The 144,179-nt window shown below is 38.8% G+C and overlaps 4 protein-coding genes across 11 annotated transcripts; 2 read left to right on the plus strand and 2 right to left on the minus strand.

The window, feature by feature from the left end:
• Positions 1 to 1,497: 1,497 nt before the first annotated feature.
• On the minus strand, positions 1,498 to 20,862 carry nup35 (nucleoporin 35kDa). Of its 4 annotated transcripts, none has more exons than XM_012970344.3 (10): positions 20,715 to 20,862; positions 16,615 to 16,773; positions 16,116 to 16,261; positions 15,917 to 15,971; positions 13,358 to 13,393; positions 6,794 to 6,935; positions 4,040 to 4,109; positions 3,834 to 3,962; positions 2,956 to 3,123; positions 1,498 to 2,103 (listed from the first exon to the last, which is right to left on the minus strand). In XM_012970344.3, exons 1-10 carry the CDS (start codon positions 20,743 to 20,745, stop codon positions 2,026 to 2,028), a joined length of 1,014 nt encoding a protein of 337 aa, XP_012825798.1. In that variant the 5' UTR covers positions 20,746 to 20,862; the 3' UTR covers positions 1,498 to 2,025. The 4 variants fall into 4 exon arrangements, with proteins under 4 accessions (XP_012825798.1, XP_012825799.1, XP_012825800.1 ...); NM_001008123.1 differs by having other exon boundaries at positions 1,508 to 2,103; positions 16,116 to 16,243; positions 20,715 to 20,820; XM_012970345.3 differs by lacking the exon at positions 13,358 to 13,393 and having other exon boundaries at positions 20,715 to 20,861.
• Positions 20,863 to 22,705: 1,843 nt separating this feature from the next.
• On the minus strand, positions 22,706 to 35,420 carry dusp19 (dual specificity phosphatase 19). Its single transcript, NM_001016317.2, is given in 4 exon segments — positions 22,706 to 24,126; positions 30,037 to 30,189; positions 32,987 to 33,033; positions 35,167 to 35,420. Coding segments are annotated over 4 exon segments (648 nt in total). The 5' UTR covers positions 35,393 to 35,420; the 3' UTR covers positions 22,706 to 23,904.
• Positions 35,421 to 38,558: 3,138 nt separating this feature from the next.
• nckap1 (NCK-associated protein 1) lies at positions 38,559 to 106,038 on the plus strand. 5 transcript variants are annotated; one of them, XM_004917909.4, is made up of 32 exons: positions 38,559 to 38,948; positions 54,781 to 54,798; positions 58,359 to 58,469; positions 65,521 to 65,613; positions 66,853 to 66,909; positions 68,152 to 68,294; positions 69,139 to 69,229; positions 70,447 to 70,584; positions 71,759 to 71,807; positions 73,198 to 73,354; positions 75,615 to 75,671; positions 76,315 to 76,411; positions 77,458 to 77,564; positions 79,265 to 79,397; positions 79,973 to 80,054; positions 83,227 to 83,285; positions 87,100 to 87,245; positions 88,803 to 88,956; positions 90,870 to 90,989; positions 93,502 to 93,641; positions 94,568 to 94,699; positions 95,402 to 95,620; positions 96,355 to 96,485; positions 96,926 to 97,023; positions 99,309 to 99,402; positions 99,703 to 99,785; positions 100,536 to 100,616; positions 100,923 to 101,016; positions 101,301 to 101,417; positions 103,362 to 103,471; positions 103,926 to 104,015; positions 104,987 to 106,038. In XM_004917909.4, exons 1-32 carry the CDS (start codon positions 38,841 to 38,843, stop codon positions 105,101 to 105,103), a joined length of 3,426 nt encoding a protein of 1,141 aa, XP_004917966.1. In that variant the 5' UTR covers positions 38,559 to 38,840; the 3' UTR covers positions 105,104 to 106,038. The 5 variants fall into 5 exon arrangements, with proteins under 5 accessions (XP_004917966.1, XP_002932059.1, XP_004917967.1 ...); XM_002932013.5 differs by having other exon boundaries at positions 38,560 to 38,948; positions 88,803 to 88,935; positions 104,987 to 105,326; XM_004917910.4 differs by lacking the exon at positions 54,781 to 54,798 and having other exon boundaries at positions 38,560 to 38,948; positions 104,987 to 105,326.
• Positions 106,039 to 125,842: 19,804 nt separating this feature from the next.
• frzb (frizzled related protein) lies at positions 125,843 to 139,787 on the plus strand. The gene is given in 6 exon segments (NM_001005438.1): positions 125,843 to 126,664; positions 131,986 to 132,045; positions 136,214 to 136,279; positions 137,798 to 138,002; positions 138,612 to 138,675; positions 139,152 to 139,787. Coding segments are annotated over 6 exon segments (960 nt in total). The 5' UTR covers positions 125,843 to 126,195; the 3' UTR covers positions 139,248 to 139,787.
• The last annotated feature ends 4,392 nt before the right edge of the window (positions 139,788 to 144,179 follow it).

Consider the following 144,179-nt stretch of genomic DNA (forward strand, 5'->3'; position numbering starts at 1 on the left):
ATCTTTTGGCTTCTCCTATCACCTTTATGCAGATGACACAGATCTTCCTTTCCTACCCTGATTTCAACCCTGTTATTGAGTCAAAAATTACACAATGCCTTACTGCCATTGTAGTACATAAGCTTAACATGTCCAAGACTGAATTGCTTATATTCCCACCAAAACCTGGCCCCCTCCCTGTTTCACATTACAGTGGAAAAGGTCACCCTACATCCTGTCACCCAAAGAAGGTGTCTGGGTGTCACCTTAGGGCTTAGTCCCCATCCTTCACATTCTCAGCCCACATTCCATCCCTCACCAGAACACACGGCTTCTTTCTAAGAAACACTGCAAAAATATGACTCTTCCTCTGCTCCTACTAAAACACTGGTCCAGACTCTCAAACTCTCCAGGACAGACTGGTGTAATATTACTGGCTGGTTTCCCTGAATCATAACTCCACTCAATAAATGCAATCCTCACTACTTCTGTCCGCATAATCTTAACCTCTCCCCTCTACCTCACTACTAAAACCTGTCCCCTGGCTTCCTGTCAAGTGGTGCATTATATATAAAATTCATATCCATCCAATGTCTTTCAGAGCCCCTCATTTTCCTGCTCCTGTCTATATATCAGCTATTATCTCCCCCGTACACTTTCTCTCAGGCCTTGTGCTCAGCTCAGTACAATTTACTGACCATACACTTCACCAAAACAGCTCGCACATAAAACCTTTTCATTGATTGTACTCTACTCTGGCATACTCTCTCTTCATCCTGCATCAGGAAAGCTCCCACACTAACACTTTTCTCTAAGAGCCTCAAAAACCACCTATTTGATGAAACACTTGCCTAGCCTTCCTCGGCAGCAACACACCCTTATCCTATGCATATATACCCCACACCATTTTTGTTTCTCTTTGTAATTGTAAGCTCCATGGGACAGGGACCTCATCCAAAATGTGTATTAAAATCTCTTAGCTATTAAATCAATGCTTAACTATTGTTACTGTATAACAATATAAACTATACCCCTGTTTGTGTTCACACCTTGTAAAGCACTGTGTACAACTATGGTGCTAAATAAATACAAGATACAAATCCCAAATACATTTTACGATCTTTAGCACTCAATTTTCAAGCCTAATAAAAGTTCTGTTAATTAACCTAGCAATTAAGGAAGGGATTTTAAAATCAAAATGGAAGGTTTTTAGTTGTCCAACAACTAGAGTAAGCTGCAGGCCGGAAATAGACAGTATTAGAAGGCTTACAAAAAAGTATTAGAAGACCAACAAAAAAGTTGTTTAGAGTAGGTCTATCTATAACATTAATAATGTAATGGTTTCCTCTTTATTTGAAGGGGATCACAAAAAAACCCTGTTCTTCCATAGCAACTAATAATTGGCAGAGAAGAGAAAAAAATGGTATAGAAAACTGTTAAGATGTAAACAGAAAGATGGTAAAAAACATAGACAATTTACACAAGACCATTTTAAATAAAATACAGTTTCCAATTAAATAAGAAACAATACAATTTAACAATTTATTTGAAAACAGGCTAAAACATTAAAAGACGATGATAGAAGAAATTTGTGTGAAATGCAATGTTACATTTTCCAAACGTAAAATCAATCATATAAATGGCCTTAAAACAATAAGACAACTACACAGGCTGGGCACATTTGTTTCCATTACTGAAGACCCTATGTATGTAATAGTACACTGGCAACCAGCCTGGAAGCAAGAAGCAGATAAAAAAGGATTTGGATATAAAGAAATGGATGCGTTCATGGTTGTAAGCCTTAGTGAGAGTTTTGACATGTTCCAAAGAAAGACATAATTATAAGTAAAGTATGATACAAAGATTTTATATATCTACATATTTATACAGGAAGAGCAGTGTACATCATTTTTTGACGCATTTATCTTCATAAATGCATTTCATTAAGGCAAGAGAGTTCCATATTCGCCTGCACCAGTGGCCTGTCATTTCTGGTTATAGAACTAACCCAGAAGCTTGGTGGCAGGCTGAGCAGAGGGGAAAATGCTACCAGCCAAACATATACTCCATTGCTTTTGATACAATACTCTCATCCTTTCGAGGGGCTTGTTTATCAGCCACAACCTGAAAGAAAAAAAGAAAAATGTATACATTGGCATTTATTTTAAATGAAAAATATAATATCTCCTTAGATGATATCTACTGTACTATAACAAAGCTACAGGAAAACAGTGAACGGAGGCACTCAAGGCATATATATGTGGCTGTGCCATCCATGCTTATTATAAAATACACTATATATTCCCAAATTTATTTAACATCTGCCTGTCCATCAAGTCTTACCAAAACCAAGGTTATTACTGAATATGAGGTTGGTCCTCTCTTTGCTTATAAAACAGTGTTTACCCTCTCCTCATTTGGAAAACATTTCCAGTTAATATTGGTACATTGTGGATTTGCTTTAAGTTATACAGGTTAGAGGTTAGACACTGATAGTGCAAACCAGGCCTGATTGCCCAACATGGATGTAGTAGCTTGATTATCTTATTTTCAATGTGTTTGCACTGTAGTATATAATTAACAATTTTTTAATTAAATTATCTTAAAGCCTTGTTCTATAGAAAAAAGATATAAAATCACAAACTGTAAAATATTTTAAAAGGTCCTTTACATAAAATGTAACTTTCTTACAAAGTTCATATTCCTTCTATTACTTCCAAGAAACAAGAGAAGAACATGATGATGTTGGCAAAACAAGTCTTAGGATGCTGGGTGATAATAGTTGACGCAACTTCACTCTTAACCAGCCCCAGGTCACAAACCTCTCTATTGCATTCACTTGAGGCTGGCTATCTGGCATTATCCTTCCTACGCTAACAGCACATGGAACAAATCTGCACAAAAGGTAACAAAACTGGGTTGCATGGTGTATGGGGGTAGTGCCAATAGATGCCAGACAGAACTAGCAAATGCTACCTGATAGTCGGCACTAGCTGGTGTTTTGTAAGTAGCAGCAAGGGGTCTCATGGATGCGGCTCTTGGAGTACCAACAGACTGTGTAGGAGTCCCTATGTTCTTTACTGGTGGTGTGAAGACTGAAGACACAGTAGGTGTTGACACTTTCTCAGTGGCTTCCATTACACTCTGAGTGAGAGAAGGCATGTGATGGTTATTGCCTCATAATAAAATCAGATATATATTACAGACAAAGAAATAACTTGCAGTGGTCACGGACATAATAAAGATATATGTATAGCAAAACATAGGTAGTCCCACGTCTGTGGGATGTTCTATTGAAAATAAATGACTGAAAAAGCCAAGGAAGCACTCATTTTGTTTGAAAATGGCTCTGATAAAAAAAATATATTTTATTTTACCCAACACTCCTGCTGAAAAGGAAATACTTTAAATACTTATCGCCCGTGGATAGTAAAAACCATCAGGTTTTGCTGTCAAATACTTGACTGCCAGATATTCTTTGGGGACTAAGAATTGTCTAGGAAATAATGCTAAAAAATTTACAGATATGTTCACATATTCACTGCCCTAATGTGGCCATACTCAGAGGAATATTTTTTGTATGCTGCCTTTACATTTGTGCATAATGTAACTCATGCAGAGCACACTGCCATTTCTTACGTATGTGTAATATGTACACACTGCTTAGCTACAAAAGAAAATAAGTGTACTGACCACAGGGTTTTACAGTCTGGTAACCAGTAGGGAAATATGCATAGTGTGATACTAAAAAGCAGGTGGGGACATTTACATTGCCCTGTACAAAAAAAATAAAAAACCACACACACACAAAATAAAAATAAGCTACAAGCCTATACAATTTATACCAATCTTACCTTGTCAATGCAAGGTTTTACTCCAATCATTATGCTTTCCCCAAAGATCCTTCCATCTTTACTCAGCGCTTTTCTGGCCTGTAATTTTGACTGATATTGTATATGCATCCAGTTGCCATTGTTTGACATCTGTTAAACAGACATTTGAATTAAAGTCTGACAATCGCTCTGATGTAAAATGTGAAAATATTTATAAAAATCCTTACCACATGTTTTATGATGTTTCCATACTGTGCAAACTGTAGTAAAATATAGGAAGCAGAAGCTTGTGGAAACCTAGAAAGAAGTTAAAATGTGATTGGTTAAAGCAACAGGGTTTGCAGGAGAAGTGCAACATTAGAAAGAAACTTTCCTTACAGTGTACTCTAATGCAAAGATTCAGTAACAAAAATGGGTCAAATAGCATATCAAAACTGCATATAAATAGATGTGTGGGATGCCTTGTTATGACTGTATACAGACAGAAGAGAAAGGAATTAAACCTAATATGCGTAAGAATTTTGTAATAAGAAATAAATATTCACAGCCCTGACCTGTGTAAATAGCTCACATAAACTCGCATTTTAACCTATTAAAGATCAAACACTAGCATTATTGCCGATTTAGATTTCACAATACTGGCTCTAGCTGAATGACCCATTCAGTTGAAGAATATTCATTAAAATGAAGACACTTCTAACTTACTTTTATGTTCCTTTTGTAATTATCTAAAAGTAGTATTAATTTAATTATGAAAATGATTTTCCTTTACCATTACTGATATTCAGGCTGCAGTATTAACTTTGCCAACAAGGAGATTTGTCGCCAGAGATAAATCTGCACTATCACAGAAAAAGAGGAGAGCACCTTCACGCAGATGAACTGCTTCAGCCGTTATTCAAACCACAGCACACAACATGTTTCGGGCTCACATTTGTTGTGTGCTGTGGTTTGAATAAAGGCTGAAGCAGTTCATCTGCGTGACGGTGCTCTCCTCTTTTTCTGTGATATTCCAAAAAGCCAGACGGTGGGCTATTGGGGATTGTTGCATCGTGCCGTGCGAGCAGTAAGGCTGAGCGTTTATATATTCAATTTTCTGGACTATAAATCTGCACTACTGTGGGTTAAAAGTCTCCCGAAAATGCCTTCCCCCTTTGCATCAACACAAGTATAACATTACTTGTGGGGATCTGGGTTAAGTACAGGAAATGCAAAAGGAGGCATTTTCCTGCGATTAAGCTACGAAAGGGGAAGGAATTTTCAGAAGACTTGAAGCCTGCAGTAGCGCAGTTTTACCACAGGCAACAAAACTCTTCCCATCTGCCAGTACCCCAAGGGTGAAGACACAGGCCTACTAGTAGCAGATACAAAAATAGACAATGCGGATCATTTACTGATAATTGTCTGTACGTGTGTTTTAGCAGAGGCAATTCAAAGTATCGTCTATGGCAGGGTATTTTCTGGCATTTAGTGGTGACAAGTAGCTTCTATTAAGTAGCTCAAATCAGGCTGGATCCTTTATCACCTTTCAGTCACCCTGTTATAATTCCATAAGCTTACAAAGTACACCCCATTGTTCTAAGTCATGACCAACTCAAAGTAACTAGCAATAAAATAATTTGATCGTAGGAGAAACAAGAACAATCTAAATTGTTCAAAGAAAACAAAAACTATTCAAGCACAAGTATTCCCATGAAATTCAGCAGTAAATGCTTACTGCAACTGAGCTTTGTATGTTTTTTATCTTGTCAACCAGTCTAGCTGTATTGCCTGAAGGAACATGAACCTCTTACACAATAGTATAAGCTCTGTTCCCCATATCTCAAAGTGTGTGTCTCGCCTCCCGTTCGGATAAGGGACAAAGATCTATAGTTGACCATATAAAGCCCAGCAGTAAATACTTAACTGGTTTTCATTTTTTGCAGTTTTTCAGTTATTTAGCTTTTTCTTCAGCATCTCTCCAGTTTGGAATTTCAGCAGCTATCTGGTTACTAGGGTACTAGGGACCCTGGTTACTAGGGTCTTGTTTACCTTAGCAACTAGGCAGTGGTTTGAATGAGAGACAGGAATATGAATTGGACAGGATATGAATATAAAAGATAAGAAATACAATGTGACAATAAGAATAACATTTTAAGCTCAAGAGCAATAATTTTTTGACCCCCATTTGAAAGCTGGAAAGATGTACAAGAGGAAGGCAAATTTTAAAAACAAATAAAAAAAAAAAAAAATGAAGACCAATTGAAAAGTTGCTAGGAATAGTACTTCCTATAACCACCACTTTAAGATAAGAAAGATGTGAAGCTACTCGGGATAGATATGGAGGCATGGACTGTCCAAAAACTGGTACAAGTACAGCCCAATTCACACACTGTTTCAATAATAACCCTTTGTCACATTTTTCGAAACCACCAATAATAAAAGCTCTGATTTAGAAATAAAAAAAAAAAAAAAAAAGAGAAACTAAAACCTTAGTGTTGGAAAGTTTTCGTCTTCACAATTGCTCACTTAAAGGAACAGTAACACCAAAAAATGAAAGTGTATAAAAGTATCTAAAATATAATGTGCTGCTGCCCTGCACTGGTAAAAGTTGTGTGTTTACTTCAGAAAGTCTACTATAATTTATATAGATAAGCTGCTATGTAGCCATGGAGGCAGCCATTCAAAGGAGAAAAGGCACAGGCACATAGCAGATAACAGATAAAACACCATTGTATTCTACAGAACTTATCTGTTATCTGCTATGTAACCTGTGCCTTTTCTCCTTTTTTCCAGCTTGAATGGCTGCCCCCGTGGCTACACAGCAGCTTATTATATAAATTATAGTAGTGTTCCTGTAGCAAACACACCAGTTTTACCAGTGCAGGGCAACAGTGCATTATATTTTTATTACTTTAATGCTCTTTCATTTTTTGGTGTTACTGTTCCTTTAAAATACAAATACTAGTCTTCGGAAATGGGTAAACATATTTAACACTTACCCAAATACAGTCACCCAAGTATCATCCAATTGGTCATCGGAAGTCAGGGCATCGCCTTGTGTATAGAAGGGATCCATTTGAGCAGGGGATAGGGTAGTTTTTCTGCTATGCCCAATGGTTGCAGGACTGAAGACACTTGAAGCTTTTGAAAGACATCAAATAATGTTGATTACAGAAAGACATGTAAAGGGATAAAAACAGGCAGCATGATAAGAGCAAAGCATGCTTATACGGTCTTAGACATAACCTGAAAATAAATATAAATGAAAAATGCTATCACAAGCACAGAAGGAAAAAAAAAAAAACCTAAATGCTACAGAAATGCAACCTGGACTGCAATGTAATGTAATGTAATTTTACATTTGTTTTAATTCCATGCAGTTCCGCTATCATGAATCTCATAAAGGAGGTTAACAATACCTGCTTATATATAATGTTGTTTGACAATACGTTAAGGGAATTATTATGCGGAGTAAAATAAAATATGCTGAAAAAAACAGTGCAATAAGCTGTATAAAATAGAGAAGTTCACTGTCCGAGCACCAGATTTTACACCATAATTTTATGTAAGTTTCAGCGGGATAAAAAAAAAAAAAGCGTAATAAAATTACACCGTTTTTAAGCCATTTTTACACAGTGAAACCTGGTGCTGTGTGATAGGCACCATAGTGTAGGGTTGTATTTTTGTAAAGGAACAACTAACCCCACTATAGATTTTCTTGGACACACTGATACTGAGTTCGGCTGCCAGTACAGGAAAAGCTTAATTTGTCCTTTTTTTGACAATTTGTTACTGTGGACACTCTTTTGACTTTATTTTATATTTTGACTTTGGCAGTTTTGTATGTAATAAGTGACAACAACAACAACAACAACTTGGGTTACCATTTATAATAAATGAGGGCTTAATATTCCAGGTTACCATTTGCTTTGCAATGCCACATTTGTCAACTGATCATCCTATAACATATTATGCTATTGTTTTTAAATGTTACGTTCATGTTTTTATGTAACTACAAGATGGCGATGGCGTACCAAGCATATAAAAGTAGCTGTTCGTACTGTATACATTGCACCTATAAGGGTAAGGGTACTGAAACACATAAGGCATTAAGGCTTTGATGTTTTTACTCTGAGCAAGATATTTTTATTGGAAGATGGGCTGCTGTCCTAAATTTTTTTTTTTTGGTTTGGTCCCTGAGAGAGACTTTAGTTTAGTAAATACAAGGAGAGTTGTATTTAAAACTCACATAGAGGCTTAACTTTTCACCCATAAAATGATTCTTACTAAGTTTACACTTTAAAAATACAGCGTTAATAAACATACAGTGCTTTACTAATAGGGAACAGATTTACATCTACAGGCTTATAACTTGCCTGCCTTGTTCACTTCTTCAGACTCATATACACTTACAAGGAGGGATGCCTGTAAGCAGCATGGGAAGCTGTAGATCTGTTCCCATCAGTAATACCTGCACTGACTGACTAGTGAAAGACCAAAGGGTACATAGCACACAGCAGGCTGGAACAGGATAACTAATCTCGGCAGAAGGGAACTTTTTTTTCCTGTTGTAAAATGACACTCAGAAGTGACACTTAGAAGTCCACAAGGAGTTGGTAGTGCTTCTCTCAAGGAACTTGTACTTTTAAAATATTTATACTTTAATATGGGGGTATAATACATGTGTGTCAATGAGTTATGTGACAAGCAACCTCACTATGCACTTTCCCTCTGTAAAGACAGTGCCGTGAAAATCATATCCAGCTGTTGCTAGGGAATAAGTGGGAGCTGGCCATTAACTTAAAGATCTGCTTGTTTGGTGAGATTGCCAAATGGGTAATGATGGTATATGCCAATTTTCATCCAAACATCGGTTGGACAAACCAACTGGAGGACCCCACAGGCCAATAACCTGTCGATTTGGTTCAGATATCCCAGTACCTCTCAATTACACCTAAATATATTTTTATTTAAGTGTAATTGGGAGGCACTGAGAGGAACTATTCTAAGAATAAATATCTGTCACTTTTTTTCATGTGTAATTGCAACGTCATTTAAATGTTTTACAGTAGCAGAAATTGCTTCGAATTGCCAGCTTGTAACCTTCATTATAGTACAACAGTGCCATCTGCTGAAAATCAAGAAGAGATTTCAAAAAAACAAAACTATTGGGAAAACTTCAGCAACACTGTCATAATCCAGAAAACAGTACGATACCCTATAAAGTAATTCTTAATGTACCCAACATTCTCTGAGGACAATAGAAATGCATAGAAACTGGACGTGTTTTACTGAGATCAGTGCTTTCTCAGCCTGTTGTCATTAGCATATATTTACATTAATTACCCAGTTGCTAAAAGTCTCATATTTGCTTTTCCCTTTGCATATACAGGTATTGGACCCCTTATCCGGAAACCCATTATCAAGAAAGTTCCAAATTACAGAAAGGCCATCTCCCATAGACTCAATTGTAATCAAATAATTCGCATTTTTAAAATTGATTTCCTTTTTCTCTGTAATAAGACTGTACCTTGTACTTGATCCCAACTAAGATATAATTAACCCTTATTGGAGGCAAAACAATTCTATTGGGCTTAATTACTGTTTAAATATTTTTTAGTAGCCTTAAGGAGATACAAATTACGGAAAGTCCCCTTATCTGAAAAACGCCAGGTCCCGAGCATTCTGGATAACGGGTCCCACACCTGTACAATTTCTGTTGGAAACAAACTCATTATCTAGAAAGTTGCAATACTACAAGGCCATCTGCCATACAGCCCATAATAAACAAATAAATATTCTTTTAATAATTTCCTTTTTCTCTGTAATAGAACAGTACCTTGACCTAAGATGCATTAATCCCTATTTGTGGGTTTATAACATGATTTTTAGCAGATTTAAGGTATGGTGATCCAATTTATGAAAATATCCATTATAATAAAACTCCACGTCCCAAGCATTCTAAAACTATAGATTTTATAGTTGTACATATAAGTCAATACAAAAAAAGACTTAGGTCAAAAGGGAAAGATCATTCATACAAATTTAAATTCATAGACAGGGTTACAAAGCTATGTTATGCACTGTGTACAGGTATGGGACCCCTTATCTAGAATGCTCGGGACCTGGGACTTTCCGGATAAGGGATCTTTCTGTAATTTGGATCTCCATACCTTAAGTCTACTAAAAAAAATAAAAAATTTAATCATAATTTAAACCCAATAGGATTGTTTAGCCTCCAATAAGGATTAATTATATCTTAGTGGGGATCAAGTACAAGGTACTGTTTTATTATTACAGAGAAAAAGGAAATCATTTTCAAAAATTAGAATGATTTACTTATAATGGAGTCAATGTGAGATGGCCTTTTCGTAATTCGGAACTTTCTGGATAACAGGTTTCTGGATAAGGGATCCTATACCTGTACTAAATTGCAAAGTGCCTAGGTGCGTGCATGCATATCTTCCTTAGAAGAATGTACTTTTAGAAAAGCACTAAAGTTTTATTCCAAGGTTCAACATGATGCAGACACCAAAGAAAACCATTCCCTTCAATAATTTCAAACTATTTCCCCTTATTTTCATATTGTCGCCAGATAATTAACAGATTTACTTTACCCAATTATGCAAAAACCAGTTGCCTAGTTTCACATGCTGCAGAAGTTTATAAAAGGAATTTTTAGCAAATTGGACTCCCCATGCACAGCCTACAGACGTTTCCTTTAAAGGTGCAGGTCAGCCACCTGATGTTTGGATACACAATACCTTATTACTGTATCATGGTTCCACATATTTGCTATACAGGCTGAATAACACCTTGCAAATATGGAGGAGCAACAGAAAAGAAAATGCAGTCTGATGTCATTACTATCTCTGCTATTAAATTAATATATATTTTAATTTCAGATTTAAGAAGTCAGTTGGCAATGTGTTTTGCACTTTGTTCCGCTGGTTAGCCTTAAACGCTGCATGTTGTGCACTCTAAATGCAGCAGTGCCTGGGTTCAGCAGAGCTTGCATGTCATTCAAATGTGCAAGCAAATTTGTACCAGTCGGGACAAGGTGCTAGGGTGTTCTGTCCTTACTAGGCAATTACACACTAACTTGCACCCAAGGCAATGGTAAATGAGACCCATAGTGCTGAAACTGTATAGTGAGCTCAATTATGCATCCGATACCATCCCCCTACATTAAAACTGGATCATGAGGTTAGACATGATAATTATCTACCTAATTATCTACCAGCCCAAGATCGAACCAACACTATTACTGTTAGAAAATTCCTGTCTATGTCACTAGTAGCTTCCCATATTTCTTATCTTGGCAATCCCATTCCTGAGTGTCTGGGCTATTCTGCATGGTCAGCTGCTTAAATTAAGCAAAGTTCAGGAGACTTGGAAGACATTTGCAATGGGCTTGCACTATGCACTGGGCAACACTTTTAGCTAAATCATTCATTGGAATATATCTATTATTTAAAGGGGTTGTTTACCTTCCAAACATTCTTTCAGTTGTTTCAGGTAGTACACCAGAAATATTTTGTTTTCAATTGATTTCTAATTTTGTTTTTGACTGTCTACAACTTACACCAAACAACACAAAAAATCCTAATATACCTATCACTGTAATCTGTTCCTTCATCATTATTTCACAGCTTACAGACATCATGCAGGAACTACATAACCCACAATCAATTGCAATGTGATGTTTCTTTCCTTTTTTTTATTTCAGTCTCAAACTAGTCAGCCAAATCAGGAGGAAAACAGGGGACCAGGCTTAGGGAACTGTTCAAGACCATATTATTACATTCAAATCATGAAAAGGCTGCATATTTTTTAACTTAAGTTGTTTGAAATTGCTTACTTTTCAGAAAGTTTTGCCTGGGTGGAGTTCCCCTTTAGGGTGAAGACACACAGAGCAACTAGTAGCAGCTACTTTTTACAGCTACTAAATGCCAGAAAATACCCTGCAATAGACAATGCTGAGAATTGCCTCTCAGGCAGTTATCAGTAAATAAGCAGAATTGTCTGTTTTAGTAGCCACAACAATTAGCTGCTAATAGTAGCTCCATGTGTCTTCACCCTTAATGTTCCTCTCTGGTGTTTTATTCTGGCTTGTGATCCAGGTGCAGACTCTAAATTGTTACAATTTGTTATATTACTTCATACAATTGTCAGCATCTGTGGAACATTTGCAACTATTGTATCAATTATAATATAAGAATCTCAGCTATTATGCTCAGCAGGGAGGAGGATAAGAAATGTATAAACTATGGTAGCAAATTAGAAAAGGTTACAGAGTCGGTGAGTCGGTGAGTCAGTGACCCCCCCCCCCTTCTCAGAGCTGCTCTAGGTGGTGAAAACTGAAATGTTAGCTTTAATATCTATTTAAAGATAACTATTTTGGAAAATTGAGCTAAAAAATAGGGTTTGGGAAGCGAACAACCCCTTTTAACGTCAAACATCTTTTCCCTTTTGCATTTGTCTGAAATTTTAGGATGTGCATTTATACTTTGTTTTTTCCTTTATATTCTATAAAGGTCTAGCTTTAGCCACTGTTTCAGGCTTTCTGAAACAGTGGCTAAAAGCTGCACCTGCAGCGCTTCTTCCTTCTTCGCCGCGCGTGCATGGGCAGTAGAGTGAAAAGCCGAACTTCAACAGAGAAGTCGGCTTTTTCACTCTACTGCGCATGCGCCGGACTCGGAGTCGCAGCTAAACGAAGGCGGAAGGAGGAAGCGCATCGCCCCAGGTGCCCCGGGCTGGTGCGGTTTTCTCCTAACAGGGGCACCAGCCCGGGGTACGAGGTAAGCGATTCAAGTCACTTGGGGGTGCTTAACATTTTAGCACCCCCAAGTGACTTAGCCTTTCCTTCCCCTTTAAAGGAACAGTTCAGTGTAAAAATGAAACTGGGTAAAATAAATAGACTGCTCAAAATAACCAACTATATTGCAAATGTTTTTTTTTGTACAGTCTATTTATTTTGCCATTTTCATTTTTATACTGAACTGCTCCTTTAACCCCCTGCCTTTAGCAGTGTAACCAGTTTTTGGCCCTGCTACATTAGGCCATGTATTTATAAAATAATTGTCATACCAGTCATACTGGAATAGTTCAAAAAATATCAAAGTGCTTAGAAGCATTTTTATGGTCAGGTAGGACTAGGCAAGTGGCAAGCCAAATTTAGCCTCTAATAGTAGTTCTAATAACAAACAGCTCCCAAAGTATTTCCTGGTGTATAAGAAGAATAACCAGAAAACTCAGAAAGCAGTTATTTACAAACACTTAAAATAATGAGGCTATTCAAAGGGATGCCATATCCTCAGATGCTGCAGATCACACATGCAAATCAGCCCCGAATTAGATTCTTAACATAAGCACACATGCAGGGGAAAGAGACATGGGCAGCACAGGAATAATTTTCAAACCCTGGTTATGGGGTACTTTATATTTCCACATACTATTGTATATTTTTGATTTAAGTGAATATGGGGTATAAAGCTTCTATGACAATCGCTAATCTATAGAAGCGGACATTAAACATAACAGTAGCTTTTCAGCAAATTTACCTGGCCTTTTTCTGCTGCCAGAGATATTTTTACATTCTGTAAATATATAAAAAAAGAAAACAACTCTGAAACAAGATATATTTCTAGGAAAGCAGAAAAACATTTATAATTTTAATTATATAACTATTGCTGAAAGGTGATAATACTAAGTTATACGATATATCACTATATAGTTGTAATGTTGAGGCTCCTAAATGTTTAAACCGTACCCCCCTGCATTCATCAGCAACATTAATCTGAGCACTACAGAGCTCAAGAATCACAGCTATTATTTGTAGATGTTCATAAACATTGTTTTTGTGCTTGGAGCTAGTGTCCTTAAAAAATGTTTATTTGCCTCTAACTAGGCTCAAAACACATCACATTCCTCACGACACTAAAATATCCTTATTTCTGATAAATCCCCACATATAACACTGACTTAGGATATGTACGGTAACCAAACCAGCTAGTAAGGTGATGGTAAGGTAGGCTAAGGCAAACATGGAGATTAGTCGCCTACGATAAATCTGCTCTACCACAGGTGACTAAACTCCAGAAAATGCATTCTAGCCTGCAATAACGTAAATTGCCAGAGGAGAAAAAAAAATTGCCACTATTTGTGTACAGAAGTGCACAGAGCACCCCTTTACCCAAACATCAGAAGATTCTGAACCACCAACTGCAGGTTGTGCTTGGCTAGCTCGTCCAAGTACAGCATTATAAACACACTCTGGGTGCCAAAGACAGCCAGAAGGGAAGGACAAAGAATTGGAAGTGTCGGATCTGAAAGGTTAATCTCAGGAATTGTTGTTGAGAAGAGAATATTGAGATGTGCAACTAGGCATCCCGAATATCCAGAGGCCACATCTCCCGGTTCCAGAGCCCAAATAATAAATAGAACTGACTTCATCTTGAACTTTTGGTGTACAATCCATCTGTTCAGGAGTTTTAGGTCCAGTATGAGCTGGAAGGATCCAACCCTTCTTCGGGACAATAAAAAGTGTGGAGTAAAACCCCTGGAACATCTGGATCGGGGGAACTGGCACAATGACCGCTGTTTTGCAAAGTGCGCCTATTATGGCAAGAAAGGCCTGTTTGTGGGTCAGAGATGGAACTCTGGGCATAAAAACATTTTTTGGGGGTACTTGGCAAAATTCTAATTGATAACTAGTAGAGATGCCCTGAACCATTCCCCACTACATTATTTTAACCTGTTCAGGGATAAATACATCTGTAAAATTTATCACACACAGCCATAACAGATACTAATAATGGGTAACTGAGCAGCATGATTATGTGACTTTATCGGCAGGTGATTTCAAGGAGGGGTTACTAACCCCTTAATAAAAAGTCCACCTAAACCAAAACAGTCTATCTTGGGCTTAGGCTGGTGATATTTTGTTAACATAAAACTGAAGAGCATTTCAGTGTACCCCTTTTTCAGAAAGAAACATTAAGGAATACAAACTGTTGGGAAACACTGCAGAATTAGCCCCTGAATAGAAGTGATGCTTAGCAAAAACAAGCCTACCTGATATGTCAAAAGCCACAGAGCTTACAGCTGGCTTAAACTTTCAAAGAGCAGTAACTAGGGATGCACAAAGTCCAGGATTTTGTTTGGGATTCAGACAAGATTCAGCCTTTTTTAGCAGGATTCGAACCCGGTCGAATCCACGTGCCTGGCTAAACTGAATCTGAATCCTTAAAATCATTTGTCTGTTTGTCACCTAAATACAGAAGTTGAAAATTTTTTACAGCGTGGAGAGAAGATTGACCATTCTGTGGCCTCTTTTGCGTATGCAAATTAGGATTTGGATTCCGCCGTATCTTTCACAAAGGACTCAGGGTTCAGCATCCCCTAACAGACACTGCTCTGAGAAACTAGCCAAGGCAGATATAGGGCTTTACTGTCAAATCAGTACGCGTGCCTGTAAAGATAATACGACAGACACAAAAGTTAAGGTTGCCATAGACATTTCAATCCGATCCATAGGACCAAGCAACCAAATTGAAACAGCTGGCATAAGCGCCGTCGGACCACATCAACGAGTCAATACGGTCCCCGATCCGACAGAAAATCAAACCTGCCCAATTTTAAGCCAGATGTCTGTTAGGCCCAGCAGGGTTTAAGCATTTTGTATCTTTGTGGAAAGAAAGTGCACCTCATCAGCCTTTAGGCAAAATTAAAATTTTTACAGCCTTTTAGACAGATATCATCTCTACTGCAAGCAACATACGGCCCCTATCCAGTGAATAAAAAAAAAAATGCATACAGATGACTTGTGTTGGCTGTTCCACTTTCTGATAACTTCATATTCCACTGCTTATTTCTATCCCTCAGTGTCTGAGACCAATGTATTTTTGTCTGTGTTTGTGTTAACACAGTACTAGCTTGCATTAGGATTAGAGCCACGGTGATAGTGTAGACACAACTGCAAATGTGTGACAGCTTGTGCATAATATGCATAGCAAAAAATAAATAAAAAAAATATAAAAGCAACTCAGCTACAAACAAAACTAGAAAATACTGAAAAATGATAAAAATCAATCAATTATCAAATAACACATAAATCTCACCTGGACTTGACGGTATAACTCCAGAAAGTGGAGTATGCAACACAGAAAAGCTGGCCTGGATAAAGAAATGGAAAAAAGTGCTGATTCATTTCTAAGACAAATATAAAATGGATTTTACTTTTTTTAGACTAAACTTCTCCATTGTTTAAAAATGATATATCTTCCTTTTAGAATATAAGATCACTTAGTGTTAATTTACCGTCTTCCTTGGATTTAGAGGTGTAGAACCAAGACCCGGACTTGCAATGTCATCATATATGCTTCTAACAGGCGGTGCTCCACTCTTGTCTTTATGAGTAGGAACTACAGGTTGTGGGGGTGAGCCACCTGAATGCAGAAAAACACCTGTGAGAAATAAATGGAACTTTTTGAACACTAGTTTCATTGTACACCTGTCCTTGGGATGGATCAGTAGTACAGTAGCTGCTTTTCTGACACTAAGTAAGTAAACTATTCCATAGAGATTGGATATTGGCTTAGACAAAGTGCACCAGGTAACAGCCAAGGCACATGGGAATACTTGCTAAGACCCTGGCAGAGTTATGGAGAGACAGAACAGCAGACTTCTGTATGAACATTGATAGGAGACCAAAAAATGCACTTTCTGCATATGTGTCAGAATATATTACTTTAATACATTTCACAGCGAGTTAAAATTGCGTACAAAAAAAAAAAAATGTAATGCTCTTTAAGATCACCTGAAAGTAAAGGTGATCGCATTTCCATAACTCCTATAGATGGACGTTGTTGTGGTGTTACAGGTGTTGGTATGTCCCCCAGTAGAAAGCCAGGCAGGAACTGGGCACCTGCACTAGGTTTTGGAGATGTTGGTGAGCCAAGTGCCATTGGTTCAGCACCTTCATTACAAAGAGGAGAAAAATAAATTAAATTTAATAGTTGGTTATTGTTAAAACATTAGGAAAAAATACAAATACTTAAATTAAAGGGGATGTCAAACCAAAAACAAAATTTTGCATAATGTAACTTTAACCATTTTCCAATATAAGCACTATAAAACATTTTCAGTGGTTTCAAAGTTATTCGTAAATATATTTGCTATTAATAGCAGTATCTGTCTGCTCTATCTTGTCTATTCTCCGACCTGCTAGTTCTGACTGAGACAATTAACAGACTAAAGCTGGCCATACACGCACCGATAATATCGTACGAAACCTCGTTTCGTGCGATATTCGGTACGTGTATGGCTAGTCGGTGATGCAGGATGCTGCTGATATCGGTCGACTCACCGATCGGGCCGGTTTAAAGATTCTGATCTGGCACCATAGAAGGCGCCTGAGCACAATCTGTCTTCAGGGCTGAATCGGCAGAAGGAGGTAGAAATCTATTGTTTCTACCTCCTTATCTGCCGTTTCTGCCCTGAACGGTTAGTGGCGCATTGTACGATCTTTCGTGCGACCGATGGTCACACAAAAGATCTAAAATCGCCACATGTGTGGCCCCCTTAAGTGACCTGTCTTTGCTAGAGTAAAGCTGATTTTTGCACATAGTTTAAAATGTCAGAGCTAAGAGCAGAAAAGACACACAGATACTGCTTCCAATTGCAATTACAAATAACATTTAAACCACTGAAAATTTGTAATGAATGCATAATGGAAAAAGTTGTTTAGAATTAAATTTGCATTTCAGGCAAAACATTATTTTTGGGTTCACATCCCCATAAGATACAAGCCTATTAACCTTAAAACATTTAATAATGTCTTTTATATAGCACAGAAAAGCCACTAATAACCTGCCTTTAAGTTTATATACGGCACTTAGGGATACCACCTGTCACATGCATCGAAACATGTAATAAGCAAAATTTCACCTCCACTTTAAAAACAAATTTCTTGAAGTTTTACTACTGACCCAGAAAATGACTCCCTACATAGTTGCTTTTTAAATGAGAGTAGTTAACCTAAAATATTGATTTTTTTTTCCCAACCCCACTTTAAAAAACAATTATAGCCCCTAATGCCTTCTCATTTCTTTAATAACAAATACAACCACTGTAGCAACATCCTGGTATGAATGGTTGCAATACAGCACCCTAGCTGGGGATGTGCATAGGAATACAAAACACAAGCAAAATTGCTTTTGAGGTTCATCCTAAGGCTAGGTTTCATTTCAGGCTTATGACTTAAACAGGCTCTTTATGTTTTTTTTTTTTTTTTAATTTGCAAACAGGAGTGACTAAAGGTGGCCATACACGAGCAGATCCGCTCGCTTGGCGATGTCGCCAAGCGAGCGGATCTTCCCCCGATATCCCCACCTACGGGTGGGCGATATCGGGGAGCATTTAGGTAAAAAAAATAATAATCCGATCGTTTGGCCCTGGGGCCAAACGATCGGATTATGTGGGCTGCAATGGGGCAGTCGGATCGGGGACCGCATCAACGAGCCGATGCGGTCCCCGATCCGACCAGATTTTCTAACCTGGCCAATTTCAGGCCAGATATCGGTCGGCCAGGCCGCTCTGCTCTCCCCATACACGGGCCGATCAGCTGCCGAATCGGTCCAAGGGACCGATATCGGCAGCTATAGTCGGCCCGTGTATGGCCACCTTTACACATTTGCCTCCCCACTGTAATGTATAAAAATGTTAGCTGTCACCTTAGAGCTCCTTGTTTTTACATTATAATTGATGAAAGTTGATTTGATTGCAGTAAGTAGTAGTTAACATTACAGCACAACACAGAAATTAAACCAATCCTGTCCAAGTAAGGTGGAAACACCCAAATGGAGAATTATCAAAGACTGGATTACTCAGGAGAACAAGCAAACATTTAGGGCTTCTCATCTAAACACCAGTTCAGACTTGCTCCGGCACAATGCATAAGGATAATGATGGTTCTCATGAGAAAAATGCAATTATGCCACAAGGGAGACGAGATAGAAGACAAGTGCTATACAGTATAAGACTGTTGGACAAGGAATATTCTGCTGTCAAATTCCAGACCTGTCCAGTTATTATGTGCATACAGTGGAGAAAAGGAATAAGAACATTCAGTAAAACTTAAAACTATAACCTGGGTTGGCATTGGAATCGTCACAAGCATGTCAATAATAGCATATAATTAAAAGAAAATACTCAGCACTGCAATTTTTAAATAACACTAAGTGACACTTTTGTGGCAAATTCAATGCTTACCCATGGAGGGGAATTTTCAGGCATTTTGACATGGCTGATAAAATACTAGGAATGTATCGAATCCAGAAATTGGTTCGGGACTTGGCCAAGATCCAGTCTTTTTCAGAAGGATTCGGCCGAACAAAATCCGTAAAATCATGGGACCTTTTTCTCACATAACCATGGAAGTTGAAAAGTTTTTGCACTGCATGGTTTGTTTTGGCCCTTCCATCACTTAATTTGCATATGCAGAATTTGGTCTGGTACTCTGCCGAATCTTTCACGAATCTTTCACCTGAATCCCAGAATAGTGGGAAGTGGCCATACACGGGCCGATTGTAGCTGCCAATATCAGTCCCTTAGACCGTCTCAGCAGCTTATCGGCCTGTGTAGGGGCACAAACAATGGGCCTGCCCGACCGATATCTGGCCTGAAATCGGCCAGGTGACTTTCAGGCAGGTTAAAAAAATTTAGTCGGATCGAGGACCGCATCAGCTCGTTGATGTGATCCCCAAAACCGACTGCGCCCATTCCGGCATTCTAATTGGCGCCCGAATTAGCCTAAATTCTCCCGATATCGCCCACCCGTAGGTGGGGATATCGGGAGAAGATCCACTCGCGAGCGGATCTTAACGTGTATGGCAACCTTAAGAAGAACTGCAAGACACCTGCAGTATGGGCAAGGCTAAAACTGAAGCAGAGCCATAACACCCTCATTGAAGCTAAAAACTAAAGAAAAACACACATTCAGGTTTTACCATGTCCATTTAAAAAAGAAAAAAAAAAGTGGGGAAATATGTCCATTTAACTGTATGGCTGCCAGGGCTCTTGACCTTGCTCACGTACACAAGTGATATGGAAAAAAATGAAATTTGTCACTACAGAATTCATACCAGGTTGAGGAATTTGATTTCTGGACCAAGTCATAGACAGCCAGTGACTCTCCAGCCCCACATCAGGGGGAACCTTCTGTTGTACTTGCATTTGATAAAGCAACCCATGCTGCTAATAAGGAGGCAAGAAGAGTAGGTGGAAGTGTAAGCAAGGGCCTTCTAATGAGAGAAAGCTGGTGGAAAGGGGGGCTTACATAAATGAGGAAAGTACAGCCTTTCTCTCCAACTTTTGTTAAACCGCATCTCGCCCCCCTCCACCCCAAAAACCCTCTGACGCCGGGTGTGTGGAGAAAATACTTCCCATGTCAAACTGTTGCCCTAGAAAGTGTGTTTCTTACAGAGAAACAAAGCTTCCTCCCACTGAGGCTAAAGAAAAAAGTTTTCCAAACCAGCGATTTAGGTTCAGAGGAACTTTAATCAGTGCAGCCGTAGTTGTTGCTATGGGCACTACCCCCAGCAGCCGCCTCACACCGCTCAGCTCCCCAGCTCTGGCAGTACAGAGCCGTGGGGCAGCGCAGAGCCGTGGGGCGGTACAGCACGCTGTGTGGCAGCGCAGAGCCGTGGGGCAGCGCAGAGCCGTGGGGCAGTACAGCACGCTGTGTGGCAGCGCAGAGCCGTGGGGCAGTACAGCACGCTGTGTGGCAGCATGAGTCACGTGTTCAGCTAGAGCCGCACGCTAACTAGAGTGTACGGAACTCCGGTGCCCTCGGTCCTGCCTGTCCCCTTACTCGCACCACTACAGCAGCAGCACATACCGTGCCAACCCGCCACTCACCCATAGGCTCCATGGAGAAGGCGGCCATCATGCTTCCAGGAAATAGAATCCAAGCCGCGCAATTCAAATTGTACGGAAAAATGGAGGACTGATCAGCTGAGCCGACGTTGTGCGTTCTGGGAGTCCGTCACTTCCGGCAGCTTGACCCGCAATCCAAGAACAAGGCGTGTCTGAAGTTAAAAATGGCAAAAAAGGGAATGGGGAAGATTTCAGTAGTTCAGTCATTAATAATGTGTATGTTACATGTTACTGATGGATGTGAGTATATTGCAACAACCCTGAAAATTGGTAAAAAAAAACAGTTCTACTGTTCAATTGCAAGAACCTTCTGGCACCCATTTGTTACTTTGTACTGCACCCAGCTTTAGTGAGTTGTAGTTGCACTACACCATAGCTGTGTTTGGTCATTTCCACATAGCAAAGGCACATCCTGAAGGACTGAGTCCTGTGTACCCCATGCTCTAGACCTGTCTAGCCATGCTGTTGGCTTGGTTACAGCCAAGAAAGGGTTACATTAATAAAATTACTTGTTTTTGTTTAAGTCCTGTGAGTGATGACCCTTCCTCCAGTATATTCAACACTTTTTGGACCGGCACCCAGGCACCAGCATCTCTGGAACTATATATATATACTCACTAATTTATATTTGTCCAAATAATGGCAAAAAATGACTCTTGTGTTTTAATGGTTCATGACTTTCCTAGTTATAACGGATGGTTTAGCAGATTACTGACAGTTCAGAGGCACTGCATAAAGAGAGGGTGGCATGTAGGCGTTTTATGGAATGCTCTATAGTTACACATAATTTGGACATACAAGCTAGAAATCACGAGTGGCCACAAAGCTCTCAGGATCCCATACAGGTCTTCCTTGCATCTGATAATGCTGTATTCATCACTTTGCACTGAATATTTAATTTGCCCTTTTTAAGGGAATTAAGGTGGCCATGCACAAGCAGATTTCATCTAGCGATTTGGGTCCTTCAGAACAATTTGGCAGCTTATCTGCCTGTGTATGGGAATCTGCAAAAGGCCTTACCCAACTGACATCTGGCCTAAAATTCTGCAGATCTTGATTGGGCATGTTTGATGCCGATACAGTCCTCTGTCCAACGGCAGCTATGCCCACTGTTGTTATTTCATCATTTGGCCCTAGGGTGAAATGATCGAATTAGCCTGATATTGCTTGTTTGGTGGCCTTGCCAAACACCATTTTTACAACCCAGGTCAGTAAGTTGCTATCTTAACTAGCAGACTAGTGGTACTCAGACAGTGGTACTTGCCATTTGGCTCTGCTGCCACATTCTATTTACATTTACACATGTACAGGGCCTGTATACTCTAGGGGGCACATTTACAAAAGCACGAACGCTCAAGCGTTCATGCAAACGCTCCAAGTGTATTTTCGCCGATTTTTTTGGGCGTCCGCACGACTTTTTCGTACGGCTCACGACTTTTTCGGACGTTTGCACGAAAAAATTGGAAATGTTTTACCGCTGTTTACAATTGTTCGGTACGAAAATTTTGTGACTTTCGGATCGCCAATACGATATTATCGTGACTAATACGATTTTTTCGTAAGCATTTTCGTGATATTTGCGATCTTCCGAAATTTTCGTTTCCAATACGATTTTTTCCCCATTCGTGATTCGGATTCGTGGATTAGTAAATGTGCCCCTATGCGTCCATCATGTGACAGAATGTAGTGCACCACAGCAGAACTCAACTTCATCACATTGATCGGAGGACAAATATAACTTTATATAGACAGTCTTTATCCACTTGTATCTGACTTTTATGGAGAGCTTTCAACATTTTGTAAATATGCCCTTAAAAAAACCCATAGAAGTAGAGTGATTTCACCTTTTGATAACTATGACACATAGTAATCGTGTTTTCAGCAGCTGCACTCCTAAGCAGTACACTGAAGGAAAATAGAAGGTGGTGTATGATGAATATGCGATTCATTGTGTAGAATATATCAAGCAAAAATCACCAAAGAGACATTTTATGTTTATTTAATTAATAATATTTATCAACTTTGTTCTCCGCTGGAACCTTTTACTTGGAACATTTAAAGCAATTTGTTTAAGGTTGTTATTTAGACAATATAGAATTATTTTTATAAATAAATACATTTGCAGCTGGGTCGGTTGCACCAGTAAACATCAAATGAAAATATATGTACAGTAATATAAAACAAGCACCTAATGTGAAAAGCATTTGTGTCAGCCTCGAAAGCTTACACCCACAAGAATTTCCTTTTTAGTAAAAATCTGAATTTAATTTCCCTCTCCCATTAATATAATGAACAGTGTTGCCAGGAGACAGAGTAGTTGGGTTGTTTAATAACAGTTATTAATGTAAATAAATTGATTTACCCATTCCTATCACTAGGTGTCCCTGTTCTCGCTACTTTCCAAGAGGCTTTGTCTCCATCTAGAAACAAGAGGGCTATCAAAGGCTGGCCTTATTTACGAGCTTAGTAGTAAGCTTGGATTCAAGTTCAGGTACACATATATTAATGTTCTGTAAGTTTACAGGTTAGAAATACAGCATTTACAGACTAAAGCTTATATAAAAAATAGGGTTGGCAGAGTGAAAATGAACACCCAGGCCACATAGCTTGGGAGTTAAACGGGTCATTCACCATTAAATAATTAATAGTAATAGTTTAATTTACCAGTTTTTAGAATTTACCCACAGGTGCCAATTTATCATAACCCAATATTTTTATTAAGTGGTAATGATGGATAAAATATATTGAGCATTTAAGATTTAAAAATCTCTTAGAGTTTGAATCATTTTTCTGCAGCATGTTGTTTGCATTGGGGAGTAAGGATTCGAATGGCTGAAATTTCTACATGCTGATGCTCAAACACATTTTGATGAAACCAAAAGGTATTTTGTTTGATAAATGTGTCAGTTCATTAAAAACCTACCTGACAGGAAACCCAAAATGCTCAGTCAGCCAGAACTGCTGAGAGCATTCATAAAAACTGGTTTAGTCGACAAGTGTTCTATACAACTAAACTAACATTAAAACTCTTCAAAACAAGTGTAAAAAACTCTATTTTTGTTTATTTGCAATTTCAAAAAAAAAAAAAAAAAATGAAATAAATATAAAAGCACTGCAGTCCAAAATCTAGATAACACAATGGTTACAATTTCTGAAAATGACAGAGAAAATATTAATCTGTCTTTTCATGTATATCTTCTGGTCTTTTATTAATTTCTTGGTATTTATGAAGTTGCTCCATGAAGCCAGGATTCGGGCATGCTGCAGGCCTTGCATTTTTCACTATGGAAAAGGCTCTGGCAAAATTAATCTTCTCATCATACATTAAGAAACCAATAGCAATTGCTGGCGCACGGGAAACTCCTGCGTTACAGTGGACAAGCACCACTCCATTCTGTGAAAAACAAAACACAGAATTTTATTGAATTTCTGGTGTAAACGCAGACGTTGCATGAATTTCACTTTGTACCTATAATATAATACATATAAAATATAAAACAAGGAACAATTAAAATGTGCTTTCCCTGCTACCAGATAAGCCCAATGTAACGATCAGTGTTACTGCTGTAGGCTAGTAACACCAAATTAATTGGGCAGTAACATATTTGGCTATTTGGCTTCTGCCATTGACAAACTGGACATTTTGCCATCAGGAAATACCTTCCCATTGCTGCTAATGTAAACCATGGAAGGGGTTTCATTTTGTTGCATGAAAATGTATTGGTGAGTACTTTTGTCACCGTGATTTGGGGACAGCCAAATGCCCTAAAAATATGATGATCAAAATGGAAAAAGTAATAAACTTTCTGTCTAAAATGATTGTGTTTTTCCCATAAAAAGGACTGGGGCACAATGCAACACTTTTAAAGCACACAATTTTTTGGCACCAGAAGCAGAATTTTTGTGAATCTGTGCACGCATTAAACACACAGGTGTCATTATTATCCACCTCTTGCCTTCCACATCAACCAATGAAATTAGAGCCCCACCCCCTGTATATTTAATAGCTGTGCCATGTTTTAAAGAAATTGAATGGGAGCCTTTTTATTCTATGAAGAACAGTTTTAGCATAGTAGGCCAATGTATATGGTATTGCAGATCTAAAAATGCCTTAATTACAATGCAGTTTGCCTTCCTGTTGATGTCAATGCATTTTACATAGTTACATAGGGTTGAAAAAAGACCAGTGTCCATCAAGTTCAACCCATCCAAGTAAACCCAGCACACCTAACCCACACCTACCAATCTATACACTCACATACATAAACTATATATACAACCACTAGTACTAACTGTAGATATTAGTATCACAATAGCCTTGGATATTCTGATTGATCAAGAACTCATCCAGGCCCCTCTTAAAGGCATTAACAGAATCTGCCATTACCACATCACTAGGAAGGGCATTCCACAACCTCACTGCCCTCACTGTGAAAAACCACCTACGCTGCTTCAAATGGAAGCTCCGTTCCTCTAATCTAAAGGGGTGACCTCTGGTGTGCTGATTGTTTTTATGGGAAAAAAAGAACATCCCCCAACTGCCTATAATCCCCTTTAATGTACTTGTACAGAGTAATCATGTCCCCTCGCAAGCGCCTCTTTTCCAGAGAAAACAACCTCAACCTCGACAGTCTAACCTCATAGTTTAAATCTTCCATCCCCTTAACCAGTTTAGTTGCACGTCTCTGCACTCTCTCCAGCTCATTAATATCCTTCTTAAGGACTGGAGCCCAAAACTGCACTGCATACTCAAGGTGAGGCCTTACCAGGGACCTATAAAGGGGCAAAATTATGTTCTCATCCCTTGAGTCAATGCCCTTTTTTATACAAGACAGCACTTTATTTGCTTTAGTAGCCACAGAATGACACTGCCTGGAATTAGACAACTTGTTATCAACAAAAACCCCTAGATCCTTCTCCATTAAGGAAACCCCCTCTCCATTAAAAGCAAAATGTTGTGGTTTTACAAAATTTCATACTATTTCATAAACATTTACACAAAGGGGCACATTTACTAACCCACGAATTCGAATTGGAAAAATTCCGATTGGAAAACGAACATTTTGCGATTTTTTCGGCGCCTTTACGACTTTTCGGAAATTATCGCGACTTTTTCGTTACCAATACGATTTGCGCGAAAAAACGTGAGTTTTTCGTAGCCATTCCGAAAGTTGCGCAAAATCTGGCAATTTTTTTGTAGCGTTAAAACTTGCGCGAAAAGTCGTGCCTTTTTCGTAGCGTTAAAACTTAAAAGGTGGGACGTTTCGCACAAGTTTTAACGCTACGAAAAAATCGCGCAAATCGTATTGGTAACGAAAAACTCGCGTTTTTTCGCGCAAATCGTATTGGTAACGAAAAAGTCGCGACAATTTTCCGAAAAAATTGCAAAATACCGATCATTACGAAAAAAACGCAATCGGACGCATTCGGCCCGTTCGTGGGTTAGTAAATGTGCCCCAAAGTGTAACAACCCACGGATCAAAATCTGTTCTTCTTGTAAAGACTTCAACACACCTCAGGTCAAGTAAGCTTTGGAGTCACAGAAAAATAACTGCACTGATCATTTTAAACATACAAGACACAAATGATCACAAGTGTAGTAACAGTTTTAATTCACAAACTGTTTTGGCTGGCATATTGTGTTTGTGTCACTAGCAGTTATAGTTGCACAGCATTACATCCCTGCATTTACTTGACAGAACATGTCTGTTCTTGTTAAAGAATGACCTTTTCGGCCCAGGGGTTGGCAACATGACACCCTTTTGTAAAACTTCTACTACAAGCACGTCCCAGCCACCTGAGAGGCTAGGAGTTGTAGTTATCTGCTTAGTGATAAGTACAAGGGTTTCATAGACTCCCAGCATTGTCATATATCATGCAGCCTAAAGGCAGCCTAAAGGTCCCCATCATGCAGCCTAAAGGTCCCCGAACCGACTGCCCCATTGCCACCCACAAAATCCGATCGTTTGGCCCCAGGGCCAAACAATCAAATTTTTTTTTTTTTACCTAAATGCTCCCTGATATCGCCCACCCGTAGGTGGGGATATCGGGTGAAGATCCGCTTGTGTATGGTGACCTTAAGGGCTGTGACAGACGGGGAGATTAGTCGGCGCGTGACAAATCTCCCTTGTCGCGGGCGACTAATCTCCCCGATATGCCATCCCACTAGCTAGAATGTAAATCGCCGGTCGGATAGCATAAGCGGTGCTGAAATCGCCAAAGTTGCCTTGAGAGGAAAATCTCCTCGAAATACGGCAAATCTCCTCGAAATACCATCCCACTGGCAAAAATAAACCACCAAAAAAACCACCGGTAAATTGCCGGTGGGATGGCATATGTGGCACCGCGATTTCCCTGAGATCACGGAAGTTGCGTTGACAGGAAACTTCCGGGATTTCAGGGAAATCGCAGTGCCGCGTATGCCATCCCACCGGTGATTTACATTTTCGCCGGTGGGATGGTATTTCAGGGAGATTAGTTGCCCGCAACAATTTCGTGTGCCAGAGCCCTAAAATGCCATCACCTTCACTAACATTGGATTTGTTGCATTATTTGCAGCAATTCAGCTATATTGTGGGGAATTTTCCCATAATTAAGATGAATCGCTGCATATGAGCCACTGCGTTGGCCCAGGCAAAGCCACACTAAGTGGAATTTGGCGGGAAACTGCATATGTTGATGCAATAGCCCTGGGTGCAGCCACAATCTCCAGGTCTAATCTTAATCTAAGTTTACACTGAAAACACCCCACTAAGAGAAACCTGGAATTACTGCCACACCCAGGATGACATCAGTTATAGGATTCCTTAAGGTGGCCATACACGCACCGATAATATCATACGAAACCTCATTTCGTACGATATTCGGTGCGTGTATGGTATGTCGGTGAGTTGGCCGATATTGCAGGAAGCTGCTGATATCGGCCGACTCGCCGATCGGATCAGTTTGAAAATTTTGATCGGGCGCCATAGAAGGCGCCTGACCAAAATCTCCCTTCAGTGCTGAATCGGCAGAAGGAGGTAGAAATCCTATTGTTTCTACCTCCTTACCTGCCGATTCAGCCCTGAATGGTGTGTGGCGGATCTGACGATGTTTTGTGCGACCGATGGTCGCACGAAACATTGTCAGATCGCCACGTATATGGCCAGCTTAAGTCTCCATGCATTGACTTTTACACTCTTTATTAAATGAGGATGAACAGACGCATTGGTGCTTGTCAAGATGCCGTAACTTGCTAGGAGTATGTATAGGCTCAAGTACCTTTGTGTCTATGCACACTAAATTTACAGTTAGGCTTGCATTTGTAAACAAGCTTAAGTGTAAATAAAGGAATTCATGGATCTATCACTGATACAATGATCCTCTATACCTGTAACCTTGTTTATGAACTCAATGCCCTGACCAATGTTGAGGATCAGCATCACCCTGTCATACAATATCCTGTCAGGAATCCAAAATGGACATGACATACTGAGATATATCTAGAAGTAGGCAGTTTTCTAGAGCTCAGATGGTTATATATACAGAGGGACTTTTGATTGCAGAAGATGTCTGCTTAAGGAACCGATCCCTGTGCTGTCCCTGCACTGATGGTTGATTTTTCAGGAGCTGACAGAAAAAAAACAATAGGAAAAAACATTCTGCAAGGGTTATATATCCATTAAGAGCATGTTTTGACCTACATGACAATTAGCTGATTAAATATCGGGTGCTTGTATTGTACGCTGAATAGTCAAAAGCACAATTACATGAATGAACAAGCTGGGTCTATTTAGTTCTATACTGAATGATAGAATCACAGAAAGCTTTTCAGTGAGCCCTTACTATGATACTCAGTGGAAATTTATTCTGTTAACAGCAGCAGGTAACCTGAGTGAGGTCATTATGCAAAATAGGATACTGTTATCCTGTAACATATTCTTGCAAAGAGAAGAGGATACCACGTATAACAAAGGTCAGTGCAACATAACCTTTCATTATCTTAATCTATGATGAATAATCCAGGTGTTTGGTGTGATGGGCTCTACTCTTTCATAAAGGTGTGCCTTTATTCATCCCGGGGACTGAAATAAAAAAGGTACTTTGCTTGTATTCTTTTAACATTGATCCACACTGACTGTTAGTCTCTTGAGTGGAAGTCTTTTATTCATGGCCTATAGCAAACAGAAGATTTAAAATATACCCCAATGTACAGTACACTGAATAAAGAAAAGGCCTCCTTTAAATAGAAGGCATTTACATACATCATGCTGTAAAAACAGCTAAAAAAAGATGGGAATTGTGGTCAGAGGCATGCAAATTCTTCTCATACAGCCATGTGACCAATAATATATTCAGAATTGCTTGTTTAATAGCTAGAGTTGCATAAATCATAAACATCTAAAGGAAACAAAAATTTGTTTACAATAGGGTGTGGATTGTCAATTCTTTTGTGCCATTAGCACCTTGCCAGCGGGCTGTAAATAAGTTCAATATACGTCAAAAGACAGGGACACCTGAAAAGCATTTTAATGCACATTTTGTACATGCATTGTGCTCCAGTCCTTATATCCAGTCCTTGTGCTGGACAGAAATTTGGACATAACCGCTTCAAGCTTCTCTTGCAATAGGGAGATGCAGATCCACCAGCGCCAGGAAACTAGGGGTAGGCAAAAGAGGCATGTACCTAGTGCCGAAGGGTGGGGTGCTAGGCATGTACGTCTTCTGTCTGCTTACCACTAGTTTGGACCCTGGATGAGGGAAATGTAGCAGCTAAATATTTTCTTACTGCTTGCCTGCGCACACTGGGGTGGGTTGCGTGTGATCAAAAGCTCCTTGCCTTTGGTGCCTCCGTGACTTGGCCCAGCACTCTGATTAATAATGGAAGGTACAACAGAGACTGCCTAATACTGATTTGTATGTAATGATGCCTAATAAAGAAATGGGCATCACATATTAACAAAAATATATATAAGAAACAAAAGAGTTGTAGTTGCAGGCTTGAACAAACTTCATGCATAGATAAGAAGAGCAAAAGCACTGCCAAAAAAATAAGGTCAGTTGACCTTTTTAGAACTTGCTTCCTTTGGTCATGTGAGAAGTTCTGGTGGTTTCCCAACGGTCTAAACCATTTGACATGATGTGATACAAGATATGCCAAGGACATAATAACACAAGGGTGGGGAGCCTTAAGTTCTGCAGATGTTGTTGGAACTTATTCAGGACTTTCTCAGAATTTGCCTAAGAGCAGTAAGCATCCCTCCATTAGCAGGAGCACATGCATACAGAACATTTTTCATTTTAAAATTGTACATTTTTACAATACCTGTAGTTTTACATTTTCTAGAAAATTAAAGCATTCTGGGAAAAAGGAAGCAATGTCCGTCTCTGGAAGGTCCAAGATAGACATTTTTTTGTAAGTGAATTCATTTGGAAAAGCATTGTCCACTCCGTAAGCTACGTTCAAGATGTGAGTGACCTAGAAATAAATAATATAAACATCTGTTAAATATGTTTCACAGTGAATGGAACCCCTAGCATTGGTAGAATTATGTAGTAGATTTCAAAATATGTCAATATACATTTGCTACAGAGTGTACAAAGTGCAAAAAAGGTTGCAATCAGGCATTTTTTTGCACTTTGCAGAGAGTTCTGTCTTACCTGTATCGCTACTGCTAAGTGGCAGAGACCTGCCATCAGACTCTAGAATAAAGTGCTGACTATGTTAGTCAGCATTGTATTGGTAAGGGGCTGGAGGGTGAAGGCAAGTATGTGTCCCTTACCCACATTCTAATTTGCATGTCATTTTGAATTTGGCAGAGCACAGCCTACCCAGGGGTTCAAGTGCTCCATAGATGAGTACTAAGGGGTGTGCTCTTGCACCCTGTAGCTCTCTAGCACTTGCACCCCAGGGACCACAATTATTTTATTCTATATAATTTAAAAAACAGAAGAAGGTGTTTGTATAAAACAATGTATGCAGCTGATTGATGCTTTATTTTATAATTCATTGTAAGGTCAAAAGCCCAAAATTGACACTATACTCTCTCTGCAAAAAGCTCTGATCTTACCATTTTCACAATCAACACACAAAGTATGCATTTTTATGCTGAAATCTGCTCTGTGTGCTAACGAGCTGATCCCATGTCTGTCAGAGCACACACATTTAAGAAGTGAAAGACAGAGGATCAGCTTTTCTCCACTGATATACATACACATATGGCAGAGATCATCATCATTTATTTATATAGTGCCAGCAAATTACGCAGTGTTTCACAATAAATTTAAACAAACAGGGATCTTAAAAGGTTGAACAACAGAATAACAATAGGACCAGAGGGCTCTGCTCAGAAGAGCTTACAATCTACAGGGATTAAGGGTACATTGAAACAAAAGGAATGTGGATTCTGATTTAGGATACATATATAATTGTCTGATCAGTTTAGATACATTGAATATGCTTCCTTAATCAGATGGGTCTATATGGAGAGTTTGAATCTTTGGAAGGAAGGGGAGAGTCTCATGGGCTGAGGCACAAAGTTCCAGAGACAGGCAGAAGCCCGGGAGAAGTCTTGCAGCTGGGAATGGGATAAAGTGATGAGAGGATAAATTTAAACCAGAAAGGGCAAGAAAGGTCAACAAAGCAATGCTGCTATCCCTAGCTAAGCACACTTATGTATATTTTCCCCTGCTGTATCTGGTGTGTGACTCATATCGTCTGCCTGGTGACTGCATAAATATGGTTGTAGATTTTGCTTGTTCATTATGTGATTAAGACTTTCCATGGCTATTTCAGTCTGGAAAAATCCAAATATCTGTTAAAACTGAACCAGAAATAAACATTTTCTTCTAGAAATGTTTTGTTTTTATCTTGGTGTCCCACATTTGTAGATAAAAAAAGGTGTTTTATTTTTGGAATCTCTAAAAAAAATTAAAGCTATCCACATCCAGATCCCATATGATTAGACAGTTAGGTAACTTGCTGCTGCATTGTCAGATTATTGGTTTGCCTAACCGTAATATAGGGCCCACACATTATTGGTGCGTGTATGGCCAGCTTTACCCTTTACTGGTACAGGCTATATGTTTGCTTTAGAAAGTATACTATAGTTTACTTAAATAACCTGCTGATTAGCCACAGGGGCAGCCACTTAAGCTGGAAAAAAGGAGAAAAGGCACAGGTTACATAGCAGGTAACAGATAAACTCTGTATAATGCAGTGTGATTCTATGCAACTTATCTATTATCTACTATGTAACCTGTACCTTTTCTCCTTTTTTCCAGCTTGAATGGCTGCCCCGATGGCTACACAGCAGCTTATTTATACAACCTTTAGTAGTGTTTCTCAAGCAACCATACAACTTGTACCCATGCAGGGCAGTAGTACATGATATTTTAATTACTGTTCCTTTAAAGAAAGCATATTTCCCCTCAAGATAGCTGACATAGTCCACTATTTGCAGTAACACTAACAGTGGAGTTAGATAGCCTATGCACATACCATGAGTGTACTGGTTCTTTAAGGATAGGCTCTATTGCAGTTGTGGGGCACCTTTGCTTGCAGAGGCTGTAGCCAAAAGCCTGTCTCATTGTGCCATTGTCAGCGAAAATAGTTTCCCCTGCCTGTTGCGTAGAACAAACTGTATATCTGAGCCTTCCTAGGTAAACTAAAACTCCCCCCAAACAGACAGAGCACAAAATGTTTAGTTGGGTTAAGAAACATTATCCACTTAAGTTGATTTTTTAGGGCAGGTGGATCCCAGAGCAAACTAGACTAGCTGATTTCTACAAAACAATCACCTCTTTTATTAGGTCCTCAATCATGAGCAGTTATAAAAAGCACAGCATATTGGTACCTACTGTATGTGAAACATAATACCTGGCAACATTCCAGTTGTACCTGTAATCAGATATCATTACTGTAATGGAAATAAACCAGGCTTGCACATCTGTTTCACATGCATTCTCTAAGCCCATTAACCCAACAGTGGCAAACTTAGCAGCGAACAACATTTTGAAAACAAAATGTTACTGTCAGGCCCCACATATGGAGCGACTGGTCCATCACCACTACAACAGTTCCTAGGTCTTAACACTGGAGGCAAACATCACCAATGATGTTGCCCATAGCAACCAATCAGCAAATAGATATGAACAGTCAGCTACAAGTTAGAAAACAAAAACAAAGATATTGCCAAAGGAGCAGATATTTTAGTGTTGGCCACTGTAAGATCCCTGCATTTATTACTTATTACTAAGATAACTAATTCTATTACCTTATATTTTTTCAGTACATCCAGATCTTGTGCTACATCCTGTGATCCTAGAAAAACAAAGGTGATATTGTTTAACAACACATTTACTTGTTGCTTACTAATCTAATTTCATGCAGTTAAAGGGATTCTTTCATGATACTTTTTATTTCTAAATTACACTGTTTCCATAGTGACGATATCACTCCAACTTGCAGCGCAGCAGTAAAGTGTGACTGAAATTTATCAGAGCACAGGTTACATGGCTGTAGCACCCTGGGAAATGAAGAATATGGCTAGAGCCAAGTTTGCATTTTTTAAAAAATGGATTTCAATGCAGGATTCTGCTGGAGAAGCTCTATTAACTGATGCCTTTTGAAAAAAACATTTTTCCTGTGACAGTATTCCTTTAATTTGGCCATACAAGGGCAAATTGGCTGTGTGTGAGGCAAAATAATGGCATCTTCCAATCAATATCTGATCAAAGCTCCTTCTGATATCAGTCAGTAAGGCCACTAGAAAGGGTTTGTGGATACAGACCTCTTCCAGCAAGCATGAAAAAAGTGCCTATATAGCATGAAATAACAAAAATTGAAGGCATATTTGCCAAAAATGGCAGGATTCTACACCACTATTGTTCAAGATTTTTTTTTTAAATTATGTCTATTGATTGATTTTCAATGGGTTTAGACGTTGATCAGGTCCACTTTCCTGGAAGAATAAAAAAGAGATCTGATTGATCAGAATTAGACTGATTTATTGTGCTAAAGTGTGTATGGGGGGGGAGGTCAGGGTCTTTCTATCAATGTATCTGTTTTCTGGCTATAAGTAGGACTTTATGGAGAAACAGAGTAATGTATGGAGACAAATTAGGTTAGGTGGGTAATATACAGCCTTGGATCGGATTGGATTGTGGGAGGAGCAATAGAAATTTGGACCAATATTGGTTTAAGGATTACAGCTCCAGAGATATGCAGCAGGGTACCTTGTTCAGTCTTACACTTATGTCATAGAAGTTCAATATATTCATCAATCTCGTGTATTCTAGTTTTGTTATGGCTTCTTTTGTGAAGGTATAGCCGAATAGCCATTTGCTTGTAATTCATTGAGACAAGTAAGGGGACTTTCAAGTCCTGGCTTCATTGGATATCAGTGATTTGGCTTAGCTCTGCTTGCCACATTGTCTGGGCTTTAAAGGTTTATCATGCAGACTATTTTAAATAGCTTTAGAAATATGTAAAACTAGGCCCATGACCCAAACTGGGTCATGTGTGATTTTTTGCAGAGATGAAAAGGGAGTGTTGTGTCTCATATGGGTGGCAGGATGCAGTGCTCAAAAACTGATAAAGCACTTTCCTGAATTTTTTTTAGTAGGGCCATTTACAGTTGCATGACCTAAATGCTTGCCAGGGGATCTCTGCCCAAAAAACATTTTATTCATAGAGAAAAATAAAATGTAATCCTAAGCAAATTTCCAATATTTACTAGTCATATTTTGTCATTGTAATTAAATGTTTTTTGGGTGGGGCAAACACACCTTTAATTATGTAACTGGAATGGGAATTTACTATCAAATGAAAGATGTGCTACAAATGAACTAGAAATGCAATCTTATGTACAGTATAACCCCCATATGAAAATGTAATTTAGCCTTTTTTACATGGCCTTAAACTAAAATTTTTATAAAACTTGCTTTTGTGAATACAATCCAAGCAAATTCTTAACCCTGTAAACAGTGAGGGGACACCTTTTGTTTTAATTAGTCAAGGAGTTTATATAATGTAATAATTTTTTTAAATATTTTTTTAAACAATGTTGCAACATAATCTGATACAGACAATCAAAAGCATTATTCTGTATAATTTTAGGTTACAATGATGATGTACAAATGGTCACCATAATTTAAAGTTTAGTTGTCCCTTCTGAGCATTTAGCTGCACTCTAAATGAGAGAAGTAAGCTTGAAGTATTCCATGTGTTAAATGTAAATCCTTAGAAACGTGACATGTTTCTGTAGTGGGAGTTGTAGTTTAATACATAGTGGGGCTTACATACTAACATAAATGTAGATGAGTGCAGTGACACATAGAACCAATTACCAACTAATGAAATCAAATGTCTGACTGGTTGCCATGGGTTCCTTATATACTTTTGCTTTTTTTTAAAGTAACCAAGCAATTGACATCCCACAATGGACACACTTACCAAGCAGCAACCAAGGCTTGACGGCTCCAACCTGCAGGTCCGTACTAAGGTCTTGCACATACCCACAGCCTGAGCCATCTCGTTGCTCTGGGTCATCTACAACTTGCACCACTGAATCTTTCCAAGTCTCTATAATCCTCTTCCCTGATAAAGTTGTTACCCGGGTGCATTGTTTCTTCAGCTTGTTCTTTGTGAAGCCTTTGATTTCCTCACCAAGAGAGTGCATCACATGAGGATTAGTCCGGCACAGCCTGCAGCACAGCTACCTGGAGTTTTACAGAGCAATTCACTGCCTCCCCCTCGGCTCACTGTGCAGCAGATGCTTCCACTCTGTTCCTGGGTTTTATATGTCATCTTTTTTCATTGGTTAAGGCACTGCCATTTCTGATTGGCTACTTGTACACAGTGGTGCAGAAGCAACCAATGAATTTTCATGTGTCAGTTGTAGTGTGAATGTGACAATATGTGCTTGTGTCTATAAGAGAGAGTAAATGTATGCCTGTACATTTGCTTTTGGGATCTCTTTATAGTATATTTTAATAAATTTGTCAGACTAATAAAGCATATTTCCCAATATATGTGCAAAATATAATATAAGTGCAAAACACAGTATGCTCCAGTGCAGTATAACTAAAAGCCCCTGGCAAAATAATGTTTGATGCCAAGTTACAGGGTATTGCAAACCCTTGGCAAATAGATGACCTGTTTCACAAACATCTGTAAGGCTCCCTTTGGGCATGCTGCATTTGATGCCACTGTTTATGTGTTCTTGAACATAGGTGCAGAAAGAGAACACAGTGCAGCATGCAATTTTCAGACCCCGAGTGCTACAGAGTATTGACATGAAGTCAGTCTGCCAGTACACTGGTTACTAGGTACTGGCATGCAGTCAGTGGCAGAGTGAGCAGTGATATACTGGTACTGGCTTAGCATAGGGACAGCGCAAGGCTATCAAATGAGCAGATCATTAAGAGTAGTGCACATTTTTCATTCACCCAATTAACCATTCATTAGATTCTTTACAACTGCTCACCTGATATTTTCCTATCACGCGTGTCGGGTAAAATCAGTATACACCTTTATAGAATTTGCCTTTATAATGTAAGTAAAATCGTAAATGTTTGCTAAATGACAATAGGAGAAAATTACACAACTGTACAAACATTTGTGCAATGGTAATGTAGATAACTCAAAGATAAATAACCCCTTTAAGCTAACTTTTAGGGACTGATTCATCAAAGTATGAGTTTGAATCCCGAATTGGTTAAAATTCAGATTAGATACGATAATTTCTGATGATCGCAAATATCACAAAAATGCTTACGAAAAAATCCAATTTAGTCACAATAATATCGTATTTTCATATCAGAACGATCGTAAACGGTGGGAAATCATTTCTGACTTTGATCCTTCTGTGCATGTTTTTGGAAGCCTCCCATAGGACTCAATGGCACTCTGAAGCTCCAACCTGGCCTAAGGAAAGTCACGATACCGAGGCTTGAACGAATCCGACACTTTCGTACTCGGCGCGAAAATTACGATTTTGTCGCACAAACTGTTGTGCTTTTTGTCGCAAAGTAAAAAAAAAAATATGTACAGTACGAAAATTTAGAAAAAATATGCTTTTTTGTATTCGGAACCGATCATACTTGAAAATGGGCCCCATAGCATGATGTAGAGAATAATTGGTCTTCATTTTTTATTATTTGTAGTTTTTTAGTTATTTTTTAGTTTATGTTTAGTTTTAGAATTTTATCAGTTATCTGGTTGCTAAGATCCAAATTGCTAAAGCAACCAGAGAGTGGTTTGAATGAGAGACTGGTGTATGAATAGGAGAGAACCTGAACACAAAAATAAGTTATAAAAAGTAACAATATCAATAAAACTGTAGTCTCACAGAGCAAAAGATTTTTGCCTGCTGGGGTCAGTGATCCCCATTTGAAAGCAGAAGGCGGCAACACCATAAAAAATAAATAATGAAGACCAGGTGTAAAGTTGCTTAGAATTCTTTAGGGCTCTGGCACACGGGGTGATTAGTCGCCCGCGACAAAACTCCCTGTTCGCGGGCGACTAATCTCCCCGTGTGCCAGAGCCCTTAACATACTAAAAGTTTACTTAAAGGGACCCACCCCTTTAATTGCCATAGGAAAACATGTGTTGCTTTGTCTTTCCAAAGCTGCCTTGCGAGGAAACTTCTGGTGACTTCGGAAAGCCAAAGTGACACTTATGTTTTCCTACCAGTGATTTACATTACTGCTAGTAGGAAGGCATGCAGAGAGAAGTTGCTGCCGCTAGAAGAGATTAATTACACTCATTGTGACAGCAGATGGGCCTCACCAACTAATATCTGACTAATATCAATCGTCCAGGTTTGATTTTCTAGTCGGATTGAGGACCACTTTTTTGAGTTGATGTAGTCCTCAATCCCAAGGCCTCCACAGCTACAATTAAGATCTGACCATTGGCCAAAGGGCAAAACAATGGGATCAGCCCAATATTGCCCCACTTCAAGGAAACATCAGGTTACTTGAGAAACCCAAAGCGACGTGTACATTTCTCCACCAGTGGTTTACATTAGTGGGAATTCAATTTCAGATTAGCTGTCCACTTTAGCACAGATTTACCCTGGGGATTAATCTCCACATATTCCATCACACAAAGGGGTGGTTTTCCCAATAAATCGTAAATATAAGCATCTCCTTTTCTGTAACTAGTGTTAGGATACCAGTATTGTACATCCATTTGTCTTTTATATGTAGTATATTAAAGTGCTAAACCAGAAAGTAGTAAATGCAACAATGCAAAGGTAGCCATAGACATGTATAGTCACTTCCGAGGTATCTGTCCATTTTGCTTGCAGGTTGTTTGGTTGGATACCAAGAAGAACTAAATAAAGTTTGTTCTATATTGGAATTTAAACTTGGCTGTTATGGTCCCACTTACCCTAGCAATTAAACAGTGGTCTGAGCGGCAGACTTAGAAATGCATAGGTTGCCCAAAATGAAAAGAAACTAGTTACACATGCCATACCCTCAGTACATTACCCCTCTAATAGCCCTACACGTGTACTTTAGGCTAATTTGACACTACATTCTCAGCCGGTGGAAAAACTGCATTACCGCCTGATCCCATGCCGTGTGCAGCAAGTTACAATAATGGCATTTGTCACTGCACGCATGGGGAGCTTTAGGCCTACAGTAACAGCAGCCTTAGAATTACAAGCATCCATCTTGGCTGCGGCGGTTCTAGAACTACATCTCCCAGACTGTTGTCACACTGCAGTTCAGGAGCCAGAGCGATTTGCTCTGGTGACATCATCACTCCCACGCCTTACGCATGCGCAGGAGAAGAAGCAAAGCGTCGCCACTACCTCACGTCACGTAGTTCCGTCGCCTGCTCAGGGCTGGGGTAGGTGTGTGGCTTTGTGTTCCCCGCCCACTCAGCGGCAGGAAGGGAGGGAGCTGGCGGCGAGAGTCAGGGCAGGCGTGTCAGCGCGTTACACTGCGGAGCATGGGCGCTGCATAGCTTCCCCCTCCCTCCCTTCCCCACCAACCACAACAACCCCCCCTCCCGGACCGAGCGCTATCGCTTCCGAGAGGCGCTCCCTCACCCGGCCAAGCGGTGGGGGGGTCATTTACAGCGGAGGTAACGGGGTGTCGAATTGAAGAGCCGACATGTCGCGCTCCGTGCTGCAGCCCAGTCAGCAGAAGCTGGCGGAGAAGCTCACTATCCTCAACGACAGGGGGGTCGGGATGCTCACCCGTCTGTACAACATCAAGAAGGTAAACGTGAGCGGGGATGGGAGGCCTCTACGGGCTCTGTTTGGGAAAGGGGCCCTGGGGCCCATGCATTCAGGAGATTTAGGGGTTAGTCTAGGGCAAAAATCTTCGGAGAACTACATTTCCCAGCATTTATCCATGGAGAGGACGCGGGGGGGATGCTGGGAGTTGTAGTTATTGTGGGCAACTCAGAGGGTGAGGTGGATAGAGGGGCAGTGGAGAGCTTCCCTGGGCGGTGCAGGATGAGAGATCCCAGCTGCAGGGAGAGAGTGGGAGGAGGAAATCCTTCCTAATCAATCACAGGAAAAGAAATCACTGCTCAGCTGCCTCATGAAACATGGATTTGTATTTTGTTCCTCTGTGTGTGTGTGCTTATGTGCATGGGGATAATTGTGCTCCTGCTCCAGCTCTCCTGTGCTACTAAAGAGCCATTCAGATCCTGTTTTGGGGTTGGCTGTCATTAAGGCCTCCAGCAGGAAATGCAGTTTATATCACACGTTTGGGATCTATTATCTGGAATGCTTGGGAGCTGGGTTTTTCCGGATGCAGATTTTCCATAATTCAAAGCCTTGTGCATTAATGTTTCAGCAAACATTTAAACATTTGAAATGGTTTTGCCATTGATATGGGTTTATTCTGCTTCGTTATCAAGTGCAGGGTACTGTGTAACTGTTGCACAGAAAAAGCAAATCTTAACAGAATGAAGAACTGTTGAGGACTCTATGGGAAATGGTATAAGTCAAAGCTTTTGGGATTCCATAGATGTATATATGTCCCTCTTTTATTCTGTTTTATATAAATGTTGGTTTTATCTCAGTAATGAGTTGTCACTTACAGTACTCCAAGTCTCCATCTTTCTTGAATCAAACTTGTGAACACTATGGGGACCGATGCTGTTATATGCAATAGATATTCAACTTGGCATCTTCCCGGTGTTGTCAGTCTACACCTCCCTGCATCCCACTGATAGCAAAAAGGTTCTCATGGCTGTGAGTCCTAGCCAAGCAACATTTGGTGGGCAACTGAATACAAATCTCAGTTGTAACCTTTTGGAAAATTACCCTAAACACAAATCCTATCATAAACACAAACCCAAAGTCTATTGGTAAGATTACCCTGGTCTTGTAGATTGTAAGCTCTTTTGGGCAGGGCCCTCTTCATCTCTTGAATCGGTTATTGATTGCTTTATATGTTACTCTGTATGTCCAATGTATGTAACCCACTTTTGTAAAACGCTGCAGAATATGTTGGCGCTTTATAAATAAATGTTAATGTCTGTTGTTGAACCCAAAATGTGTTTATTGTAAATGGAAAAAACATAAAGAACCACAGTTTTATGTTAGAGATTCCAAGGCTGTCCAGTATGTGATCCCCCAGCTTTCCTTGCAAATACAGTTTTAGTTATCTACTTACATTCTGACTATTTTTATTATTAACATTTATTTATAAAGCGCCAACATATTGTGCAGCACTGTACAATAAGTGGGTTCATGCATTGGACATACAGAGTAACATATAAAGCAATCAATAACCAATACAAGAGGTGAAGAGAGCCCTGCCCAAAAGATCTTACAATTGGGATGCTGAAAGCTGTAACTGAAAGATAATTTGGGGGCCACTGGTTCTGCATCACTATTAACAGCACTATTAAAAAGAAATAACTATCATGTGTTTACACAATTTCCACTGAATGTGACATGCATTGTAATCTGGACAGGCTGATCAGTAATCAGACATCTGATGGATTTTCCTGGGATCAATGGAGTTGGGCTTGGTTGCTGCTTTAAATGGGTTTAAGCCATGACTCATTTATGATTTGCCCAGAACTGCAAAATATAACTGCTGGTGTAATACATATAAACAGGAGAAAGTTATATATGGTGTAAAACTGTGGTGTGCATTAGCTTTATGGATGATTAAGAAGACAGAAAAGTAAAAGGTAGTGGTGGCAGCTATGATGTATGCATATATCTCAGTACTATAATGCATTAGCCCACCATTTATACTGTCAGTAGTAGACGTGGCAGTGAGATATAATGTATATTGCTATGAAGCACTGATGTGTGTTACTTGTGAGTATGTGGACATACAACTTCTAGCAGCCTAAAATTATGTTGCGCACAGCTTTTCTATAAAGCTTTTCTAAAGTATATTAGTTTGTCAGTTAGTGCAGTATAATGATAGTTATCTTTTTGTTTACATTCGAAGAGTGAATAAGGTTGTAATTGCAATGATTTGTAATATATGCATAATTAAACCTCCCATTGATATGAATATTTGTGTGCCCTGAATAGAAATATCTCCATTTTTGGGGCTTAACTTAAACTACATTTTATGATGGTTTCAAGCAATTAAATTAAAATGAAACTGGTATTTGTTGAAGGTTTAGTGTTTTATGAAGACATAACTTTTCATTTATACCTGTTAAGGAGGCTGGCAGCTGTAGAATAAACACTATATTCTACAGTTTCTGTCCAGCTGTCCAATTAAAAGAAAGAAATTGTGCTGAACATACTTACTACCTATTCTTTTAATTTACAAATATTTATGGTTTGAGGTATTACCTGAGCAAAACAAGAAAGTGAAACCACTGTCACTTTATAACTTTCTATGACATTCTGGCTATGCAAGTAAATATAGACTCACCCTGACAATCTCTTGTGGCTCCCATTTATTTAGTCAGGAATGTAGTTCCTACTGAAGTCTATAGTCTGTCACTGGTGTTTCTCTGCTGTCAGGGATGTGCTATGTGTCATATTCGCATAACAAAAGCTGTGATTAGGGGTTGTTTATGCCAAGCTCATTATCTCCATTTCATCAGATTACTTAGGGTGAAGACACACGGAGCTACTAGTTGCAGCTACTTGTCACGGCTACTAAATGCCAGAAAATACCCTGCCATAGACAGTGCACCCTAAGGGTGAAGACACATGGAGCTACTAGTAGCAGCTACTTGTTGTGGCTTCTAAAAAAAGACAGTGCTGATCATTTACTGATAATTGTCTGTAAGTATGGTTTAGCAGAGGCAATTATCAGTATTGTCTATGGCAGGGTATTTTCTGGAGCTTAGTAGCCTTGGAAAAAGTAGCTGCTACTAGTAGCCCAGTGTGTCTTCACCCTAAAAAGCAAAACATTTGCCTTTTTTTGTAAATAAAAAGAACAGGCAGAGTATGTTTAACATAAATCCTACTGAATTTGCTAATTTTTAGCAAAGCTGTATATAGGTGTATATACTACCCCTTTAAAGGAATGAGCAGGGGGGAGCATTGCTTTAAGGCAATGTAAATCTGCACATAGATCATATTGGATCATTTGAGAGAGCATACAATATATAAGCAGCCACTGAAGCATCATATTCCATATTGCCTCCTATTAGTGCATACACCACATTTATTGCATTTTTGTGATTCCTATGTTTGTGTGTGTTGACTCACTGATTCTTTTGTGTTGCGAGAATTAAGATAGAAAGGTACAAAGTAAGATGGCTGAGCTAGTGTTGGTGTCTGCCCACTTCTGTGCCCCATATAGCTACACATGTCTTAGACTTTTGACAATTGTCAGATAGGAATCTGCAGGCTTGGAGTTGCTGGGACTGCTAACCGTCCATTCTAACAGCTGTACATCTGTTTGATGTATTATGCAGTGTGTGACATCATAGAATGTTTTCCCAGTCTTGTTTCATATTGCAATAAAATACCCTGTCTGTATCCTTTCTGTATTTGGCAATGTTTTCTTTAATATTCATATTTTTACATAATCTGATCTTTTTCTCATGTATGTATATTTTAACTTTTTTTTTTTAAATAAAACTTGTGTTTTGGCTAATAGATGAAGTACAGGTATGGGACCTGTTATCCAGAATGCTCGGGCCCTGGGGTTTTTCGGATCAGGGATCTTTCCGTAATTTGGATCGCCATAACTCAAGTCTACTAAAAATAATTTCAGTACTGAATAAACCCAATTGGCTTGTTTTGCCCCCAATAAGGATTAATTATATCTTAGTTGAGATCAAGTACAAGGCACTGTTTTATTATTTCAAAGGAACTTATTTTTAAAAATTTGAATTTTTTGCTAATAATGCAGTCTATGGGAGATGGCCTTTCCGTTATTCGGAACGTTCCGGATAAGGGATCCCATACCTGTAATACAATTGAATTTGGGTAACGTCCACTTTTCAGGTCTGCTGGTTACCAGGTCAGGATCTACTGTGACCAACAATCAGCCTCTCGCTTCAGAATGTTTTACTGCATTTACCACCTTTCTCTACTTCTTTATACACCCTACCCCTAAGGGGCATCCCTTAAGGGGATGCAGATGTTGTTGTACTACAAATTCCAATACAGAACTGCAAGATCACTGATTAGTGTACATCGCCTACCCCCATGGTTTCTCAATGATTACGAATTCTGCATGGTTTGTATCTTTATACATTATGCATTAATCCTAAAATAGCCTTACTCTCCTGCCATAACCCTCTTGGACTAAACTAGCCGCACAGGTTCTTCTGTATTCAACAGACTCCTGAAAGACAGGATTTTTGACTTTATGGGCCATTTAAATATGTGAAAAACAGATCCTCTTGTAAAAAGGGATGCACAGAATCCACTTTATTGGATTCGGCTGAACCCTTTGTAAAGGATTCGGGTGAATACCGAACCTGAACCCTAATTGGCATATGCTAATCAGGTTTTGGAAGGGTTAAAAACTGAAATTTTTAGCTTCCGTGTTTAAATGCCAAAAAGTCACAAGATTTTTAGGATTCTGATTCGGTATGGCCAGAAGCATGGATTCAGCCGAATCCTGCTGAAAAAGGCCGAATCCTGGGTTCGGTGCATCCCTACTTGTAAACATAAATAAAATCTTGGTGAGATCCCAAAGCACATGCCTTCATTCAAATCTCTGTTAACTAGATTGGCTTCTTTATAGAAAAAAAAGAGGAGGTATAGGGTTTCTAGAAGGATAAAAGACAGGCAGTACAGCTGCACTAATAAAATATAAAGTATATGTCATATGGTAGAATCATAGCCAACCAGTTATTCTAACTACAACTTCAAGAGGCCTTTCAGTACAGTGACATGGTTGCAGTTAATATGTGGCCATTCATTGCCAGCTTTAGTGTGTAAATGTAGCAAAGTCTATTTTAAGATTCATGCACTGGATACAAAAGGGGGAAAGAAGTGTAATGGTTTAGATGACAGGTCTCTGGAAGGACTTTGGTTCCTTTGTAGTACCCATGCCATAGAAACCAAAAGAAAGCCATTACATAAGAGCTATTTTATAAAAAAAAAAAAACCAAAAAACTGTCATCTGTAATCTTTAATTAAAACATATTAGCATATTTTATGCTGCCCAGGACAGGAAAATATATCAATAAATGCTCTTACAAAGAAATATGTTATGAACAGTGAGTCAGAAACGACACCCACACATGCTTTGAGGGGCAAGGACACAATGTACTTGTAAATTACTGTTCTTTAAAATAATGTGTATTCTAAGGAAATCGAGGACACTATCTAAGTTACTGTTATATAAAAGTACTTGTTTGTTAAAATATGTTTGGCCACTGGATTTGGCCCATTCATTTCCATTTAAATTGGGACCTCGGAGTACAACCTTTGCTTTCTTGATTGGCCTAACATTTGTAAAAGTAAATGGAAATTAAGTTTAACGTCTGGCTTTCCATAGGCCACAAATCACAAAAGAAAGAGAAGCAATGTGATGAATTTATGCAGTGTTGCACAAAGCTGCAAAGTTTTAAGGCAAGTTTGTTATGAGCTAATAAGCAGAGCATGGCAGTTATTTTAAAGGGTGCGGCTGCACATGCTAGATAAGCTCAGTGGCTCAATCAATATGTATTTATCATAATTATATAGAAAACACTGGATCTCATCAGACTAGAAGGCTGGAACTTTAAAAAAATACGAACATCTTAGAGCATAACCTGAGTAAAGCAGTGATTTAAGGGAATTATATGTCAAGATCTGGGGGAAAAAAATTGTGTTTACGAGAACTGTTTCCTTTTTCTATAAGAGACAGTAAAATTACAAGGGTGCGATTTCTAGCAGAAAAAAGATTTTACAATACAGCCAAACTTGTATTCCAAGAATGCTAATATGTGGAGTTTCTATGGTATCACATAAATTATTTTTTGTTTTTTAAATGATTTCTACTTTTTTTTTTTTTAACTTTTTCTAAATTTTAGATTTCAAAAAAGTTTCATTTTCCTCCCTCACAAGCCAGATGTCTGACATTTATATTTGATACATTATTTGATATGTTTCTCAGCAGCATGTGTGCAGTATTCCACCAAAAAATGTAGTTCATGGAGATCTTGAGTCTGAACTGTTGTAGTTTAGACAGTTGGCCACCTGACTTACAGAGTTTATTAGAGAGGGAGGAAAATTAAAAGTAACTTATTTATAAAAGGAAAGGGTTAATCAATGGTCATTGCCAGTTTGTTAGGTGCCCCCTTTGATAATGCAAAATGGGTGGCCTGCGCTGGTACAATTCCTATATTATGAACAAAGAGTCTGTAGGTAGATTGTGCCTAAAGTTTAAATCAAGACGTGCTGGTAGCTAGACCAATGCTGGGTGAGAAAAATGTTTGCACAGCCAGACAGGATTCCCTAAAATAGTATTTATTTGGTTTCTACAGTTAATTGTTATGTTTAATAAGTGTAATGCTGCATTAACAAATACAGAAGTGCCTGACACTGAAATCAGTACACAGAAATCTGTTAGCATTGATTTCATCCATGGGATTTTTCAGGCTCTAGTTAATTTGAGAAGCAGATGGTTGGATTCTTTAAAGATATTCTATTTATTTCCATTAGAATCTTAATTCTTATTGGCTGCAAGTGTTCTAGTTGCATCATTAAAGGGATTGTCACACATTGCGGCAAACTTAAGGTGGCCATACACGGGCCGACTATAGCTGCCGATATCGGTCCCTTGGACCGATTCGGCAGCTAATCGGCCCGTGTATGGGGAGAGCAGAGCGGCCTGGCCGACCGATATCTGGCCTGAAATTGGCCAGATCTCGATCGGCCAGGTTAGAAAATCTGGTCGGGTCGGGGACCGCATCGGCTCGTTGATGCGGTCCCCGATCCGACTGCCCCATTGCCGCCCACATAATCCGATCGTCTGGCCCCAGGGCCAAACGATCGGATTATTATTTTTTTTACCTAAATGGTCCCCGATATCGCCCACCCGTAGGTGGGGATATCGGGGGAAGATCCGCTCGCTTGGCGACATCGCCAAGCGAGCGGATCTGCTCGTGTATGGCCACCTTTAAGCCCATCAGTGCACACATGGGGCAGATTTCAGCTTGAAAATGCATACTTTTGCATTTTCACACCAAAATTCACCTTGTGTATGCACTGACAGGTCAATGCATACACCAGACAGGCACAGCGGGAACCTATTGGCTTTTTACTCTGCTGGTATATCTATGCACATTGTGTTTCACTGCTGGCTATACACTGCTTGCCAATGAGTTTGCCTGATTTGGCCACCCAGATCATGGGCCAGTTGGGCCTATGCAAGCTATTGCATTATACAAAGGAGCCTACAGGCCCAATGGATGAGGTCTGCATCAACATGCCAATGTGGTCCTTATCGGACTGAAGAATCAAACCTCCCTAATTGATATCTGGGTAATTTTGTTTTTATTACAGAGAAAAAGGCATACTTTTTAAAAATTAGAATTATATGCTTATAATGAAGTCTATAGGAGATGGCCTTCCCAAAATAAGGAGCTTTCTGGATAATGTTTCTGGATAAGAGATCCCATACCTGTATCCCATACCCCCTTCCAATTTTTTTCCTTTGGGAAAAATAATTCTACTCTAGATCCAAATAGGGCATTCTCTCACTGGAACAATCTCAATGAATATGTAATTAACAAAATATAGCTTTTTTTTTTTTTTTTCAAGATGTTGCTTCTCCATACAACAGTAGGTCACATTAAATGGAGGGAGAATTTGTGCAATGCAGTAAGAAAGTGATCCACAAGCAGTGGCTCTTGACCCTTGGATGTTGCTCCTGGTGCCCCCAAAGCAGGTAGTTATTTTTGGATTCCTGACTTGGTGGCAAGTTTTGGTTGAATAAAAACAAGATTTACTACCAAATAAAGCCCCTGTAAGCTGATAGGGAGCATAGAGGCTGCCTAATAGCCAATCTTAGCCCTTATTTGGCACCTCCATGAACTTTTATGATTCTTGTGTTGCTCTCCAAGTCTTTTTACATTTGACTGTGGCTCACGAGTAAGAAAGTTGGGGACCATATGCTGGCCATACATGTACCGATATTATCGTACAAAACAAGGTGTCCTACAATATTTAGTGCGTGTATTGAAAAGGCGACCAATATCGTAAAAGCCTTGGATATCTATCGTCTCGTCAACCGGGCAGGACAGCAAAGGCAAACGTTTAGGGCTAAATTGTCAGATAGGGGTAGAATTCCTATTGTTTCTACCTCCATATCTAAAGATTCAGCTCAATTTAGCAACAAGTGTTAATTGTAAGAACTACCCAGCAGCCCTTCCCTCTTTCAGTGATACAGAATGGCTGAGTAATAAACCATGCATCTGGCAGTTATATAATCATATTTACAGCCAAGCCTGAAGCCAGTAGAGATATGGTGCCAGTGTCACAGCTGCTAGATAAAAAAATGACTTATTTCTTGTATTGGCTTATAGTTGCCAGCGCCTCCTGCCAAAGCCCCGCTGCTTTTTTTTAAATGTCCATTCAGTTTGTCACTTAGAGGCAGGCATGGGTAAATTAGTCACAGATAAAATATGTCTGATGCAGAAACAGGTTAAACATACATATAATAAAACTTTAAATGCATATTGCAGAATCTCATATGATCGAATATATTAGTAGTATTTAAAACATGACAATATATTTTACAGGGTTGTTCAGTAATTATTCCTCCTCTCCCAATTTTACTTCTTTGTTATAAACATCAGGCTCCCTGTATTTTTGTTATGTTAAAGGTGAAGACACACAGAGCTACTTAATAGCAGCTACTTGCCACGGCTACTAAACGCAAGAAAATACCCTGCCATAGACAATACTGCGAATTACCTGCGGTAAAACACACGTAGAGACAGTTATCAGTAAATGATCAGCATTATATGTTTCTGTAGTTGTGACAAATAGCTGCTACTAATAGCTCTGGGTGTCTTTACCCTAAGGGCTGTGACACATGGGGAGATTAGTGGCTAGAATGTAAATCACAGGTGGGATGGCATACGCGGTGCTGCGATTTGCCGAAGTTGCCTTGAGAGGAAACTCCAGCAAATCACAGTGCCGTGTATGCCATTCCACTGGCGATTTACATTCTATCCAGTGGGATGGTATTGCGGGGAGATTAGTTGCCACGACAACAGAGATTTGTCGTGGCGCGACTAATCTCCCCGTGTGTCACAGCCCTAAAGGTCTAATGTACCCTCAGATTTTCTATGGGGGAATTGTTATTAAAGAGGAGTATCTATGCTAGCACAGACTTTTGAAGGCTGTGAGTACATAGGGAATTGCTACTACGATGTCCCGCAGTCACCCAAAGTTGATTTGAGAGGCAACTATGGGTGACTGCGGGACATTGCAGCGACGCGTATGCCATCCGACCAGCGTTTTATATTCTAGCCGGCGGGATGGCATTGTGGGGAGATTAGTCGCCTGCGACAAGGGAGATTTGTCGCAGGGCAACTAAATCTCCCCGTGTATCACTGCCCAATGGTCTGGTTTGACGCCAAACCTCCTACCGGGGTATGGGAATCTTCTCTGCTAAAACACATCAATCTTGTAATAAGCGATTGATATGTTTTACCTGTAGCTATTTCCATTGATGCTGGTACAAAGATTTTTTCCGGTGCTCATGGGAGGGTAATGTCCCACAAGCCACAAAAGCGCAGTATGTGCCACCACCCGTGGTAGGTTTATTTGTTCATCTATGTTGTTGCCCTGATTGCATAATGTTCTAATGTTATTTATTGTGGTAGCTTTGATAATACATCATATTATATATTGCAAGGTGAGTGGTCCCAAACAGTGAAATTGGTTGGGGGGTGAATCCATTGAGATTTGGCAGAGAGGTACCATTTGTGCTTATATTTCAACCTGGAGCATTTCACTCAGTTGTAATTGCCTTTCATGGATACCATTCACTTTATTAGAAAATGCTTAAAAGCACAGCTGTGAGTGTCAGTTTGAAAATGTTCTGGTGTATGTTTTTGCCCCAAAGCACTTACCCTAGTGCTTTATCATTTAAGTAAATGTAAAATAAATGTTACTTTATTTTATAGCAAGCAATACATTGCCAGAAAGGGACCCTGAAGGTTTTTATTTTTGTTATAGCTGTTGCCATACTATGAGCTAAAGGTGGAATTGAACCTAACAAGTTTGAAAACTTTTGTACGCAAGCTGTAAGGTGCTCAACTAATGTGTCCACCCCAATTGTTTATAGCAGGGATCCCCAACCTTTTTATTTTTTTCACTTGTGAGCCACACTCAGAGGTAAAATGTGTTGGTGAGCCACACAAGTATGATAAAAGTTCTTTGGGAATGTCAAATAAGGACTGTGATTGCCTATTTGGTAGCCTAATATGGAAGCCCCATGTGGGCTGCAGAAGGATCTGCTCGGAGTAAAACTGGGTTTCTGTGCTTCAAAAACTTACCTCCAAGCCAGAAATGTGAGCAACTTACTTGGAATCTTAGGATCAAATACAAGGTAATGTATTATAATTACAGAGAAAAAGGAAATCATTTTTAAAAATTAGAATTATTTGCTTATAATGGGGTCTATAGGAGATAGTCTTTCCTTAATTAGGAACTTTCTGGAAAACAGGTTTCTGGATAAGGAATTCCATACCTGTATAAAGGCAGTGGCCAAAGTTGCCTCTCAAGGAAGTTCATGTGACTTCGGAAAGCCCAAGCGACACGTATGCCATCCCACCATCGATTTACATTCTTGGTGGTGGGATGTCATTTTGGGGAGATTAGTCATCTGCAGTAACAAAGATTTATTGCGGGCGTCTAATCTCCCTGCATGCCACTGCCTTAGGGCCTCGCGAGGCAACTTCGGCGATTTGCCGAAATCGCGCTGCTGCGTGTGCCATCCCACAGCCGACTTATATTTTCGCTGGTGGGATGGCAACTCGGGGAGATTAGTCGCCCGCGAACAGGGAGATTTGTCGCGGGCGACTAATCTCCCCGTGTGCCAGAGCCCTTAAGTATATTGTGAACTCTGTATGTTTGCTGTTTTCCTACACAATTGATAATTCTCTGAAGTTTGTCAGTCAGGCCTTTTTGCTTACTTTAGAACCCATATGAACTGAGGTTTCTGAAGTTCATAATTAATTGTTTTTAATTTTCTATTAAATGTTCTGGCCAGCCAGTATTTTATTTTTTAATTGTAATATGTTGCTAGGGATATAACTGGTTTTATCTGAGCATGATGGTTAAGCAACTTGGCTGAAGATATTATTGTTGTCCTACAGGCTACATGTCTGCCCTAAATAATACCAGTTATGTGACTGCTGAAAAGACTACATCTGGAACAGTGGGGGATAATTTGGCCTTCTGTTTGAAGTCGACATCTAGAAAAAGATCATCAGAAGGGACAGTCAAATTGAATTGTGCATAGGAATTATTAATGTCTTTTTTTTTTGGCTAATAGTGCTTCATTGGAATTGAAAATGATATATTTAAAACACCCTTGCAGTGAAATCAGTATTCCAACACCCCCTTGCAAATATGTTTATAATGAAGGAATGATAGCAACAAATACAGAAAGATAAAAAGAACTAACCCTAAAACTGCTGGGGAAGCATTTAGTTGTTTGTATTTGTTTGTATTGTTCATTAGTGTTACCTGGATCTTTCAAGAACATGCTTTTATAAAGGCAGAAAAGAAATAAAACCTTCTTCAAAGCTTGTATTTTTAGGGGCTAAACAAAACTGCCTGAGTTACAGATAGCTATGTAAGAAACAAAAGACTGTATGAATATTTATTAAATCATGCTCTCTACTGAGTTGTCTTTTAGGGCAAGACCCTACAGAGAACGACTTACTCGCCCGCAATAGATCACTGCTATCACGGGCGAGTACCCGCTCTGAAAAGGGTTTCCACCAGCAACTATACAAGCCCCTGGTAAAAAGCCCTTTGCATCGCTTCGGTTTCGGAAGTTGCGCAAAGTTTCCCCCTGCAGGCAATTTCGCACGACTTTGGAAACCGCGATCTATCACAGGTGAGTAAAGGTCCATATACGGGCCCCAGGGCCAAACGATTGAATTATTATTTTTTTTTTTTACCTACACAATCCCCAATATCGTCCATCCGTAGGGTGGGGATATCGGGTGAAGATCCACTCGCTTGGCGATCTCCCCAAGCGAGCGAATATCAACGTGACCTAAAGTCGCTCCGTGGGGTCTTGCCCTTAAACTACATCCATATTTATAATTACCCCTGTTTGGTATCTTTTTTAGTTTATTCTGCTTTTCTAATTGTATCCTGTCCCCTGTCATGTAACCGTAGTTATCAGAAAAATAATTGATTATAAATTCTGACTTTCTTGGGTCAGTTTTCCTAAACCTGAGTGGAGTTTAAGGGCTCTGGCACACGGGGAGATTAGTCGCCGGCGACAAATCTCCCTTGTCACGGGCGACTAATCTCCCCGAACTACCATCCCACCGGCAACTTACATTTTCACCGGTGGGATGGTAGTTCGGGGAGATTAGTTGCCCGTGACAAGGGAAATTTGTCGCGGGCGACTAATCTCCCCGTGTCCCAGATCCCTAAAGGCCTGTTAAGGGCTCTGGCACACGGGAAGATTAGTCGCCCCACCGGCGAAAATGTAAGTCGCCGGTAGGATGGCACCAAAAATGCCTTGCGAGGCAACTTCGGCGATTTGCCGAAATCGCCTTTGCAGTGTGTGCCATCTCACCGGTGACTTACATTTTCGCCGGTGGGATGGCAATTCGGGGAGATTAGTCGCCGCGGGTGACTAATCTCCCCGTGTGCCAGAGCCCTTAGGGATTTGAGTCTAAATTCTGTATGTACTCTATCATAATGTGCTGCTTTTGAATGTTGTCAAGCGTGGTTACAAATATACTGCACCCCCTCTTGTGCTATGATGATTGTAATGCAGACTTTAAACTAGGATGTCTTCCTTTGCTCAGTTAGTTATTTTGAGGGTTTGTGCCCAATTATACGACTTGGTCGTTAATACTTTTGTGCTCTTTCACACATTTATACCCATGCAAATGTTTGTTAAACCTTTAAAGTATATTATATAAATCAATCATAATTCATTCCAGATATACATTTTAGAGACTTTATGTACCTCCTGGTCATCTGTCTTGTGTTGCTGCCTGTATTGTACCGCTGTGCCTGTCTAAGTTGCGTGGGAGATGCTGATGCTGACACTATTTTACTTAAAAAAAAAAAACCCATGTAGGTGATGAAATATATGTAAGTCTTCAGCAGTACCAGTACATTCTTGGAGCAGAAGTTCTGTAGCAGCTGGGGAGTTGTAGGTTGATCTGTAATTCTGCTGCAAATGGTTGATGGAGCTGACCCTGACAATGTGATTATAGCTAGTTAAATATATTTTATTAGGAATTACCGGTGAGTGTGAAGCTGTATATGTGGTTTAGCTTCAAAGATTTACCAAGATTTGCCTTGCATTGTATTGTTTGATTAAAACCAAATTATTTTGTTCCATTGTTTTCTGTCTGCCAATTTCTCTTAACCACAACAAAGTCAATGCACTTGATCCAGCTAAATCTGATTTCCAATCTCTTCAGCTTTTTGGTCTGAAACAAATGCACGTTATGTGTAGAACTTACATTTCAGGCGCTTGTCACAAAGGGTAGCCATTATTCATAGCTGGCTAGTAATTGGCTTTATTGTTTTCTATTATGTGCCTGTAGAAAGAGATTGCTAGCTAGCTTCTTACTTCCCTGTGTGACATGCAATAAAATTACTTGTGCAAGATACTTGAAAATGCTTTATAGCCATATCGTGTAGGCATTGTAACCTGTATAAGTTGCATACAAATGAATGGAACTGTGGTAATATAACAAGTCACTTTATATAAACTAATATATATATAAAATATAAGGGCCTTGCTGGTGTGTAATTACTGTTCATTCATGTCGTACATGTGTTTGGATTAATGTAAGATTGTTTAGTGCATGAGTACAGTATTTTAAGGGTTCTGGCACACGGGGAGATTAGTCGCCCGCGACAAATCTCCCTTGTCACGGGCGACTAATCTCCCCGAACTACCATCCCACCGGCGAACATGTAAGTTGCCGGTGGGATGGTACACGCTGCGCAGGCGATTTTGGCAAATCGCCAAAGTTGGCTCGCGAGGCATTTTCGGCAATTTGCCGAAATCGCACCGCCGCGTGTGCCATCCCACCGGCGACTTACATGATCGCCGGTGGGATGGCAACTGATGGCTCTCTGATAGCAACTCGGGGAGATTAGTCGCCCGCGAACAGGGAGATTTATCGCGGGTGACTAATCTCTCCATGTGCCAGAGCCCTAATGCGACATCAAAAGAAGTCAGCTGGTATTCATTTTATTCCAATAAAACATGGTCAGATGCAGTTGTTGTTAAAGGGGAAGTATATTCCCTTTTTAGCATTGTTCACCATAAGGGTGAAGACACACAGAGATACTAGTAGCAGCTTCTTGTCGTGGCTACTAAAATAGACAGTGCTGATCATTTACTGATAGCCGTCTCTATGTGTGCCATTAAAAAGCCATTAAAAAGTAGCTGCTACTAGTAGCTCCATGTGCCCTCACCCTAAGACTACTTTGAACTATTGAACTATACTTTTTTTTTGTTTGTACCCTAAACAGGGCAAATCTGACATTAGATTTGCAGTAATATTCTGCTTTGGTTTTACATGCATAATCATCACATCATCTGTCCTTTGAGAACTTTGAGAAACCTCTTTTTTGGGGCTCTTGCAGGCTTTGCAAAAAGGAGAAGCTACTTTTATTTTTTATTTTTTTATTTTTTTTTTTGAGATCTTGTTAAAAAAGGGGTATACTGCCCCTTTTATGATGATCTTGCTGAATGTTGGTGTCGATCAAGATTTAATCGTAATGCATCACATTAAACACGTAAATGCTATTACAAGTATGAGAGCCATTATCCAGAAACCAGTTATCCAGAAAGGTCCGAATTACGGGAAGGCCATGTCCCATAGGCCCCATTATAACCAAATCATTCAACATTTTACAAATGATGTCCTTCTTCTCTGTAATAATAAGACAACACCTTGTACTTGATCCTAAATAAGATATTATTAATCCTTATTTGAGGCAAAACAATCCTATTAGGTTTAGTAAATATTTTAAGGTTTTGAGGCTGGAATTACTCAAAGATCCCTCATGTGGAAAACCCCAGGTCCCAAGCATTCTGGATAATAGGTCCCATACCTGTAAAATTGACGCATCTTGGCTCTTTGAGATGAGTTTTTCTGGCTCCTTTGCTCCTCATTTGTTCGTGTAATCAACAAAAAGTAACTGGGTTAGAAATTCATTTGATAATGTCTGCAAAGCACCCACCTCTAATTCTACAAAGAAAAAAATATCACACTGTATGCCAAATGTTAATGCTGCTGCTGGGCTTGAAAGTTCTTGTTCTAAATGTGTAATTGTTGGTGTAAATAGCAATAGTAAAATTTGAAAGAATTGCCAGAAATGTTTAATGTATCTGTCTTTTTGTAGTGCTAAGCTACTCTTGCATGTTAGAGTCTAATATTCAATGTTTACATGTAACTTTCTCTCTTTTTATTTAAATGCTTCCTCAGCAAGGACAAGTCTGGAAGGTTTGCATTACTTTTCACCTTCCCTTTGCCCGCTTTGAAATCAGCCTCATTCTCCATGACTTCTCTCTCTCTGTAATCCAAAGCACAGCCATAAAATTCAGCGATGTAAAGCTAAGTGGCTATTAGCCCTGTCACTCGTTACGCACTACATGATCTGCCAAGCATGGAAGGTGCACATATGCATGCAGCACTCTGAGTGACACATTTGGTTTACAGCCTCTCATACAATATATTATATATGTATATAATTTAATACCAGCATGACCCCATTTTTGGCCTGTATTCTTTTACATTTAACAGAAACTGACTTTAACTGCACTTGATGGCCTGATTCTTTTTCCATTCCCTCTTAACATCTTGTGTTTTATTAATATCGGACATGTTTAAATGGTAAGAAAGTAAATGCTATACCAAATGCCATAATGGTCTTAAAGCAACAGCTCAGGTTTGAGTCTCATTGCAAGAGTTAGACTGGAGTGAGCTGCAGATTACTCCTGCTGTGAAATAACTTTCTATGTGGTTGATATTTTTCTTCATTTATCCAGGAATACGGATAGTGACTGGCACACAGGAATTCTGCCTTGTTCTGGAAGTTTCTAGTCTGTTTATCACTAACCTGGCATACAAGTTTTTATTATTATGTTAATCATGTCAGAAAGCCAAACGTTAGTGGATCTTGAGCAGTTTGTACAGTCTGTGGTCAAATTGCGTTGATTTGCTTGGAATATCCCTACACTACACTTTAGTTTTAGGCATGTAAATAGGATCTAGTATATTGCATGCTCCTGCAGAGGTATTTGCAATACATTTGCTGAACACAACTTGGGAATGTGCAGCCATTATAGGGGACATATAACCTCCAATATAACATTATATTAAACTGCTTTTTTTGAGCAATTTTGCAGTGTACATGATTTTTTTTTTTTTGGGTGGGGGGGGGAGAGGAGGCGAGGTCTATTAATGTGGACATATACCCTTTTTAAAAAGTACATTTGCTCAGGTAAGGCTCTGCATCTTCTCTTATAAGGAGCTGCTCTTTTAAATTCTGCACCCCTGGTTGAGCTGACACCTGGAGGGTACATCTCTCAAAAACACAGCTTTTCTTTCTAAGCCCCCTTGTCAGTAAAAGATAGATTCATTTTATAATTTCACTTTGGGAAAGTATAAAATCATCTTCTGCGTGACCAGTACTTTGAGCAACTTAACTTCACTTTTTTGTACAATGTAGGTCTTTCTTAACATTTAGGGGGATGTTTTTACCTAAAGGAACTACTTAGCAACTCCCATAGACACCCATTATTTATTCCATCTTTAATTTAAACTGACCCTAGTAACTAGTAGTGGTTTGAATGACAGTCTGGAAAATAAATAGGAGAGGGTCCCAATTAAAAACTATGTAATTAAAATTAAAGAATGTGTTCAGATTGCCACATGTTGCTCACCCTTGGCAACCAGATAGCATTTTAAACCTTGATTTATGGGGAGCTTGAAGAGAGACACCAATGTAATCAAAACACTGATAAGTGAGATTTTGTCAGTTTAGTGGTTAGTCTATCTATAGGGAGCTACTGAATTTAATGGCTCACGTCAAAAAGGTTTTTTGAATTTAATAATATCAAAAAACATAATCACATGTTTGTCAGTTTGGTTAATTATGACTGAATTGTCTGAGTCATTTCTTTTGCCTTTGTATTGCATTTTGTAGGATCCGATTGAAATGCAGGACTGAATGTTTGTTTTGCTGATACCCTTTTATTGGCTATCATGGGAAGTCATTAGTTGTCCGTGAATGGAAAGAACATATTTCCATGCACAGGTATTCTGCCTGCAGAGTGCGTAACTGGATAAATAAAATTTTTTCATCTATTCTTTCCAAATCGCCCACCTTAGGGCTTTTTGGCCCTCAGGCAAAACTGACCCATGTGTGAGCAAATTTAACTTAGTCATTTAGGCAAGATTGGAAGCCTGAAGAGACTGCTTTCCGATAGGTGTATCAATTTACATGACCTAGCTGTGTCATCCACTGATAACATTACAGCATATTTACACCTCCACCAAATAAAAATGCAGGTATGTCTGTATTAGAATAGCAGTTGCTTTTGCGGGCAATTCCTACATTGATTGTCATTGATTTTTACCTGAGACAGTTCTAAGTGCTTTTAAAATTCCACTATTCAATAATTAAAGTAAATGTGACAATTTGGAGATATTATTAGAAAAAAATCCAACAATTTTAAAGGTAATCTTTATAGACATCCTAAGTGCTTTAAATATTGCTGCTTTATAAAGTGCCAATTCTTTTATTCATGTTATAGGTCCATTAACCCTGGGGCAGGGACAAGTTGGGAGTTTCCCCAATTACCTCTCCTTTGCCATTTATAGCTTCTTCTTCCTTACAGATTCACATTGCCACTGACATGGGAATAATATTATAGTGTAGGGCAAGATCCATTAGGGATCTGTACTGGATCTGTAGGCATACACAGAATATCTGAAATAAAAACCATGGGGAAAATGTAATTCTAAGCAAATTTCCATTATACATTTAATACATATTTTCAGTTGTTTTAAAGTAATTTGTAAATGTAATTGCAAGTAAAGGCAGTATTTATTTACCCTCTCTGTGGCTGACTTTTAAACCAAAATTACAGAAGTCAGGTATGCTCCATAAATTTGAATTACTGTCAGCTATCAACATTATTTCAGGTCTCTTAGCTAGAGTGCTGAGAATGTGAGAACAGCTACTGCTTTCAATAGCAAATAACAAAGTAACGTCAAAACCACTTAATATAGGTAATGTATGTTTGTTGGAAAGTGGCTTTGGGTGGGGGCCCTGTTTAAGAACTTGCATGAATAATCAAATAGAAATATATATTTATTTGTCCAGTTGCTTCCAGCTTGTTAGGCCTAATTATAATAGCCAGCAGTCAGATCACATGGGGACCCATTCAGGGCTTTAACTTGCATACCACATTCATATACCAGTGCAGTCTTCAGCACCTCATTTTTGGCCTAGCCCAGTTGATGTCTAATCAAATACTGACCACATAACAATTGGTGAGGCTATTTCTTGGTCCCATATACATGCTATAGTATGTTGCTCAAAACAGACAAGGTCAGCAGTTGTGATGTGTCTCTAGGTGAGCACGTGTATTCCGACTTGTTAGTCAGTGACACAGATGTGGACTTTCATGCATCAGAATGCAGGGTGCAGACCACAGAATAACTACATTATTTTTAGAATTTATTTTCACTGTTATTTTTTCCATCATTCTTACTACTTCAGATTTTGATAAATCTCTTGCTTTTTTAAGGAATAGCTTTTCATTTCTCTTGCTTTCCAGCACTATCCAAAACATTTTTTTTAAAAATATACTTTTTCTTTGTAGGACAAATATATTTACTATATATTTTCCGCTCATTTAAATTTCAGCACTGGCAGCCCCTCACATTGTGCCTTTTTCTTTTAAACCTTCATCTGTCTCTGTGCAGTATATCCATTTGTTAGATAAGGAAAAATATAAAATTCTAACGTTTTTTTTCCTGTGATTGCTTGCTAGGCATGTGGAGACCCCAAAGCAAAGCCTTCTTATCTGATCGACAAAAATCTTGAATCTGCTGTCAAGTTTATTGTCCGGAAATTTCCAGCAGTTGAAACCCGCAATAATAATGTAAGTAAACAGTAACATTTGCTGTTACATTTCCTGATTGATAAAAGTTGGAACTGTCATGTTCATATTCCAAAATAAATCTTAATGCAATTGTAGCTGTGTATGAGGATGTGGTCCGGGCACCAGTAGGGGCAGATTCTGGTGTCTGGATGGTGAAAATGTATTACTCTGCAGATGCACAGCAGAGATGTACTGCGTGCCAAGGCTGGGCACATCACTGCCTGTTGGCTGATTCATTATAAATTTGTTACCTGAGGGTTTCAGAACAAAAATGCAAATCAAAAATAAGACCAATTGCCAAATGTATTGCAATGCATTGTCTTTATAGTACAAATAGTCATCAAGTGAATTTCCCTTTTAACTTGTTGGGAATTTTCAAACACATCTCTGGCGCTCAAGTGTATAAGACATGTTTATGACTGATAATGATAAAATTGCTTCTCTTTATGGTTTAAAAGTTCCCTTTTTTTTGTAGTTGATAGATAGTTTTGCTTACAACATGTATATCACCATGTTTGTATTCACTGGGAAAAATGAATCAAAACCGAAAATACTTCTAGGGTTATTTCATATATTTCAAATAAAATAAATTTTTGTTATGGACACTTTGAAGACTCACAAGTAACTAAAAAAACAAAAAGAAATTGCCGTAGGCTAACAGAACTTGGGATGAGGGTCCACTTTTCTTTGTCTGCAAAGAGATAAGCTGATCTGCTCTCATCCACTCCTGTGTGTGTCTTCACTGATGGGCACAGTGTCGGTATATGTGCTGACACATGGAGTGAATTTCGGTGCACAAACACAAAAGGATCCACTTTCGTACTGAAATCCACATTGTACGCCTGAGCAGAGGCTGACGGTGTGTCTGTTACTGAAGATACACAAAAAAAGCAGATAAAAGCTGGCCATGCACATTCAGATTTGTCTTCTTCTGATGAACGTTTAGATATCAATCATACCTTTAAATGCAACAATCTAAAACTAATACTCAGACTGCAAATGTAGGCTAAAGCTCTAAGAATAACAAATCGAAGGATGTTCTGAACATGAAATAGTTGGCAGACACCAATCGTATGAAAGTGACTTCCTGTAGGTCACCCAAGGATATCATCAGATATACACTACATGCGCAGATTTTATCATCATCCAACCAAAATTTTTTAACCTGGCCGATCGACTAAACAGATCGCCATGGTACGAAAATTAGCAGTATGATAATTCAGAGCCCACACACGGTAAGGAAATCGTACAATTTTATCGGTGCGCGTATGGCCAGCTTTAGGCTAATGTTACATGGGCTGGGGCTCCACATTTCTCTGTCTGTTTGTGCCTTTTGCTTACTATGCCAGCCTGTTGGCATATATAGTGTTGATGTCCTGAGAGTTCCTATGTTTAAAGGAACAGTAACATCAAAAAATTAAAATGTAATGTGCTGCTGCCCTGCTATGCTATGAAAAGCTACTATATAAATAAGCCGCTGTGTAGCAAGGGGTCAGCCATTCAAGCTGGAAAAAAGGAGAAAAGGCACAGGTTACATAGCAGATAACTAGTAGATAAGCCCCATATAATGGGGGTTTGTCTGTTATCTGCTAAGTAACCTGTGCCTTTTCTCCTTTGAATGGCTGCCCCCATGGCCCCAGCAGCTTACTTATATAAACTATAGTAGTCTTTCTGAGGCAAACACATCAGTTGTAGAAATGCAGGGCAGCAGTACATTATATTGTCATTACTTTTATACACTTTAATTTTTTTGTGTTACTGTTCCTTTAAGGCAGTTTTATACGTGTAGCATGAGGCCCATTGATTACCTTTTGTTTCCAGAAGGGCGTTTGGTTTTTCTCATCCAAACCATGAAGGGGGGGGGGTTTAAGTTTTGTTTTTTTTTCTTCTGTCTAGAGCTCCACATTATTTAAGCTAATTTAGCTTATAGGTTAGATTGACTGGGTAAATGATAAGGAGAGTTAACACTGGCTTTTTTCTAGTGATGCAGATTTGCTGATAGGAAAGTGTCTTTTTAAATGCACCATCATCTAAAATCAGTTGTATATATTAGAAATTTGGTTGCATGCTTTTTATGTTATATTTTTTTGAACATCTTCATCAACTCTTCTTTTTGTGCCACATCTAATGTCTAGTATTCTTATGCTGTTGAAGTTAAATCCCTCCATGCTACCCAAATCTACCTCTGAAATTTTCTGGGTTTGACCTCCATCTTCCCATTGCATTGAACATTAGCACTTTGTTGCCCCTCATTGCCATTTAAAAGTGTTTGAGGGAAGCATGCTAGACTTGGTGGAGTAGGGCTGTGACAGAGTATTATAAAAAGGTATGGTTTTTGGCCCTCAAATTTCAATTGGCATTTTAGCTGCTGGGAATGGCAAATGGTACTGTCACTTTATGCCTTATGACTATTAACAGTGTTTGTATTGGGTTGTATTAGATTAAATAACCTTTAATCTTCTGACTCCAAATAGTCTTGGTATACACTCATTATGCAGGTATTGCTATGATTAAGCCAACCAGGAAACACGACCTGAATCCTTTGGCAACCAACACTGCATTTTTTTGCCACAAAAGGACTGTCAAACTGGCAGTTGCATTTAATATGCTGGTTGTGAAATAATTACTTTGCTGGTTTCCTTTAACACTGGCCTGATAGAGAGTGAGAGTCATTCTTCACATTTCTTTGTTTGGCTCCTCAAGATCAAACACGTTTAGTTAGCCAGCTCACACAGTACATGTACAGTATGCGCCATAAAGAACAGCAAGCAAACCTGTTCTCTGCTGTTAATCACAGCTGCTATGCCATTTACTTTTGTTTTGAAAGTACATGATTTTCATTTGCTTTTTTTGTAAATTAATTGAAGAGTGTATGTGGAGAGAGTCATTGGACTTACTATTTATTTGAAAAATAAATCTGGGACGCAAAATACTTACTGGTTGCAGTTTTCTCAAGATTTTTATGGGAGGTTGAATCCACGTATTTAAATATTGCCTCTGTGCATGCCATTACCCCAGCATAGACTGTATGTATAACAGTTTACTCCAACTCTTAAAGGTACATTAAAACCAATATTTACATTTGATATTTTGTTGCTTAACATAACCTATCTCTCCAGTTTATTTACTTAGTAAATGCTGTTGCTTTCTCAATACTCCTTAGGGCTCCTGTGACAAGCACTTGCCTGCCTTAGTAATGGAGAGGAATGTGCACATGCCTGCCTAGGGTAAACCAAGTTTGCTAACCATTAATATCCAGGGGTCATGTACTCGGTGACTGCCCCAAAGAGCCAACATCGCTGCTATTTTGAAGATGGGCTGCAAGTGGCCTTGGGACACATCTTCTATACTGACTTTTGCTTTTGTATGTGTTATCATTAACACATTCTATTTATAAAATGCCAGCATATACCACAGTACAGGTATGGGACCCATCATCCAGAATACTCAGGTCCTGGGGTTTTCCAGATAAGGGGCCTTTCCGTAATTCGTATCTCCTTACTTAAGTCTACAACAAAAAAATATTAAAACAGTAATTAAACCCACTAGTCTTGTTTTACCTCCAAAAAGGATTCATTTTATATTAGTTAGGATCAAGTAGAAGGTACTGTTTTATTATTACAGAAAAAAAGGAAAGCATTTTTAAAAATTGGAATTATTTGATTAAAATGGGCTCTATGGGAGATGGACTTTCCGTAATTTGGAACGTTCTGGATAATGGGTTTCCAGATAAGGAGTCCTATGCCTGTACTATACAACACATGGGTTGGCCTTTAACTGAATATGGCCTGATTTCTTTATAGGACTAGTATAATATTTGTGACTGTGTATGCTGGACTGTACTTGCTACTTTCTATGTTTCAATTCTGTGGCTTCTGCCATAGTACCTCCTTGTGTTGCTGAGGATTCTGTGGACCAAGAATATGTTGGAGCACCTGAATAGATGTGGAAACCTTCTTTCTAATGTTAAATATGAAGGCGTAAGTGAAATACATTTAAAGTGGTATTGCTTGCCCAGGCACAATGTGTGATATAATTGAATGTCTGGAAGAATATGTAATAGTAACAGTCGGTATAAAATTCCAGTATTTTTTTTTTATATTGAACCCCAAGAGGGTTTAGCAGCTAATTTGCTCTTTCTCTGTAATATGATGCTTATGTGTTTGAATTAAGAGAAATTGTTTCAGTACTGTGTACATCAATACATCACATTCAGAATATGAAAGGTAGATTAGTCTCAGGCTAATAGCGCCTGTAGGGTTTTACATTGGTGAATTTCAGCTGCAGGTTAAACACTGAATCCATGGCCCCTCTCATTTTCCTTTTTCTTTTTTTTTAAATAAATAAAAAGTACCAGTCAGTCTATATACAACAAGCGACTACTTAGCGCCATCTGAGCTGTTTCGGCTGAAGTGTGTGTCTATGAAAAGAATTTGCACTTGAAATTTAACCCACTATGCTCTCATAAATGCAAAGAGCAGACTTTTCCCATTTGGTGTAGGAGGTTTTCTCCCCTTGTAACTTTTCTTTTAAATCAGAAACTCTCTATTCTTGGCTCCGTGCCCAAAACTGGCTCATGAAAAGCAGGTAAAACTAGTTATGGCATTGGGTCTTGTATGCAGGAGCTTTGGGGAATTGGATTTGAGACGAATATTGGTTAGAACTTCAGTTGCTGCTAAAGCTATTGTAATTGAAAAGGAAGAGTATATTGGGCAGAGCTATACAATGCTGTATTTGCAGCGGAATGGAAATTGAATTTGGGCCTTTTGCATATTTATAAAATTTAAGCGGCACAGCAAAAAAAAAAAAAAAAAGTGTTTTTCTTTCTAGCTTCTCTTTTGCTATTAATAGATTAAAAGATTTTTTAAGAACTTAAGGGCTGTGATAAACGGGGAGATTAGTCATGCCGCGATAGCGAAGATTTATCGCAGGCGACTAATCTCCCCATTTGCACTGCCCTTAGTATTGCCTATGGCAGGGTATTTTCTGGCTTTTAGTAGTCGTGACAAGTAGCTGCTACTAAGTAGCTCTGAGTGTCTTCACCCATAGGGTCATGGCATATAGGGTAATTTTGTCTTGGATAGACAAATCTCCCAAAAATGCCTTCCCCCTATAATTAGCTTTGGATTTCTACTAGTAAAACACAATGGTCCCGCTCAGTCATGGGAAAATGCGAAAGAAAGCAATTTCCATCAATTAAGCCAGGTCACCACGAGAAGTGCGTTTTACTTGCAGCGATCAAAAGGAAAGTGAAGGGGAAGACATTTTCTGGAAAGTTGTTGCCTCTGGTAGCACAGATTTAGTGTGATAAATCTCCCTCATGGTTTGTAATAATTCTCTTTTTGTCAGATCTCCACTATGGTCCTGGAATCAGCATCTGAAGTTGTCTTGTCTCATATTATTGGGGGTGTTGGGGCTGCAGCGCAGTCTTGTATTGTTGCAGTTGTACAACAAGTGTACGCAGGCATTACAAATCGTAAACACAAACAGGGATCCAGTTATTATAAATTAAAAAAAAAAAAAACAGTAAGAATAAACGAAAGTGCTAAGAGTTACGATACATGTTTGGAATGAAGTCCCTCCCCGAAGAGCTTAAACTCTCTGAAGAACCGTTCTGAAGCATCTCCAATCAAATTGCTTGCTATTACCATGCAGTATAAGCTATGCTTTGCTTCAATGTGCTGCATTATTTTTTCTCTCTCTGTTTCTCTCTATCCTAACTCTCTTACAACTCTGCTCATTATTCCTGTGTGTCTAACAAAGTGTTTGCTTCTTTTTTAATTTTGTTTATTTTATTTTGTGTCGCTTGTGTTGTACTGTGTTGGAAACTAGTTCTAGGTCATTTTACTGTATTTTATGTTTGTATCTACATTTATTTTGCATGCGTAACGTGGCTTTGCCTGGATATTCTGTTTGGTAAGTTCAGAATTTAATGTGTCTTTACGCTATAAGATTTAAAAAAAAATCTTTCCTTTTTTTCACATTCAGTTAAACTCTTTCCTCTTTGTTCACTTGTGGACAACTGCTTTTCTCTTCATCCTGTGCACAAAACCTCTCGCATAGCCTTGTGTTACATGTTCAGTAATTGGGGAAAGAGACACGTTTAGTTAGGGCTGAGGTAGAATACTCAAGTGTTGCACTGTGCATTGTGTGAAGTATTTTGACAGTTCTGCACTTTGTAAATAAGATTTTTGTATTTAAATATTCTTAGATCTCAGGGTATGTGCTGTTTTCAGGACAGGTGGAGTCATTTTCTTATACCAGCCAACGCTCCTCATTATGAGACCGTCCTTGGGGGGTGGAGTTGTGATACATCTGGGTGTGGCCTGAAAAGTTCAGGGTCAGGCATAAAATAAGTTCTAAATGAGGGTTGTTGGTGCTGGTATGAGTTTTATGCCCTCCACATTTCCTTTTGTAAATTGCTCGGTATGGAAAGTGCGTGATATTTGAAGCATGCAATGTACACCTGCCCCCCCTTATGTTTTAATATGAACCAAATATTATAATGGTGTTTGTAACACAGGCAACTTTTATTTAACAAAAGTTGAACTTTATTTGTATTTTTCTGCCCCACAGTATACAGAACACTGCCCTTATTCGGACATGATTTAAAAGGCATAGTAAACCCTGGCTTAAATATCTGTTTTATCTTATTAATAATTGATATAGTGACCGATATCAAACTCCTCTGGTCTATTTATTGCTTGGAAACAAGCCAGTGGCCTTGTTCAAATAAAGGAATTGGGTGAGATTCAGACCTGTTAGGGTGTTCATTGTTATTAGGGGACACAGTAATGCTTTGAGGGTGTGAAGCCCTGCATCACAAGCTTTAAGGGTTATCTCTCTCTTCTGTGAGATAGATAACATCACAGGTGTATTGAGGTAAGTAACACCTTTTGCATTCTTTTTTTTTTTTTAACCAGAGAGTGGTTTGATTCAATCCATTGATAATTCTCTTAGCTAACAGGGTTTACTATTCCTTTAATTTCTGAATAAATGCTGCCTGTGCACCTGTTCATGAAGAGTTTACATGTCTGTTTTACTTCTGCAGCAACAGCTTGCACAACTTCAAAAAGAGAAATCTGAAATTTTGAAAAACCTGGCACTGTACTACTTTACCTTTGTTGATGTTATGGAATTTAAGGTGAGTTCTTTAAGTCCCCAAGCTTTCTATATTATACTTATCAGCATGGAGCTTTTTTAAAATACCCAAATAAAAGTCTTCTGTGAAGGAAGTCTGCCCTTTTCTGTGAGTTGCTTTGTGGTCAATCTTTTTCTATAAAAAAAACCACATTTGGATGTGGTAGTTAAATTGATTTTTTTAAATAAGCATTTCCCAATTAGCCCCTTCAATATAATACATTCCCCTTTATTATTTGTTTACCTGTTTTCTATATTATATTTTTTTTTAAAAAAACTTTCAGTTCAGGAGCTTTACAGCCTGGTGTTTAGTTATTTAGTTGTAGAGCGTTGGAAAAAGAAGGCTTATAATTCAAAAACCATAACAAATAAATAATGAAGACTATTTGAAAAGATGCTTAGAATATGTCATTACATAACATACTAAAAGTTAGCTTTAAGTTAACTGTGTTTAAGTTAACTGAGTTTAAGTTTTACTGTGTTATAGATTTGCTTGTTTGGTGAGCAAATCTTTCCACTGATATGCCCACCTTGGATTGGCGATATCATGCTAATGTGATCATTTGGCCCTAGGGCCAAATGATTGCGTTAAAATGTAAAGGATATGAAAAGTTGGAGCTAGGGCTGCGTTAAGGAGCCGATGCAGTCCCAGATTCAATTAAAATATCAAACCTGTCTGGAACGATTTTCTGCCAGATACGTATTGGGTAGGGCAGTCGGGGGTTACCATACACAGGCAGATAAGCCAAATCGGTATAAATGGCTCAAATCAGCGGCTGAATTCTGCCCCTGTATGGCCACCTTTATTTGCAGTTTTGTGGGATTGCATAGGCATCTGTTGCTTAGGGGATGTGCAGCTTCCGGTTTCTTTTTGCCGTTCTGCTGTTCCATGCTGATGGGCTGAATGATCAGAAGGGAGTCATGCACATGAACAGCTGGTGCTCCAAATACTTGGATATTGTGAAGAATTGCCAATTGCATGACTACTTTAGTGAGCACACATTTAAGAGCCTTGCTCACCATCAACTGTGCACACCTTCATTATTTCTTTGATTATATAACTGCAAATGGAAAGGAGAAACAGCCCCAGAGTTTCTAATTCACAGCTGTAGGAAAATGAGAATGATATAGCCCGGTTATGGATATTTTCGTTGCACCAAGCTCCTTTTGTACGGGTGCTAAAGTTTATATGTAGAAAGACAACCAATCAGAAATTGCATTGATGTTTTTTTTATTTTGCCAGGATCATGTATGTGAGCTGCTAAACACTATTGATGTCTGCCAGGTCTTCTTTGATATTGTAAGTAAATAAAATGGACAAATCTATACACAAAATTACCATCAAATACCTGTGAAATCTGGTTTGACTTTTATGAAGTATAGCTGCTGTGTACTTGCCTCCTATTTTCTTAATTTTCTGAAACTAACAGCCTATTTTCTTATTTATATTCTTTGTTTGCCATTGTTTCTACATTGTTTCTATATTTACTACTCTTTGATGCAAAGATATTCATTTAGAGAATGCAAATCTAGGGTAGCACAAGGTAGCAGATAAAGGGGACGACTTGTGTACCTGTCACATCTGTCATCTCAGTTTTATTTATTTATATATTTTATGTAAGCACGTCTTCATAAAAATATAAATAAGTTAAATAAATTTCCACTACATATATAGTTTCTATTCTAACCAATTGTAAGTAGTACAAAAGGTTTTATTTTAGAATGTTGGCGGCTATGCATATGTATAAGAGATGGCATACTTTGTGTAGGAATCTTTCCTAGTGCCTCCTAGATTTATTTTACTCCATGTACACACAAACACACACACCAGCTTTTTTCTACTAACTAATTCTGTTAAGGCCTATGGTGTATACAGCATCTTGATCTTCAGTATTTGTGGCCGGGTCAAAATTCTGCTTAATATCAGGATCCATTTCTGTAGAGTGTGATTTTGAGTGCATCCCATTAAAGTGACCTTGTGGTATTTAATATTTGCCACAAGTAACAGCAATCAAAATGGCTTGTGTTTCATATATCTAAGGGCCTAAAAAACCTGTGGTGATGTAAATAATTTGTGCATAATTAATGGTTTCCCTTCAATATGTACCTCTTTTACTCTATGCAGCATCACTAGAGATTCTTTGTGGCATGTATGGGTTAACTACTTCTGCTTACCCATAACCTCTTACTTGAATAATGTCCTGGCATAAAGAACCCTTTGGTAATAGTGTGAGTAGTTAATGCATAAACTTCTTAATGGTAATTTAAATAAATTGGTCATGATTAATTTCCTGACAGTAATACACAAGCTAATGGCCATTGTTTGGGAGGACGAATGCAGAACATTACACCCTTTGCATTATAGTTAAGCAGTGTCTCTGTATTCACTGTTCTTGCAAAATATGCTCCTGAAAGGTCTCTTCTCCCAATTTCTAAGCAGTAGGGCGGTGTCTATGAAATGTGGTTTTTCCATGGCTTCATTAAACATGAGATTTCTGAATTATAAACAGTCTTTTTCTTATTTTGTTTTTTTCCCCCACAGACGGTTAACTTTGATTTAACAAAGAACTATCTAGATCTGATTGTAACCTACACAACACTAATGATAATGCTTTCTCGGATTGAGGAGAGAAAAGCAATTATAGGACTCTACAACTACTCTCATGAAATGACCCATGGGGCAAGGTAATGTTTTATTTATGCTTTATTATACAGCATACTTGCAGTTCATGTTATCACCAGAAAGTCATTCCTATATTTAAAGTAATGCCTAAAAGTTGTCTTCCAGTAGACTCAACAGCGATAAGTAATATAGCAGTTAAGTAAAAGAGTTTGAGTCTCTAAATGGAAATTTGCTTTAAAGGGCCAGTTAACTTTTAGTATGCCATGGACTGATATTCTAAAGGTGCCCATACACCTTGGCGATGTTGCCAAGTGAGCGGATCTTCTCCCGATATCCCCCACCTACGGGTGAATCCAGGCTAATTCAATCATTTGGACCTTGGGTCAAACAATCGAATTATAACGACAGGTATAGGCAAAGTCAGTCCGGGGACCGCATCAACGAGCTGACTCGGTTTCCGATCCGACTAGATTTTTTAACCTGCCCGATCGGCTGATTTCAGGCCAGATATCGGTCGGGCAGGCTCGTCGGTAGTGCCCAAACATGGGCTGATTAGCTGCCGAATTTGTCTAAGGGACCGATATCGGCAGCTAGAATCGGCCCGTGTATGGGGACCTTTAGGCAGTTAGAAATTGGTCTTTAAATGTTATTTTTGTTGTGGTTTTTGGGGTTATGTTTAAGTAGACTTGTGCTTCCCTGTGGCGGCACTTTCTGACATTTATCGTCGTATGGCAGGTCTAGTATGCCAGCTGCATACTGGAGTATTTATAGGAAAGCTCTAGTGGTTTAAGATGACAGTGCACATTAAAAATGGAACTGAGTGGGGAGCCGGTAAAATTCAGAGCTAAATTTAATTTTTTTGAAAGATTTCCCTTTAAACACATGCTTGCTTATCCTGTTATCTAGTGATCGGGAATATCCTCGGCTTGGACAGATGATCGTTGACTATGAAAACCCTTTGAAGAAAATGATGGAGGAGTTTGTTCCCCATAGTAAGGTAAATACTAGAAATAGTTATAGTGCTGATGGGTAATCAGCTTCTCCCAAGATGTTTCTGTGTTATAACTTGCAGCATCCTACCAACAGCCACAGGCTTTGCTGTAAGAATAGATACCACCATAAACGTGGATTTATTGGATAATTATTCAAAAAATGCAACAACAACGCTGTTACAATTGCTCTGTATACAACAATAAAGATATTGTTGAAATACAATAAAAAATTATTCATAAAATGCTCTTTGCATTGTGAAAGCAAATGCAAGTCCAAAATACTTACCAGTTGACATTGATTGAAAATGTTTAATGGTTTTTAAAGTCAATTGTAGTCAAAATCAGACCCAGAAAACAGTGAAAATAAATCTGCTTTCGGTAACATTTATATTTACAAATAACTGTAAAACTATTCCAAATTTATATATTAGGGAGTTGCTTAGAATTACATTTGCATTCATTATGCAAAGAAAAATAACTGTGCAAGTTCTTAGAACACAAGCTGTCTAATTTTTCCAAATACAAATAAACACATTATGTAAGGTGAAAGAAATCAGGTGACCTGTATCATGAGAATGAATCATTATCATCTTTGTATAGAGGTGTTCAGGCATTTTTTGTAGAAGGCTAATTTTTTGTTGGCCACCCTGGACCCTTTGTCATATTAAAGGAGAAGGAAAGGCTAATAGAGTTAATCTCAAGCTGCAGGCAAACCTTCAGTTGTCTCAATAGTGCCCTTAAGTCTCCCCATATTTCTCCCGTTCAGTTGATCAGAAGCCTCATAGAAGAAAAACCGCTGAGCTCTGTAAAGAAAGTTCCCATAATGCCTCACTCCTGCACGGAGACCTGTGTACATGCTCAGTTTGTAAGACTATGAGGAAGCTTCCTGCTGATTGGCTCAGATCCACATTCCTAAGGGGGGGGAGTGAGTTCTTAGCATTCTTGAGGGAGTGGGGAGCAGGAGAGCGCTGCGTATCTCTGAACAGGAAAACAGAGCCAACAAATCTTTTGACATTGGACTCATTGCAGTGTTTCTATGAGTGCTTATGGCTGTATTTACATAGACCTCTCTGATAAAGCTTACATTTTGGGTCTCCCAGTGGTAGCGAGGGGGCTGAGGACTGCTATTTGGGAAGTTCTAATATATTCGTTATATCTGATTATAAAGTTAAAATTGTCCAATAGATGGTGAATGTTACTTGTCTGTGCTTATTGTTTTTAGTCTCTATCAGATGCCCTAATATCACTGCAAATGGTTTATCCACGAAGGAATCTTTCAGCTGAGCAGTGGCGAAATGCTCAACTTCTAAGTCTCATCAGTGCTCCTAGTACAATGCTAAACCCAGCACAATCGGACACGGTATAGTTCTCTGTTTTGTACGACTTCTCTCTATCCTGACCTACAACTGCTCTACATACCCTCCACTCTACCTTGTTATTTGTCTATGTATCTCTTACAAGGAGCTAATTCTTTAAAAATAAGGGAACAACACACGCACACAATTTTTTTCTTTTTAGCTTATTTAGCTATTTCCTGAGGTACTAATAAAAACTCCTAACAGTATATTATAGTTTTTGTGGTGTATTCTAGAAATTTGCAAAACATTGGGATCTTGTTGGTCCAGAATATTTTGAAAACAAAACAGATTTAACTTCCTGATGACTGTGGAAAAACTTTCCAGTCTGCCATTTTAGTCTTGTTGCCAGTTACTGTGGCATTAATACCATTTATTTAGTGTGTTTTTTAAAGGAAATAGATGAAAACTCCCTACCTATGCAGGGTTATCTTTCTCTTAAAGAATACATTTTTATGTTTTATTTGTTAGTATAGCTGTGAAGTTGTTTCTGATTCCACTTTCTGGTTTCAGCTATGCAGATGACTCCATTGTTTATTATCTGACCACATCTTCCTATTCTGCCCTCCTGTAATACTGTAATTCCCCTTACTAGAAGTCAGCAAATGTGACCTAGTAAGGCAGGTTGCTGAAAATCTATTGTAGCAAAAAGATCATGTAGAGCTGTATGTACAACTCGTATGTTTTCTTATAGGAGTGATACCATAAACTATAGGTGTTCTCTAATTGTAATCTTAACTCATGTTTTATTGTTAGGGGTCTATTAAAGTATCATAAGAAGGGAAGCATGGTGTATTTCAGATCACATAGTATCAGCATTCATATTTAGACTTTGGGATATGTAGTTATGTGAGCAAAGTTTACCCTGCCGGGGTAACCCAAATCAGCTAACATGGTGTTTGCTTTAACCATTTAGCTGCACTAGAACAGCAAACGCTTACTGCTGTTTCTTTGCTATAAGTTACAGTACAGGGTTAATAATGCCTACATTACTACATAACCTTCATGGTCCACAGACTTTGCTTTGTGCAAACACCTGGTAGTTCAGATACCCTTAAAATCTGAAGCTGCAAAATCCTTTTGTACTGTATTTTTTTCTTCTAACAAATTGGCTAAAACTGTAGCTATAGATATGCTCTTTTAGCATGTATGTAAATTACTTTTTGTTTGGTTAAACAGATGCCATGCGAGTACCTTTCGCTTGATGCAATGGAGAAGTGGATTATTTGTAAGTATTCTGTTAATAAATGTCATTGTGCCTCATTGTAAAATGAGCTTCATGTTGCATCCCTGCCATGTGCAAGCATGTTGCTGGTTTAATTGCTATGATATATAGAAGTGACTAGGCAAAGCTATTTATATGCTGTCTGCCTCTGCCCTCTTGATGGATGGGGATTTTCCCAGATAATAATGTTGGCTTTCATTTTTATTTTTTTAATGGTGGTAATTTATCATTTTCTTTGCTTTCCAAATAAAGAAAATGTTGCTGTTGTGTGTCGCTAGGAAGTTTAGGCTAACAAATGAATGTTAAATTATGATTTGGGTACATTTTCTGTAGCAGTTAATTATGGAAAGCAGCCATTTATTACACTAAGGCTAAGTGCACACAGCGTTTGCTCGCTTCTCTCAGCCTCAGACCAATAGCCGCTAAAGTTCTTTTAAGAGAAATGAGAAATTTATAAGAGTAAAAAATGCACAGTTTCTAAAAAGCTTCTAATTTAACTTAATATGATACAAATCTTAAAAATTTAAAAGACTAGCAATCCAAATATGCAGTAGTGGTCAGTATTACGTTAAGGGACAGATTTATCAAAGTGTGAGTTTAGAGCTTAAAACATAAAAACTCACCCATGGTCTACTGATTCCTATGGGATTTTTAGAAGCATATTTATGGTGAACTTTAATCCATTGACAAATACACTTCTAAGTGATTTCTGACGCTGGTCTGTTATCTAAATTAAACAGCCCATTTGTTGAGTACAGATTCCCCACCCAGACGTTTCCCCTCTTACCTAATGTTTTACTACCAAGTAGGAATGCACCAAATCTAGGATTCAGTTTGGGATTCCGGCTTTTTGTGCAGGATTTGGATTCGGCCGAATCCACGGTCATGGCTGAACTGAATCCGAATCCTAAAGATTACGTGACTTTTTGTCATGTAAACATGGAAGTTAAAAAATTTTAGCCACACGAAGGGCACTCTGACATTTGACCCTTCCAGAACTTAATTAGCATATGCTAATTTGGATTCAGTTCAGTATTCACCCGAATCCTTTCCAAAGGATTCTGGGGTTCGGCCGAATTCGAAAAAGTGGATTCGGTGGATCCCTACTACCAAAGACCCATCATGTTCCAATAGATGCTCCCTGCTTCTTTGGTTTTTAAAAATTACTGATTAGATTGGATTTGAGTGAAAATGCTTCAGCATTTACTACAAGCCACTGATAGCATAGAAATGGCCAGGCAGCTGCTGCTTTCAATAACAATAAAATAGAGAACTTTTGCAATCATTGTATATTGCAAAGTTACTTAGAATTATTGTAATTTTAATACACTGTAGTGAGTTTTTTTCACATTTGGAAATAACATTTGACAGAGCATTCATTTTTTTTTTCTAGTTGGATTTATTTTGTGCCATGGAATACTCAACACTGATGCTACAGCATTGAATCTTTGGAAGCTCGCCCTTCAGAGCAGTTCATGTCTCTGTCTTTACAGAGATGAAGTTTTTCATATCCACAAGGCAGCAGAAGATCTGTTCGTCAACATTAGAGGGTACTTGTGATGTAGCCTAGATATTCTTCTCCTTTGGTCAGCTAGAATAAAATGTCAGCTGCTTTTTATATGAATTTATATTAATTCTTTATAGTGTGTTGTAATATTTTTTTTCCTTCTATGAAATAACAAGACAAATCCTTGCAGTTGGTTTTAAGGATGTAATGTAATAAAAGGCACTAAGTTTGCCCAGCAGTAGTAACCCATAGCAACCAATCAACAGGTAGCATTTACTGATGGCCTGTTTAAAAACAAACATCTGGTTGCTATGGGTTACTGCTTCTGGGCAAACATAGCACCTTTTATTACATAGGGGGGTAAGTGTCCTGGCACACTTGCCATTTTGATCACGGCTACTTGTTGTGGTGAGCGAAACACTACTACTTTATTTGAAAATCTTTAAACAAGTTTAATGCACCAGAATGTCTTTCAAAGGTTTGTAACTACTTCAGTGTTACCTAGACCTTGCTGGGGGATTCATTGCATGAAAGATGAAATTTTCAAGCTTCAGTTTAATTTTTTAAAATTTTAAACAGGTGCAGAATAATAGTGGTAGCATCGTGCCAAAGCACTGCTTCTTGTTAAAAGGAAGAATGGAGGTTCTACATACAGGAACCTGTTTTCTGTTTGAAACACCATAATAAAACTATAGTAATTCTGAGTTTTTGTGCTTGAAATTTAAATATTAAAAGGCAACATTTTTGTGCAATATATATTGCTCCGTAAAATACTGTTTCAATATGCTTTATATCCAGCCATATTTTCAAAGTTAAATCTCAGCTGTTACAAGATGGATGTATATGCTATGTTTATTAAACCCACCCAAGGAGAAGATAGATGACATAAAAACAAATGAAAATTGTACTTGCAGTTGTATAATATGAAGCACTCACCTTGGATCTAAAGACAAGGAGTAGTAGCCAGTTGTTTGCAGAAATCCAGGGAGCTGTTTAAAATACATCCAGTTATGAACAGCACTAACAATTAATCAACATTAATTCACATAATTGGCACAGACCAGGATAGCAATGTTTCAGGTCTACATTGACGCTTTGTCAAGCTAACAAAGGGTCAATGTAGACCTGAAACATTGCTATCCTGTTCTGTGCCAATTATGTGAATTAATGTTGATTAATTTTGTTAGTGCTGTTCATAATTGGATAACTTGGTCTTGTGAGGTGAACACAGAGGAATGTGTACCCAGAGAAAGATTGGAATCCAGTTTGGTGCAGACTACAGTGTTTGTTTAAAATACATAAAATATATTTTACCGTGTGGTGTAAAGGTTCATGAAAAATTAGGGACACTTCTAAGGGCCAAGAACACAGGGTGATTAGTCACTGCGGCTAAAAAAAACAAAAAAAAAAAACTCTGTAGCGGCGACTAATTGCAGCTATTTTAACTGCTATAGATTAATATACGAGTCAACGCAACTAATCGTTCATAGTTTACGGTGTGGTTAATAGTCACTGCAACTTTTTCAAGGTTTTTTTTTTTCTTTTAATTGCCACGTGTGTCTTTGTCCTAATATATGCATGGTTCTGGGCTGCGATTGCAAAACTATTGGAGTAATCTTCTTGAATTGTGCCTTATTTAGACCCCACATTAGAGTTTACCTATTCTGATACTCTAATGTGGGGTCTAAATCTTTGGCAAGGTCACCAAATTAGTGGATCTTTCTCAGATATCCCCACCTCGAGGTGCCAAAACCTTTAGATCACATTGACCGGATACAGGCATCTGAAGCGAGGACCGCATAATCCAGCTTATGTGCCCCTCACCCTGACCTGCAATTTTTAAACCTGCTTGATCGACATCTGGCTATTTTCACCGAGATATCACTGGATATCTGGGCCTATTGATGGGCTTCATACACAGGCTGATAAGCTGCCAACACTGTTCGTATGCAACTTTTATCAGCCTGTGTATGGCCGCTAAGTACAAGTTTTGAGTGGTACAAGTGTTGTGTTAGGCTGTAGATTCTATGGGAATCTCTACAATACTGAAAATAGTCAAGTAATTTTCATTTACAGCAGACATTATTTGTTAATATGCAGCTGCAATTTTTATTTTGTATCCTTTTTCTTTTGCTGCAACTGACAATATATTTTATGCTCTTACAAACAGATATTTTTAAAAAATGTGAAATATGGCATACAACATATGTACACATTTAAGCCTTAAAACAAGTTAATGCAGTAAGATTTTCCTCTAAATAGACTTTTTCTATAAAATATCTACTTTTTTTTTTTTATTCCAGCTACAACAAAAGGATAAATGACATCAGGGAGTGTAAAGAGAATGCAGTATCACATGCGTAAGTAATATTTCTTTACTACTGTTATGTATCCTTGTGTAGACATAGGTCTGCCTTCATGAATTTTTTGTGTGTGCGCAAATTCATAGTGTTAATTACTCATTAAGTATGTTTTATGTTAACTTAATTATCAAATATAATACTTTTTGTGTAGCTTTCTCTTAGGCATCAGAAGTCTATTCTTTATATACAAATCTCTTTTGGTATAGTCCAGTGAAAAGACATATAAATAAATAAAACTGTTCTAATGATGTTGGACCCCACCTTAATATTTTCTAGTGATAGTTTGTGCAGTGACAGGCTGAGTATGTTTATAGGAACAGCTATAAAGCCTAAAGGATTAGGAGTGGAAAATTGTACAGAAGTGCAATTTGTCTTCTAGCGTAAAGAGCGGTTCTTTAAATGTTTATGAGGCAGTCAGCACAAGGTCAATGCTGGAGCAAAAAATCTAGGGAAGGCGAATAACTAATGGAATTGTAGTTGAATTTTTTACATTTATTCCTAGGAAGTCATAGTAAGGGTGTAGTTGAACAGCAGGTGATCATTGTTTAGTGACGTGGTCACTTCTGGCTGCAACAGCAATAGCCCTCCATTCTTATAAAAATATTTAATTTTTTTCTGTTTTTTCTTTTTCTCTTTTAAGAGGAGCAACACACAGAGAAAGGCGCAAATTTTTAAGGTCTGCTTTGAAAGAACTTGCTACTGTACTCGCTGATCAGCCAGGCCTTCTGGGTCCCAAAGTAAGTCAAATGACTGGGGAAGTTATGAGGATTTTATGTACATTAAGGATAATGTCACACAAGGAAATTTGTTAGACTGCAATTCAACTAATGGAGCTCTCTCCAATCTCATGCCATTGTGCACTACTATAGTCAAAGCATAGGTTAATCTGGTGGTCACATAATTTTCAGGTGACCGTTGTACAGTTGCTTGCTTTACTGGTCTCAGTCATAATTTCCCTCAGTGAAAACAATTTATAAACAATACATGTTTCCTGTGATTGAATTTTAGATATTCATTTATTAATTCATAAAGAAACTAACATTATAAACTAGCTCTAGGAATTACACAAAATGTTGCCCTTTAACTAAAAGTTACTCTATATTTTGCTCTATAATTTAAAAACAATACATTTCATGACGTTTGCTACAGGATGGATGTCTAGTCTAAGCCAACTAAAAGAAGCAGTTGATTTAGTGGCAGGTAGTACCTGTGTAACCAACTTGTTTCTGGTGACTAATGGAAAATTAATGTGATATTTCCTACAAAAAATAATGTGCAGTTCTCATGGATTTACATGCAAACAAATGGAGAGAATGACCTATAGTAAATAATATGCTTGTATCTAGTGTGAATAAGCAAATACTTCCATGAGATTTGAGTCGGGGTACCAGGTGGGCAATCCATAGCTTCCATTTTATCTCGTGTTAGTAGGTGATTTAGTTGCTATGGGTTAGTGATTTTGATCAGGGATGCTATTTACTGTGCTCATAATCATTCCTTGTATAAAACTGCAACTACTTTTCAGCTATCCAAAGAAATGCAACCATGCCTTCATTCCAGTTTAAGAGGGAGCAAAATTACAAATGTGGAATGAGAAAAATAAATCATGTATAGCAATTTTTAGAGGAACAGCAATAATTTTGTTTCCTTGTGTACGAAAAGTCTTTTATACTTCAAAACTGAACTTCTTTCCTTTTATCAGTTTTACTGTTACTAACATTACTAACACAGATATGAGCAATATGCTTGCCTGTTTATTACTATATGTTTTCTCCCTCCTTAGGCACTTTTTGTATTCATGGCATTATCGTTTGCCCGTGATGAAATAATATGGCTACTTCGTCATGCAGACAACATTCCAAAGAAGGTCGCAGATGACTTCATGGATAAGTGAGTTGTGTTGTTATTTCTTGAGTACTTTAAGTGTTAAAAATACTGGGGCCTTTAGGCTAATTCCACACGGGCATATTCTCGGCAAGCCGAAAAACGCTTGCCAAGAATACGCCCCGCTACTGTCAATGTATCCTACATTGTGCCTGCACCCGAACGAATAGAATACACTCAGGTGCAGGCACATGTAGCCGGCTACATGTGCCTGCACCCGACCGTATTCCATTCATTCGGGTGCAGGCAGGCCGAAAATACACCCCGTACACAAAGTGTGGCAAATAGCCTTAACTACAGTAATTGAATTGCTTGTGTACAGGAAAAAAATGGATTTTAGTATGAAATAAAAAAAAAAAATGTTTTTTTTTAATGTAAAAAAGTCAGACAAAAGCTGTAAAATTGGCAGTATGTGTGTGTGGATAAGATGACAGGATGGCCCTCTTTTGGTTTTAAAGGTGGCCATACATGGCTCAATTGAGAACACTCTCTGGCCAGAACAGATTCACAGAGGCATGCAAAAAGGTGTCACCTACACAATATGGCAACCTTTCTATACCTTTTTGTATGTAGCTCAGTGTGTAATGTACAAAGAGCATCTGCCATTGTACTATGCACTGGGCTTTTAAACTTTCCCTGTTTCAAACCAACCAATGTACTTTGAAATCTGTTTGGATCAGCAGGCCACCACATGTTTGTCTTTATCTTTAGTTTGGCAAAAAATTGAATAAAGTGCTTGTGTCTTGGGTGGGGTGGCAGTGCTTATTATTAGCCAATTGATTTATTGTATTTTACTCCTCTTTTAGCCATTATACCAACTGCACCAAAATGAATAATACTAATATTAAAAATTACTAATACGGCTACTACCTACTTTTTGTGTAATTTGCTAAAATTATGAAGTATGTCCATATATTAGAAACAATCCCATTAACTCCATTAAATCCCATTTTGTTTGTATTACCAACTTCAACTGTTTAGCTTTAGAAATTAAGTAAACCTTAAAAATAACTACCAAGTCTCTGATCTTCACCCCTTCTCCTGAGCTATAATGTTCTATTTTATCAGTGCACATTAATAGCATTGCAGTCGCTTCATGATGGCTTTCCAAATCTGGCAAATTTTTGACTCTTCTTTAATGGCCACAGCACCATTCTTCCCTCCTGCCCTTGCGGTATATGCACATCTTTAATGCATCCCCCTGTAAGCGCTGTTATAATTTACATAAATATTTAGGTGCTTATCTGAAATAGTCTTTATAGATGAAGAATATTTACTTGCTGTTCACAAAAATCTACTTTGCTAACAGAGCAGGGATTTTGTAAGGACATTGCATCTTGTGACCATAGAGACGGAATAACTAAATTCCCCCTCTGTTCGCAAACCAGATTATTGTGAACAAAAAAAAAAGCATGCGCACTCCATTACTGTTTCGTATGAGGAAGGCAGGTGACGGAAAAGGGGTAGAAAGTTTTGTACTTCAGGTAAATATATCTATATACCATGTTGTGTTTTAAATCCACCAGTTATAACATCATGATGTTTTAACACTTTTTAGGAACCAACTGCAAAAGAGTCTGCAGCAGCATGCGTAAATGTGTCTGTGTGTTTATTCAAATTTTCACTGGATTTATTAAAAGCATAACTATAATTTTATGAATTCTTACTGACTAATCGTTGCTGTTTTTGCTTGTTTTTTTGTATAGGCACATCGCTGAGCTCATATTTTATATGGAAGAACTGCGAGCGCATGTACGGAAGTATGGGCCTGTGATGCAGAGATACTATGTGCAGTACCTGTCTGGCTTTGATGCAGTTGTACTAAATGAGCTAGTGCAGGTAAGAGATTTCTCTTTGTATATCACTGCTTTCCTGTAACAGAATTCAGTATTTTTACCATTCATATTAATGAAATGTGAGAAGTCATGGCAACAAAATGCCAATTATGGAAGCATTGGGCGTACTACATCTGATGTGGTCCTTGCTGAGATACCTGCCTGAGTACAATTTTTAATTAAGATGTTAAACTGCTCACAATTGGACCTTCTAGTTGAGATGCTGTTTGGTTCCAAGGACCAGCTGAATACATGAATGCAGTGAAGGATTCACAGAGCAGCATTTTATGAACACTAGATGGCCCTCCAATGCATTTCTTTCATCAAATACACAAAATGTAATTTTGTTTTATCAAATAAAACAAATATAATATTGATTCACTAAATCTATATGCATTAAAAATTTGATTGTGTACTTTGGCACCAACTTTCATGTTCTAACACAGGAAGCTTTACATTTTTTTTAATGTTTTTCTTGTTTAGTGCTATCATGTTGCAACAGATTTTCAGATATGAGCAGCATTTTTAGATGTTGATAATGTGCATAACTAACTAACTAACTACTTTGTGTTCTTATAGAATCTTTCTGTGTGCCCTGAGGATGAATCAATTATAATGTCTTCATTCGTAAATACAATGACCTCCTTGAGTGTAAAACAAGGTAAGGTGCATTTTGTATGACTTGCTTGCCAATATTTTGTATAGTTTTGCTCTGTTTGCTTTCTGCATATTAAACCCATTATGTAAAATGTAAGCTCTTACTGTGCATTATTCTGTTGTCCTTTACATTTGTCCTAATAGAATAAGATACCTGTATGTGTTTATAGTGGGTCTGGGTGTGACTGGGACAGATTGGGGGCATGATCTAAAACATTTTGATTTTCCATGACCTCCCTCCAGAATCCACTTACTGATAAAATCACCCTTATTTCCACAGGTAGGAGAACTTATTGCTAGTTATAAAAGATCCAATTCTATTTAACCGTCCAAGTCACACTTTCCTTTAGTTTTTCTGCTGATTGAGATGGGGAACATTGGGTGCCTTTATTTAAAAGCATATACAGTGGCTTGCAAAAGTATTCGGCCCCCTTGAACTTTTTCACATTTTGTCACATTACAGCCACAAACATGAATCAATTTTATTGGAATTCCACGTGAAAGACCAATACAAAGTGGTGTACATGTTAGAAGTGGAACGAAAATCATACATGATTCCAAACATTTTTTACAAATAAATAACTGCAAAGTGGGGTGTGTGTAATTATTTAACCCCCTTTGGTCTGAGTGCAGTCAGTTGCCCATAGACATTGCCTGATGAGTGCTAATGACTAAATAGAGTGCACCTGTGTGTAATCTAATGTCAGTACAAATACAGCTGCTCTGTGACGGCCTCAGAGGTTGTCTAAGAGAATATTGGGAGCAACAACACCATGAAGTCCAAAGAACACACCAGACAGGTCAGGGATAAAGTTATTGAGAAATTTAAAGCAGGCTTAGGCTTACAAAAAGATTTCCAAAGCCTTGAACATCCCACGGAGCACTGTTCAAGCGATCATTCAGAAATGGAAGGAGTATGGCACAACTGTAAACCTACCAAGACAAGGCCGTCCACCTAAACCCACAGGTCGAACAAGGAGAGCGCTGATCAGAAATGCAGCCAAGAGGCCCATGGTGACTCTGGGGGAGCTGCAGAGATCTACAGCTCAGGTGGGGGAATCTGTCCATAGGACAACTATTAGTCGTGCATTGCACAAAGTTGGCCTTTATGGAAGAGTGGCAAGAAGAAAGCCATTGTTAACAGAAAACCATAAGAAGTCCCGTTTGCAGTTTGCCACAAGCCATGTGGGGGACACAGCAAACATGTGGAAGAAGGTGCTCAGGTCAGATGAGACCAAAATGGAACTTTTTGGCCAAAATGCAAAACGCTATGTGTGGCGGAAAACTAACACTGCACATCACTCTGAACACACCATCCCCACTGTCAAATATGGTGGTGGCAGCATCATGCTCTGGGGGTGCTTCTCTTCAGCAGGGACAGGGAAGCTGGTCAGAGTTGATGGGAAGATGGATGGAGCCAAATACAGGGCAATCTTGGAAGAAAACCTCTTGGAGTCTGCAAAACACTTGAGACTGGGGCGGAGGTTCACCTTCCAGCAGGACAACGACCCTAAACATAAAGCCAGGGCAACAATGGAATGGTTTAAAACAAAACATATCCATGTGTTAGAATGGCCCAGTCAAAGTCCAGATCTAAATCCAATGGAGAATCTGTGGCAAGATCTTAAAACTGCTGTTCACAAACGCTGTCCATCTAATCTGACTGAGCTGGAGCTGTTTTGCAAAGAAGAATGGGCAAGGATTTCAGTCTGTAGATGTGCAAAGCTGGTAGAGAACATACCCTAAAAGCCTGGCAGCTGTAATTGCAGCAAAAGGTGGTTCTACAAAGTATTGACTCAGGGGGCTGAATAATTACGCACCCCCCACTTTGCAGTTATTTATTTGTAAAAAATGTTTGGAATCATGTATGATTTTCCTTCCACTTCTCACGTGTACACCACTTTGTATTGGTCTTTCACGTGGAATTCCAATAAAATTGATTCATGTTTGTGGCTGTAATGTGACAAAATGTGGAAAAGTTCAAGGGGGCCGAATACTTTTGCAAGCCACTGAATATGGGCAGATGCTTTTTTTTTTTTTTTTTTTTTTTTTTTTTTTTGTTCTCCATATGATGGTGAGCCTAGGTCTCCTTTTTTTCCTTCACTGCAAGAAGCATAATTTTAGGCCTTCTGACTGTACCCTGAAGGGGTCATTCTTGCTTGTTTTCCTCCATAGAAAGGATACTTTTAAGTAGTTCCCCACTTTATTGGGGAAGGTTAATGCGTTGTGGTTGATGTGCACTATCATGACATAATGACACAGCATGCACAGGTTAGATCACTGCCACTTATGGGTAGCGCTGGCATCATTATTGTGATTTTTCTTTGTTTTAGCATCTTTTTGATGGTTTGCTGGTATGGTAAGGCAAACATAGAAGGGAAATGCAAGAATAGCCTATAGCAAAAACCATAGCAAATGATGTCTCATGAGACAGGGTAACTTTTGCACAAATGCATGAGTCTGAACAACTATTTTCTTTGGTTACTTGTCCTGTGCCATATAGATCCAATCAGGACTGTATGTTGTCAAGAATTGCTCATTTTCAGGAAAACGGATCAACACAGGCTGGCATGACTTTTACCAGCGAACCTTTCCCCACTAGACACAAGGCATGTGGGTGGCAGGTTGATCATGATATTCAATTCAGCCTGGAAGAAAATAGCCAGATAAATTATAATTGTGGGGCGTTCTGAAAATAAAATTGGTCCGTGTGATAGTTTCAAACAAGTTCTCTTAAAAGAGGGATGTTTTTTATAAGCCTGATTAAGCCAGAAGGACATGGGGGGAAAGCGGTATACTTATAACACGATCCTCTAATTTAATACATTGTCACATCATTTTTGGTATTGTAACAATAAGGGTGGATCTTTTATGACTGCCAATACTTTTTTCCCTATTTATTTTATGGGGTGCATTCATCAATAAGTTCTCCCCAGGGGTGCCTAAATGTTTCTTATAATATGGCATTTTAAAACCTCGGCCCTAGTTTGCAAAGAACTGTGCAAAATCTAATAGCCTAGTGCATACAGTCTTGTACTACAGCTGAGCCTTATAGTTTTTGCATAAAATGGTTCTGAATGCATATCTATAGAAGGACATTTTTTATTTTAATGCTTTATTTTGCATAACAACAACACAGGCATTCTGACGTTTTTTGTTTTTTTTTTTTTCCCTAGTTGAAGACGGAGAGGTTTTTGACTTCAGAGGAATGAGATTGGATTGGTTCAGATTGCAGGTATTTACATTGTTATTTAAGAGAGAGCTTTGCTGGGTCATGTTTTTGGAATTCGTTGTTCATTATATTTATAAATGAAACCTTTCTTGACCAAATAATGGTGTTGATACATAGACTTTATCATTACTGCCAGGCATGTGTTACAGAGGATGAACAAGCTCTTTGTTACATTCATGGATCACAAGTATGTACTTGTGGTCCTCCTGGCAATAGAAATGAGAATTATTTTTATTTTTTTTTTTTTTTGCTCAGTCTGTTCTTTATATAATATCTACTTTTGTGAGATATGTGCTCTAATATAGAAGTAGCCATGGTTTTAAAGTCCAACAGAACTGGACAAATGCTGCAACAAAAACTTACCTATGTGAGCAATGACCACCTCTGCAAACACTGCTTACAACATGTTACTAAGCAAGTTCCAAACCATGGCAATGTATTTTAGATAGTTATAGTGCTGTTGATGCCCTTCTTTTAACACTCTTCTTTTCAGGTGTTAAAGCATTATGGGATTGTGTTGTTAAGTGACCAGTGACAGAGAAAGAAAGAGTTTTCTATGAGTTGTTGTGTTGCAGGCAGCCTTTTAAGTAGAATAGGGCAATATGGCATGCATTTATATAACAGGTAAACGGTAAAATACAGTGGGTTGTAGAATGGATGAATGATGCAGACCGTTGTATTAAAAAAAATATACATATAATATGCATAAAATGTATACGGAAGTGTGTGTATATATATTTTAATATATATATATTTTATATTTTTGAAGTTACATATTTATTGCCTTATACATATTCTTAACCACTGGCATGGTACAGTATGTTTGTTATATGAAATACAGCATTTCTAGACATAATATTTTCTAGGCTTCTGCTTTATAAATTAAACTTTCATTATCCTATATAAGCATTATGCACTGTTATCATTGTAAAAAGCTAAAGGTTGATAAATCATCCCTACATTTTTCTGTCGCAGAGTACCTAAATATCATGTTCTCTTCTGATGATTAGATGCGTTGTAATATTAATCTAAAATTGCACTAATTGCCATAGGTATCATAACAGAAATGTGACTGACATAATGCTGGAAATCAGCATTCACATTGATGAATTCTATGATCTGTAATTAGGTTTTAGGCCATCTATTTTACAGAACTATGGGTGCAGTGGGACAGTTTTAGATCCCCCTTTAAACAAGTCTTATTTCCTGATTAATTTGCTTTTTCTCTCTAATAAAAGGCATCAAATACAAGGTACTGACCTTGTATTTGATGGCAATTAATCCAGTATATATCAATGGCAAAACAATCCTGTTGTTCTTTCTATTTAATGTTTAAATGTGTGTTAAAGCATGGCACTTCAAGTTATAGAATTACATTGTTGTTAATAGACTCCATTCATGTATGTGAATAGTTTGACCTAGAGGTAAACTAAAATCTAGACCCTACTGACATCTCCGTATTTTGATATTGAGACTACATACAAGTCATTTTATTTTGATTAGAACCTAAATAATAGGATGCAACCAGCAGGGTAATGTGATGATGGTCCTTTTAGGACAAAGCTTTGCTCTTGAGGTCAGCAGGAGTTGTTTAGGGTGCCTCTACAATGCCAGTGGAGACTGTCTGTGCATTCATTTTAATCTTAGGGTATGTTAATGCAGCTTTTATTCAAAGTTTAAAAACAATTACATTTCTCAGTTTTCATTATCTCTTGAGGACTAAAATTATACCATATACAATTCTATAAACACCAGGGAACACATTGTTGGCAGGGTGTTCTGCTGAGCCACCAGTCAGCACCATCTCGTTAATCAAAAGCCATTCTTCCAAGAATAATTAATTGCCAATGTCAGGAAATTTACTATCACAAGGATTGAAGCTTTATCTTTTTGAGAAAATATGTAAGCAATAATGAAAGAGAGGTATTGGCTCCCGTGATGCAAAGATTAGTGGGAATGTTGTTTTTATGTAACACATTGTTTTACAAGCAAGACATTAAAAAGCCTTTCAGATTTGTAATCGGAGATATGTTGGCTGGAGTGAACTGTAAGAATTGCCCAAACATCTGTGCAACAGTAGCACTTTGTCTGTTCTGACCTGAGAATGCTTTGATGATTGCAGAATGGCTTCCGCTTGTATTATTTTTGGCTTGGAAACTAGGAGGCTGTGCAACAAAATGCATAATGGTTTCAACAAAAACAAGCTGCCCTTTTTCAGTTGCCTTTCAAGGAGGAAAAACTGCTTTTAAAGTCAAGATATCTGGCCATTTTTGTCTTTGTTTTAAGATAATGTTTATACCATGCTTCAAAAGATGTGCTGACAAATCTTAACATCCCACTGCTATTGAGTCATGGAAATCTGTAAAGAGCATTTTAACAGATTCATAGCTGCTCGGAATGAAATACAGAGGTACTTAGGCTCAGGAATTTGCATTAGAAGTTACTGCCAAACTTTCTGTAAGCTCTTTTTTTTCCCCTTTTACAGAATTTAAGCTTTATGCTTCGAACAATGGCACTTTAATCCTAGCAATTCAAATATTAGTGCCACTCAGTAGGCTTCATACATTCTCCTGTAACCCTGACATTTGCAACGAGGAAACATTCTTAAGTAGGTAAAGATTTTGTCTGCAACCCAGTCATAAAAAAAAGGTGGACTACAAAATGATTTACATTAAAATCGAAGCTTTAGCTGTGTATCTGTATAGACCTGAACATTTCCCTTCAGATTGGAGGAAAAGGAATGTTCTAAGATATTATTCTAGAACTATTATTATAATATAATTGCCTCTTACCTTATTAAGCCTGGCATGGATGTGTCAGAGTGTAATGCCACTGATATCATTTGTTAATTTTATCAGTGTATCTAATATTAAAAAAGCCACATGAGGTGCAGTTTGGCTGTCAGTCACGTAATGGGATATTCTCTATTAGTTGTCCTTCTGTTTGAAAACTAAATGGGCAGGAGGTGCATATTACCTATAGATTTACTTTAAACATGATGGATAGAGCATGGAGACGCTCAATTTTCTCAAAGGGTGAGTGGCCATGCAGTCCAAACGACTGCCTAGCATTTCAACTTGTTTACTGTTTTGTTATTAAACATGTTGTTAACCCTAAAATTGACTTAAAGTATGATGTAGAGTGTGATATTCTGAAATTATTTGGCCTTCATGTTTTCTATTATGTGAATTTTCAATTATTTAGCATCTTGTTCAATGCCTGTCTGAAATGTCAGCACTTATCTGGTTTCTAGGGTGTAAATTACCCCAGCAACCAGGCAATGATTTAAATGAGATACTGGAAAATGAATAGGAGAGCGCCTGAATAGAAAATGAGTAAGGAGTCCAGAGTGGAAGACAAATATATTTCTATTTCTATAACATACTGAAAGTTGCCTAAAAAAGAGCAACTCCATCCGAACACAACTTTTGAAAAGTAAACCTAATTTGCAAGTTTGCAATATACATACCTAAGCCTGACCCCTTTAGTTCTATTGATTTGGCTGACTACTTTTGAGACTCAAAACGTCTGTCCTCAGCCTGTCTTCAGCCTGCATCCTCCCAAATCCCCCAAAATTCCTTGCACACGCGTTGTCAATGAGGAAAGGAACATTGCAGTGCAATGCATTGTGGGTTATGTAGTTCCTGCATGCTGTCTGTAAGCTGTGGAGAAGTTGTTACAATTTGTAATATCAGTGTTTTAGTCCCTGCTCCCCTGTCAGGATTTCAAATGATGCAGAAAGAAAAGAACTGTTTTGCAGCTGGATTTCAGCATATACAAATTATACATTTTAATAAAGAAGTTTGTTTGTCCATAGGCCTATACCAGTGTTTCCAAAGCTTCATTGAGTCTTGCTGACCACAGAGAACTTGGAAAAATGATGAACACTATAATATTCCATACCAAAATGGTGGATTCCTTAGTGGAGATGTTGGTGGAGACATCAGACCTTTCCATATTTTGGTAAGTTTCCATTGGATAAACAGTAATTGTGCCTTGTATATCTTTATAACTGGTATCCAGAACTCCTATTTCCAGATAAAACATGAAGATGTAAAAGTAACCAAGTAATTGCATTGCCATTGTATATCCCAACAGCACTCTCCACCATACACCTGTGTAGTGGCAGTGCTTGTCACAAACACAGGCTACATTTCAGTTGTGACTTATTTGTGGGCCTTATACCTTGCTCTCTCCATTGCAAACTTTGCTGGGTTCTTCCATATTCAGTAAGAGTTCTACATCATTTGCTGCTTTCCCTGTTATACCATGCTATAACAAGTACTTCTCTGGATCAGTTTGACTAATTTCTCTTTAACACTCTTCAACCATTTTTCTAACACTCCTGATCCTCATGTAAACACAAATGCTTTTCCAAATCTCGGGAGGAGTGCTGCTATTTTTAAAACTGATGCTGCAAAGTGCATGCTTCAGCAAATCTGGATATAGTCTGGATTGTGTTGAGGAAACTCTGGTTTCCTGTAATGTTGGTTTTGGCTATTTAGTGCACGTGCTCACATTTCACTACTTGTGACAAATGCATATAGGCTTCAAGTAATTCTTATATGTAATGTGAGTGTTTAAGACAACACTCTAAAACTTGTATGTAAATGACTTTTACATGTGCAAATTTAGATTTATTAGATGCTTGGGGCTAAATAAGGCTATGAAGTGTTTTTGTCTAATTAAAATATAAACACAGGCCTGTGTGTCCTATAACCCCTATGAAGGTGGTGCTGACCAAATGCAGTATTTGTTGCGCCTAAAGGTTAACGTACAAGGGCCAACATGTAGCAAGCAAGCCGTTGGCAAATAATGATTTACTGAAAGCAAACATCGGATTGGTTACATTATATTTCACCAGAATTGCTTAAATTAGTGTTGACTTAACTTTTTTATGCAGTGGAAGAGGTACCTATTGCACATGCTTGGGGGGCATAGAGAGGGATTTATAGACATCTTGCACAACCCAATGGCTGTAAAAATATCTTAGAGACAAATGCTGTGTGAGGGACTTTAGTCTGTAAAAGTGCATTAAATATATACAGGTATGGGATCCCTTATCCGGAAACCAGTTATCAAGCGCCGAATTACGGAAAGCCCGTCTCCCATAGACTCCATTTTAATCAAATAATTCAGAATTTTAAAACTGATTTGCTTTTTCTCTGTAGTAATAAAAAAGTACCTTATAATTGATCCTAACTAAGATATAAATAATCCTTATTGGATGCAAAAGAATCCTATTGGTTTTAATTAATGGTTTATTGATTTTTTTAGTAGACGTAATGTATGGAGATCCAAATAACGGAAAGATCACTTATCCGGAATACTCTTGGTCCCGAGCATTCTGGATAATGGGTCCTGTACCTGTATTTTGTTATTTTGTGTTACTCCAATTTTTATGTTGTCTGCCTTATCAGAAATAACGGAAGGGCATCTTGATTTTCACTTTATTTTTTTTGCAATATTTGTTAATGTTGTAGGTTTAACAATTTCATTTTTTTACCTATTTTTCTCCAGCTTTTACAGCCGAGCTTTTGAGAAGATGTTTCAGCAGTGTTTGGAGCTGCCATCCCAATCAAGATATTCAATCTCCTTTCCTCTTATATGCACTCACTTTATGAGCTGCACTCACGAACTTTGCCCTGAAGAGGTAATTTTTATTAATTCCCAGGTGACTTTTATTTTTATTTTACAATAAGGGGGTACATCATTCACATACCATAACGGCAATAAAAATTAAAAAACAAAATGTATTTATTCCATTTAAAAGTAACAGGCAAATGTTTTGGTCTCCATTTAAAGGACATGTAAACCCCACACACAAAAATGTAATCAGTGAACAGCCTCTTTGAAATCTTTTAATACCTGCCTCTCTGGTTGACAAGAGGTTTAATAGTAAGGCTGAAGCATCCTTAATCCTTCTCCTGTAACCCACTCTGCCCCCTCCCTCAGGAACTTGCTTTGACTTCTGGCTTGTGGGCATGCTCAGTTGTTCTTAGCTCACATTACTAAACACGCCCCCCAGTCTAGCAGCCAGTAAAGAGATGACATTGCTGGTTCCCATCCATAGAAACTCGGCTCTAGCTGTCTACTGTCTCCTCTCCTGAGCTCAGCTCAAACAAAGAACTTTTATCAGACAGTTCTGCCTGTGTGAGCCGGTATTCTTGATGAAATATATGTTGAATAAGGGTCTGTGTTTGTATGCTGCTTGCAGATTTAAATGTATCTGATTATTTATCAGAGGGGAAAATGGCCACTAGGTGACAGCTGCTATTTGCTTTAGGAAAATGTGATGGTGCTGGCAAGCGGAGGGGATATATACAGTACAAATGATGCCATTTGGGTGGGGTAGATATGCCCAACTGATATACATTGTAGGCGGCAAATGTAGGTTTTACATGTCCTGGAAGACCTTGGGTCGCTATATGGAATACTTCTCTATAGTATTATTTATGTATTTATCGTTTTAAGCTTCATTGCCATATTTCTGTCTTTTTTCTCACTGTGTTTGGATGTTTCCTTACCTAGTCCTTGTGGTGAAACTTCAGGGTGTAGAAAATATTTCTAACATACATAATGCCAGTTGATTTGCCATTTAGATTATCCAGCTGTACAGAAAGTGCCTTTTTTTTGTTAAAAACGCACAAATCCCTAAACTTGAGATTTATTGATTCTGCAAAACTTTTAAGAAAATTTTCTTATGGTATACATTAAAAACCTCAAATTGCAGCATGACTTCTGCCTCTTCAACACAGCTGCAAATTGTGTTTTTGTTGGCGATTTTAGTTGAAAGATCCAGAATATCTTTTAGTTGAAAGTACAGAATATCTTCCATCTCACTTAAGAAAAATTATATTTACTGTATATACTCGATCCGAATATAAGCCGAGGTACCTAATTTTACCTAAGAAAACTGGAAAAACTTATTGACTCGAGTATAAGCCTAGGGTATGAAATGCAGCAGCTACTGCTAAGTTTCAGTAATCAAAATAAATACCAATAAGATTACACTAATTAAGCCATCAGTGGGGTATATGTTTTTAAATATATTTTTCAAAGAAAAACCGTAAACTAGCTCTGTAAGTGGAGAAGAGGGTCATCAAAAAACAATAGGCACCAGAGGGTCTGGTTGCAGGTGGCCTAATTTGCACACAAAGGACAGAGGGTGCTAGTCTGGAGGGACCCATGGCACCCCTCTCGAGTATAAGCCGAGGGTGACTATTTCAGCACATCTTGGGTGCTGAAAAACTAGGCTTATACTCGAGTATATACAGTATGTATCAATTCATGAGAAATGGTCCCTTTAAGTAATGTTCATTAATATAAACTTCCTACAGAGTAAGAGTATTGTATGTAATGGTTAACCGTTTTTCCAGACATTTTTTTGAAGGATTGCACTACATTTGTATCTGACATATTGCATTTAATTTGTATAACTAGCTGACCAAGCAGAACATTTCTGTGTATTTTTTTGGTTGATTTAATTTATTCAATCGTCAAAACATTAACCTGCAAAATAAATATTCTGGATACTGCGGTCTTGTTAATTTTAAGAAAAATAACAATTTTTTCTCCCCCTTGCAGCGGCATCACATTGGAGACCGCAGTTTGTCACTATGTAACATGTTCTTGGATGAAATGGCAAAGCAAGCTCGAAATCTAATTACAGACATCTGCACGGAACAGTGTACCCTTAGTGATCAGGTAAATGCCTTATACAGTTAGAAATGGTTTTTTTTCTTTAAATCTCTGAAAAGACGTTAAATGGAGATATATATGATACTATGAATTTTGTCTTCATTTGTTTTACTTAATAAGTGTCTTCAACAAACTATTTTCCCAAGTAAAAAAAAAAAAGGCCACGTATTACATCATTTGGAATATTGACATGTCAGTGCTGTACACCGTGATGATGCTTGCTTTTTATCAATTGACATCCCCACTTAAGGTTACCATTACTGATCGTCCTGGTTTCCAGCCAGGGAACGGGTTTTGGTTACTACTTGGCAGTAATGTTCCTGTAGTTAATTCAGCATAAGAAGACTGTTGATGTGAATTGAATTAGTGTCAAGGAACAGTCACATGAGTATAATCCAAGATGGCCACTTCTAGATTAAGGATCTTATCCAAGTTTTATATAGAGAGCATAGATCGTGCATAGGTCCATTATACCTACATATTTCAGTTGTCCTGCTGCTAAATATAGAATATTTCAGTGCTGTTTTTTTGTAATATAGAATAGATTTTACCTGATGTCCATTCTAATGTTGTCCCTCCTGCTGGACCATGCTCCAAAGGACTTAGCCTAATCCTGACAGAAGGGCTTTCAGAGAAGAGGAGGAGAATTATAAGGCTATAATAGGTTTTTTTTTTTTTTAAAAAAAAACTATTCTAATAAATTTTTAGATGCTACGGAAAGACATCATTCCATAAAGTTCACCCTTAATAGAGTCCTTTCTTTAAATACGGTTAATACTTTTTGAGCCATGTTTTGTGCCATAGAAACATTATTCTAGAAGGAAATCTCTAGGCCCTTGGGGCAAATTATAGGTGGAAATGAACTGTCCTGAACCTCCTATAAATGTTTCATGTTAGTGGTTTTAAGTGTTTTTCAGTGTTTCAAGTTTAGTGGTCTTCGATTGTATTTGACTTTATATTGCCGTTTGTGAGGTCATTCTTAAATCTTTTCAGTGTGTTTTGGTAACATGTTCTCCAAATATGGGAACAGAGACAGGAGACTATGTACCATAAAATACACCTAGGCATATGAAGTGGGCTTGAATTTTTTTGGCTATATCCTTTCTGCAAACAATCATGGGCCAAAGGGCTTTACAAGCTGCTCCATGTGGGAAAATTTAGAAGGGTAAGGGGGTGGTAGTGTAATCAAAAGCATGGAAAATGCAAATTTTGCCTCTCATCTAATTTTAAGCAACCAGCGGGTACTGTTTACACAATATATAGTGGTGCTTCGCTGCTCGCTGGGGAATACTGTTAAAGGGAACAGTAACACCTAAAAATTAAAGTGTATAAAAGTAATTACAATATAATGTACTGTTGCCCTGCATTGCTACAACTGGTGTGTTTGCCTCAGAAACACTACTATAGTTTATATAAGTAAGCTGCTGTGTAGGCATGGGGGCAGCCATTCAAAGGAGAAAAGGCACAGGTAACTTAGCAGATAACAGATAAACCCCCATTATATGGGGCTTATCTACTATGTAACCTGTGCCTTTTCTTCTTTTTTCCAGCTTGAATGGCTGCCCCCATGGCTACACAGCAGCACACCAGTTTTTTGCAGTGCAACAGCACATTATATTTTAATTACTTTAAAACACTTTAATTTTTTGATGTTACTGTTCCTTTAAAGTGGCCATAAACGGGCAGATTTCAGCTGCCGATTTTGGTTCTTCAAATAGATTTGGCAGCTTATGTGCTCCTGTATGGGCATCCCTTGTGAAGCCTACCTGACCGATATCTGGCCTAAAATTGGGCAGATCTCTATTGGGCAGGTTTGATGCGGTCCCTGATCCGACTGTGCCTAAGCCCACCATAATTTGATCGTTTGACCCTAGGGCCAAACAATCAGCCCGATATTGCCCACCCTTAAGTGGGCATATTGCGTGAAGATCCACTCGCTTAGCGACCTCACCAAAGGAGCAAATCTTCCCGTGTATAGCCACCTTTAGTTCTCTATGCATTTGTGTGGGTTTTCATAATATTAGTAGCCTTATTGGCTACTGATGTGTATGGCTACATATGTGGTTGTGGGCTCATGTTAAAGATATAGATTTAGCTCCACTGCAGCAGGGTCTGATGGTATGTTTATAGCCACAGGGGATAACTTTTATTATTCATTTCTACATGCATGGTTTGTTTTTATGCCTAATTTTTTTTAGTTAACAGGTGTTTAAGCTCAACTAAATAACACCCAAGTCAAATCCTTATTCACCTATAGCTAAGTTACAGATAGCCGAGTTACAATACACAATTTACAGTAATATACATTTTTTTTCTGTATAGCGATTGTTCTCTTCATGGCTCAAGTGGCATGATAATACATGGGTTTGAGGATTTTGTTTTATTGCTTTGTATTTACTTTTGACATTTACTTTTGTATAAAGGCAACACAATAGTGAATGCCCACCTGAGCTATAACATTATAATGAGCTGCCATGGCTGCAGGGATACATTTTTCTTGCTTGATTTTCTGCTGTAGTTGCTGCCAAAGCACTGTGCCAAAACAATCAGTCAAGCGGTGAACAAAAAGTCAAAAAAGCAGACCGGAAAGAAAGGAGAACCAGAAAGGGAAAAACCTGGAGTTGAAAGCATGAGAAAGAATAGACTTGTGGTAACAAAGTAAGATATCTCATCACATTCTGCGCTAAAATAATTCTCATGTGTATGTACAATGGTCTGTTAGTTCAGAGTGTATGAAAATATTATGTCAAATTCATTTTTTTGTTTGAATGTGATGGGTTTTTTTTTCCTCTCCATTGATGTGTTTGTTTGAGACAGGGGACAGGGGGTCTCAGTATTGAGGAAAAAAAATTATACTTTTATAATATTTTTTTAAATATAATCCCTGACTGCATCATTAGAAGGTTCTTTTTTACTAGATCTGTTTTTGTTTTTAGCCTCTGTTTCATCTTATGTTAGCATTTAGTGCCATATTCCCTTTTCTTAAAGTTTGTCGTCGTTGGTTTTAAATTGTAGCTGGAAAATTATCTATTGTCGAATTTGCCTAGGTCCTCTTCAGGCTGCACTGCTGTAAATACCTACATGGTGTTGGAGTAGACTACACTTCATCCAGCATACTTTCAACTTGCTTAAAGGTTGCTGAGCATTGAGTCCTCAACCTTTTCTAACTAGAAGTTTAAAAAAATTGTATGAAATTGCTGTTTTGTAGGATTTTAAAGGAGAACCAACATCATTGGTACATTATAGGACCCATGCACCACAACAAGATATACATCCGCATGCCAGAACAAGGTCCTGCTCCCTTGTAGCTGATGAGCTTTGTAAATTCTGCTCTCTGCCATCTAGGTGCTTATTGCAGAACATGAGCTCTGGAAGCCATACTGGTCCTGGCTTTCATTGCCCATGCTACTCTTCTGCAGTGAGCACTTTGGAGCCAGAGACTGGAAATTAAATGGCTAGACATGGTGGCGATTAAACTCTCTGGAATAATGATATAGGTTTAGTGTTAGCCCTTTAACAAGGTCTTGTAGTTGGCCTTAGGACAAGTCACAGACTTATAACTGGTGTTTTCCTCTTTCTGTCAGCCTGGATAAATTGCACACTGCACTTTCAGAGCTCTGTTTCTCTATCAACTATGCACCAAATATGGTTGTATGGGAACACACATTTACCCCAAGAGAGTATTTGACGTCGCACTTGGAAATCCGCTTTACCAAGTAAGTGTCTGAGCTTCTAGATGTACAGAATTTTTTTTCTTGCTTATAGTAGCCAACAGATAACATTTATCTTTATGAATAATCTTAGGACCAGAAGAGAGAGATTTTATAATATTATAATAAAGCAATGCACTCCAAAAAAATTTTTTTTTTTCAGTAGCCCAGGTGCTACCTCAGTATGTAATAGAAAACATGACAGGAGCAGTCAAGGGACTGTCAAAAAAAAATAAATAAACTGTTCATATAGTGTTGGGCAATACAAATTTTGGTTTTAGAGACTGGAGTATTAATTCCAGGGGCATCTTTTTGTCTCATGGCAGGAGCAACCCTAACTGTACTCTGGTATGTAGCCCTTGCCACAGACACAAAGGCTCATAGATATTGGCATGGCCCATACGGGTCCCATTATGGTAGCGTGGCTTTGTGTTTGCAACCCAAATGCACTAACCTTGAATATGCTCATTTGAAGAACAGGGTGATGTGCTGGTTATAGGTTTAAGCACATCAAGCCAGTAAATGGGGAATTTACTTGACAGTCTGTATTGGCGACAATGAATTATAAAATAAATACAGTGCAGGAGTTTCCTACTATGTAGTAGAAGTCCATTTTTGCTCACAGCTTTCTATATAGTAACATTTTGTTCTGTTGTCAGCCTTTGCATTCTTACTCAGTATGTGCTGTTCTGTCTTTCTTTGCCACAGGTCTATTGTTGGCATGACCATGTACAATCAAGTCACTCAAGAGATTGCTAAACCTTCTGAGTTGTTAACAAGTGTAAGAGCCTATATGACTGTACTCCAATCAATAGAAAACTACGTGCAGATTGATATCACAAGGGTATTCAACAATGTTCTACTTCAGCAAACACAACATTTAGACAGCCATGGAGAGCCAACAATCACCAGTTTATACACTAATTGGTAAGCTTTCAGCATAAGAGTTTCTTATCCAGATATTTCCTTAGAGTTGCTTGCCTTCCTTGCTGGTTTCAGACATGGAATTCCTGCTATATGGATAAAGAAAACTGGCACTAAGAAACTGCTAGTTTAAAGGATCATACCAAAGGACATCAGCAATGAGATGTGCCAGTGCTTTTTGTTTATCCATGTAGCTCATTCCTTAATGAAGCAAGTAAATAAGATCTGGTCACGACAGAGTTTTAGTGTGACCCTAGTGATATCTATAATATCTTTTAAATGAAACATTGTTTGCACCAGGACAACAGCAGCAGACTAAACAGTTGTATTATTATTTGATGAACTTGATTGAGGAAATATTTGGGGAAATGAGTCAGAAGAAAGTAAATGTAGGACTGGTCAGTCTGGGGATGACTTTGATGTATTTGGCTAGCTTGTATATATTGCAGTATATGGACAAACAATCCCTGTTGCACTCACAGGAATTTTTCACACACCTGGTGTCCCTGACGAAAAGTTCCAATCACCTCTTGTCTTTGGTGTTTAATGCATGTAATACTAAAGTTTGAAGTGGTAAGCTTGTGTTGCATTGAGTAACATTCACAGATGAATAAGTAGCCGTTTGACATATGTGAAAAAACTGTTACATGTTGTGTATGTCAGTCAGCTAGGCGAAACAGCTTTCCATTTGTATCTGAAAGTGTTTAGATTATTAACTTGCGATTTATTCCTTCAAGGTATTTGGAAACACTACTGAGGCAAGTAAGCAATGGACATATAGCATATTTCCCAGCAATGAAAGCTTTTGTAAACCTGCCAACTGAGAATGAGCTGACGTTTAATGCAGAAGAGTATTCCGACATCTCTGGTGAGCCCAACAGAATTTTTCACTGTGTAGGCATTGATCTTATCATTTGTACTGCAGCCACGCTTTTGGCCATGACTTGGAAACCCTGGCTTTGGTGGACATAGAGGTCAAAATGCCATGTCATTTACAATGCCAAACATTTCACCATATGCCATTAAATTGTCTTGTGGCAAAACATCAAATTAGTGAGCCTTACTTTCCATTGAAGTCTTAAGGTCACATTCTTCCAAGGCATCTGGGTACAGCCTTAATGATAAACCTTATGCATTTATCACTATGAATGAAGGCTAGCCCTGCCTATGTATTTCGGTGTGTATTTAAACAACATTTGAAACATAAATATGCAGAATCAAATATTTATTTCTAAATGATAATCAGGGGTCTTGGATTTTTTTTTTAAAATGCATCCATAACAATACTGATCTATCTTCATTTCACAGAAATGAGGGCATTGTCTGAGCTGCTGGGACCATATGGCATGAAGTTTCTCAGTGAAAGCCTCATGTGGCATATTTCCTCTCAGGTGGCTGAGCTGAAGGTAATATATAATTTTGATTTTATGTTGTATAGTAATTTTAAACGTGGGTACATACGTTTATATACATATGTATACCATATACACAGGCTCCACCCTAGGCCACTATACATAGTATTACTTATGAAGGCCATGTGTTTACCCTGCTGAGCTGGTTTGTGATTGGGAAAGGGTGGATATGAGGAAGTTAGAGATTGAAAGTAAGCTAGAATAGAAAAGAGGGTGGTGAGGAGAATTAGAGAGGGAGAGATACACAGGTATAGGAAGTGAAATATTTAGAAATTAGAGGTGTAACTCCTGTCGCACCTCTAATGTTGCAGATAAGCAATGAACTTTTTTGATTTTCTTTACTTGATGCAAAATATGTATTTTAATATCTTATGTATTTTAATATCTTAACTTACAGTTGGCTTTGTTATTCAGTTTCATATTTTGCCTTATCTTTATACATATTTTTATTTTATTTTCCATCTCCCCTTTTGTAATGCAAACTGCCTGGTTGCTAGGTAATTGAGGCCCTGGTAACCGTATAATGCTAATCATATAACATAATTATAGACCCCTTGTTGCACTGAAAAGGCAGAAAGACTGAAAAGGCAGACAATTAAAAACTACAATGCTAAAATCCCTACGTTAATGGTTCCTTGATGTCATTTTGGAAATAACTGGGTGACCTGACAGATTTTCATTTTTTGGGAATTTTTTCTTGTAAAGGAGGAGAGAGGTTGACGCTAAAGTTTTTTTGGGAACAATTTTATTTTTAATTAATTGAAGTTTAATTTGACCAAATGCAATGTGAACGTTCTTTTGTATGTAGGTACAGGTATTAGTACATATTTGTGTGCCAAGATGCTGTCATTGTAGGCTTAATGAAACCACTGCATATGCCAACTTTTAATTTATTTTGTTTGTCTTTCAACTGAAGTCGATAAAATCCCTTGTAATTACCTATTCTGCTTATTTGTGCCTCATCTCGTGCTGGATTATTAAAATATTTGTCATTGTTCAGCTTTCTGTGATATCTCAGTTTTAGTAAGGTTACCGAAGTTTAACAATGCAGTAATGAAACTGGCAGACTTTGCCTAGACCAGTCTGGGATATTTGGGCTAAACACTAACTGCTCTTTTGTGCTGACTTCCTTCTGTATATTATTTGTGCTGTCTATCCTCAGCTGCCTTGGTTATTGTTTACCAAATGTATATGTACATGTTAACTACACACTCATGTCTTGTCCACTGACAGAAAGTACAGGTATGGGATCCCTTATCCGGAAAGTTCCAAATTACAGAAAAGCCATCTCCCATAGACTCCAGTATAAGAAAATAATTCTAATTTTTAAAATTAAAATTTCCTTTTTCTTTGTAATAATAAAACAGTACCTTGTATTTGATCCCAACTAAGCTATAATTAATCCTTATTGGAGGCAAAACTATTGGGTTTAAATGATGTTTCAATTATTTTTTACTAGACATAAGGCACAGAGATCCAAATTACGGAAAGATCCCTTATCCGGAAAGCCCCGGGGCCCGAGCATTCTGGATAACCGGTCCTATACCTGTACTTTTTAGATTTAGAGCTGTAGAATTCATGTACTTTTCCAGAAGAGGCAGAGCTTGTTATCCATTAGTCATTACATTAGAGCAGGGATCCCCAACCTTTTATACCCGTGAGCCACATTCAAATGTAAAAAGACTTGGAGAGCAACACAAGCATAAAACATGTTCCTGGGGTGCCAAATAAGGGCTATTATTGGCTATTTGATAGACCCTATATGGACTGGCAGCCTACATAAGGTTCTGTTTGGCAGTACATCTGGTTTTTATGCAACCAAAACTTGCCTTCAAGCCATGAATTCAAAAATAAGCGCCTGCTTTGAGGCCACTGGGAGCAACATCCAAGGGGTTGGAGAGCAACATGTTGCTCACGAGCCACTGGTTGGGGACCACTGCATTAGAGCTTCACTGCAACAGAAGAGATAAAAAAATTATTTTGCCTACACTTTCTCCTCTCTCTTCATAGCTATTTATTTTCTCTTAGCTTTAGATATGTTAGGGTGAAGACACATGAACTGCTAGTAGCAGATACTGGTCACGGCTATAAAAATAGAGAATGTCTCCACGTGTGTTTTAGCAGAGGCTATTCTCAGTGTTTTCTATAGCAGGGTATTTTCTGGCGTTTAGTAACCATAACAAGTAGCTCTGTGTGTATTCACCTTTTAGTTGTGTTACATTATTTTTAAAATAAAACTGCTCTTTGTTTTCCAAATAAAAATGTGTCAAAATTTTCAGAAACTTGTTGTGGAAAATGTGGAGGTCTTAACCCAGATGAGAACAAGTTTTGATAAACCAGAGCAGATGGCAGCCCTTTTCAAAAGGCTTACATGTAAGTAATTCATTGAAGGTGGGAGAAAACCTTAAATATATTATTATATATAATTATATTATGATCCGATACCGTTAATTAAAGAAATAACGATTATATGAAACTGTCACAAAGGAGAGTGATGCACTGAGCTTAAAGGCCATAAAATCTCTAGGGCTCTTTTGTTTGGTTCCTGAAATATGTCCTAACAGCCCTTAATCTGTATTTCTTCTCCATGGTCTGCCTGCCTCCACTACATGGCATCTGATTATTAAATTGATTATATGTGTTTTTGATTATATGTGTTTTTGTTTCGAGCAGCCGTTGACAGTGTTTTGAAGAGGATGACCATTATTGGAGTTATATTGTCTTTCCGATCTCTTGCACAGGAAGCACTAAGAGATGTAAGTGGTTTTTCTTTGTTCACTTTATAAATGTTAAATGTTATTTTGTATGTGTTGGATGAGTGTTATTAAAAGGGAGAAGGGAACTTTCTTTTTACATTTAGGGGCAGATTTCAAAATGTGAGATTAGAGCTCACCACAGAAAAAATCACCAATTTTATATTCATTCTTATGGGATATTTATAAGTGTATTTATCAAAAGGTGAACTCTTAACATTTCATCCATTGATAAATATGATTCTAAAAATTCCAGAAGAATGAATAGAAAGTGAGTGAATTTTTCTGTGGTGAGCTGTAAGCTCACACTGCCCCTAAATGTGTATAAAGGTTTTATATAGTATGAAGACCTGTTCCTTGTAAACACATCTGACCCTTTCTCAATGCAGAATTAAGTGCCATATTTTGCACTTTTGTGTTTAGACTTTTTTTTATTCCTCACCCACATTGTCCTGCAGACTCCAATATCTAATATACAAGTGCATATTCTGTTTTTATATTTACTTGTTTATGACCAGATTTAGCTAACTTTTGGATTGCCTAAATTGGGTTGTTTTAATATCTGGCCGTGTCATCTCGCACATTGACCTGTAGCATCTGGCCCAGTGCAGTGTTACGTACCATTACATGAATTCTGAATTCTCAGAAAGACAAGAAACCAACTCATATGAAACAATTGTATATCCAGGTTTTGTCTTTTTCTACTATAATCACATTTCCAGTTCTAATATATTTTGTTTTCTCTTCTTAAAGGTTTTGTCTTACCACATTCCTTTTCTTGTAAGCTCTGTTGAAGACTTTAAGGATCACATTCCTAGAGAGACAGACATGAAGGTACAGTTGGTTTTATTCACTGCTTCTACTGAATATTTGGAGTCTCTAAGTGGGATTATTTTCTTGATTATAATTATATTGCAACAAAATGGGCTTCCATGCGGTAGGTTTATTCATAATGGGGGCCCTAGAGGTTCCCAGTGGGGCCCAAACTACTTAAGTCTGATGCAGCATCTAGTAAGGAACGCTTGTTATGTGTTCTGCCTAAGTCTGACCTTGGTTACTGAGTAAAGACAATTTATCAACAGTAAATCCTATAACACTTGGCCATTGGTGTAATGTTGCTGCTTAATTTTATTTTGTTAGGTGGCTATGAATGTGTATGAGTTATCATCAGCAGCTGGATTGCCATGTGAAATAGACCCTGCCTTAGTTGTGGCACTGTCATCTCAAAAATCTGGTATGTATTTTATGGTGATTTGGAACTCGCTGCCCTATAACTATAGAGGGGCTATTGTCATCATATAAGTACCCCCTTTTATATAGATGCTTTATCTTCTGCCACTGTGATTCAGATTTCCTATATTATATTTCTGTATTTAAAAGTTCAGTGCTTCAGTTTTTTGGGCTAAAAAACTCAATCCTAAAAAAGTTTAAAACTTTTTTTTTTTTAATATGTTTGCTTTAAAATTTAAAGAAAAGGGTTACATCAAAATTTTTATGTTTTTTTTTTCTTTTTTACAGAAACCATCAGCCCAGAGGAAGAATACAAAATAGCCTGTCTGCTTATGGTGTTTGTGGCTGTTTCTTTGCCAACATTGGCTAGTAACGTCATGTCGCAATACAGCCCTGCAATTGAAGGTAGTGTAAAAGCCTTACATAATGTTTCTCTATGGAGGGGATCATTTTATTTTGCCATTAAATTTGTTCAATCTGTTATCTGGAGGTTATTTCATGCAGTATAACCTTTTTGGCCTTTTAATGTAATTTATGTTTTGCCCTGCACTAAAAAGGGGCAAAAAATGAAATGGAAAAAAAAATTGGATATTTTTGAAACATTATGTAAAAAGTTGGGTTTCTGAGATCTTTGCTAAATATAAATGGTGCTTTCAAGTTTGTACGCTGTTCCTTATGAATTCTTCTAAAGTACTTTCTCTTTACTGGACTTGATGGAAACCTTGGTTTCTACTTGGAAATAAATAGATTGTATTTTTTTTTTTTTAAATCCTTAACTTCTCTTTGGCTTGTTCCTGCCACATTAAGATGGAAGAGTTAGGTGCCTCCATGGAAACAGGAAAATTTGGCAACATTTATATACAGTAATGTGTGAATTGAACCTCTCTAGCCCTTTAGATTTATTGTGGGTGCTCGCTAGAGGTACTTGTTTCTGGGTAATTGTAAAGCATCAATGACTTTTTTGTTTGAGATCTTTAGAATTTAGCAGTGCTTTTTGGGACACTGGATAGTACTTGGTACAGGGGAATACCCCATATCTTATTAAAGTATATTAAAGATTTGATATCTCCCTTAATCCGTTTTAAATAAATAATGCTGTCTGTGTGACCCAAACTTCAGTGAAATCTGTTTTATCTCTATTCTCTGTGGTGCCAGATCTTTTCCCTACTGGTCTTTGAAAGGTCATTTTAATATTTCTGTGTGCTGAAAAAAATATATAGTATTGTTGTGAGATTGACTGTTTTAGTGGCAGTTTTGCTATTTATTGTCAACACATTTGCCTATATGGAATAGTAATGGGTTGGTGCTGAGAGTTCTGAATCATGCAACCTACCAGTCTACTCTGCTAAACAGAGGTTTTTGGGGTTCTTATACAATGTCTGTATAGTGCTGTGTAATATTTCTAGCCTGCAGAGATTTCTGTTGCCTGAAAAGTTATGAGTATGTTGCTTTCTGGAAGAGAGTCGCTTTTATATCCACAACCTCCTGATAATCCATTTGTTATGCTGCAGTGATCAGCCATGGCATTAGAGGCTGGAAAAATTTGCTAAGTTTTTCCTTTTCTTCTAATCTCTTACATGCTTCCTTCTTGGCTCACTGATTTTATTCTTCTTGCTTTGAGTTTTTTTTCCTTAGCCAAGTTAACCTTTGCGAAAAACACCTGCAAATTTATAGTTTTCCAAAACTTTCACGCATATGAAAGATGAGGTTAGACAATTTATAAAAGAGATCAAAGTTAAAGACAAAAATCTTTACCTAAAACAGGTATTGACCTGGGTGTATATACCCCAGGTCACTCGCCAAATATTTCAAATGCTAGTACACATGCAGTGAAGATCACATAAATATACACACACTCACTGATGCCGAAATTTGGTTCGGGTGCTTGGATCCCCGAACCCGTAGCCCAAGGGAGCAAACTCAAATCTCTGAAGAAAGCGGCTCACAAAGCACCATGGTCAGCCAGAGAATGGATAAAACTCGAACTTTATTTACATTCTTAAAAACCCAGAACGCCTGACGCGTTTCGTGCGTGCCCGCACTTTATCATAGGCATCATCATTCTGGGTTTTTAAGAATGTAAATAAAGTTCGAGTTTTATCCATTCTCTGGCTGACCATGGTGCTTTGTGAGCCGCTTTCTTCAGAGATCTGAAAGATGAGGCACCATGGATGAAGCACTTTTTTTTATTTTAACAATTTTTGATTTTTTTATATTGGCAGACATATAACAGACTGCTTGCTGCAGTTTTCTGCCTTAATACTACTGTTGTTCAGTATGAAGCACTTTTTTATGTATTAAAATGGCTCAGTAGTATGCAATGAAATTTAAGATTTGTTTTTCTTTTAGGTCATTGCAACAACATACACTGCTTGGCAAAGGCAATTAACCAAATTGCAGCAGCACTATTTACCATTCACAAAGGGAGCATCGAAGATCGTCTGAAAGAGTTCTTGGCGGTATGTGTGTGCATTTATATAGAAATTATATGTATCCATCTGTCTAAAACAAAAGGATATAATACATACAATAATGGCAGTCTATGCTCATATCCATGTTTTTAAGGCACTTTAGTCTATAAAATTTACCAACATTTCATCTCTTGTTTGAGTCCTTCTTCAAGAAACCATTTAGCAATTAGTTCACTAAGTCAGCAGTTAGGTTTGCTTGATTAAGCCTGTTCAAACTATTTCAAACTATGTCCATTTTTTATGGACTAAATTGGGGCAGTTTAACACCTTGCTGCAATCTGAACCTAAATCTGTTTTACTCTGTGATCCCTCAGCTCATCATTTTTTTCCTGCAACAACTAACTGTACTATTGTGGGGCAAACAACTGGTATGTTTGCAGGTATTTTATGACATCTTGTTGATATAAAGATGATTAATACTTTATACCTTCTTTGGCTACAGCTTGCATCCTCCAGCCTGCTAAAGATTGGCCAAGAGACTGACAAAACTACTACAAGAAACAGGGAATCTGTTTATTTGCTGCTAGATATGGTAAGTTCCAAATCTTTTAGTGTACTTTTAATGTACAAATCTTTTAAAGTACTTTTAGTTCTGTTGTTGAGACAGTTTATACATTTTTGCACTTGTTTCAAGAGCACTAATTGCTTGCAGTGCATTTTCTAGGTCTGTGCTTCATTACCCTTAGAACCAATCCGCAATTTATCAGTTAGGAAATAGAATAAAACATCTGATTGGTTTCTATGGGAAAGTGCAGTGCAATTTAGCACCTATTTTACTAAACTGGCCCCTGTACATCTAGATTCACTTGTTTAAACAAGAAGCAAAGGCAAAAAACTTCAATTCTGAGATATCAAGCTGTTAAGGTGGCCATACTCGGACAGAATTAAGCTGCCGATTTGGTTCCTTCAGACAAATTGACATCTGGCCGTTTTTCAGCCAGATATCCAATCAGGCAGGTTTAATTTGCGTATCTGATCCTTACATTGATGCGGTCCTTGCTTCGGCGGCTCCAATACCCATCATTGTAATGCAGTCATTTGGCGACCTCTCCAAGCAAGCACATATAGTGTGTGGCCCTTTAGGGTGAAGACACGGAGCTACTAGTAGCAGCTACTTGTCGTGGCTACTAAAATAGACAATGCTGATCATTTACTGATAACTGTCGCTATGTGTGGTTTAGCAGAGTCAATTCTTAGTATTGTCTATGGCAGGGTATTTTCTGGAGTTTAGTAGCCATGAAAAAGTAGCTGCTACTAGTAGCTCAGTGTGTCTTCACCCTTATACTGACTTCAGGAAGTGGATGCATCTAGAGATAATTAAGGTTCTGAGGTTTTGCACAAAGTTCAAAGCTCGCCATATGGAACAAGGGGTCCAAGTGCAGAAGCCCCAGTTTTAGTTTATCCTGAGGGCTGCAGGTTAAGATGGCACTGTTCTAGTAGCACTGTGACGCTTCCCAGAATGCAGTTGGTGACCCAGCAAATGTTTTGTCTCCCTCTTGTCAGATTGTTCAAGAATCACCATTCCTGACCATGGATCTGCTGGAGTCCTGCTTCCCATACGTCTTACTGAGAAATGCATACCATGCGGTTTACAAACAGAGTGTCACATCCTCTGCATAAATATTTACTTTGTGGAATAAACCGGCGCACAATTAGAATGCCTCAGTTTTCTCCCAGAAACTGTGGTGGAGTACTTTTACTGAATAGTTTGGAAAAACAAAACAAACAAACAAAAAAAAGAAAAACTGTTTTGTGACTAAAACTCTATCCCTATTCCATTGTCTTTTTGACCAGTGGTTTCTTGATGCAGTTGTCCTGCCAGATAAGCTTGGTTGGTTGCACTTCACTAAGGAAAAAAAAAAAAAAAACTATTTGTTTTTGAACGGTTACATTAAGGAAAAAAAAATCATGAAAAATGGTTTCAGCTGCGCTACTTTTGCTCTGTTTTGATATCTGATCATTCTAAATATTATTGCTTGTTTATTTCAAAGAAAAAAATGTATTTAGTGATTATTTTAGATGGTGATATAGGTGACATCTTCGTGTAAATTATTTCATACAGGAGAAATTCTAATCTATACCTTTCTTTTATGTTCTTACTGATGACAATTTGGGTAGGTGATTCTGTGATTTCCGTGAAGTAATTGAACCATGTAACTACCCCTCCACTCCATTCCACTCGCCCAAAACGCTTGCAAAAAAAAGAAAAAACACTAGTAACGTGAAAGTTTAAAATTTCACAAATCTTATTGTCAGACTTCTCAGTATTTACAACACAGATGTCCTCCTTGAGGTTTTTAAGCAACATCAAATGTTGTGTGTACAAAGCATAGTATAATTTTTTTTTTTTTAAGACTAACCTTCGCCATGACCTCTTGGCATTAACACTACCATTGTACCCTGTTATATGGTATGATATAAGACATTCTTATGCGTTTATCAAATGTTGATACATTGTTTTTTTTTTTTCCCCCTTAACCACTTTTATATGTTTTAACTTTTTGAAATTCAAGTGTAACTTCCATAACATACAATAAACACTAAACTGTATCAAACAATACTGTATGTTTGTACTCGGCTTTTAGCATGCCTATGCTGCATGAGGTTTATATATGGAAGGACTTGTGCGAATTGTCTGGCATTAATGTCTTAAATATCACCTTTCCAGACAGTGGGTGTCATTTATAATAACTGGGCAAATTTGCACCTGAGCAATAACCCATGGCAACCAATTAGGTGTTTGCTTCATTGTTCTACCTTCAGCTAGTTGAAAAAGTCTAATCTGTGATTGGTTGCTATGGGTTACTGTCCAGGTGCAAATTTGTCCAGTGTTTATAAATGAACCCCAGTATCTACTAGATGTACCTTCTGCAGCAATTCCAGCCTTGAGCTTTGCACATCCGCGCGGTGCAAATTTTCCCCATTCCTCTCTGTAAAACTGCTCAACCTCTGTCAGGTTGTGTGGGGATAGAGTGAACAGCCTTTTTCAAGTCCAACCACAAATCCTCTGTTGGATTGTGTTCTGGACTCTGGCTCAGCCATTCCAGGACATTAATGTTGTGTTTAAGCCATTCTTGGCTTTATTCTTAAGCTCATTGTCTTGCTGGAAGACAAATATGTCTGAGTGGCATAAAAGCTCAATTCCAGTATCATCAGTTTATAGAGCCTCCTTCCAGCTATCATCTGTCTTGCACAGGCCTTCTGCCATACTGTAGGTGAGATATCATGTGAGTTTTAGTTATTAGAGGCTTTCTTTTTGTCATTCTCACCTGTTAATATTTGTATGTATAGTCTCTTCAGTCTCAGCCACTGAGGCTTTCAACTTCTTCCCAGTTATCATAGGTATTTTGGTGGCCCACCTTACTAGTGTCCTCCTTCATGGTCACTCACTTTTGGCAGCAAGTCTGTTCATGGCAGATTTATGTCTCTTAATGATTAATTTAACTGTTCTCTAAGTGATATTTAGTGGCAATTTTATTGTATCAATCCCCTGACTTGTCCTTTTCAATTAACTTTTCATGGATATAAAGAGAATTTTACTTGCATTCTTAAATAAATTCAGTTTCTTCTAGTCCTGACATGTCAGTATGCATGGACAGCATTGCCTTTCCCAGACAGGAGGTAGGACCTATACCATAGCCCAGTGCTGTCCAACTGGCGGCCCGCAACCCCCCTCTGTGTGGCCCACCACCTGTCTGGCTGCTTTGATGGCTTACCTTTGTGTAAGCTTTAAATGGTATCAGTACTGATCTTAACTGGCCCCATGCATGGTTCTCACCTCAGATTCAGGCTGTAATCCCCCTGTATTGTTTAAACATGTAATCCCATGTACTGTTCACACCTTCTAATCTCTTTGTTTACCCCCTGCAGTGTTCACACCTCAAGCTGTAATCACCCATATTGTTCTCTTGCTCACACCTCATTGTATGTACTGCCTGGCCTATGCTGCCTGTGTGTAGGCAGCATAGGGTAGGCAGAGTATGGCACATAGGCAGCATAGGGCAGAGGGAGGGTATGGCACACACAAGCAGCATAGGGCAGGGAGGGTATGGCACACACAGGCAGGGAAGGGCAGGCAGCGCATGGCACACACAGGCAGCATAGGGCAGGCAGAGCATGGCACACACAGGCAGGGTAGGGTAGGCAGCGCATGGCACACACAGGCAGCACAGGGCAGGCAGAGCATGGCACACACAGGCAGCATAGGGCACAGTATGGCACACACAGGCATCATAGGGCAGGCAGAGTGCTGCCTGTGTGTGCCATACTCTGCCTACCCTATGCTGCCTGTAGAAGGTGAACCTGGCAGGGGTCTGTTTTGGGAGTTTGTTAGCAGTTGGAAATAGCGATAAAATGGTCACTAAGGTGTGTAATTATATGCTGGTGGTTGCTTTGCTATCCACAGGGGAGGAGGAGGCATATGGATTTAAGGGTACGTCTTAATATGACATAATATAATTCTTTCACATATGAATGATGGTGTGAGTGAGGACGAAGCATTTGGCTTTTTGCTGCACTACCACCATTGTGATAAAATGGGTGTGGTTTGAAGTGGGTGTGGTTTAAAAGGGGAGTGTTCAAAACTGGCTTCCATTAGCGGCCCTCCACCATGTATGCAAGAGAAATTCCGGCCCTCGGCACCTCAGAAGTTGGACAGCACTGCCATAGCCCATTAAAATGAATCCTGTTCTGTAAAACAATCTGACTTCCTACACACCACATTTGCCAGAGCAGTACACAAAGCAAACATAGGGATTGCAAACCCTGTACTGACATTTCGGGATTAGAAGAAATGGAATGTACATCAGGAAAGTTATTGAAATTATTTTGTTTCTGCTTCCCTCCATGTCAGTATACATGAGATCTGCCCCCAAAACAGTAAGGAGTGGGAAATAAAACTTCCAATAAAACCAACAGGGGCTAAAAAGGCCAAACAACAAGGCCAACATCCCATAGATGACTGGAAGCTACCGAACCAGCAAGCACTGGCGCCAAGTTCAAGTACTGTGCAAGCAACTGATGATGATGATGAAATCTCCTAGCCAGTCTATAAAGCATGTAATCATCAGCCATAAAGCATGTAGCCACTGGCACACAAGCCAGGCAACTCACAAGAAACACATGTTGCTGCACTAGCCAAAAAGCCACGGAAAGGGCCAGCAGCCACGCAGCCCAAACACACAACAACGGCCATGTGAGCCCAAAAGCCATAGCAGGGGCCAGCGGTGATGCGGGCCAAGGGCCCTAACAAAAAGACAACAAAATTCCATTCCAGAGTTTAAATCTTAGCCAAATGCTGAGCCGTAATGATTAATGCCTGCCCATCCACCCATAAGGAGGGTGGGGACCAGGCAACCAACAAAACTCAGTAGGAGTAGTTTATCTACAACTAGGCTCACAACTAACTCACCAGATAGGAATGAAGTCTTTAAAGAGAAAACCTATATCCAATGAAAATGTGCAACAGAAAAAGGAAAACTGCCTGATAAGTGCTGAAAAATAAAAAGAGAGGAAAGAGGTACCATACTGCTTCAGCAAACCCCCAGCCAATCCCGGAAGCACCTGGTGTAATAAAGAGCACAAACACCTACTGTGTCTGCACAGAGGACTGAGGCTCACAAATAAAACATTAGATATCACACAGCAAGAGCAAAGAAGCCTCATGCACCTTACAAGATAGCAGTGACTGTCGGCAGGATGAAACCTCCAGCAAGAACCCAGACAGCATTCGGCCAAGGAGCATAACTAGCTAACTAGCATGCAGGCTTCCCAGTGCACTCAGTGTTTTAGATACTGAGGAATCATACTCACTGGATTCAGGTTTAGCTGACACTAGCCGATATCCATACCCATGGCCCTTAAATCCAAATAATTTCTAAGATAAGTTAGCTGACAGGTAGAAATGTGTGAATACCCACACCTGTACTGTGCATAGCTGGGCCTACCACAGGGCTATTTTAGCACAAGGCTAGGATCATGGGTATGCCCACACCTGCATTTCTTTCCAATAGGCATCAGTTTGAACATTGTGCATATTGGGGGCATCAGTTAAATTTTTCTCTATTACCTGGGAATCATCTGTCTTTGTCAACACAGAAGTAAAAAAAATAAAACAAGGGTGAGGAGGGAGATATTACCTTCCCTGTCCAGTAGGACAAAAAAAATAATCTTATTGGACAGGCAATGCTGCCCATGTGTACTGACATGGAGGGTTGCAGAAGAAACTTTCTTTTGTCTTCATGGTGTAGGTCACACTACTATACTGACTCACTAGACGTTGTACCTTCCAAACACACATGCATTTATACTACTAAGAAGGATAGGTATATCCTATTGTTGGCTATTTTAGGAGTATCAATTTGGCCTTCAGTGTCTCGGCACTGAAAGTAAGTTATGCTCTGCACCAGTGATCCCCAAACATTGGCTTGCGAGTAACATGTTGCTCACCACCTCATTTGTTGTTGCTCCCAGTGGCCTCAAAGCAGGTGGCCCTTTTTAAATTTCTGGCTTGGGGACAAGTTTTGGAAGCACAGAAAACACGGTTTTGCTCCAAGCAGAGCCAGCAAGCCACATGGGCTACCAAATAGTCAGTCCTTATTTGGCGTCCCCAAACAACTTTTTTTCATGCTTGTGTGGCTCACCAATACAATTACAACAGAAAGCAAAGTGCAAAAAAACATGGAGCTTTGCTCATTGGGCCACCACCTGTGCTATATTATTACTTAGTGCATATTATATAGGCACACTTCTTGCAGATGTAACAACTTTTCCCACACATCATTGTTACCTATTTTGATACAAAATTGTTACTTGCATTTTGTTATATCTGTTCAGATTAAATGATAAGTATTATAATATCCCTCATCTTATGTTTTACCTTCCATGGTGGGATGTTTGTGTCAAACCTGAGTTTATACCCTTTTGCAGAATTGTCTTTTGAGGAAATGATCATTAAAGCAGTCATCCCTTTAGCAAACAAGATTTTAAAGGATGATTCATGATTGAAGCGGTCATTTTTTGCCTTTTCTGCCAAAACAGGCTGGCCTAGTTGCTTCAGTGAATCTGAAAGCTGACCAGATTTATTCTTTGATCACAACCATAAAGCCTGAGATTCTGGATTGCTCTCAGTCTGGACATTGCACAGCACTCCTGCATGAACTTTATGTAAACACTTAGCCCCTTTTTTGTTTGTTTGGTTTTTTTTTTGTATCATGAAAGAAAAGCAGCTCTGTGTTCATCTATTATAATAGCTCCTTGTGTTGAAGAATGGCAAGAAAACTGTGGGTGCGATGGGAGTAATACAAGGATACAAACTGCTTTGATATTGCTTTTTGTTTTATACATCAAGCTATGGCTGAAGTTCAGTGCAAATGAGAACAGCGGCCGGCTGATTAAAAAGAAGACTGGAATTGTATAGAGCTGGATTGAATGGGAGATGCTGTGTGTGCGCTAAAAGAACCTCCTTTTTATCGATCACTCATCAAATTAATATTTTTGTTCATTATATTGCTATATGAATGACTTAAGGTTGACCAATTTAGTAATTATCATTAACCTCAAACCACAGGCTGAGCCTATTCTTTGTTGAAAACTGCACTGGCCTTGGGTACTAAGGTAGGGATCATTATGCCACCAGTGCCAGGCCTTGGGCTTACTGCGCCCAGGGCAGGGCAAGCTGCTCACCCAAAACTTCAAACATGTCCACTGACTGCTTTCCATAGCACAAGGATATTAGTCAGGATTTTTAAACCTGCCCAATGCACACATGGATGATTTTTGCCCAGATTTTAGTCAGGCAGGCCTATTGGAGGGCCCCATACATGGGCAGATAAGCTGACTTACCCGGTTTGAAGTCTGCCCATGTATTGTCACCTTTACTCCTGGAGCAGCAAAGTGTCTTACTGTGGGGGTCAAGATTGGATGGACATACCACTTTATTCTGATGACTTGCCATATGTCTGTCATTATTTAATTATCTGCAAACACCGTACATACAGTTCCCTTGTACACATTGGTAATGGGCAGCTGCAGAGGAGCTTCTACATAACAGCACAGTTAGTGACCGTCTAGGCCCCCTCTCCCCATTGCTGCCCCCCAGATCTGCTGTATGGTAGTTTAGCTGCAATATTAGTTCATCATAGCAAAGTAGGGAAATGTAAAAATATTCATAACTTCATTACAATAGCAACTTCACTGATTAATACTCATCTGATTTTTTTTTTTTTTTTTTAATGAAGCAGTCCTATAAAACACATTTAGCGTAGGCTATATGGAAGATATGTGGGTTATTGCTTACACCTGCATCCATTCTGCATTGTAATTTTATTCCTGTACATTTTTTCGTAATTACCTTTAATCCCCTTGTGTGCCACAGTTATTTCACAAAACAACCTGCAGAGACTCACATGCTTGCACCTGCTTATTGCTTCCTTCACTATTCAATGGAACCAGGTTTGTCTGTGGACAAACTTTGGTTTAGTTTAAAGTGCATGGCTGCTGCCTTACATGACCAGTCTAGTAAGCAGAATGAGCTTGAAATACTTGACCCCTTAGCTATGAAGAGCAGCTCCATTTGAATTGAAGTTTTCACACCTACATACAATAGAGACCTCCTAGCCCTGGCCTCTGTATACCCCACTTTCCCTTCTCTCTACTGTATCAGGACATAACCTCTTCATTGGTCTTCCAGTTGCCAAGCTGCCATTTTATCTGCTTTTTCTTGTCTGCTTTACTTAAAAAAAAAATCCTCCCTGCTAAGGGCATCCCATCAAAGAATATTTCTTATTTGTTATATAAGGGCACCATGTTGCACAGTGGTTTACAGAGTTAAACATCATTCACATCAGTCCCTGCCCTGATGGAGCTTACAATCTACATGGTCATTTTTTATCAGAAGCCAATAAACATTTTTCATATCTTGTTGGTAGGGAAAAAACAGAGGAAACCCATGCAGACAGATAAGCATAGATAGTGAGACTACAATTCTATTGTTGCATATTATTAGTTATCTTTCTATTCAAAGCACTGCCTGTTTGCTAGGGTAAATTGGACCCCAGCAACCAGAGTAGTTTTTGCCACTTGTTTTTCTTGGGGCTGTTCAGTTCAAAAGGGTCCATATTTCTCCTTTGCGAAACCTGAACATATACCTGACCATTACCTTCCTGTCACAGCTCTACCCCTACATATTATGGCCCCTCCCCCATAAGCCATCAGTCCTCCCCCAATGTCATTGCTGTGCCCCCATGTCATCGGCCCACCTCAGGTCTGCAATGAGACACACAAACTGGTCAGACCCTCTGCATTCATGGAGTCTGACCTTAAGGTGCATTTCAGCATTCCATGCAGAATTACATACAATTTTAATGTTTGGCCATTTACACCCCTTGTAACAGAACTGAAATAATCCACAGTATAATTACATTTTCAGTCAAATCAGGGAGCTGCTATCTTGTTACTTTCCCATTGTTCTGCTTATTGGCTGCTGTGGGTTAAGGGCTCTGGCACACGGGGAGATTAGTTGCCCGCGACAATGTAAGTTGCCGGTGGGATGGCACACGCTGCGCAGGAGATTTCGGCAAATCGCCGAAGTTGCCTCGCGAGGCATTTTTGGCAATTTGCCGAAATCACGCCGCCGCGTGTGCCATCCCACCGGCGACTTACATTTTCGCCGATGGGATGGCAACTCGGGGAGATTAGTCGCCCGCAAACAGGGAGATTTGTCGCTGGCGACTAATCTCCCCGTGTGCCAGAGCCCTAAAAGGTGATATCACTCCAACTTGCAACGCAGCAGTAAAGTGTGACTGAAGTTTATCAAAGCACAGGTCACATGGCTGAGGACACCTGGGAAATAAAGAATATGGCTATTCCTGTGTCAGATTTCAAAATTTAAATATAAAAAAATCTGTTATCTTTTGAAAAATGGATTTCAATTCAGGATTCTGCTGGAGGAGTACTATTTAATATATATTTCTGTGATTGTGCAAATTAAATGTGATAATTCCAATTCAGTTTTCCTTATTCTGATCTTTTTTGATTTGGTGTCACAGAAAAACCTTACATACAATACCTATATTGGATATACAATTTTCTAAACGGTTTTATATTTTTTTTATATATTTGTCAGTGGTTTCATGTAGATCTAGCTACCGCTCTTTGCTGGGGTTAAAAGAGAGCCAAGTGTCAATCTGGAAGAGGAAGAACCTCATCAAACCAATTAACATACTATCAGTTAGGAAATACAGCAAAGGCTAAAAGAGGTTAATTAGTAATGGTACAATCAATTATCTCAGACGGCTACAAACTGCATCAATGGGGCTGCGATAATAACGGCGCATTATGTAATGGTACTTTGTGTTGGAACGAATAACTGCAAAGATTCACACTTAATGCTTAAAGTTAACAAGTCGGGATGACTTTCTCTTGCTCAGCCGGCTGTTGCCTAAGTTATTATTATAATTTTTACGCCTGTGTTCGGCTGTTGTCCTTTTCTGTTGTGTATAAACATGCGCACTTCAACTGGGAACCGACTCATCTCCGTAATGAAGGCTACTTTTTCCACCTTGCTTGGTCTTTCTGGTCTTTTGTGTCGGATTGATAAGTGAGCCGAAAGTTTCTCTAAGCTATATTGTCCCTTACTATTTTTATTCTTATTTTAATTTTTCCCCCATACTACTTTGATCCTACCCCCTTTCTCCAACCTGCCTCTGTCTCCCATGTTAAACAAAACTGTTGGCAGTCAGCATTTGATCATAGGCTGTCTTTTTTAACCTTGCCCTTTCTGCTAAATATTCTCAGAATGTATATCCCTACAGTGATAATACACGCAGCACTTATCATTTTACAGAACCTACCTATTTGCTCCCCATTTTAAGTTACCCCAACATGTGGCAATATGTCTTCCTTCCTACTTTGACCTAATATGATACTGTGTTATTCCACTAGTTTTGCCACCTATAGCTCAGACTTTTGGAATGCAGTGATCACTATCTGACTGCACAGAACAGGTAGGTAGCCATGTTATATACTATGGAGGGCACAAACAACATAGGCCTGAACAAACATTGGTCAATACATCTGGAAATGAACTAAAGACTAGGTAGGTAGGCCTGCATAACTAAAAAAGGATACTTGGTATTCTTCTAGCCAAAGATGCAGAGAAAAATGTTTAATGACCTGGATAAATACAGCACATTTGATTGCAACCTAAGATTTACAAGGTTCGAAAGGACATTAAGTCCCTAGCAGATCTCAACTCCTGCTTGCAACTATAACCCATGTACTTACACCAGAAACCTAAATGATTGGAAAGACATTCACTAGTTAACACCTGCAAGTTTTGTGATCACTTCTGTCTCATGGGGCCTTATCTTTCCAATGTCAAGTCGTACCGCAACCTGGCAATTATAACTTGTGTTTCTATAAAGTAAAAACATTATTTAAAAGGTTACAAGGAAACTGCAAAATAAATATGGTGAAATGTATATAGAACATCATTTTGGTTGCAATTAGATAAATAAGCCTCTGTTGTTATTCATATCTATGTAGTAGGAGGCTAAGTGAAAAAAATTATTATCATAATGGGTTGGTGGGTGGCAGGCAGGCTGTGGTTTTGCATACTAAAGGTTCACATTTCAGCACATTGGACAGCAGAAGTATCTTTACAACCTGTTGTGGGGATGCAGGGACTTAGGCACACATGCAGGAAGAGTTATGGTACAGTGTTCCCCAACCAGTGGCTCGTGAGCAACATGTTACTCATTAACCACTTGGATGTTGCTCCCAGGGGCCTCAAATCAGGTGCTTATTTTTTAATTTCTGGTAAGGCGGCAGGGATAATCCCAAACAGAGCCTTCTGTAAAATGCCAGTCCACATAGGGGCTATTAAGTAGCCAATTATATCTCTAATTGGCACCCCCAAGAACCTTTTTCATGCTTGTGTTGCTCTCCAAGACTTTTTCCATTTAAAAGGTTGGGGATCCCAGCAATCGGGTATGGTGAACTATAGAGTAACTATCTGCAAGGGCCATACAACAAACGTGGCATTTAATGTGGTAATTTTAATCTGCACTGGAACTTACTAATAATCAGTAAAACAGTATATTGATTAATTGCTTGAATGGTTTAAGGTTATGAATTATCCAATAGCTGTGGAGGTGGAGTTCAGTGCAGAATATTTTGACACTATATAAATATAAAAGTTAATAGTAATAATTGCTGAACTGTGACTTTCTCTTAGCTTTTGAGATCAGTGAAATGTTGTTGAATTAAGATTTAATGTAGTGTCTCAGATGGAGACCTTTAAGAAGCCCTAATGATCTATTTGGATGACACTATCATTTTATATAATATGGCCTACAGACATTGTATAGTGAATAAATGACCCACTGTATGGAAAAGTTGAAAAGTTTTAGTCTATGTAAACTGTAAAACACCAGTACTAAGCTTGAAAAGAAGGTAATGTTAGAATGGCGTTTAGTGAAGGCCTAATAGACATGTACTGGTAGGACTGGTGTTAAAGATCATTTTTGATTAGCAGTTGCTAGTGGGGTTGGTGTTTCAGTAAGTTTGGTTGGCAGGTACTGGTTTGGGGATGACTCCAGGATGGTACCAGAAGGTAATGGTGGGACGGATGTTGTACAGCAGGCTTGAGAAGCAGGTATTATAGACATTGGTGTTTTGGAACAACCTCATGGGGCTGGTACTGGGAGGATTGGGCATTGAGCAGGATTGAGGAAAGGGAACTAATAGTACAACATTTTTCCTCTGAAACCAAAGCATAAACCTTAGTAAAAAGCACTTAGATAAGCAGCCCTTGGAAACGAAATATTTTACTGATGAAATCTGCAATGAAGCATGATGACCAAACCAAAGTTAAAACCCATACCAACAAGTCTTTAGCTGGCTGAAACAAAACATATTTTACTTTCCACCCCAAAGGTGTTTGTGAACAAGATGTTGCCCTGTGACAATTTGTCAACTATTTTCCTAGTTCCCATAATAATTTAGCCAATCCCCCTAAGTGCAATTCTAAATGGCCCTCTCAGACTTCTTTCTCTTTGTTTTTTCCCTTTGTATTATTTTTTAAGCAATTCGGCCAGTGCCATGTTTTTGTTCCTTTGGGTCTGAGTCTGCACACAATGTGGGTATAATTAAAATAAAGCCACCAGATATTTGTGGATTTCCTGCTAGAGGCAAAAATTAGACCTTGCACTGTTTGCTTGGCTCTGGATCAACACAAGAGCCAGCAAGACTGAAACTGGGTGGTATTAGTGTTTACCTTAAGGCCCATTTCACTTCTTGCCACATTATTAATTAATTAGACAGGAAAGTCATTTAAATGACAATAGAAAGCAAATTCAACCTGTCAGGCTGTTAATGTGTGATTGTGTCATATGTATTGTTCCATTAAGCCGTGCTCAGCTGAGGCAAACTAATCAGTCTTTATCTCTAAACACCCCTTCAAATAAAGGAAGTAACATGGTGTGTTCATTAAGAATTAGCTATTAATTAGGGAAGTCTGAATTTCCTTGTATTGTGTACATGAAAAGCACAATCTCGACCAAAAACTGACATGTCCAGGCGTTTATATTAATTTCTCTCTATTAAGGTGGCTTATTAGAATTATTCCACATGCTTAAATCTCTACCAGTATAACGTAAGTCTGTATATATTTCTCAGGTAAGTGTTTGATGGAATTGTCTCACTTAGCAGTTTATTGGCCCATAGACGGGCAAAAAATTTGCCAGATGTCAATAAGGCAGGTTTCAAAATCCCATTGGAATGAGGAGAGCATTGGTGGTTGCAGTGTATCCCATCAATGTGATCCCTTATGCAAAACATCAGATCAATCCAATATCTTCCACCTCAAGGTGGGCATATAGGGGACAGAACGGGTTGCCAAACAAGTGGATCTTTTAGCGTACGGCCACTTGAACTAAGTATAAAATCTGTTCGAATTGCATATATATATTAAGCAGTTGTGATTTCAAAATTCCCCTGGCATAGTTGATAATGATTATACAATTCCAATATGCAATAAATATAGCTTAGGTTATGGGATATAAGAGAGACAAATGAAGAAATCAGAGACAAATGTAACTGTCACCAGCTATGGGTGGCAGCTCTAATTCTTGGAAAAGAGTCACATGATGCCAAACACACTAAAGCAAAGGGGAAGGTAGGACCATTTGCAACTCAAAACCCAATTGAGAGTTCTGTGGGCCAGTCGTTAGGATTGCAGTGGTGAGTTGTATACTTTCCCTGCAAATTATACGACCCTGCAGGCTGCAATGCAAAAAGGAGATTATTCCCAGACAGCAAAATAGCAGAAACTTAGGTCCCCCCTCACCCTCAGTTCCTCTGTGTTAGGGGTCAATGTCATAAATCCCTGTATATCATATATGGTTAGGGGGAGGCTCCTTCCCATTGGGAAAGAATGATCATTTAAATGTCACTACTAGGGACTTAATGGGTTTTCTGCCCAAGTCTATAACATTTATAGAGGGGAAAAGTATATACATGTAGTGATTTCAATAGAAACCATGATATGTCTCCATTTCATTTATTGCCAGGGTAATGCCTCTATGGAATTACTGAACCTGACAAGGTGTGAGTGTGGATATATAAATGGAAGTGAATTCTGGGACTAATGCGCATGTATAAACAGGGGAGGTGCGTGCAGGCTTGGCTCCTGTAAGTGTGCTATGATTTTATAGGTACTGGGCACTTGACATTTGGAGTCTGTACCTGGAATAATTGTTTTTCTTGATTAAGTCAAACCATTTAGATTTGTTCAGTTTCCTCTACAATTTTTAAAAATTGCCCATAATTGCCCTAATTATTCATTAGAAACATAGCATGAACTGTATTCTACATGACATTAACCTGTATCTGCCAGTGACGGAGAGATCAGTTCTTGCTGCAGCCCATCTGGATAGCACAGTGTTTCTGCAACGGCACTGAAAATCAATGTTAATGTCAGGCTATTTCATTTCCTTTATGAAGTAATGTTATTTTAAGTACGCATTGGGAAATAGTCGCCATTCTTACAGGGGACGTAAAGCTTCTATAAACTCCCTCATCGTTCTCTCTAGCTCTCCAAAGTAGCCCGCTGACATTTAGGTGGTGATTAATCAACATTCAAGTTTGATTTTTTTTTTCACGATTAGAGTTTTTTTGCGCTAAAAAACTTATAGAAGTCAATGGGAGTTGTCCTAGGCAAAGTCAAGCCATATTTTCAAACTCGAGTTTTTTGAGTTTGTAAAACAATTTTCAAGGTGTTCAATTTTTTTTTTATTAATAAATAACTCAGCATTTGATATGCAAGTTTATTCGATTTAGAAAAACAAACTTTAATTCACAAAATTGATACATTTTTAAAGGCCGGGTCATATTTTCTATATAGGGACCAGAGGGCCTGTGCCCTGGGGGTGGGCTAAAGTCCTGGCTGCACTGGACCTAAAAATAGCCCTGTTTAAAGGCATATTATGATATAATTAGCCCCTTTCTCCATCGCCCAAACCATCCAAGTCAGACCAGCACTGGGAGTCAAAAGAGGCCCTGGCATTTCAAGTACAGAGAGGCCCAAACAGCCACCACCCAATAAATAGTAACTGTCTGTGGCATCTTACGGCAGCCCCTCTGGCATTTGCCAGAATCCACAGATTGCCAGTCCGGGCCTGATCCATGTTATCACTTATTGACTTTAATGGAAACCGCCTGTACTGGTTGGTGAAGAATCTGCCCATGTGCCATAGGTCTTACAGATTCACATTTCATGTATTTGTATAGTTTATACTGCATCTATTCACAATGCCTCAACTGCTTTTCGCTTTTTACTCTCATTGTTAAATGTGATTTCCAATTTGGCAGGCAAGTGGCACAATGTAGGGAGTTCCTACTCCATTGACTTCCTTGTGACTTCATGGAGCACCTACTGACTCACTATACTCAATGGCTGAGCACCTCACCTACTCAGTTCTCAACTGAGGGGAGGAAGCTCTGCGAGTTGGGTGGGGGGCCCCTGGGGGGACAGTCCCGGTGCGCGCTGAAAACTCCAGTCTGACCCTGAGTTTCTCTAAGAGCCATAAAAAGCTCAGATATTGCACTAGGTATTTTTTTAGAATCAGAATTAGAGTAAAACAGCAGAAAACCCTGCAGATTAAGGAGTAATTTCTCATCTGACAAATGGAAAACTGTGGATACTGTGAGAGTGATAAACCAGTGCGCCATGCCTGATAAATCATAGCACACTCACAGGGTTCCGCCAGCACTTGTACCTATGAGTCCCAGAATTTGCTAGCATTTCCATCTTCACACTTACACCTTGTCAAGTTCATTTGCTGTTGGGAATAATCTACAGTCCAGCAGATACACTAAGCTTCCAAGCTAAACACAGCAATATTCACATAGCAGAATGGATAATCACAAAACTGCCCTTGTCTTGTGTTCTGGGAGATTTAACTCGCTGTTCTTTAGTTTAAAAGATAATGCAGAACACCCTAAAAATTCCCTCCCAAAAATAACGTGATGTATTTTGAGGTTAGCGAAGCATCCATCTTAACTGAAACTGCTGGAGTATTCTTTGTCCCACCATATCAGAGCAATAGGGTGGGACTTATAGTTTGTATAATGTAACCTGTACTGGGTTAAGGACTTGTGGCAGATTCAGACTCCAGGTGTATGATTGCATCTTTGGTCTTTGGCCAGAACTGAAGCTTAAGAATGGAGGTAAAGTAGTAAGTCTTAAATTATGTTTATGAATTCTGTACCAGCCCAAGGCAACAATGGACCTTTTGCAGTAAAGATCTGTGGCTTCAAAGATGTTCCAATAGGACTCCATCTTATTTTCTGCTGATTCCCAGCACATACTGTTGGCTGCTGTCAGTTACTGAACTAGTTGAAATTGTTTTTGACCTACACATCACTACACATGTGTTATTTCTAAATAAATTCTTTTAAGGGTAGGTAAGCAATAAGACAACCACACAATGTGCCAGACAAATAGAGTATTCACTAAAGAATCTATATTGTGTATAGTGATATTCATGGTGATGGTAGTTCCATGGTTTCTCATAAAAGATGGTCCAAATATTTTAAGTGGCTGCATCATATTTCCATCCATCCTGCACCCAGGGAACATTCCACCACTGACTTGCCCCATCTCCTTCCATGCTCCAGTCATCAGTAATTTAATCAGTTTGTATATTCAGCCAACTCTGTAGATTTAGTTATTCCACCCTAAGCAAGGAGATAGGAATGACACCATGTTTAAACCCTGCTTTAGAATACACATGAGGTGTTAAAGTGAGGCTCTTATTTGTCTTGGTTTAATAACATCATTTCTGCAGCTGTATCCCTATTGAAGACAATGACATGGATAAAAGTGTCGGAAGCATTCTACCAAACAATGGCTTGGCCAAGAACACATTACCTTGGTGTAATCCACTATAACTGGCTGAGAAAGCTAGCAGCGTGTGTTAATTGGCACTCTAGTCTGGGAGAAAAACATAAGATACAAGGTAAAGCACAGGGGAGGGACTGATATTGATATTTGTTAATCCACATTTAAAAAATACAACAACTACATTTGTTAAACAAAGAAAAAACATTTTTCTATTATTCCTGGATGACACCAGTAAATATTAAGTAGATATCCCAAGGTCAATTATTGATCCATGACAGCGTGAATGGTAGATGATGTTACATTGCATTGGATCAAGTTTTTGACTCTTACCCTAAAGCAATGGTTCAGGGAGGTTGAATGGAAATGTAAGATGAATGCCAATTTACCATACTGGATACCCCTTTAGCTATAATATAAAGCTTGTGTGGGAAAGAACTCATCTTTCATATCAAAGCACTAAAATATGTGGAGGTACTTCGATGCTGGAACACAAAAAAATCACAAAAGCCCAAATATCTCTACTTACGATAAGATGTAAAATCATCTTTGAAATGTGGTTTATTACCAGTAATGCAACTCATTTAAATTCCACAGAAGACATTTTGCATTATTAAAGGGGAGCATGGAGACCCACTTAAAAAGTATGTGGCTCAATTGGACTTGGGCCCTTAGATAAAGAATTCCTGGTCTATATAAATATAGTTGTGTGTTAAACGTGCCATGTTCATACTCACCTAACTGGAGCTCCATTTTTCCATCACTTTCACAAGCAGATTACTTGGTAGGATCAGTGATCCCAGCAACCAGGTAGCAGTTTCACTGTAATGCTAGATGTTTATGGTTGGTTTAATATTACAATATTCAGCTCACTTTTAAGCCCACTCCTCATCTTCCAATGATCATAACAACCATATTGCAGGACAAACACTTGAAAATCCAAATTGAGTCTAAAATGAAGAGCAGCGTTTTTTTCTGAATTAATTTCATTTCAATGCTTTGCTTGCCACTAATCTAATTTCACCCCACTTTTCTTATACTGCTTTATTTTAGTCCTCTTATACATGCATGACCCATAGATAAATACCTAAGCTGTACCCTCTGAATCGGCTGAACGAAGAAGGGATGACATTAATCAAGTTCCGCGTTTCCTGCAGGCTGTTGTTTCTGACTATCTAACGTCTATGCAAGCCTAGCCAAGGGAATTCTTAGCTGGATGATAAAAATCACTGGGAAACGGGTTTCAGAAAGTTGCCTCCAAATCAGGTGTGAGACAGTAGGTCACTAAATCACATGAAATACTTTCCCTATAGAACCGAGGAACTGGCTGTGCTTACTGGACAGAGAGAAGGCAGCTATCTATTCCCCCTTGGCAGGACCTCCATTGAGTGTCTCCATGGTACATAGAGAAAGTGGCTTATTACATGTATTTTTATTCTTTTCTGTTTTGTGAAGTTAAGTCTTTTGCAACAATGATTTGTACATGCGTCTCTTATTCTAAGCATCTATGGTGGACATCCTGGACTACTGTAAGGCACTTGGTGGATTTAGGTCTAGAAGACTTGGGGGTTCTTTATGTATCAATATCTGAGCCCCTGCTTCCAGCAGCATTTTGTGCTTACAATGGCCCCCAGCCCTGGTTGTGTGTGGGTAGAGGGCAGGCCTGGAATGGCAATCTTTGGATTCTAGGAAATGCCAGAGGGGCTGCTGTAAAATGCCTTAGATTATGTATTGGGCCTGGTGGGCTGTTTGGTCCTCTGTGTACCTGAAATGCCAGAGCATAATTTGGATCTCAGTCTGGGACCTGGTAGAAGGCCTTGGCCATGAAATAATATGGGGTTTCTATGATTTTCTGATTGTAATCATTGAAAGTTCTATTTCATTTTATTCTAAGAAATCTCTGAAGACACAGGCAACACATAAGTTTTCAATTAGGATAAAGATTCAATGTTAAGTCCACTTTAATGCTTTGCGCTTGTGCTCATACACAGTACAAATAAGGCCAGGGACACAAAGACAACCATACATAGTTACATAGTTACATAGGGTTGAAAAAAGACCATTGTCCATCAAGTTCAACCCATCCGAGTAAACCCAGCACACAACCTATACTAACCAATCTATACACTCACATACATAAACTATATATATAACCAGTAATACTAACTGTAGATATTAGTATCACAATAGCCTTGGATATTCTGCTTGTTCAAAAACTCATCCAGGCCCCTCTTAAAGGCATTAACAGAGTCTGCCATTACCACATCACTAGGAAGGGCATTCCCCAACCTCACTGCCCTCACCGTGAAAACCAAGTTCTGTTTGGGCATTTGTAGCTGTCACTTGAGGTGGTTTAATAGGTATATTTTCTATATGAACTATACTTTGAGAGAAATCTTTTATACCCATGCATGTTTATATGGTGTAATCCATTATATCCTAATGGAAAAAATCATGAAAATGCCTCTCTGTGCAATCAAACAAAATAAGGTGCTTGTTTATAAGAAACCATTCATACTAAAGGTATGATCTCTTATCCAGAAAGCTCCCAATTACAGGAAGGTCATCTCCATCTAACTAATATGTTATGGCTCAGTAGGAAAACCTTTTATTGGGGGCTCAGTTTTTCTATGGATATCAATGTTTTCCCACTCACAGAAATGGACACAAAGAAGTAGACCAAGAATATTTAGCAAAAAAAACAATATGAAGGCAGTCCCCTTTTCTTTTAGTTTATGACCAATTTCTAACCAAAATTGACTTTATTGGCTCTGGAAATGTTTGGCTTCTTATCCACTGAGCCTATCATGGCTGCTTCTGTTTCTTATCACAAGATATGATGGGCCCTGGCTAGGAGGGCTTCCTTCTGTAAGTCTATTACATCAATCAGACTCTTCCACAGTGTGAAAATCCACAGGAGGGACGTTTCCTAATCACTTCAGTTCTTTTTAGAAGTGTAAAGATGGTTTGTAACTGTGACACTCTTGTATCTCTGGGCTCCCATTAATGCAATTAGGCTTATGTGATCTTGTGTACAGTTACACACATGCTTGGGGTAATGACATGCAGGGCTGTTTCAGTGTTTCAAAGCCCTCATTGTGAAGAAGCCCCCCAAAAAGCACCAAACCAGTGCTGGTACAGGGACATGGGGTTATCCATAATTTGGATGTCCATACTGCAAAAAACATTTAAACATTGAACAAATATTACCCACAATGCTTGGCCTGGGGTTTTCTGGATTAGGGATATTTCTGTAATTTAGATCTCCATGCTTTAAAAAAGTTTAAAAATCAAACAAATCCAATAGGATTATTTTAGAACCAATAAGACTTAAATTTACCTCAGTTAGGATCATGTACATAATACTGTTTTATTATTACAGAGAAAAAAAAGAAAAATTAAAATTATTTGATTAAATGGATTCTATGGGAGTTTACCTTTTTGTAATTTGGAGGTTTTTGGATAGCGGGTTTCTGAAAAACTATGCCATACCTTTAGCAGCAGTTGCCTGAATAGGGAAAAAGCATGCAATTTTCCAGTAATTTCTGTATACTGTAATGGGAGGTGACTTCAGCCATGTCATGGCGGTACAAAGTTGTGTTTTGACTGAGAATGAAATGCCATGTACCCCATAAGTCATAACCCTTAGAGGGGCAGCTAATTCCCTAAAGATGGAGAATCTGTGCTGCTGGCCTTCAGGTTTTGCTTAATAGAATTTGCTCATGGTTTGTAATATGATAGGGACCTTAGATTGTAAGCTCCACTGGAGCAGGTACTGAAGGGAATGATGTATAATCTCTGTAACTCCCATAAACTAAAACTGACCCTTTTGTGTGTGAATGTTATAGGGACCTTAGATTGTAAGCTCCACTGGAGCAGGTACTGAAGGGAATGATGTATAATCTCTGTAACTCCCATAAACTAAAACTGACCCTACTGTGTGTGAATGTTATAGGGACCTTAGATTGTAAGCTCCACTGGGGGCAGGGACTGAAGTGAATGATGTATAATCTCTGTAAAGCACTGCAGAAAAGTCTGTGCTATATAAATGAAGCACAATAATAATATGGTGATGTGTTTTCTTTTTACATATGCTGTACAGTGGTGCAAAGTGTGATGGACAAGTCTCTTTATAGGCTCCCATCCCATTTTTTAAAGTCCTTGGCTTATATAGGGAAACACATTCAAACTGTATGTATACATACATACAGGGATGAGATCTATTACCTGGAAGGTTTTGACTTTGTGTTTTCTAGGTATTTCTGTAATTTGGAGCACCGTGCCTTATGGCTACTAAAAAAATTGTTTGCCACAAACATGCAACTTTATTCTTCATATGTAGTAGGGTGTTTTTTATCAGTAAAAATACAACCCCCATATTTATTGCCTTGTCTTATAATGTACATGTAAGGTTGCTCTATGGTGGCTCTGCAAGGCACCCAGACTACATTTGGACAGAATTATTATGAACTATTTTTCTGTTTTTCAAACATTTTCCCAGAGCAGAGAGTAAATTCTGAGGCGGGGAGCATTTCCAAGCAGGTGTATTTATTTATGACAATATTACACAAGCCAAGCAAGGAACTTTCTGTGCTCTGCTTTCTCTCACACAGAACATACTTGACTGACAGCAGGGTCTTTTTTTGTGCCCTCAGAGAAGGGGCTCCCCGTAACAGCAATTATTACAAGTGAAAAGGAACATATACATCTGGCCTCACAGGGAGGATTCATCTGCCCCGTATAGTGTATGATTTATCTGCAATTTTTCGGAAGCTTGGAAAGTTTACAGAACATAATCAAACTGTCTCCCCCCCCACACGTCCACCCCCCCCCCCACACCCTCACAGACAGGGGAGGGCTAAGGCAGCTGAGGGGAGGGGCTCTGAGTGGAGGGCTTGCAAGTGAAAAAGAGCAAGGGCTGTCTGAGAGTGGTTACAGACTCCTGCACTGGGAGAGGAGAACAAGGGGCACTTTCACAGGACTCCTGGCAGCAGAGGTGAATGGCTAGCCCTATGGATATGGCTTGCTGATTTTGATAAATGATTGATTGCTTTCAGATAGGCAGCACTGCAGAACTTTTCATGGATTTTCATCTTATTCTGCACTTTTAAATTATCTGGGTAATTGTTAGTATTGCCTTGGGTGGGACTAAAGGCAAACTTAACGCCTTGCATTTGAGTTGAACTAGAACTATAAGGTGGAGTGAGTTATAGTTGCTTTGCATGTGCCCAGATCTTCCCTGTATACAGAGTCCCTGTATTACACCCAGAGTGAGCCTACGCTTACAGGTGATAGCTTGGGCAGGATAACAATGTCTCCGACAGGGAAGGTGGACTCATTTCTGCTAATGGTCATACCGGGGCTGGTGCTCCTATCATTACCCAACGCTCACTGTGCTTCATGTGAGCCTGTGCGGATTCCCATGTGCAAATCTATGCCATGGAACATGACTAAAATGCCCAACCATCTCCACCACAGCACTCAAGCCAATGCCATTTTGGCAATTGAACAGTTTGAAGGTTTGCTGACCACTGAATGTAGCCAGGACCTTCTGTTCTTTCTGTGTGCTATGTATGCCCCCATTTGTACCATCGATTTCCAGCACGAGCCAATTAAGCCTTGCAAATCTGTATGTGAAAGGGCCAGGGCCGGCTGTGAGCCCATTCTCATCAAGTACCGGCACACTTGGCCAGAGAGCCTGGCATGTGAGGAGCTCCCCGTATATGACAGAGGAGTCTGCATCTCCCCAGAGGCTATCATCACGGTGGAACAAGGAACAGGTAGGTACCTCAAAATGTTTCCTAGAAAAGGTATAAGTTCATTTAGATTCATCTACAGAGTTAAAGCCACAATTCTTTGTAATATATATGTTTGAGAGACAGTGGATAGGAGTGACCCAACTGAGGGACAGAAGTGGTGCCAATACTATTTTATTCACTGCTCTGCAAGCTTCCTACTCAATTCTTATAGTCAATAGACAACATTTACAGTTTTTGATAATGGAACTGTAGCAGGACAACGAACCATATATTTGCAAACCTGTTACTGGGTAAGATATGCCCTGAGGACATTTTGGACCAAAAAGTAGAACCCAAACCCCAAATATCTGAAGGAGCAATACTGTAAAGGTGCTATAGTGGATTTGGGGAAGAGCAATTGGCTGTACAACCTTGTTTTATCAATATTATTGCTTCCATGACAATTGAACAAAACATGCTTCAACAAAGACCACCACAGATTAATACAATTGAGAGCTTTCCATTGCTCCCTCTGCACTGAATGAGTGGCAGATTTTATAATCCCAAAGGGATGCCTACATACCTGCCTACTCAATAAGCTTGTGATTGCAACACTGCAGGACCTAACATAGGCCAATGAAAGACTAAACTGCACATCCCGTAACTGCTTACCCAAGTCATCATCGAAACCCAACTAATATCAATGGCATGCTGTGGTCAAGGCAGGTATTTCAAAATACAAATGCTGGTTCTGTAATGCTTGTTTTGTCTGCTGAGCTGATGGATACATATTTAAGAATTAGGATGGGTGGGAAAATGTGTATAGTATGGTCTGTAGCAGGAGTTTTCCATTCTGTAGCCCTTCAGTTTTTCTTAATAAAATCCAGCATCCATTCATAGACAACTGCTATGGTAAGTAGTTCCATAGTGCCTGCATTTTAGGCAGCACTTTTATAATATGACCAGATGGAATCCAAATACAGCTCCCAGCACCCCAAATAGCCATTGGGCTGTTGATGGGGTACTGGAATTTGTAGTTCCAGGTTATGGAACTCTATAACCTCAGCTATTGCAGAACCACTGTAGAAACCTAAGGTCACAACAAAGCAGCCTGTGCCCATTAACTGGTTATGCATTATACCAGGCTAAAAGCTTGACATACCCAAACAACTTTTTCTTTTACATTTTTGATTCAGGAGATCATAAAACTGCCAGTGATTAAAAAAATCATTTTTTGAGGTGCCTTCAGACTTCTCAAAATCAAATGGAAAGTTTCCTTATCCAGTTTCTATAGTCTGGCAAGCATTTGCTGCATAACTTCTTTTGATGAGGTATTTAGCCTAATACGCAATGTCAGCCAAAAGCCTTTGTCACTAGCCCAGGAGTTCTACTGGGGGAATAGGAAGGATGGATTTGCTTGTCTGTTACCTGTTTGTTGCTTGTTAATGGGCAATGCTCCAAATTGTGCTTTGTCTTTCTGTCTGTCTGTCTGTCTATCTATCTATCTATCTATCTATCTATCTATCATCTATCTATCTATCTATCTATCTATCTATCATCTATCTATCTATCATCTATCTATCATCTATCTATCAATCTATCTATCTATCTATCAATCTATCTATCTTCTATCTATCATCTATCTGTCTGTCTGTTTATCATCTATCTATCTATCTATCTATCTATCTATCTATCTATCTATATATCTGTTTATCTATCATCTATCTATCTATCTATCTATCTATCTGTGTATCTATCTATCTATCTATCTATCTATCTATCTATCTATCATCTATCAATCTGTCTGTCTGTTTATCATCTATCTATCTATCTATCTATCTATCTATCTATCTATCTATATATCTATCTATCTATATATCTGTTTATCTATCATCTATGTATCTATCTATCTATCTATCTATCTATCTATCTATCTATCTATCTATCTATCTGTGTATCTATCTATCTATCTATCTGTTTATCTATCATCTATGTATCTATCTATCTATCTGTCTGTTTATCTATCTTTCTATCTGTCTGTCACATATTTTTTTATTTAGGCCTTCCTCTATTCATTTTGCTAAGTTTAATTGACTCAGGATAGCACCGCTACATCATACTAAAAGGTAATTTGAATGTAAACAACCCTTTTAAGCCAATGTATACTGGAAAGTTGCTTAGAATTACATTTTCTTACATTACATTAAAAAAAAAACATTTTTGGGTGAAGAAATTTCTTTGATTGATCTTATTATTTATCTTTTGGTTTTTGTTCTACTACCCTTAGAACAATTGAAGCACAAAAGAGTTTGGGCAGGGCTTCAACCTTTCAACCAGGCATTTTGCCATTATAATGAAACTTTAGCCAGTGGGAGTACACATGGATGATATCTCATCTTAACCCAAAGCAAGAGAAACAGTTCCCACAATGGCCATATTTGTTGAAACTATCTCTGGTGACAGAGGTTCTAGATGGCTCTCTTAATGGGAGAACCACTTCAAGTAGCCAATAATCGTAATAATATTAATCCTAATCTTAATAATATTGTCTTTCTAACATTATTACTATATATATAGTTACATATATTCATATGTAAGGAGAGGACTGGATGATCATTGCCTGGCATTTTTTCTATGCATTCCATGTGAATGTTAGGCAGTCGTGTTCAGCACTGCAACACAAGTATCATTTGTTTGCTTGGGAATCTGATTAAATACTTGACCCAAATGGGTTAGTACAGCCATGGCATCCATTATCCGGAAACTCGTTATCCTGAAAGCTCCAAATTACAGAAAGGCCATCTTTCATAGACTCTATTATAAGCAAATAATTCAAATTTTTAAAAATGTTTTCCTTTTTCTCTCTAATAATAAAACATTATCTTGTACTTGATCCCAGGGCCGCCATCAGAAATCACAGGGCCCCTCACAAGAAAATTTTCTGGGCCTCCCCTAGTACATTGGTAGCCAGCAGTGCCTCCCCCCTAGTACATTGGTAGCCAGCAGGGCCCCCCCTTGTACACTGGTAGCCAGCAGGGCCCCCCTAGTACATTGGTAGCCACAGCACAGCACAGCCCCCCTTGTCTCGTTCAGCTCCTCGTTTGGCTCACGGGGCGCGACCAATAGGATCACCCGCTGACCACCAATGACAGGGGGCCCGGAATTGATTTAAGGGGGCCCAAGCTACTAAGAAAACTGTAGCGCCGCCGGGCCCCCTTTAAAAGTTAAAATCGTCCGGGCCCGGGACAACTGTACCCCCTGTGCCCCCCTGATGGCGGCCCTGCTTGATCCAAACTAAAATATAATTAATGCTTATTAAAGGCAAAACAACCCTATTGGGTTTAATTAATGTTAAAATGATTTTTTAGTAGACTGAATCCACAGAGATCCAAATTACGGAAAGGTCCCTTATCCATAAAGCCCCAGGTCCCGAACATTCTGGATAATAGGTCCCATACCTGTATAATTAAAGTGTTATAGCCTATTGCTTATATCATGGACACTGCATATATAACTCCTCCTTATTTATAAATATCATTAAAATAATACAAGCCATAAAAAAGAATAATGTTATAGACCAGGATTATACAATTCCATATATTTAAGGAAGTCTAAAACCTACTATACTTGTTAGTATACATTAGGATTACAGTAATATACTTTTCTAAACATCTCTGGTGTCAGGGAAATGAATTGTCAGTCTGGCTTTTAGTGAATATAAACTGACCTGCACTTATATCAGCTTCCAGAAAATTAGAGATGGGCCAAACACTCGGGAGTGTAACAGCTTCCCCAAAGCAGCAGACTTAGCCAGCGTTCCATTCATCTTGTTCCATCTTATGCTACTCATCTTATTCTTATTATACCATATATTTATGACATTCCATTGGATGTGAAGAGTATAGAAAAATACTCCTTACTGTGCGGTGCCACCCTGTACATGTATTTGTTGGTCGGTACAAATTTTGAATATATGTGGCAATACATAGGCAAAGTTCAGTAGCCAATTCGGGCCCTTCAGACCAATTCAGCAGCTTTTCTACCCATATATGGAGTCCCCCTTATGGGCCTACCCGGCCAATATCTGGCCTAAAATTTAGATTAATTTAAATTAAGATTTTCCCACCAAATATACCTGCCCATATACCTGCCATACCAATTAGTCGAGTATCACCTACCTTAGATCAGGAAAAGATCTGCTCGTTTGGTGACCTCTGACAGTCCTACCTAACCAATGTCTGCTCTAAAATAGGCCACATCTCGTCAGGCAGGTTTAATTTTCCTGCTAAATATACCCGCCATTTTAATTCAATCTTTCCTAGGGCCAAACATTTGAATTAGTTCACCTACCTTAGGTGAGCATATGAGGAGAAGATCCGCTCCTTGGCAACCTCGCCAAACAAGTGGATATTAACATGTATGGCCACCTTAAGCCTCTCAGACTCTTAGAAATCATCCATAAACAAAAAACTGCCTAAAGGCTATACAATGATGCTGCCATTGTAACTGCTTTCTGTTGAAGAACAGAAAGCATAAAACTGAATAGAGATGTGACCATGGTGTTGGCAAGTCCAACTCAAAGCAAGGTTGGCTAAAGATCTAAGGAATCGTACTTCATAGCTGTAGGGACCAAGACTTTGAAGCTCATAGATTAAATCTTCTTTATCTGGTCGTCCCACAATGCTTGTTTTTATAGCCGCTTTCTCTAGTAATTTATTATTGTACTGAAAACCTTCATAAAGCTGTCATTTTTCACATATATCCCCTGCTATGTAGCATTGCCGCACAAAGCTAGAAAATGAGCGAATAAACCCATTACGGAATTGTGAGTGAAGCACCAGATATTGCTTGAATAACCCAATGCTAACTTGCCAAGCCTTAAGAGGATAGATAAAGTTATATATTTAGGACTGTCTTTCTTAACTGCTTTCTTTCATTCTTAAGGTTTTAGGAGAGATAGGGCTTGGATAAATGCACTGAGCAACCAATAAGATCAAGGTGAGGCCCCATTCTGCCAGTATTAGGGCATTATGATCAGCAGAAGGAATCCTGACAAGGAAACCCAGTGACACTGCTAAAATTTCTATTTCCCAGGATTCCTTCTGCTTGGCATACAAATGAGGAGAAGGTCTCCTCCCTAAGAATGCTTTTCTTGGGCATTTTCATCCCTTCAATTTCCAAGCAACCTACCATATATTGCTTCCATTGACATAAATAAGAAGAACTTCCAGTCCCTATACACAGGTGATGCTCAGGTGCTGCTTGCCGCAGTGGGTTGATGGGAGAAAATTGCAAAATTTAAAAACACATGCTTTTTTTTAAACTATGAGTTTAGATACTAAATTGGCTTTATGTGTTTTAAGATTCGATGCCAGACTTCCCCATGGATTCAAACAACGGAAATTGTGGAAGCACGGCAGGGGGTAAGTTTATGTCCATTTTATTTCTTTCCCAGCAATATTATGTGCCGGTGTATTATCCTCTGCTTTGGGGAATTCTAATTAGAACTGAGTGCATCTGAAATTCCTTTATAATAGCCCCATTTACCCATACGTCCTGCAGTTGATTAGAATGCTGATATATTTAAGTAAGCCTGTTATTGGAGGATATTGGCAATGCTACACATGTGCTACAAGAGAGCATTCCTTTTGCTGAATAACTACACCTGCAGATACACTTGCCCACAGAGATCTGATATGGCTGCCTCTTAGTAAGTGCCTTTTGGGCACAAAACACAAAGGGCCATTGGGGATGTTCTTTTTAAAATTCAACTTTAATAAATAGTATTTTAACTTCCGTTTGTATGGCCCTGTGGTGTCCCTGAGTGCCTCTGGGTGCTTCTATTGATAACAGTTTAATCAAACAATGCTGGTTGGAATCCATCATTGATACTGCTGGACTACACAACCCAATACCCTTAAATCCTTAATAATTTGTTAGAGCAGTGCTGTCCAACTGATGGCCCGCAACCCCCCTCTGTGTGGCCCCCACCTGTCTGGCTGCTTTGATGGCTTACCTTTGTGTAATCTTTAAATGGTATCAGAATTGAGATTAACTGGCCCTCTACATGGCTCACACCTCAGATTCAGCCTGTAATCCCCCTGTATAGATGTAAGGGTGTGTCTTAATATGACATAATATAATTTTTTCACATATGAATGATGGGTGATATCCCCACAGTGAGCACCAACCATTTGGGTTTATGCTGCACTACTACCGTTAATGTGGGCATAGTCTTAAAAGCTCTTGTGATAACATGGGTGTGGTTTAAAGTGGGTGTGGTTTAAAAAGGGGAGTGGTCAAACTGGCTTCCATTAGCGGCCCTCCACTATGTATGCTAGAGAAATTCCGGCCCTCGGCACCACAGAAGTTGGGCAGCACTGTGTTAGAGTATATTGGGCATTTTATGCAGCAAGATTAAGTCATCCCAACCTGAGCAATACTGTTCTAGAAGATTTACTTTCCCTTTTTGTCAATTGTAACTATCTGGCACTTTATCTACTCATTATTATAACCTCCTGGTTGCTAAGGTAAACAAAACCCTAGCAACCAGATAGCTGCTGAAATTCCAAACTGGAGCGCTGCTGAAGAGAAAGCTAAATTATTTAAAAAAAAAAACACAAATAATAAAAAAGCGCCACAATTCTGGCACAACTTCATCAACAGTGGAACAAACCATATAAGTGGCACCTTACTGCCCATTGCTGTGATTCTGATATTACTTTATAAGCCCCCTGCTTATTGTATCTCACATATAAGTGACTGCCAGCAAAGCTGTTTTATGCTGCCATTTTAAAAGGTGCCTAATGGAAAAGTTTCAAGTCATACAATCGTTACAGCTAAAGCTGTTGGATTGTTCAGTGGTGGCGGTATCAAGGCAACATTGTGAGGAAGATAACCGGTGGCTTCAGGGTCAAAACAGAGCAGCATTGAGAGATTGTGCAGATGACGTCTTACTGAATCCAAGCCCTGGCCGGGAGGGAGGAAGTGGTCTGAAATCCAGAACCAGGGCTACAGCTGCCATCCAAAATAACTTTTAGTTGGTGTTGGGTCCTTTCTGCCTTTATAATACTGCCTTTGTTCATTCACACCTCCGCGCTTGTACAGTAGGTTAAACATTGTATCCATTTTTGGTCATTTGGCATCCAAACCTCGTTGAGCAGTGCCCAGATATGTCTTGGCCAACAGAGTCAGTGTGATGCGCAGTGTGATTGAACAAACTTTATGAGACCCATCAACAACATTCCATAAACATCTGTTCCGTGTCTTAAAGGGCAACTCACTGCTAGTATTTTATATGATCTACCAATCAAAAAAAGGCAAGCATTAAAAGCATTAAGCATTTTATATGACTTAAACAGAAAAAGAAGCAATAGCATAAAATGTGCTTTGTACGGGGACTGTAGGGAAGATACATATGGACCTGTGTGGTGACTATAGTTTGGATTATGTTGACTTTTCTGGCAAATTTTTATTTTGTAGAGTTGATTTTCAAGTTTTTTGTTGACGAGATTTTCTTTCAGCAACACCATCAATATTAAAGATGGACTTGCAAATCCATGGCAGCCTTTAGTTAATACCAAGTTGCTTTAGTATGGAGTTTTGTGGACGAGAGCTTTCCTGAGACAATTTAGCCAAAAAACATCAGTAATTGTCTCCAGGAAATATCTGTATCAGGACTTGATTCTAGAAAAATCTATTGGGGGGGCGGGGGGGGTGATGATTCCCAAGGGAATATCTTTTTCATCCAGACAATTCTTTTCTAACTTTCAGTCATTTCCCAGGACAAATCAGTCTCCAAAACAGGTATATTTCCAGTAATTGTACAGGTATGGGATCTGTTATCCAGAAGGCTGGGGTTTCTGGATAACGGATCATTCCATTATTTGGATCTCCAAAATCATCTAAACATTAAATAAACTCAATAGGAGTGTTTTGCCACCAATATGGATTCATGCAGCTGTCATACCATCAAGTACAGGTATGGAATCCATTATCAAGAAACCCACTATTCAAAAAGCTCAGAATTATGGGAAGCCCATCTACTATAGACTTCATTTTAATCACATAATTCAATTTTCAATACTATTTCCTTTCTCTTTAAAAATAAAGCAGTATTGTGTACTTGTGTATGGAGATCCAAATTACATAAAGACCTCATATTCTGAAGACCCCAAGTCCTGGGCATTCTGGATAACAGGTCCTGTACCCGTTTAAGGTACTGTTTTATTATTAGAGAGAAAAGGGAAGTCATTTGTAAAAATTTGAATTATTTGATTAAAATGGATTCGGGGAGATGGCCTTCCTGTAATCTGAAGCTTTTCAATTTCTGGATAACAGATCCCCTACCCTTACTAGTTTTTAATTCCTACCAGCTAAGGGGTGACTTTCCAACTATAGACTAGGCACTGGGCTGCATAGGAGTAACTGACTTACAGTGTCATGCGGAAATATGCCACAAAAAATATCTCTTTAACCAATCAGGCATACATCCTGAGATTCCCTCATAACACTTTAATAAACCGATCTCATTACATTGAATTTCTCCCTTATAAATATATAACCCATAATGCCAAAGGAGCTCATGTCTAATAAATAAATGCATTCTTTAGAACCTTTTTGTTTGATGCAAATCTGCCCCAAAAGAACATGAACTGAGAGCACTGCGCTTCACCAAAGCACGGGTCCCATAAATCACTTCTGTAAGGCATTATACATTCAATATATTCTTCTCTGTGTCTCTGCAGAATGAAATCCAAGCCTAGTGGGTTTCCAGCCCCAAATATCCCCATTTCTTTAAAGGCATTCACTTTGGCTCAGCGGAGCACATAACTCTTTTGCTGCCCCGGGATGTTTGTTAGAGCAAAAACCTACACAATTGATTCCCCCTTGAAAGCTACATTTAAATGTGCGCCGGGCATTGAGGGAAAACAATGAAAAGAGACACGCTGTAGCAGTGAGTGAATTTCAATGAGCAACCCTAGCGCTGAGATGTCAATGAATATGAGAATCATGGGGGAAAATATAGAATAAAAAGGGGGAAATGAAGCCACAATAAAATTTCTGTTCCTGCACCTAAATACCAGCGAAACCACTTGCTCCCATAAGTAGCCATTATTTTTTATAGTTTCGAAGATATTCTTCTTTTCTTTGAATGCTAAAGCAAGACAACCATGTAACCATTTTACCTCTATATGAATCATTTGGCTGAGTGACCCAATGTTAAGATTTATTAGCTTCATTCCAAGAAGTACTAAATAATACATATTAAAGGAAAGTACCGCTTGGGACTCCGCAGGGTCCATTGGACATAAATTTTAGAAAGATTTTTTTTCTTGGGTTTGTAATAGTCATCCCTTAAATAGAAATATAATATATACCATTAATAAGTAAGGTTGAGTTGTACTTTTCTTTCCTATAGAACTAAACATGAAGGCTTATCTGGCACATAATAAACTATAACCTCATATTTAAGGGGGATACATGAAAATAATATTTATAAAAAAAAAGTCTGTTTTTGAAACTTCAAATTAATCAATATATTTCTGATAATCTGATCCCTAAACTTTGTTCTTCGCCATTTTCTTTTAGAGCACTGTAAATGCAAGCCCATGAAGGCTTCCCAAAAGACGTATCTCAAGAATAATTACAATTATGGTAAGTACAGAATATAACACTGGGCTGTTCATTATGATTCCTTACATATATAGTGTGAAATAGACTGAAATATGTTTGTGGTTATACCTTTACTAGTTCATATATTCTGTTGTTCTCTGAGCTGATCATTTTAAAGGTCACCTTGCGCTGAGGATACCTCTCACTTTTGCAACTGAGGCAATCCTATGTGGCCAACACCTGCTAGAACTATTTACTATAGCATATACTTTAGACATCCTGCTGTGATACCTTGCATGGAGTAGTCAGTCTGGCTCTGAGGTTATGACTTTATCTTTGCTATTAAAGCAACAGCTTGGGGGTACAGTAGTCATAAGGATGCCCGCAACTTGTTTAGGGGTCAGTGGGGTTGGGACAGAAGTGCTAAGGGGCATGAGGTGCAGAACACAGTGTCTGCAAGCAAAAGACAACCCTGTCCTTAATGCATTAAGTGCTCGACGCTGAGTAAGGAGATGAGCAGGGGACGGGAGGGGGTTAGGCCTACATGCCTACTCCCACCTGCCTGACATGAATATACTGCTGATGGTTAGGCGTTAAGGACAGTTCTTTTGATAGCTGGCCATACACTGAAAGATCTTGCCAAACAAGGGGATATTATCCTGATATGCCCACCATGAGGTGGGCAATATCAGATCACATTGATAGCATGCAGGCCATTGGGGTGAGGATCAATGAGCTGATCTGCTTCTTGCCTGACGGAATTAAAAGTGGCCATACAGGAGCTGATAAAAGTTGCAAACAGACCATGATCAGACCTGAGGGCCACATGATTGTATTAGTCCAATATTGTCCATTTCAAGGTTGGCATACCGAGGAAAGATCTGCTTGTTTGGCAACCTCACCAGATGAGCGGATATTTCAGTGTATAGCTAGCTTTTTAAACCCGGTCAGTCAATGAAAATTGGCCAGATATTGGTTCAGTAGACTCAGAAAGCCCCATACAGGGGTCAATAACCTGCCATGGGGCTGTGCATGGCCACCTTAAGTATCTAATTTATAGCAGGGGGCATTTTTTATTGTATTTATTTTGTAATGGAGGGTTTTCTGCCCTCTTTAACCAAATTTTACTCTGCACAGTAACCCTATAAACCATTCCGACCCTTTTATTCACTATTTTACAATACAATATATTCTGTGCTTTTATAGTTGTGTATTTATGAATAGTGTGCCAAGAAGAGCCACTAAAATGCTCCTAAATTTTGAAATGTGCTGAGTTGTTTGTGTTATCTGTGTTTTGAAGTGTGTTATTAGATTGTTCTATACAGTATATATGTGTATGAAGAGAAATTCTAGTTTGGGCACTATCTGCATGGGGTCTGTATGTTCTCCCCGTGCTTGTGTTGGTTTCTCCCATGTACTCCAGTTTCCTCCCACATTCCAAAAACGTATGGGCAGGTTAAGTGGCTCTTGTTCAAATGACCATAGTATGTGTGACTATAATAAGGGTCTTAGACTGTAAGCTTCATCATACTAATATTCAGTGCTCTTTTCTATCAATAGTAATCAGAGCAAAAGTGAAAGAGGTGAAAGTGAAATGCCACGACGCAACAGCAATTGTGGAAGTAAAAGAGATTCTCAAGTCTTCCCTAGTAAATATTCCTAAAGACACAGTAACACTATATACCAACTCAGGCTGCTTGTGCCCCCAGCTTGTTGCCAATGAGGAATATATAATTATGGGATACGAAGACAAAGAGCGCACCAGGTAAAATGACTCAATCTAGTAAGCCATATGTATGTGTGTACAGACAAATATTTGCACAAGGTCTGGTAACCCACTGATGTTTGCTTTCAAATGTTTCAAAGAAGTAGGTGCTGCCTGATTGCTATTAGATTTTAGACCTGATGTAAACTTTGCAACTTTGACCACATAGCAAATTCCATGCTATTTAATATTTAATGTATTACTCTTATGTGACAGCCATGGTCCTGACGACACCAAGAGCCCCTCCAGGCCACCAGACAATCTTGCCTGCTACCTTCTTGTTAAGCAATTATAATACCCTAGGATGTCTATAGAACATGATATAGAATGTTGGGAAAGGCAGCTTAGCCATTGTTTCTTGGTAGCATGATGGGCCCTTGAGTTCAGGTTCTCTAGTGGGCCCCTGGTTCCTTACAAAGTGCATTAGAGATACATTTTTAAACCATGGAAAATGGCTCAGGAATATTTGCTTAAAAGAAAAGGAAAGGTGGAATCACTGGGGGAGTGCCAAAATGTCCCCCCCCCCCAGTGATTGAGCAATAGGAATCATTTTTTTTTCTAATATGTTTATAGATGTGTTAAATAAAATACCTCTGTTTTGTAACACAGGCTTCTATTAGTGGAAGGATCCTTGGCTGAAAAATGGAGAGATCGCCTTGCTAAGAAAGTCAAGGTAAGAACAGAAAATGCTATTTTCTAACCACACATCCAGGTTACCATACACGGGCAGATTTCAGCTGTCATTTCGGGTCCTTCAGACCAATTCGGCAGTTTATCTGCCTGTGTGGGGGCACCCCCAAATGTGGTTTATTTAGAGACAAATAAAGAACTGATTAGGCTAGAAATGATGGATTGGGCCCAGCCCAGAGTTAGAGCAGCCTTGTGGCAGTAATGATGTCTGACTCCTGGAGTTTCCCATCTCTCTTCTTTTGGTGAATCATTTCCTGTGCCCATTGTCACATGTTGGCTCTTGCTTCCATATTGGATTGAAAAGATTAACTAGCTCAACAAAAAGCGGGGTGGGAAGGGGCTGGCGGTGGGTTAGTGGGTAATCCTTCCAGTGGCCCCTGAGGGGGCTAAATTCATTTTTTCAGAAGTGAACACGTTATCTTTCCCTGCATTTCATTGACCTTTCTTTTGCAATTCTAGCGTTGGGATCAGAAACTTCGACGTCCTAGGAAAAGCAAAGACCCCGTGGCCCAAAATACCAACAAAAACAGCAATTCCAGACAAGCACGTAGTTAGACGAATGGAAAGGTGTATGGAAATTCCATGGACTTTAATACTAAGATTTGCATTGTTGGAAGAGCAAAGAAGAAATTGCACTACAGCACGTTATATTCTATTGTTTACTACAAGAGGCTGGTTTAGTTGATTGTAGTTCCCCCTTTCCTTTTTTTTATAATTATATTTGCACGTGTTCCCGGGCAATTGTTTTATTCAACTTCAAGTGGCAGAACGGTGACCGAACATCTAGGCCTGATGAAGCACAATTCATTTCTGATCGACCAATGGTGACGAGTGTGTGATACTTTGCCAAAGTGACATGATTGCAATGGTTGGCCAATGTTGCTTCTTCTTTAGATGAACAAATGAGAGATCACATTGAATGACGGCTTTGATCACTTTCCATTTAATACTTTTAGTTAGACAATAAGTGGGGTGTGCCTAAATTTGAATATTTTGTCTGGTTCAGACTGTATGGTCTCTGTGGGGAAGGTAAATACCTGCTTTGTCAATTCTGTTTTAAAAATTGCCTGAATAAATATTAAGTCCTAAATATCATCATGTGTGAAACCTGTATTTCTCAATATACCAAGTTTCCCCACAATTATCCCTTTGGAAAATCCAAACACATCATCTGAACTCCCATAATTTGTGATTTAGTAACATTTAGTTAACTTTTTTCTGCCAAAAATTTGGCAGGTTTGATCTGTCGAGTACCATTGAGTCCTATGGAGTCTTGGAATAGTAGAGGAATAGAAAAGTCAGTGACAGCCTGTCCTTGACACATTTTTCAAGGGGAAGTTAATCACCTCATTGTTTTCTATTTCACCTAGTTTCAAGTGATACTTAAACACATCTTTAATAGGGATGCCCACTTCCTTAACCTCACTACTCTTTACTGCACATGCGTCCCCAGCCAGGCTTCTCCCCTCCCCCCCCCGCTCCTCAAGCAGGAAAGCAGGAGTGATGCAGGCAGTGTCATTCTGTGGCTACTAAAGCAAATAAAGTGCTGTCTTGTATAAAAAAGGGCATTGACTCAAGGGATGAGAACATAATTTTGCCCCTTTATAGGTCCCTGGTAAGGCCTCACCTTGAGTATGCAGTGCAGTTTTGGGCTCCAGTCCTTAAGAAGGATATTAATGAGCTGGAGAGAGTGCAGAGACTGCAACTAAACTGGTAAAGGGGATGGGAGATTTAAACTATGAGGTGAGACTGTCGAGGTTGGGGTTGTTTTCTCTGGAAAAGAGGCGCTTGCGAGGGGACATGATTACTCTGTACAAGTACATTAGAGGGGATTATAGGCAGATGGGGGATGTTCTTTTTTCCCATAAAAACAATCAACGCACCAGAGGTCACCCCTTTAGATTAGAGGAACGGAGCTTCCATTTGAAGCAGCGTAGGGGGTTTTTCACGGTGAGGGCAGTGAGGTTGTGGAATGCCCTTCCTAGTGATGTGGTAATGGCAGATTCTGTTAATGCCTTTAAGAGGGGCCTGGATGAGTTCTTGATCAATCAGAATATCCAAGGCTATTGTGATACTAATATCTACAGTTAGTACTAGTGGTTGTATTTATAGTTTATGTATGTGAGTGTATAGATTTGTAGGTGTGGGTTAGGTGTGCTGGGTTTACTTGGATGGGATGAACTTGATGGCCTTTAAACTATTGTGCTGTGTTAGAGTTCCTTCAGACTTAGAGCAGTGGCGCACAGGGAGATTAGTTGCCCCAAGACAAATCTTCGTTGTCACGGGCGACAAATCTCCCCGCGATGCTATCCCGGCGATATAGAATGTAAATCGCCGGTGGGATGGCATACGCGTCACTGCGATGTCCCGAAGTTGCCCAAAGTGTCTTGAGAGCAAACCTCGGGCGACTTCAGGACATCGCAGCGACGGGTATGCCAATTCCATATTTACATTCTAGCTGGTGGGATGGCATTGCGGGGAGATTAGTCGCCCGTGACAACAAAGATTTGTCTCGGGGCAACTAATCTCCCTGTGTGTTACTGCCCTTAGATTGGTCATGTGCATCGGAACTGGTGGGTCAAGCCCCCCCCCCCTCAGTTCCAGAAGATGATGCGGGCAGCTGGGCAGAGAGCCGGGGAGGTATGAAAACTTCTGCACAGCAACAATAATCCTCCCAGCCCCCCCGCCCAAAATCATCATATTTTTATTTGACCACTATGTACTATTTTTGTTTTAAACCCCACAAAATAAAGTCTTGGCAGCCACAGCGCACACACATGGACTGAATGAGACAATGGTTTATCTTTCATTTCACTTATACTAAAGTACAAAGAACTGGAGTTATCAGTCAAGAAAATTATAGGATGCAACATGAATCCTATTCCTATTCAAGAATATATTTAATGCACAATGCAAAAACTGGCAAACACAAAGATGTTCCCAATAAGAAACAATGCACATTTTAAGAAACATATTGGGGAATGTAAATCAGTTTACAAATGATTTAATTATAAATCATAAACATAAAACAATTTACAACATTAAGTAAAAAACTCACATTTAATAATGTAATACTCATCAAGACTTACCACATTGCACGTTTATAAAGATCTTTAAAATTGACTATTTGGTTTATTACATACATTGAGCCATGGCAAAAACTATAAAAAGTCCAATAATTTTTCTGTTGCCAGAAGGCAAAATTTTCTTGGTGGGGTTGCCAATATGTTAGGTGCCTCCCAAGGAACAGGAGGAGTAGAAGGAAAGTGCCGTATGTGAAGGAGTTCTTCCGACATTGGCTTAGAGCAGAGATCCCCAACCTTTTATATACATGAGCCACATTGAAATCAAAAAATGTTGGGGAGCAACACAAGCATGAAAAAGGTTCTGGGGGACCTATGATTGACTATTTTGTAGGTTGCGGTTAAATGTGCTGTATTAATCCAGGTCATAAAAGATTCCCCTTGCACCTTTGGCTAGAAAAATACAAAAGATAAATCCCTTTCTATTTAGTTGTGCCTACCTGCCTAGTCTTTAGTTCCTTTCCAGCAGTATTGTTCCTGACTGCCTTGTTTCTGTCCCCCATGGTCAGGGATCCCCAACCATTTTTACTCGTACGCCACACTCAGATGTAAAAAGTGTTGGTGACCCACATGTATGAAAAAAGTTCTATGGTGATGCCAAATAAGGACTGTGATTGGCTATTTGGTAACTCCTATGTGGACTGGAAGAATATGGATGGATGCAACCAAAACTTCTCTCCAAGCCAGGAATAAACAAAAATAAACAAACTGCTTTGAGGCCACTTGGAGCAACATCCAAGGGGTTAGTTACTCTCGAGCCACTGGTTGAGGACCATTGGCTTAGAGGCAGGGTAGGCAATATGTGATTGACAGCTGAGATCATTTAAATAAGTTAATAATGGGCATGAATAATTTAAAAAAAAGCAAGTTGGGTTTTATGTTAAATAAAATGTAGCCAATTTGGAACACTGTTAATGGGATTTGCTTCCATCCAGGCACAAGAACATTAGTGAGGTTGGCTCAAAACTAGCATTGTAGTTCATAACACAAATATGTATAGTTGGCTTGAGGTCAGGGCCAGCATCAGACTTGGGGGACTGAGACTCATTGGGCCTGCCACCTCAGGGGACATCTGCCCCATTAGTGAGGTCCTCCAGATGCCACCACTGCTTCCCCTGCTACATGCGTTTCTTACACTTTTCCCTTGTGGACACAATTAGAAAGGCGGTAGGGGGGAGCACCGATAATCAGGTAAGCAGCAGGTCTGAGTCAGCGGAGATAGCTCTTAGTACAAGTGAGGGAATACAGGGTTATGGGAGATAGCTCTCAGTACAAGTGAGGGAATACAGGGGTAGGGGAGATAGCTCTTAGTACAAGTGAGGGAATACAGGGTTATGGGAGATAGCTCTCAGTACAAGTGAGGGAATACAGGGTTATGGGAGATAGCTCTCAGTACAAGTGAGGGAATACAGGGGTATGGGAGATAGCTCTCAGTACAAGTGAGGGAATACAGGGGTATGGGAGATAGCTCTCAGTACAAGTGAGGGAATACAGGGTTATGGGAGATAGCTCTCAGTACAAGTGAGGGAATACAGGGGTATGGGAGATAGCTCTCAGTACAAGTGAGGGAATACAGGGGTATGGGAGATAGCTCACAGTACAAGTGAGGGAATACAGGGGTATGGGAGATAGCTCTCAGTACAAGTGAGGGAATACACGGTTATGGGAGATAGCTCTTAGTACAAGTTGATCCAGGGACTGGTCCGATTGCCATCTTGGAGTCAGGAAGGAATTTTCCCCTCTGAGGCAAATTAGAGAGGCTTCAGTTGGGTTTTTTGCCTTCCTCTGGATCAACTAGAAGTTAGGCAGGTTATATATAGGCATTATAGTTGAACGTGATGGACGTACGTCTTTTTTCAACCTAACTTACTATGTTACTATGTATGAGCCCTAAGCAAACCATGGAAAACAACCTCAGTCTGTTATTCCTCCTCCACCAACTTTAATCGTTGGTATCAGGCATCCGAGCATCTGCCAAACCTAAACTTGTCTCTAAGACTTTCTGATGGTTAAATGCCATTTCACCCTCCAAAGGACACCATTCCACTGGCCCAGAGTCCCACGGCAGTGACAAAGCACATGAAATAGCTGTGCAACTCCTTTGCTCTTATCAAATAATTAAAAGACTTTATTTTGATAAATGCAACATAAAACATTTGTTAAAATCATTTAATCTTGAAGTTCAAGACACAAGAAATAAAGCGTACATTTGGAAATCCCCTTACTTTCCACAGAAGAAAGATGCTTCCTTTTCCGTCACAGCAGCTATTTTACAGCCCGAAATGAATTTTTTTTCACAACCCTCGGCTGTTAAATAAAACTGGGAACTTTTCTGCTACAAAAAGGCAAAAGGTGACCATTGTTAAAATATTCTTGGCATTCGCTGATTATAATACCAATCTAT

The sequence above is a fragment of the Xenopus tropicalis genome, chromosome 9 (genome assembly GCF_000004195.4).
Source record: "Xenopus tropicalis strain Nigerian chromosome 9, UCB_Xtro_10.0, whole genome shotgun sequence".
Lineage (NCBI taxonomy): Eukaryota > Metazoa > Chordata > Amphibia > Anura > Pipidae > Xenopus > Xenopus tropicalis.

Bases quoted from the DNA above. Each gene is read 5' to 3' on its own strand.
- nup35 (XM_012970344.3), bottom strand. From the start codon at position 20,745: ATGATGGCCGCCTTCTCCATGGAGCCTATGG. The intron at 16,262-16,614 runs GTGATCTTAAAG...TATTTCTCACAG, and splicing joins GCGATCACCTTTACTTTCAG to GTGTTTTTCTGCATTCAGGT. The intron at 15,972-16,115 runs GTAAATTAACAC...TTCTTTATCCAG, and splicing joins CTCTAAATCCAAGGAAGACG to GCCAGCTTTTCTGTGTTGCA.
- nckap1 (XM_004917909.4), top strand. From the start codon at position 38,841: ATGTCGCGCTCCGTGCTGCAGCCCAGTCAGCAGAAGCTGGCGGAGAAG. The intron at 58,470-65,520 runs GTAAGTAAACAG...TTACTTCTGCAG, and splicing joins TTGAAACCCGCAATAATAAT to CAACAGCTTGCACAACTTCA. The intron at 95,621-96,354 runs GTAAGCTTTCAG...TATTCCTTCAAG, and splicing joins ACCAGTTTATACACTAATTG to GTATTTGGAAACACTACTGA.